Source organism: Heterocephalus glaber, unplaced genomic scaffold (assembly GCF_053883595.1).
Source record: "Heterocephalus glaber isolate CG9 unplaced genomic scaffold, H.glaber_assembly_v1.0 deba00001733, whole genome shotgun sequence".
In the NCBI taxonomy this organism is placed as follows: Eukaryota; Metazoa; Chordata; class Mammalia; order Rodentia; family Bathyergidae; genus Heterocephalus; species Heterocephalus glaber.
The window spans coordinates 21,159,654-21,301,409 of record NW_028258444.1 but is presented as its reverse complement, the minus strand read 5'-3'; the positions used below and the strand labels follow the sequence as shown (position 1 = coordinate 21,301,409).

At 46.8% G+C, this 141,756-nt stretch overlaps 6 protein-coding genes and 1 pseudogene across 8 annotated transcripts; 4 read left to right on the top strand and 3 right to left on the bottom strand.

Annotated features, from left to right (window-relative positions):
* The first annotated feature begins 42,161 nt into the window (after positions 1-42,161).
* Positions 42,162-43,151, top strand: LOC101705486 (pleckstrin homology domain-containing family A member 3 pseudogene; annotated as a pseudogene).
* Positions 43,152-49,844: 6,693 nt separating this feature from the next.
* LOC101701221 (keratin, type II microfibrillar, component 7C) lies at positions 49,845-55,439 on the top strand. Its single transcript, XM_004863173.4, has 9 exons — positions 49,845-50,292; positions 51,056-51,264; positions 51,922-51,982; positions 52,110-52,205; positions 52,836-53,000; positions 53,250-53,375; positions 53,630-53,850; positions 54,470-54,501; positions 54,981-55,439. The coding sequence occupies exons 1-9, from the start codon at positions 49,909-49,911 to the stop codon at positions 55,145-55,147; spliced, it is 1,461 nt and encodes a 486-aa protein (XP_004863230.2). The 5' UTR covers positions 49,845-49,908; the 3' UTR covers positions 55,148-55,439.
* Positions 55,440-70,898: 15,459 nt separating this feature from the next.
* LOC101701592 (keratin, type II cuticular Hb6) lies at positions 70,899-77,670 on the bottom strand. Its single transcript, XM_087199939.1, has 9 exons — positions 77,225-77,670; positions 76,257-76,465; positions 75,539-75,599; positions 75,316-75,411; positions 74,521-74,685; positions 74,146-74,271; positions 73,671-73,891; positions 71,771-71,802; positions 70,899-71,635 (listed from the first exon to the last, which is right to left on the bottom strand). Exons 1-9 carry the CDS (start codon positions 77,594-77,596, stop codon positions 71,454-71,456), a joined length of 1,464 nt encoding a protein of 487 aa, XP_087056065.1. The 5' UTR covers positions 77,597-77,670; the 3' UTR covers positions 70,899-71,453.
* Positions 77,671-86,076: 8,406 nt separating this feature from the next.
* On the top strand, positions 86,077-91,522 carry LOC110345507 (keratin, type II cuticular Hb1). The gene is made up of 9 exons (XM_087200176.1): positions 86,077-86,832; positions 87,592-87,800; positions 88,458-88,518; positions 88,646-88,741; positions 89,372-89,536; positions 89,786-89,911; positions 90,166-90,386; positions 90,662-90,693; positions 90,991-91,522. Exons 1-9 carry the CDS (start codon positions 86,461-86,463, stop codon positions 91,209-91,211), a joined length of 1,503 nt encoding a protein of 500 aa, XP_087056302.1. The 5' UTR covers positions 86,077-86,460; the 3' UTR covers positions 91,212-91,522.
* Positions 89,530-116,254, bottom strand: LOC106010929 (keratin, type II microfibrillar, component 7C-like). Of its 3 annotated transcripts, none has more exons than XM_087200177.1 (7): positions 114,488-116,254; positions 110,558-111,379; positions 110,100-110,195; positions 109,772-109,873; positions 99,889-100,014; positions 98,134-98,348; positions 89,530-89,779 (listed from the first exon to the last, which is right to left on the bottom strand). In XM_087200177.1, the coding sequence occupies exons 4-7, from the start codon at positions 109,820-109,822 to the stop codon at positions 89,773-89,775; spliced, it is 399 nt and encodes a 132-aa protein (XP_087056303.1). In that variant the 5' UTR covers positions 109,823-109,873; positions 110,100-110,195; positions 110,558-111,379; positions 114,488-116,254; the 3' UTR covers positions 89,530-89,772. The 3 variants fall into 3 exon arrangements, with proteins under 3 accessions (XP_087056303.1, XP_087056304.1, XP_087056305.1); XM_087200178.1 differs by lacking the exon at positions 114,488-116,254 and having other exon boundaries at positions 110,558-110,618; positions 111,335-114,415; XM_087200179.1 differs by lacking the exons at positions 109,772-109,873; positions 110,100-110,195; positions 110,558-111,379; positions 114,488-116,254 and adding an exon at positions 101,125-101,246.
* Positions 112,403-123,647, top strand: LOC101705856 (keratin, type II microfibrillar, component 7C). The gene is made up of 10 exons (XM_021243081.2): positions 112,403-112,501; positions 115,827-116,381; positions 117,045-117,188; positions 118,112-118,320; positions 119,391-119,406; positions 119,760-119,855; positions 120,352-120,516; positions 121,740-121,865; positions 122,419-122,626; positions 123,505-123,647. The coding sequence occupies exons 1-10, from the start codon at positions 112,403-112,405 to the stop codon at positions 123,645-123,647; spliced, it is 1,761 nt and encodes a 586-aa protein (XP_021098740.2).
* A 1,695-nt stretch (positions 123,648-125,342) lies between these two features.
* Krt7 (keratin 7) lies at positions 125,343-141,342 on the bottom strand. The gene is made up of 9 exons (XM_004862909.4): positions 140,442-141,342; positions 138,773-138,984; positions 136,733-136,793; positions 135,738-135,833; positions 133,690-133,854; positions 132,334-132,459; positions 129,633-129,853; positions 126,001-126,035; positions 125,343-125,645 (listed from the first exon to the last, which is right to left on the bottom strand). Exons 1-9 carry the CDS (start codon positions 140,769-140,771, stop codon positions 125,491-125,493), a joined length of 1,401 nt encoding a protein of 466 aa, XP_004862966.1. The 5' UTR covers positions 140,772-141,342; the 3' UTR covers positions 125,343-125,490.
* Positions 141,343-141,756: the final 414 nt, after the last annotated feature.

Below are 141,756 nucleotides of genomic sequence, written 5' to 3'. Positions count from 1 at the left end.
CATACAATACTGGCAGAGCTGGGGCCCCTGGCCACCTCAGGGCCTGATCGCAGCGCAGGGCTTTGCTGCCCTCCAGTGGCTGATGGACATAAAGACCGTCACATTAAGTGAAATCAGCCAGACTCAGAAAATAAGTACATGCATTTTTAAAAAATGGACATGAAAGCAGGAGGGACACTACTTGACCAGAGAAAGGGAATAAAGCAGAGGAAGAAGTAGGTGTGAGGCAGGGTAATAGGGGGCTAGGTATGATCAAAATATGTTATATGCCTGTAGGAAAATCCCACAATGAAAACCAGCCTGTTTCAAAACTACTATACCCTAAAATTAATACCTATAAAAAAGAGCAGTTCAGTAACATAATCAAAAAGAAATGGAAACTCTAACAAAGAATCAAAAGGAAATGGGAGATACACAAAAACATTGTGGCAGAAATGAAGAATGCCTTGAAGGATGATCAGGCTAGAAATGACTGGGGAAAAGAACAGTGAGCTGGATGATAAGTCAATAGAAACTCCCTAGGCTGAAAGGCAAGGAGAAAACAAAAGAATAAAAAAAACCCCAGAGCATTCAAGAATTGTGGGACAATTACAAAAGGCATAACATGCCCATAATGGGAACTCGAGAAGAAGAGAGGAACGTAAAAAATAACTGAAGTCATAGTAGCTCAGAAGTTTCTAAACTGAAGGACACACACCAAAACTCGGGTTCAAGAACCTGTACAACAATAAGCAAGGTAAATACAGAAAACATGATAAGTACACCTATCAAATTCAATGTGTAAATATCAAAAACAAAGAAACTCTTGTAAAACGCAGGGAGATAAGACCTTACCTACTGAACGACAAAGTTAAGAATTACACCGGCATTCTCAGAGATCATGTAAGCAAGAAGAGAATGCGCTAAAATAGTTAAGGTGTTGAAACCAATAACCCAGCCGTACAACGCTAAAATCCTTTGTACGCCAAAACTTTCCTTCTGACCTAAAGAAGAAATTGTTTTTCAGGTAACAACTGAAGAAATGTAATGCCGACAGATATGCTAGACAAGAAACGTTCCAATAAGTTCTTTAGAGATAGAAATCAAATATGACAAGAGAGAGACCAAGGAAGCAGAAAGGAAAGAAGGAATTGAGGAAGGTAGGAAGGAAGACAGGAGAGAGGGAGGAGAAATGGTGAGGAGAGGAGGAGAGGAGGAGGGGAAGAGAGAAAGAAAGGGCATTGGAGAGGAATACAGAATACCAAAATAAAGAAAGAAATACAACGAGTGCAAACAAAAGGAAAACAAAAAACAATAAAAATTATTGCATACATCAATACAACTGAAAAATTAAAAAAATTTTAAATATTGCTAAAACCAGAATATGGTTCCGTGAAGATCAATGAAATCGATAAAGCCTAACCAGGCTAATCAAGACAAAGAGAGAAAGAGGTCAATTACTAATATCACAAACAAGAGAGGACGTCAGTACTGAGCTCATTGAAATGAAGAAGATAAGTAAGAGGATTCTGAACAACTCTATGCTGTCAGAGACCAGAGAAGTGAGGCCTAACTGGCCTCTCTGAGCACAAAGGAGAAAGGCTGCACTCAGGGTGACTCCATATTGCGGGTTCCAGGGCAAAGCCAGAACACCTAAGATTAAGTTGTTTATGGGAGTATGCACTAGTGGCTACTGGAAAGCAGCTGAGCCTTGTGCCACTTTGATTGCTTGTACCAGTGTTTAGGTGAATGAATCCAAGGTGAGCCAGATGCTGGGGCTCCTAAGAGGCAAGAACCCCCTGGCTGCCCAAAGTTAAACTGATTCATGTCTCTTTGTCCTTCATCCTTGCTTGCCCCCAGGCAACCCGTCTATTTAACAAAAATAGTTATCTCTTTTAGATATGTTGTAAACCTACCTGCAGTGGGTAGATTTTACTTCTTCAGTCTTCCTTAACACCCTGAGGACACAGGAAGGGAACACTACATGTTCCCTTTTATTCATGGATTTTAGTTTTGTTGTTTTTGTTTTCTCCTCTCATGGAATGACAGGTAAGCTTTGTTAGTTTTCTGTGGTCATTATTGGCAACCAATATCTCTTCCTGTTCCCAGACTGAACATAGTCTTGGCTAATTACTACCATAATCTTTAATTAGTTGTTTTTTGGCACAATGAATGATCACTATTTCCTAAGCCTGAACTGTTTCCAACTCATTCCATAGTAGAGTTATAACTGTCTCAAGTGTCTGCTTGGATCTTGATCATTTTTTAGGCCAAACGATCAACATTTGTTCTTATAGAAGTACTATTTTGTCCCTAACCTACTTCTTTAAAAATGAAATTTTTATGGATATTTTCCTTCTTGCACATTTCTTCACACTGGAAACTCTCAAAACTCTTGAAAATATGGATGCTTCTCCCAGTTTTATGCTCTAGAACACAGGTTAGCCAACTTTTCTTGTAAAGGGCCTGATCATAAGTACTTCTGATTTTGCCAACTTCTATCACAAATGACTCACTGTGTCTTTCTATTGTGAAAGCCATCCACAGGAGTTTACACAAAGGAGTCAAATTGAGCCTCAATAGCCCTAAACAGTAAGCTGCTCTAAATGTGCTGCCTCTTAACTTCTTTCTCTCCATGTCTCACTTTATGTACCAGTGTTTTGTGTGTCACTTCCTACATAAACTGCCCTGGGATCTGGTATCTCAGGGTCAGTAACCCGAACTTAAGGTAACTGCAATAGAAAACTGAAACATGCATTAACATGGTGAATAGATTTGAAACTAAGATTGATGGTGAAAGAAATTGTGAACACAAAATGAGAAGACAGATGTAAGAGTACTGAGAAAAGATAAAGCACTCCACAAATATAAGGTGAGAACATTTATATTATGGTTGTCATTAGAGCCTGAACCAGAAAATTGCTGTATAAAACACTGCCAATTCAAAGCTACTCTTAATTAGGAAGGCAAGCAGTCATATGAACAATATAAAACAGATGATTGAAAAATAACAGCATCAAAGAACTGTAGAAAACTTAAGCTGCATTTTTCATATCTTTTTATAGATTTTTCTGTCAAATAAAGTTTGTGGAATAACAATGTCTCTATATAAGTTAGCCGGATAAAAAAAGGTAACATTTGCAATAGTGTTTTTGACCTATTTTGAAAGTGAGAAAAACATTATAGAAAGAGTTGACTTTTCTTTTCAACATAACCTATCCTAATTTCCTTTCTGTTTTCCCAAACACAATGAAACTCATTAAATTGGTGTCTATTCATGTTCATGGTTTTATGATTTTCACCCCACATCCATGGCCCTATAAGCAATATACACTGTAAGTTTTGTGATTTTAAAATTTACATAAATATGGTCATGCTGTTCAAATCATTCTGTAACTTGCCGTGATCACACAACCTTACCACTGAGACCCACCCATGCTGAAATATGTTAATTGAGTGTACACACATCTTTGGAGAGATCCTCCCTCTTCTATAGGATAAGTTATTTTGTGTGTCCTTTCATAAAATACATCAGGGATTCTCAAGTGGAGCAATTTTGAACAGGGCAGTGTCTGGAGCCATTTGGGGGATGTGACACTGCCATCTAATGGGTAGAGGCCAGCGAAGCTGCTAAGCTTCCCACAGTGCACAGGACTGCTCCCACATCCAAGAAGCATCTGGGCCAAAATGATAACAGTGCCGAGAGAAATCCGTGGTATAAATAGAAACCATCTATTCTCCATTCCTGAAGAACTCCTGAAAATGGGGAAGTAACCCAAATAGACCATTCAAGCTGAGATAGTACACATTCTGCCTGATGGATCATCAGAACTGTATCTTCCATGCACTAGAGAATGTTTGCTTCTTACACATGGATTTTCAACTGTTTTATGGATAACCATTATTGCTTACATTGGGGGGTTGTGTTTATGGGCATGTGTACTGTGTGTGTGTGTATTATGCTAGGAGAGAATACCCACAAGTTGGATCCTTTGTATTCTTCATATTGATAGGAAAATATAATGACAATTCAACTAGATTTAAGGTAGCAAAGAGTAACCATATTTTAGGATCTCATACACGGTGTAAAAAGATAATTTTTAAATGATAAAATCATGATTCTCCTACACAAAAATAAACATTTTTTAAAGATTTTACTCTGCTCATTAATTTGAAAAATATTAAGGTATTAACCAGTTTAAAAGAGAATCCAAAGAATAGACACAAGGGCCAGGGATTTACCTCAGTGGTTTTGCTGCCTGCTGCGCAAGTGCAAGGACTCAAGTTCGATCCCTGGTACCAAAAAAACAACAACAAAAAAAAATAGACACAAATACCATGGACTCTTGACTTACAAACTCAATTGGTTTCCAAGGACTGGTTGTAACTCAAGTTGGTTGTAAGTCAATACAGCCGAGATCTGAATTTTTACCTGGGTACACTATAGATAACAAAAGGCAGACTTAAGCCCATTAACCTAATTAACCCAAGTTGTTCGTATGTCAGGCCAGTCGTATCTTGAGGGTCCAATGTATAGGGGAAGAACAGTGAAATGAATGTGCAAATTGAGACAAGATTGGCTTTTCCATCATAGGAGAGAGAGACTGAGCTTCTCTCCTCTGTCAGACAGGAAATAACTTGGTGTTTATAAACAATAAATGCTTTGCATTTCTATTATCAATAATTTACAAAGTTGTAAAACAGCTCCCAAAGAACAAGATAACCCAATAGAGAGTATGACTTCTTTTCCTGTAAAGGCATAAATTTAAGAATGTATAGCCCAAACTTCAGAATATGTACAACCTACTATTGTGATTATCTTGTGTAAGCTGTGAAGCAAATACAGGATTTCCACTACCCCCAAGAGAATGGATGTTTCTTTTGTCAGTCATCATGGGAAGAATGCATTCCAGGGCAGTAAAACAATGCCAGGCCCAGGTTGAGACAGTTTGGAGAACTTCCTTCTCTAAGGTGGGAAAAATTGGACCTCAGTCCCAGAGTAGGGAGGTACCCAGAGTCGCCTGTCTCTTGCCTCCCTGATCTGCCTCCCTACCAGAGGATGGATTTTAGTTTCAGTTTGGATGTGTCAGTTCTAAACCTATCTAATTCTCCTGGCTGTTGTAAATTATTCTGTTTTAAGTTTCTTTTCCTTAATTTTCAAGATAAAGTGGATGATTTTAGCACATTTTAGATATGAGGAATTTGGAGAAGGAATGACCTTGCTTGGAGACCATAATAGGATGAATCATCAGGGAAGACAGTGATATCCAGCAGCATTACTGTCCAGAAGAAAGACAAAAAGGCAGGGGTCAAAAGTGACTGGGCCTGAATATTCATTAGGCACTAACTTGGGGACATCAGAAACAGGGAAATAATTGGAGGAAGGACAGTTTTCTGCAGTTTTGCTGATTTGAGCTTGCACCATGGAAGCTGGGCTCGAATCTGAAGTATGACTTTTGCTGTCAAAGATTATTAAAGTCTGAGACTCATGTTACTGGTTGTGGCAACATTTTGTAAACAAGAAAGATTGAAAATGCAATGATAAAGGTGATAGGATAAAAGGGTGCTTTTCTTCAGTTGTAAAATTCAGTTCCTAATTTGGTCTAGAAATGGTGAACAAACTCATATTGAATAGGTAACAAGACAATCAACAGCAAGAAAAAAATCAAGATCATGATGATCCAGTCTTCCAGAGGATTTAATCACCTGCCATTGGAATTACTATGCTTAAGACACCTTCTGCAGAATTCTTTGCATAAGCCTATTAGAGACAGTTCATGAAATGTGCTTCTCATTTTGTGCAACCTATTCAGATATAGGTTTGGCTTTATACTCATAAGTCCAAGACCACGGAAATTCACTCTCTTATTTTATTTAGTAAGAATTAGTACACTAAGCCTAAATTTTACACTTCTCAGCCTAAATGTCAAGGACAACTGTAGGTACATGATTAGCCCCCAGATGGAATTTGCATCAGAAAGGCAGCATGCCTGATAGAAAGGTCTGGAACCTTGGTCTTAAATTGCACCCTGGCACCTACTAATTGAAAAATCTTGAATAATTTGAATCTCAATGGGTTTTTATTTAATCTTATTAAAATGAAGGGTTTAAACAGATGATTCTTCTTTTTTTTTTTTTTTTGTACTGGAGATCAAACTTGGGACCTTGTGCTTGCAAGGCAGGCAGTGGAACCACTGAGCTAAATCCCTGGTCCCTAACCAGATGATTCTTAATGGTTCATCTAGCTAAAGTTTCTTGGATTTTATAAAGCAGTTGTCCAGAATTCTTCCAGTTTTGCATGTGGCAGAGGAACAGATGTAACATATGGAAAGATAAGAGCCAAGAACTCTGACTTTTTCTCCACAAAGTTACCGACTAAACATCAAAGTGTTTGTATCTGATTTTTTAAATGACTTCAAGTTTTGTCTTTTGTTCTCTTTACATCCATAGCTTTTTCACATAGAGTAAACTAGTTAAATTAAGTCAAATAATAAGGAAATAATTGACATCTATTAAAACTATTAAAAATCAGGAAAATACATATGCTGGAAAAGCTATAGGAAAACTGCAGCACACACCCATGCTGATGTTACTGGCAAAACATTTTGAGGTGACATTTTGAATATACTTATTAAGTATCATAAACTTGTTTGACTTAGTAAATCCCCTATTCCAAATTTATATTTAGGATTGCTCTATTTCTCCAATTCTAAGTTTCAACTTTAAAATTTAATATCAATTCAATAATGTTTAAAAAGGAAAAACCAAATATACTAAAATATTACTTGATACACAATAAAAGAATATGTATACCTTGGAATAAAAGAAGTATGAAAATATTAAAGGAGAAAAGTCCATATCCAAAAATATACTCAAAGCAGACTTAGCTTTTGTTTCTTTGCTTTTTTTTTTTTTTTTTTTGGTACTAGTGATCAAACATGGGTCCTTGTGCTTGCGTAGCAGGTGGCAAAACCACTGAGCTAAATCCCTGGCCCAAATTAACCTGGGAAGTTGGATTGGTTGTTTTGTTTTGTTTTGGTACCAGGGGTAGAACTTGGGTCCTTGTGCTTGCACAGCAGGTGGCAAAACCACTGAGCTAAATCCCCTGGCCCTCTTTGCTTTGTTTTTTGAGATAGGATCTTGTGATGTAATCTAAAACAGCCTCATACTCACTATGTCACTCAGACTGGTGCTGCACTCTCCAAAATCCTCCTGTCTCAGCCTCTTGATTCTAGGATTATAGGCACCCCTCTGTGTGGCATAGAGCAGAGTTATTTATAATTTCAAACAATAGCACTGGCATCTAGTAATAAGAAAATGAATAAATAAAACATGTAATATACAAATACAGTGGATGTAACACAGCTCTTAAAAATTCTACAAAAAAGTGAAAAAGGAGGCATAGTTCCAAATTATTGTTACAAAATCTGTAAAATGTATAAGTGCATAAAATATAGTTTTATCAACTTAGCAATATGTTCATATGGATAAAAATATTAAAAGATTTCAAACAAATGAGAAATTATGTCACTGAGATACTGGAATTGCATATACGTGTGTATTTTTAAATGTCTTTCATATAGTTAAAATGTTTCAATCACAAGTAAAAGTTCTTAGAAACACTCATGTTTGTATTATACATATTAAAAGTGTACAACATGATGTTTTCACCTATAGTCCACCAAAAAAAAGTATACATACTTCAGAAATAAACATATAAATATTTTAATACTCAATTTATTGAGATATCATGAGATTCGTGTAAGTTACCTTTGGCCTCTACCATTACAAGAGGTGCTCAAAGTGGTGTCTGTGTGCTTCCAGACATTTATTAGTATGGCAAACTGCTGGTTTTTAATGTTTGTAGTGCTTTTAAAACATTTAAAATAGTCGTTTTGGACTTACATCCTAATTTCAATGTTATCCTCACCATCAGGACTTCTACCATGCACCGCTACTTCAAAAATTTTTATTAATCTTTCAGATATTTGTAGTGCATCTATGAGTTAATTTTATCAGACGGAGGGAGTTTCTTATCTCTTATATTGAGGCTTTCATACATGACTTGATAATTATTGGTTTCCCCTTAAAAATATTACACACTATTACACATACATGCACAGTGAGAGCCTTGTGAGTTCTCTACCCTGTGACACTCAACCAAAGCCTTATATAATTTTTCCTTTTTAATTTTTTTATTCTTTCCGATAACCTTTGACATTTTTTACCATTGATTTTTTTTCTTTGGTACCAAGAATTGAACTCAGGACCTTGCGTTTGCCAGGCAGGTGCAGCACTGTTGCGCTAACCCCTGGCCCCTACCTTCGAAATTTAAAACACTGGTTGCTTATACCCTGGTCCTGGATAGATTTGTCAATTTTACTTTGGCTAGGGCTAGGTCTTTTCAAACCGACCATTGAATGTTTTCCCTCAACTTTAAAAAAACTTCCGTTTGTTCTGGAATCTTTTAAACATGCCAATAACCCATACACTGGATGTCTACTCTGTGGCTCTACCTGCTTTTTCTAAGCCTGCTAGTACATAGTCTTGGGGAAAACCTCCCCCGCTCTGAGTCTGAACCTGCAGAAAGCTGTACCACCCAGAGAGCACTTGCCCATGGTACAGCGGGCCAGGCCACTTCCCTCCCTTCCAACCTACAGCCAAACCAAAGTAACAAACGGAAACATGAGGAGGCAAAGCCCGCAAAGCTTGTTCAGCACAGAGGGGTCTGGAGGACTGGGCCTCAATCACATTTTTTACATACATCAGTTTGAGAAACCTCTCCCAGGACTGAGACTCCACCGCTGCAGTCCAGCGCCTCAGCCTCAGCCGCACGGGGAGGTACTGCTAACGGTCGCCAAGTGCGCGCCAGTTGGGAAGTGCCCGGATGTTCTTACGATGCACGCCCAGTGTGGCGCAGGTACCAAAGAGTGCGCATGTGCAGGAAGTAGTACTGAAGGAGGTACAAATAAATGCCTTGACATCAATGCATAGAGTCCTACAAGTTCAACTAGGCTGTAAGAGAACTTCAATAGTGGGGTTTTTTATGGCAGTTTACCTGCCTGATCCAAGACCCCACCCAGGACCACACACTGCAATTTGCTATCATGTCATTTTTCGTTTTTATTAAGTTTTATTAGTACATTATTGCAGTACATAATGATTGAATTCCTCGTGGGGAGTTGGTACATGTACATAACACATCTTCATTCTTTTTCCATTCCTTTCCCTTCATCCTTTTTCTCCTCCATTCATCTCTTGGTCCCTTTCTCTTTTGCAAAAGATCTATCTCTCTGATTTTTATTTTATTTTCCTCTATATTTATATTTTGGGTTTCTTATATAAGAGAAACCATGTCATATTTAAGCTTGTATGTCTGATTCATTTCACTTAACATTATGGTCTCAAGGTGCATCTATTTTCCTACAAATTTCCTACCAAGTTTCCTTCAAGATAATCCTTCTATATGACATAGTAATAATACACCATTTGTGTAAAGACCATATTTTCTATATCCATTCATGCCTTGATGGACATAAAGGCTGCTTAGAAGATTTCTCTCTTATGAGTTGTGCTGCCATAATCAGTTTTTCAGTTTGTCTTTAATGACATACACATTTTGAGGTTGTTCTGTAGCATTTGGGATCCAACCCATAGCTTCATCCATGCTAGGCCAGTGCTCTATCACTGAGCTAAATCCCCAGGTCTGGCATTGACATTTTTTAAGAAGACAGGGTGGTTGTTTTGTATAATGTGTCCATCTATTCTGTGTTATCTCCTGTTATCTCAGAATCAGGTTATGAATTGGTGCTAGAAGTTCATACGTGATGAGGTTTGCATCCCTGTGGCTGTGTTGTCTCAGAAGGCATGTCATAGGACTTGGTGTTGACTAATCTTTTGGTTGAGGTGGTGTCTTCCAGCCTTCTCCACTATAAATATACCTTTTCCCCCATTACAGTTAAGGGCCTTTTTTTTTTTTTTTTTTTTTGTTCCTGTTCCCCATGGAATCTCCTTAGGGTCTTTTATTACAGCATGTCAAATATCAATCTCTTTAACTTTACCCCTGCCTTGCTCTTATTAAATTCCCTCTCCCAGTTGGCAGTCATACTACCCACCCAGAATCTCTGGCTAGAAACCTCAGGGGTCTTTAATTTCTCCTTGTCCATATGTAGCCAAGAGGTCCTAGAGATTCTGAGAAACATCTCCCAAATCAGACACCTTTTCTACTCTAATAATTTAAAAGTCTAAGGGACAGTATTGGGTGATGATTCAGGCAACATATTGTCTTAGGAACAGGATGGGATGTGTACATTTATGCCCAGGGACAGTTGGAACCCTGTAACAGACACTTTGTGTCATGCATAGTTGTAGGAACATCCCAGCTTATTTTGGGAGAACACCTCCACCTTCAACCCAAGACTTCCAATCTGTACTTTCAGGAGTGGATTTTTTTGGATTAAACTAAATAAAGACAGTCATTTCCATGGTTATACAGGTTGGTTATGAATAAATCACTTACAAAAGGCCAATCAGAACAAATGTGAAGAATGTTATTTGAAATGATGGAAATGAGAGTCTTCTCATCTTGGGAAATCATCTGAGAGCTGCTACGGCCCGACAGAAGCCTGGAATAGATAAGAGAAGGTATGCCTCAGAACCCAGAAGTGGAGCCAGGTCTGAGGAAAGAGAACAACACAGTGAATGCTGGAAGGTTTTTAATCCTTCCTGAAGTCAGATGTCAGAAATGAACAAACAAACCAGCATATGCATCCTTTTCAAGTGGAATAAATTTTAAAGTGATTTTTTAGTAATGTCACCCATAATTCATTCTTCTTTTATGGCCGAATTTGGGACCCATATCATTTAACAATATTTCAGGCTAAAAGTAAGGAATAAATTTGAAAGCCTTAAGTAATGAAAAGTTGGTTTGTTTGTTCATTTCTGACATCTGACTTCAGGAAGGTTTAAAAAACTTCCAGCATTCACTGTGTTGTTCTCCTTCCTCAGACCTGGCTCCACTTCTGGGTTCTTAGGCATACCTTCTCTTATCTATTCCAGGCTTCCCTCAGGCCATAGAAGCTCTCAGATGATTTCCCAAGATGAGAAGACTCTCATTTCCATCATTTCAAATAACATTCTCGACGTTTGTTCTGATTGGGTTTGTGTAAATGATTTATTCATAACCACCCTGTATAACCATGGAAATGACTATCCTTATTGGGTTTAATCCAAACAAAATCCACTCCCAAAAGTACATATTGGAAGTCTTGGGTTGAAGGTGGAGGTGTTCTCCCAAAATAAGCTGGGTCGTTCCTACAACTATGCATGACACAAAGTGTCTGTTACAGGGTTCCAACTGTCCCTGGGCATAAATGTACACATCCCATCCTCTTCCTAAGACATTATGTTGCCTTAATCTTCACCCAATACAGTCCCAGCTTCCATTCTTTGTTGCATTTCTAATTCACACATTTAGGTGTGAAAAACTTGTCACTTACACACATCCTTGACATCCACACCTGATTCAGTCTGAGATCACATAAGCTGAAATAGCCCTGATAGCCACACTATTCTTGATTATCACTATTCAATGCTTATGTGAAATTCATATCTACTGTTGATGCAGGTACAAGTGACCAAAAGAGAAATGAGGAAAGAAACACAGTTCAGAAACCCATCTGTGCACTCATTCCACAGTTATAAATACTTCAAGGACCAAACTGATACTGCAAACAGAACAGGGTATTGGAGCAAAACATTAAAATAAAGACTCATCATCAGTACTAACTCCCATTCTGTCCATCATAATGTGCATTACTGAAAAGAAAATTGTCTTCAATAAATTGTAAGATTTTATGCTCTAAATATTTCATAGATTTCTTATAACACTTCTAGATCACTTATCAGAAATTGCATCCTTTTATGGAAACTACAGGTTATGGATTCTATCTGGATGTCACCGTCAAGCCCCTTGCACCCAGAGGTGAGGGCTTCCAGAGGGTGACTGGGTGATGGGGGTGCTATGCAAGGCTTGGTGTCAGGATGTGGGCCTGGTTGGAAGAGGTGGTTCAGCGTGGGTGTGACCTGGGAGGGTGTATCTTGCTCCCTGGCCCACACTTTACCATGTGCCTCCTGGCCTCCACCAGGCAAGCAGCATTTCTATCAATGTGCACCTCTGACATGCCATCCTGCCATCCTGGAACTAGCTAACTAGGAACTGAAATGTGAGCTGAAACAAACCTCTCTTCCCTTAATGTGTACTGCTGAGTATTGTGTTCAGGGACAAGAAAGTGGGTGATACAGATGTTGGTACAAGAAGTCTGGTCACTGCAGTGACTGTACCTCACCAGGTAGGTGTGGAAGTGGTCCACAGCAGTTTGGAAAGGTTTGGAGATGCCAGCTGGAGAAGCAGCCCTAGAATGCTCTAATCGGAGCTTGATGAAAGATTCTGGTCCGAGCACAGAAGACCAGAGTGCAGAGAGATTGCAGATGAGAAAGGCCAGACTTAGGAGGTTTCAGCTGAGAAGAAGGATGCCAGTGGCCATTGGATCCAGGCCATGTGTGTTGTGCTCCAGCAGAAAATATGACTGTATTGTGTTCATGTCCTGAGATTTGTGTGAGACTGATACTAAGGGTAGAAGAATCATTCATGTGATGGAGAAAATATCAAGGTAGCCTAAATATCCGGCTGTAGCATGGATGCTGCTTGCTACTTTGAGCCAGGTTTGTGCTGAAAATGAGGAGCAAAAGCCCATATAAAAACTTTTCCGTCCCCCCCCCCCAAAGAAGGGCCTGTAAAGATGGAGCAAAGGACAGCCTGGTGGATCAAAGATTAGCATTAAAAAGAAATCAAGTACTTTACATTAGGACAATGGAAAAGATGCCCTGAAGACATATAAGGAACCCACAAGGCCCAACCTTTCCAAGGCTCACAGTTGCAAAAGGGAAAGACTTTGTTTTGAGAGGAGAGCCCCAGGGCACCCTGCTTGAGAAGGGCCACCTCATCGGGTTCCCTGGGATTCATTCAGTTCACAGTGCTCAGCCATCCAGGCCCATGGATGCTTCTGCAGCCATGATGCACAAAGGCCTAAGGACTGCTTGGAGCCAGTGGTAGAACTTTGTGTCATCTACAGGGTGCTGTTTTCACAGGTATGCAGAATGCAAGAGTTGAGTCAGGAAGGCTTCCACCCAAATTTCCAAAGAAGGCCTGGCAGGCCAGGCTGGGTGTCCCTGAGAGGGCAGTGCATGCAGTTGTGAGAGTTAAGCCAAAGGTGCACTGGAGAACCCAGGATGAGGGTGCAGTCAGAAACATGGAACACCTGCAGAAAGCCACGCACCCAAACATGTAACCCTCATCTAATCAGGAAGGAAACATCAGGAAAACTTAAATTTAGGGACATTCTATAAGATATCAGCTCAGTCATCCTCAAAACTGTCAGCTCATACAAAACGCAAAAAGGAAAAATTGTGAAAACATCAGTCAAGAGGTGTCTGAGGGATGCAACAATGAAATGCAAGGTGGCAGCCCAGACGGGACGGCAGATTGTTGTGGAGAGCAAGTGGTGAAGGTGGATCTTAGTTAGTAATTATACATCAATATTTGCTCACTCCTTGTACAGGGTGTACTAGACTAATGGATGACATTAATAACAGGAAATGGAAGAACTGGGTGGCCATCTTAATTGTATATAAATCTAAAACTCATAATATATATAAGCTGTACTATGAGTTGTTGTTGTTTTGGCATTTTTGGTTTTTCTTTCTTTTGGTATGGGGGATTGAACTCAGGACCTTGTGCTGGTGAGGCAGGCATGGTGCCACTGAGCTAAATCCCCGGCCCTTCAAGCTCTGTTATGTACATGTAGCCACTCCTCAAATGATTGTGAACTGCACAATAAAAATAAACAAGAATGTAAACTGCAGGCCTACTTTCTAACACTGAATCTCCCACCCTCAGCCATAATAGAACCCTAAATGTATTCCTAAACCTCAACCAAATTGCAACAAAAACTGCAGCCCAAACTGCACCTTGCCCCTTGGTCCCAAGCCACTTCCTCACCCTAACTGTAGTGAAACTTTGAGGATGCAACCTCACTTCCTTGGTATTACAACCCAATGAAACTGGGTGCCCTTCTGAAGCTGTCTCCCGTCCTGACCCCTTGGAGGGAGACAGAGAAGAGGGGAGGATGAGCTGTTGCCATTTTCCCACTTTCTGAAGGTCTAGCCACAGAAAGGACTGCAATCCGAGCCTTTTCCGGCCTTGGCTCAGCTCTGGCCACAGATGTTTCCAGCTAATGTTCAGGGGGAACCCACATGTGAGAGAGGCAGCCCAGTGCCCATCCTGGATGTCAGCACCAGCCGTGACCTCTCATGGGCAGTGCTTCCCCTTGCGCTCAGGGTATGTAAGGGGCCTGCTTGGACAGGGGCAGGCCATGAGGTGTCAGAGCTCTGTCCCGCTGCCCCACCCCCCCGCAGCCCCCACTTCATGGCTGGAGGTACAGCAAACATTGTGGACTGCTAGGGTATGGATTGTTTTGGACTACTTTGCTTGGAGCCCAGCCCCGAGCGCTCAGGTGCACGGAGTTTTGTGCCTGCCTCACTCAGAAAGGATCATCAGTGTGAAGTGGAAACCCATGTTAGCATTAGCCTAGTGGGACAAAGTCAGCCAAGGCTAGGAGAGTCACAGAGGGCTTGGGGAGGGGTCAGCTTTCCTCTACACCGAGGGACAGGGGACCACCCAAGACACGACGTTGTCTCAGAGAGGCAGGGTGGAAGAAAAGCCCAGGCCTCTGACTCTGCTGCTCACTCATCTCTCCCCAGCGCCACCTCTCCCATTTTGGAAACCTGGTCCGAATGGCACCATCCACTGGACATTCCCCAAATCAAGATCAAAAGGGCCGGCTTGCAAGTGAACTCACCTGGAGCAGACATGGAGCCTCCCTTGTGCCTTCCCCTTGCTCAGGTGGAATATCTAGAGCCCCACGAGGCGGAAACAGGTGGTGAGGGCCACAGCAGTCCGGAAGGCTTTCATGGCTTTTGGTTGGGCATTGGAATCCCCCAAATGGCCAGGATGTCTTTTCTATGCTCCACAGGGAACTGGCAAGTGACCAACACTGCTGAGCTTTCCTCCTCCTAGCTCCGGCTCCATGTCCAGAACACCATGGGCCTGCTCTGCAGCCAGAGCCAGCACCAGAGAAAGAGCCTCCTCTGGAGACAGGAGAGAAGCAGAAGCCAGCTCCACAGCACTCCTGCCTCTCTGCTGCCGCTGACAAAGACAGGTCCTTGCAGAAGGTGCTCTTAGCCTTCTCTCCCAAGCTGCTGGCAGAGCAGCTGACCTTGATGGGTGTGGTGAGCAGCTGAGCTCTGTGGGGTGGGATGGGGCGGGGGACACCCATCCTTCTCGCACTGATCTCCTCAGTCCTGGCACTCCCAGTTTCCCAGATCAAAGTTCCTTCTTCTACCAACTGCATCACCTATACTTGTCTCTCAGCCCCAAGCCACTCCTGTCCTTGGGTGGAGGTCGACAGTAGAGACAGGGCACTCACATGCCCACTTCACAGAGTGACTGTGATGTCAACTGAGATTGAACAATTGGGAAACAGGGCGGGGAGTCAGACCAAATGGCCGAGGAGGGTGTGCACTGAGGTGCAGGCAGGACCATATTTCACCTTGCCATCATTCCAAGAGACCTGGCCAGCCTTATCACTTTGTAGGCATTTGAGATTCATGGGTTCTACAGCACACACCCACACAGAGCCCCCAGTCCTAGCTGTCCCAGGAAATGTGCCACTGACCTGGGCAAAGGAGCAGAGGACAGGTGAGGTTGGAAAGAAGACAATACCTCAGAATGAGCGGGACTGAGATGCCTGCTTGTGCTGGAGGTTTGGGAGGATAGGCACGGGGAAAATGCCACTGATTTTCACATCAGTGCTAGGTCCTAGGTCATAAGTTGGACATCACTAGTGGGCAGTGGAGGAAAACCGGCTATTTGCAGAAGTCTCTGTCCATATCTGCAGCTTCCTGATGTCCAGCTCAGGCCATGGCCACCTGCCTGTGGATGGCTGAAGCCATCGACTATCTGGGGTGGGTTCTGCCCATGGGATGCTGTCTTCCTGCACAGGAACTGTTCAAGAATGTGGTGCCCTGGGACTGCCTGGGCTCCATCTGGACCCGGAGAAACAAAAAGGGCAAAGAACCTCTGGCGCCCACCGTTTGGGCCACTATCACACATTTTAATCACGTGGCCAACTGCACGATCACCTTCTGCTTTGGGGGTCCCAGCACGAGGGCTGGAGACAGGGCCAGGTGGTGGATCACTGGATCCGGGTGGCCAAGCTAAGTGGTAAGAGGGTGCTGGCAATTTCCTCTGGACATCTACAATCTGCCTCTTTTCCTCCTTCAGCTCTTGGGACTATAGGCTCTTTTCTAAGATGTTCCATGAACCCTAGTGCCTCCTTGTCATGGGGGCCCTGACCTGGACTCCTAGGTCATGTGGTGTGGTGGGTGCTGTCATGTGATCTAAGCTTCTTGGAGTTTCACTAAAATCCTCCTCCCTGAAAGATAGCCTACTTAATAAATGGTGCTGGAACAACTGGATTTCAACCTGCCAAAGATTCAAACTAGACCCATACCTATCACCATGCACTAAACTAGCCCAGCTCCGGGCTCGCCGGTGTCCACACTCGCATGGCCATGAGGAGGAAAGGGGCTCCTCCGCAGGTGGGACCCGGTGTTTCCTGGGGCCCGGCCAGGCTGGGCTGGAACCGCCCTCACAGCCTGGGACCCAGCACCTCAGGGACCAGGGTCACCGTGCGGGCTCGGGCGCCCCCTGCTGGCCGTGTGGGCTCGCTGCGTGCTCTGCCCTTCGGCACCCAGGAAAGTGAGGAGCTTCCGGGGCGCAGAAGCCCAGCAGAGGTGGCCTCCCTACAGGCTTCCTCCCGGACCAGGACAGCGGGGACACTGCCACGCAGAGGACCGTGTGGAAGCCAGGAGAGCAGCTCTGAGAGTGGGCGAGCAGGAAGGGAGGAAGCCGGGACCAGCGCGGCCCAGAATTCACTCTCCCTGTCAGCTCAGCGCAGCCACCAGGGTCCCTGAGAGACCTTCCGGACAAGAAAGGAAGCGCCTGTCGCAGGACGTGGAAGGCCCCGGGCCACAGGAAGGCAGAGTGCCAGGGCGGCAAACAGCTCACTTGAGACCCGCCTGTGCCACTCTGGAGCTCAGCTCAGGCGCCCAGCGGAGCCCTCGGGGCAAGGATCCCAGCGGGGCGTCACTGTGGCCCCAGGAACAAACCATCAGATAACCGGGAAAGGGGAGGGTCCTCCTAGGCAGAGGAGTCCCCAGTGCTTGATGGAGATGCTCTGCCCTCTGGGGAGCCTAGGTCCCCACCCTCGCTCTGAGCTGTGCCAGGCCAGCATTCTCTCAGTTTTCCTGGAAGCTAAAACCTTTCCAAACAAAAGTTAATCAAGAAATTTAAAGACTTGAATTGAACAAGCAAAAGTTCAGGGTGTGATATCTAAGGTCACTAGGGAAAAACCGGGAACCAGATACATCACTCCTAACTGCAAGAGAAAAGGAAAAGTCAGGCGTGGTGCCGCTTCCCAGCAATCTCAGATCTCGGACACTGAGCAAGACCTACACTCTCTCTTTCTGGCTCTCTCTCTCTCTCTCTCTCTGAAAAAGGAAGCATTGTTGTGCCCAGATTATGAAGTCCCAAAGACCACCAGGAGGCCGTTTCCGATGTAAGCACACGAGGGTCATTTATTCAAGCTTAAGCAGGGACTCTCAATTGTCACCGACACAGCGGATCAAGATTGAGAGCCCCGAGTTCCAAATTAGCAGGATTTTTATTGAGGTTACAGCAAGCTTCAGTCATTAGCAGCCATATGATTGGTTAACATTTAGCAAGTATGAAGTGTAGAATTTTGATTGGCTAGGCTCATTGGGGGTTGAAGGGGATTACTTATAGGTTTTTACAAGAAAAATGGGGACAAAGGTTAGTGGTTTACTGTCACGTACTGATGGTCAGCAGACATCTTGACTCATGGTCATGACCACCTTGTGTGGATAGTCAGCACGTTAACAGATTGTCCTATAGATAGTGGGCCCGGGACACTTGTTTCTAGGGCAAACAGATGGCTGAGTAATGAGCTTAGGAATCTTGAGTTACAGATCATGTCTTTTGTCCCAGATCAAGCACAAATTTGAGAGAACACAGGAGACTGCTCCATTTTGGACAAAATGGAGTCATTCTGGTCCCACAGCATGAGGTGAATTACTTATGAAGAAATAACAAAAAGCTTCAAGCCTACTTACAGAAAGCAAGAGAGAGAGGAAGACAGATAAGGTGGTAGAAATAAGCACGAATATACGAACATATTCTCTTTATGCTATGCATCCTCATACAATACTGGCAGAGCTGGGGCCCCTGGAAACCTCAGGGCCTGATCTCAGCGCAGGGCTTTGCTGCCCTCTGGTGGCCGATAGACATAAAGACCATGCCTTTAAGTGAAATAAGCCAGACTCAGAAAAAAAGTACATGCATTTTTAAAAAAATGGACATGAAAGCAGGAGGGACACTACTTGACCAGAGAATGGGAATAAAGAAGAGGAAAAAGTAGGTGTGAGGCAGGGTAATAGGAGGCTAGATATGATCAAAATAACTTATATGCCTGTATGAAAATCCCACAATGAAAACCAGCCTTTTTAAAAACTACTGTAGCCTGAAATTAATACCTATAAAAAAGAACAGTTCAGTAACATAATCAAAAAGAAATGGAAACTCTAACAAAGAATCAAAAGGAAATGGGAGATACAAAATACATTGTGGCAGAAATGAAGAATTCCTTGAAGGATGATCAGGTTAGAAATGACTGGGGAAAAGAACAGTGAGCTGGATGATAAGTCAATAGAAACTCCCTAGGCTGAAAGGCAAGGAGAAAACAAAAGAATAAAAAAAGAAACCCCAGAACATTCAAGAATTGTGAGACAATTACAAAAGGCATAACATGCCCATAATGGGAACTCGAGAAGAAGAGAGGAACGTAAAAAATAACTGAAGTAATAGTAGCTCAGGATTTTCTAAAATGAAGGACACACAACAAATCTCAGGTTCAAGAACCTTTACAATAATTAGCAAGGTAAATACAGAAAAAGTTATAAGTACACCTATCAAATTCAATGTGTAAATATCAAAAACAAAGAAACTCTTGTAAAACGCAGGGAGATAAGACCTTACCTACTGAACGACAAAGTTAAGAATTACGCCGGCATTCTCAGAGATCACGTAAGCAAGAAGAGAATGCGCTAAAATAGTTAAGGTGTTGAAACCAATAACCCAGCCGTACAACGCTAAAATTCTCTGTACGCCAAAACTTTCCTTCTGACCTAAAGAAGAAATTGTTTTTCAGGTAACAACTGAAGAAATGTAATGCCGACAGATATGCTAGACAAGAAACGTTCCAATAAGTTCTTTAGAGATAGAAATCAAATATGACAAGAGAGAGACCAAGGAAGCAGAAAGGAAAGAAGGAATTGAGGAAGGTAGGAAGGAAGACAGGAGAGAGGGAGGAGAAATGGTGAGGAGAGGAGGACAGGAGGAGGGGAAGAGAGAAAGAAAGGGCATTGGAGAGGAATACAGAAAGGTAAAATAGAACATTGTATTCTTAATCTATTCGATAACTGCTCAAAGAACTAGTAGCAACAATATATTGGGTGCATATAATTTATGAATGAGTGGAATCGGTGACAGCAACAGTGGCAGGGATGGTGAAACTTTCATAGCTTTCAATGATACAACCAGCCTGCTGCGGCACAAGTGCCATAGGTTTGCCACCACTGGCGTAGGGAGTAGTAGCATGGGGGAATTGAGAATGCCCCGCTCTAAGGTACCTATGTGAGCAGAGAAGCAGTATACTGTTATTTGAAACTAACAACTTAGACTTGGCGGTCTTAGATAAGCTGTAAATATATATTGCAAACTCTATGACAAGCACTGACTTTTTTTAAAGTTTTTATTTATTTAATTTTTCTTTTTGGTACTGGGGATTGAACTCTGGTCCTTGCACTTGCTCAGCAGGCGGCAAAACCTCTCAGCTAAATCCTTGTCCCAGACTAACATTTTTATAAGGTATAATTGATATGCTAAGAGAAGAGAGAAAATGTATGCATTAAAGAAACAAGGCGAGAAAAATGACAGAAGGACTACTCTCTAGAATATATAAAGAACTGAAAAAAATCTGACCCCGCAGATTCAAAGACCCAATTCAAACATGGGCACCTGAAGGGAACAGACATTTCTCAAAGAAGTAAAAGCAGCAAACAAATATATGAAAAAATGTTCAACATCACTCATCATTCAAGAGGTGCAGATGAAAACAACACTGAGATTCCACCTCACACCACAAAGAATGGCTGCTATCAAGAAATCATCCAATCAGAAATGCTGGCCGGGTTGTGGGGAGAAAGGAACCCTTCTCCATTGCTGGTGGGAGTGTAGACTGGTGCAACCACTGTGGAAATCAGTATGGAGATACCTCAAAGAACTAGGGCTAGAGGTCCCATTTGACCCAGCTATTCCCCTGCTGGGTATCTTCCCCAAAGAATTAAAAGAATCATACCACAGTGAAACATGGGTCCCCATGTTCATAGCGGCACAGTTTGTAATAGCTAAAGCTTGGAAGCAGCCCGAGTGCCCATCAACTGGAACCTGGATAAAGAAAATGTGGGGGATTTTAATCAAATGGAGCACTACTCAGGCATAAAGAGTGAAAAACTAGAGTCATTTATGGCCAAATGGATGTATATCAAGGCCATGCTCTTCAGTGAAATAAATAGGACAGGACACACAGGTGTAAATACCAAATCGTTTCACTAGTGTGAGAAACTGAGAGTGTAAACAGGGGTTAAAGTGATTAAAATGAATAATTGATCATTTGAGATAGGAAAAAAAGGTCCAACGATGAAGGGGTGAAGAGAGGGGAATGGGAAAGATAAAGAGGGGAAGGAAAAACTATGAGAAAAGAAAAAATAAATGGAAATGATGTCTATGGAAATAGGGAAGGGTGGAGGGGTTGAAGGGCATGCAGGTAATGGGGAGAAAAAAAAATAAGAACCAAGATACATCATGTACAGGTACAAACACCCAATGATAATTGGCAATGAATTGTGTACCTAAAATGTACCAATAAAAGAACTTAAAATTTAAAAATTAACAAAGAAACAGAAGAAAAACGAGGGAAGATTTTTAGAGAAATGAAAAACTGTCATGACTAGAAAACACAAGCATGGTAGAGATTAACTGAACGATATCAATGATTATTTTTAATATGAATTACCCAAATATATCAATTTAAACGTAAAGGCTGTCAGAGTACACTTTTGAACAAACTTCAAGGATAGCTTTTCTAGTCTACATAATTCCATTTGACATAAGTAAAAGTGGAAGGATAGAGAAAGATGATATACCATGGCAACACAACCCAATGAAATCTGAACTAGCAATATCAATTTCAGACAAAGCAGACTTCAAGAAAGATTCAGGGATAAAGCATTGTACTAGATAAGGATAAATGGGGTCAGCTCTCCAAGAAGGCATAGGAAATCTTAACATATATGCACCTGAACAACTGATGATCAAAATATGTGGGGAAAAAAGACCGTTAGAGCTACCAGAAGAAATAGACACATACATTATTATAGTTGGAGACTTCGACACTCTTCAATCAGTAATTGATAGATGCAGCTGAAAGAAAAACTGGAAGGGCATAGTGGAATGAAAGGCCACCATCAATTCATCGGATGTAACTGACATTTAATAAATACTTCATCCAGCAAAGCAGAACAAATTCTCTCGAAGCTCACAGGGAACATTTCCTAAGACAGACCACATTCTAGGCCACAGGACGGATGTTAACAAATCATAGTTTGTTCTTGTACTACAATGAAATTAAGCTCGATATCAAGAATAGAAACATGGCTAGAAAATTCCCAAAATATTTAGACTGTAACACACTTCCAAGTAACATTTATCAGGAGAGTCTCAAGAAACTTTAAACTACTTTAAAGTTAATGATGAGAACACAAATTATCAAAATATGTCGAAGGCAGCAAAACCAGTGCATAGAGGAAAATTGATAACCCTGAAAGCATAGTGTTAGAAAAAAAGAAACGGTAATCTAAGCTTCCCCTCTAGGAAGCTACACAAATGAGAGCAATATAAAATGAATACAAGGGCGGGGTATTTAGCTCAGTGGTTCCGCCACCTGCCTCACAAGTGCAAGGTCCCAAGTTCGATCCCCGGTACCAAAATAAAGAAAGAAATACAATGAGTGCAAACAAAAGGAAAACAAAAAACAATAAAAATTACTGCATAAATCAATACAACTGAAAAATTAAAAAATTTTAAATATTGCTAAAACCAGAATATGGTTCCGTGAAGATCAATGAAATCGATAAAGCCTAACCAGGCTAATCAAGACAAAGAGAGAAAGAGGTCAATTACTAATATCACAAACAAGAGAGGACGTCAATACTGAGCTCATTGAAATGAAGAAGATAAGTAAGAAGATTCTGAACAACTCTATGCTGTCAGAGACCAGAGAAGCGAGGCCTAACTGGCCTCTCTGAGCACAAAGAAGAAAGGCTGCACTCAGGGTGACTCCATATTGCGGGTTCCAGGGCAAAGCCAGAACACCTAAGATTAAGTTGTTTATGGGAGTATGTACTAGTGGCTATTGGAAAGCAGCTGAGCCTTGTGCCACTTTGATTGCTTGTACCGGTGTTTAGGTGAATGAATCCAAGATGAGGCAGATGCTGGGGCTCCTAAGAGGCAAGAAGCCCCTGGCTGCCCAAAGTTAAACTGATTCACGTCTCTTTGTCATTCCTCCTTGCTTGCCCCCAGGTCAAGAAGAACAAAGTACCAGGTCTAGGTCCCAGTAGAAGGCTTGACTTGGCCAGTGGGGTGGGTCGGCTACACTATGTCACACATTTGATCATTTAAATGAAATGGACAAATTCCCTGCAAAATACAATCTACAAAACATATAGGAGAAATAAAACACCAGAAACTAGAAACAATGAAATGATATCAATAAGTGAGCGGATGAGCAAACTTTAGTACATTCATACAATGGAACATCATGAAGCAATGAATAAAGCAATAACAACATCAAAAGAGGGGCTGGTACGTAGTGTAGTGGTAGCCTGCTTGCCTAGCATGTCCAAGGCCTTGGTTTCAATCCCCAGTACTGAATATCAGCAACAAAACAAAAGGAAATATACATGTAAAGAAGCCAGGTGTGGGGGCACATGCTGTTAACTTCAGGTACTTAGAAGGATGCAGCAAGAAGATCACATATTAGAGGCCTGCTTGGGTAACCTGGTGAGATCAGAAATCAAAATAAAATTGAAAAGGGTTAAAATTGAAGTTCAGTGCTTCCTGTATTCAACTTCCAGTAAGGGGGGAGGGAGATGCATGGAGAAGCCTTCCGTACATATTCCTAATTGAAAGTGTTTGGCCTAAAAATCCTCCCTACTGTATTACTCCAACTGTATGACATCTGGAAAAGGCAAAATTACAGGCACTTGGGCTAGGGAGTGAGTTTAGAGCTCAATGGTAGAGCACTACCTACCATGCTGGAGGATCTGTGTTCAATTCCTTGCAGTGCGAGCACACATATATAAATGTAGATGTAGATGTAGATATAAATATAGGTATACACTAGAAAGCATCAGGTGTCACTAGGTTATTAGGTTTGGGGGTGAATGGGAGGGGAGGTGTAAATATATGAAGAACAGGGTAATTTCAGGGTAAAGAAATTATTACATACAATACTATTAGGATGGATATATAACATTATGCATTTGTCAAAATTCATAGAATTACACAACTCAGAGTGAACCTTAATGTAAACTATAGTCTTTACTTAATAAAACATATAAAAGTGTTGGTTCCTTAACTGTATCAAATTTATCACACTAATGCAAGATGTTAATATTAAGGGAAACTGTGGAGAAGAAAATCTATGGGAACCCTGTACTATTGACTCAATTTTTCTATAAAACTCAATTCTAAAAACCAGTCTATGAATTTAACAAAAATAGCTATCACTTTTAGATACCTTCTAAATCTACCTGCAGTAGGTAGATTTTCCTTCTCCGGTCTTCCTTATCACCCTGAGGACACAGGAAGGGAACACTACATGTTCCCTTTCATTCATGGATTTTAGTTTTGTTGTTTTTATTTTCTCCTCTCATGGAATGACAGGTAAGCTTTGTTAGTTTTCTGCAGTCATTATTGGCAACCACTATCTCTTCCTGTTCCCAGACTGAACATAGTCTTGGCTAATTACTACCATAATCTTTAATTAGTTGTTGTTTGGCACAATGAATGATCACTATTTCCTAAGCCTGAACTGTTTCCAACTCATTCCATAGTAGAGTTATAACTGTCTCAAGTGTCTGCTTGGATCTTGATCATTTTTTAGGCCAAATGATCAATATTTGTTCTTATAGAAGTACTATTTTGTCCCTAACCTACTTCTTTAAAAATGAAATTTTTATGGATATTTTCCTTCTTGCACATTTCTTCACACTGGAAACTCTCAAAACTCTTGAAAATATGGATGCTTCTCCCAGTTTTATGCTCTAGAACACAGGTTAGCCAACTTTTCTTGTAAAGGGCCTGATCATAAGTACTTCTGGTTTTGCCAACTTCTATCACAAATGACTCACTGTGTCTTTCTATTGTGAAAGCCATCCACAGGAGTTTACACAAAGGAGTTAAATTGAGCCTCAATAGCCCTAAACAGTAAGCTGCTCTAAATGTGCTGCTTCTTAACTTCTTTCTCTCCATGTCTCACTTTATGTACCAGTGTTTTGTGTGTCACTTCCTACATAAACTGCCCTGGGATCTGGTATCTCAGGGTCAGTAACCCAAACTTAAGGTAACTGCAATAGAAAGCTGAAACATGTATTAACATGGTGAATAGATTTGAAACTAAGTTTGATGGTGAAAAAAATTGTGAACACAAAATGAGAAGACAGATGTAAGAGTACTGAGAAAAGATAAAGCACTCCACAAATATAAGGTGAGAACATTTATATTATGGTTGTCATTAGAGTCTGAACCAGAAAATTGCTGTATAAAACACTGCCAATTCAAATCTACTCTTAATTATTAAGGCAAGCAGTCATATGAACAATATAAAACAGATGATTGAAAAATAACAGCATCAAAGTACTATATAAAATTTAAGCTGCTTGTTTCATATCATTTTATAGATTTTTCTGTCAAATAAAGTTTGTAGAATAACAATATCTCTATGTAAATTGGCCAGATAAAAAAAGGTAACATTTGCAATAGTGTTTTTGACCTATTTTGAAAGTGAGAAAAACATTATAGAAAGAGTTGACTTTTCTTTTCAACATAACCTATCCTAATTTCCTTCCTGTTTTCCCAAACACGATGAAACTCATTAAACTGGTGTCTATTCATGTTCATGGTGTTATGATTTTCACCCCACATCCATGGCCCTATAAGCAATATACACTGTAAGTTTTGTGATTTTAAAATTTACATAAATATGGTCATGCTGTTCAAATCATTCTGTAACTTGCTGTGATCACACAACCTTACCACTGAGACCCATCCATGCTGATATATGTTAATGGAGTATACACACATCTTTGGAGAGATCCTCCCTCTTCTATAGGATAAGTTATTTTGTGTGTCCTTTCATAAAATACATCAGGGATTCTCAAGTGGAGCAATTTTGAACAGGGCAGTGTCTGGAGCCATTTGGGGGATGTGACACTGCCATCTAATGGGTAGAGGCCAGTGAAGCTGCTAAGCTTCCCACAGTGCACAGGACTGCTCCCACATCCAAGAAGCATCTGGGCCAAAATGATAACAGTGCCGAGAGAAATCCGTGGTATAAATAGAAACCATCTATTCTCCATTCCTGAAGAACTCCTGAAAATGGGGAAGTAACCCAAATAGACCACTCAAGCTGAGATAGTACACATTCTGCCTGATGGATCATCAGAACTGTATCTTCCATGCACTAGAGAATGTTTGCTTCTTACACATGGATTTTCAACTGTTTTATGGATAACCATTATTGCTTATTTTGGGGGTTGTGTTTATGGGCATGTGTACTGTGTGTGTGTGTATTATGCTAGGAGAGAATACCCACAAGTTGGATCCTTTGTATTCTTCATATTGATAGGAAAATATAATGAGAATTTACCTAGATTTAAGGTAGCAAAGAGTAACCATATTTTAGGATCTCATACATGGTGTTAAAAGATAATTTTTAAATGATAAAATCATGATTCTCCTACACAAAAATAAACATTTTTTAAAGATTTTACTCTGCTCATTAATTTGAAAAATGTTAAGGTATTAACCAGTTTAAAAGAGAATCCAAAGAATAGACACAAGGGCCAGGGATTTTGCTCAGTGGTTTTGCTGCCTGCTGCGCAAGCACAAGGACTCAATTTCGATTCCTGGAACCAAAAAAAAAAAAAAGAATAGACACAAATACAGTGGACTCTTGACTTACAAACTCAATCGGTTTCCAAGGAATTGTTGTAACTCAAGTTGGCTGTAAGTCGATACAGCTGAGATCTGAATTTTTACCTGGGTACACACTATAGATAACAAAAGGCAGACTTAGGTCCATTCACCTAATTAATCCAAGTTGTTCACATGTCAGGCCAGTCGTACCTTGAGGGTCCAATGTATAGGGGAAGAAGTTCTGACCCTAACCTGCACTATACATGACCCTTACGAAAAGAAGAACCCTAACCCTAACCATCATACCCACACTCCATATGTCAGATACATGAATTGGCACCCTAAACCGAAACCTACTACCAAGCCTAACCCTATCCCTAAGCTGCAGGACCAAATCACAATAACCAGGTACTTAACATTGGACATTATCCCTCACCCTCCCCACGAACTAACGCTAAAACTAACTTTCCAAGCTAGACTGGAAGGCACAGGCGTTTCAATTTTGATGCTATCTATTACCCTGACCATAACCCTAATAATAGCCCTAAGCCTACCGGAACCCTAATTCATTCTCAGTTACCGCAATTTCCGCACTCTCCATGACACTTACGAAAAGATGTATCCTCACCCCATCAATCATACCCACACTCCAAACGTCAGCTACACGAATTGGAACACTAAACCTAAACCTACTCTGAACCCTAACCATAACCCTGAGCTGCAGGACAAAATCCCAATACCCAGGTACTTCACATTCGACATTATCCCTCACTTTCACCACAAACTTACGCTAATACTAACTTTCAAAGCCACACTGGAAGACACACCATTTCAAATTCAATGCTATGTATCACCCTGTCCCTGACCCTAACCCTAGCCCTAACCCTAGCCGAACCCTGAGTCATTTTCAGGTACTGCTATTTCTGCACTATCCATGATCCTTACAAACAGAAGAAACCTAACCCTAACCCTAACAATCATACCCACACTCAAAACGTCAGGTATATGAATTGGAACCCTGAACATAAACCTATAACTAACCCTAACCCTAACCTTAAGCTGCAGGACCAAATCCCAATACCCACTTACTTGACATTTTATATTATCCCTCAGCCTCTCTACGAACTGACACTAATACTAAATTTCCAACCCACACTGGAAGACACAGGCATTTCAATTTCAATGCCATCTATCACCCTGACCCTAACCCTAACCCTAGCCCTAACCTACCTGAACTCTAAGTCATTCTCAGGTACCACTATTTCCATACTATACATGACCATAATGAAAAGAAGAACCCAACCCCTAACCATCATACCCACACTCCAAACATGAAGTACACGAATTGGAAACCTAAACCTTACCCTTCTCCTAACCCTAACCCTAACCATAAGCCGCAGGACCAAATCCCAATACCCATGTGCTTGACATTTCACATTATCCCTCCCCCTCCTCACGAACTTATGCTAATACTAACTTTCCAACCCTCTTTGGAAGAACTGGGCATTTCAATTTAAATGCTATCTATCACCCTGACCGTAACCCTAAACCTAGCCCTAACCCTTCCTGAACCCCAAGTCATTCTCAGGTACCGCTATGTCTGCACTATACATGACCCTTATGAAAAGAGGAAACTTAATCCTAACAATCATACCCACACTCCAAACGTCAGGTACATGAATTGGAACCCTAAACCTAAACCTACTCCTAACCCTAACCCTAACCCTAAGCTGCAGGACCAAATCACAATACCCAGGAGCTTGACAATTGACATTATCCCTCCACCTCCCCACAAACTTACGCGAACATTAACATTCCAACCCACTTTGGAAGACCCAGGAATTTCAATTTCAATGCTATCTATCACCCTGACCCTACCCGCAACCCAAGCCCTAACTCTAAATGAACCCTATGTCATTCTCAGGTACCGCTATTTCCGCACTATCCATGACCCTTATGAAAAGAAGAACCCTAACCCTCACAATCATACCCACACTCCAAACGTCAGGTACATGAATTGGAACCCTAAACCTAAACCTACTCCTAACACTAACCCTAACCCTAACCCTAAGAAGCAGGACCAAATCCCAATACCCAGTTGCTTAACATTTGACATTATCCCTCCCCCTCCCCATGAACTTACGCTAATACTAACTTTCCAACCCAATTTGGAAGACACAGGCATTTCAATTTCAATGCTATCTGTCACCCTGACCCTACCCCTAACCCTAGCCCTAACCCTACATGAACCCTAAGTCATTCTCAGGTACTGCTCTTTCCACTATATCCATGACCCTTTCCAAAAGAAGGACCCTAACCCTAACAATCATACCCACACTTCAAACGTCAGGCACATGAATTGAAACCCTAATCCAAAACCTACACCTAAGCCTAACCGTAACCCTAAGCCACAGGACCAAATCCCACTACCCAGGTACTTGACATTTTATATTATCCCTCAGCCTCTCCACGAACTGACGCTAATACTAACTTTCCAACACACACAAGAAGAAACAGGCATTTCAATTTCAATGCTACCTATCACCCTGACCCTAACCCTAACCCTAGCCCTAACCCTAGCCGAACCCTAAGTCATTTTCTGGTACCGCTATTTCCACACTATTCATGACCCTAAGGAAAGAAGATCCCTAACCCTAACAATCATACCCACACTCCAAACGTCAGGTACATGAATTGGAACCCTAAACCTAAACCTACTCCCAACCCTAACCCTAACCCTAAGCCATAGGACCAAATTCCAATAACCTCTTGCTTGACATTTGGCATTATCCCTCCCACTCCCCACAAACTTACACTAATACTAACTTTCCAACCCACTTTGGAAGACCCAGGCATTTCAATTTCAATGCTATCTATCACCCTGACCCTAACCCTAACCCTAGCCCTAACCCTTCCCAAACCCTAAGTCATTCTCAGGTACCGCTCTTTCCGCACTGTCCATGACCCTTACGAAAAGAGGAACCCTAACCCTAACAATCATACCCACACTCCAAACGTCATGTACATGAATTGGAACCCTAAACCTAAACCTACTCCTAACCCTAACCCTAACCGTAAGCCTCAGGGCCTAATCCCAATACCCAGGTACTTGACATTTTATATTATATATATAAATATATATATAAAAAATATATTAATATATAATATAATATATATAATATATAATATATATAATATATAAATATATAATATAATATAAATATAAAAAATATATATAAATATATATAAATATATATATAAAAATATATATATAATAAAAATATAATATAATAAATATATAATAAATAAATAAATAAAAATAAATATAAATAAATATATAATAAAATATAATAAATATAATAAATATAATAATATATAAAAATATATTATAATATATTATAATATATTATAATATATAATATATAATAAATATATAATACATATATAATAAATATATAATAAATAATTATATAATAAATATATATAATAAATATATAATAAATATATATAATAAATAATTATAATATATTAAATAATATAAATATATTAAATATATTAAATATAAATATAAATATATTAAAATATAAATATAAATATATTATATATAATAATATATAAAAATAATAAATATAATAAATATAATAAAATAAATATATAATTAAAATGTAATAAAAATATATATAAATATATAATATAATATATATAATATATAATATATATAATATATAATATATAAATATATAATATAATATAAATATATAAAAATATAAATAGGGTTAGGGCTAGGGTTAGGATTAGGGTCAGGGTGATAGATAGCATTGAAATTGAAATGTCTGGGTCTTCCAATGTGGGTTGGAAAGTTAGTATTAGTGTAAGTTTGTGGGGAGGTAGAGGGATAATGTCAAATATCACGTACCTGGGTATTGGGATTTGGTCCTGTGGCTTAGGGTTAGGGTTAGGGTTAGGTGTAGGTTTATGTTTAGGGTTCCAATTCATATACCTGACGTTTTGAGTGTGGGTATGATTGTTAGGGTTAGGGTTCTTCTTTTCATTATGGTCATGTATCATTTGGAAATAGCTGTACCTGAAAATGACTTCAGGTTCGGCTAGGGTTAGGGCTAGGGTTAGGGTTAGGGTTAGGGTCAGGGTGATAGACAGCATTGAATTTGAAATGCCTGTGTCTTCCAGTGTGGGTTGGAAAGTTAGTATTAGCGTCAGTTCGTGCAGAGGCTGAGGAATAATATAAAATGTCATGTACCTGGGTATTGGGATTTGGTCCTGTGGCTTAGGGTTAGGGTTAGGGTTAGGCGTAGGTTTATGTTTAGGGTTCCAATTCATATCCCTGACGTTTCGAGTGTGGGTATGATTATTAGGGTGAGGATTCTTCTTTTCATTATGGTCATGTATAGTGTGGAAATAGCAGTACCTGAAAATGACTTAGAGTTCGGCTAGGGTTAGGGCTAGGGTTAGGGTTAGTGTCAGGGTGATAGATAGCATTGAAATTGAAATGCTTGTGCCTTCCAGTGTGGGTTGGAAAGTTAATATTATCGTAAGTTCGTGGAATTGCTGAGGGATAATATAAAATGTCAATTACCTGCATATTGGGATTTGGTCCTGATGAACAAGTTGTCATCCCTGGGCTCAGGGGAGACAAATTTGTTCATTTGTCCCTTTCCACCAGCCTGTGTCCAGTTTTGTACCCCCTCACTTTCGGTTTTCCTCTTCCTCTTCTGGGGTATATGTTGATCTTTCTGGCAGGTAGCCAAAGGGTCGGATGGGCAGAGTGTCTATTGGCCCCACTGGTTCTCTGGCCACTCGTTGGGCCACATCATCAGCCTCTCAGTTACTGTGGGCCTCAAAGCTGTCTCCTTTTTGGTGGCTTTTGTAATGAATAATGGCCAATGCCCTGGGTTCCCAAATTGTCTCCAATAAGGCCAAAATTTCTTTTTTATTTTTGGATGTTTTTCCTTCTGATGTCAATAGCCCTGTCTGTCTGTAGATCCCGCCATGCACATGGGCAGTGACGAATGCATATCGGCTGTCAGTGTAGATGTTTACAGCCTTGTCTTGACCTAACAGGGCTTGAGTTAAGGCTATTAGTTCAGCCCTCTGCATTGAAGCCCCCCGGCTTAATGCCTGTGTCCAGTGCACCTGTCCTCCTGGACTGACTGCAGCCGCCCCCTCATACCTGACTCTGTCTTCCATGAAGCTGTTTCCATGGTAAAGAAGGTCTCATCTGGGCTTTGCAGGGGAATGTCAGTCAGGTCTGGGCAGTTGGTGGTGGAAGTTGTCAGAGTGTCCAGACAGTCATGGAGGGGCATGCACGGGTCGGAGTCTAGGAGTAAGGTGACTGGATTAAGGGCCGTTTCTCAGGTGAATTTGATGTGTGACATATCCAGCAACAGGGCCTGGTACTGAGTCGGGCAGGTGTTGGATAGCCATCGTTCTGGGGCTCCTCTCAGCAACGTCTCCACAGCATGGGGTGTGGTGATGACCAGGTCCTGTCTCAGGCTGAGCTTATCTGCCTCCTTGACCAGGAGGGTGGTGGCTGCAACTGCCCTGAAACAAGTAGGCCATCCACTTGCCACAGGATCAAGTCTTTTAGACAGTAGGCCACAGGTCTGTTCTAAGGCCCTAATGCCTGAGCTAGCACTCCTTTGGCTGTGCCCCCTCGTTCAGCCACAAACAACCAAAAGGGCTTGGTGACATCAGGTAGGGCCAGGGCTGGTGCTGACACTAAGGCTTTCTTTAAAGCCAAAAAGGCGGCTTTTTCCTTTTCTGTCCGGAGGGACTGTCTCTTGTGCCTGGAGTGCAGCAACAGTGACTTTCCCCAGTTTTTTGCCTAGGACTTCCTCAGGGGTGTCAGGGTTATCATAAACATTTTGGGCTATGTTCAGGAGTTTAGTCCTATTCTTTCCCTCAAATCCCTCCAATTTCTGTAATTTCTTTCTAATATCTGGGGCTGACTGGGAAACAAAGACCAAATTTAAAGCTGTTGCATTTTTGGGAGCCTCTGGGTCAATAGGAGTGAAAACTCTATAGGCTTCCAAGAGTCTCTCTAAAAACGCAGCCGGAGACTTTTTCCCTGGCGAACCTCACTTACCTTACTCAAATTAATGGGCTTTCTGGCAGGTGCCCAGAGTCCCCCTAATAAGTGCTGACAGTAGGTCCCCAGCCTCCTCCTACCATCATCATCATCATTGGGGTCCCATTCAGGGCACCAGGATGGAACTGGAGCCTCAGCCCTGGCTGAATACCCCAGGGTTCCAGGAGTGACACTGGGGTTTGGCCCCAGGGCCTCTTTGACTGCCTGTTGATAAATGCAGTCCCGCTCCTCAGTGGTGAACAGGATCTGTAAAAGCTGCTGCCAATCATCCCAGGTTGGCTGATGGGTATGAAAAACAGACTCAAGAAGAGATTAATGCCTGAGGTTTTTCAGAGAAGGGGGGATTTTGATGTTTCCAATTGTAAAGATCATGAGTTGTAAAAGGGACATAAATCAATCCTCCCCTGGGCTCTGTCTGTTTTAAAGGAAAAAGAGAGGAGGAAGATGGGGCTGATGGACCATAGTCCTGTCCCGATCAAGTGCCAAAGGTTTATCGGGACCTGTGGGGCCCCAACTCCAGTGACCACATTCCAAACCTTGGGAGCAATGTGCATAGAATAAGTTTCCACCGGGGGCCAACCGACTCTGAAACTGGGCCATTTTAATTGACACAGGGTTCATAATTTGCCTTTAGAAAATTTCATGCCATATTCATCTTCCCTGTCTGTGGAATAAATTTTTTTTGAAGTTATTCAAAACACAATCAACTGGAGTTCCTTCTGTGGACTGTGAGGAACCCATAATTTTAGCCTGTGAAAACCCAAAAGGCACACAGAGCAAGCAGACAGACAACAATAAACAGACAAAGACAAACTTTGGCCAAGTAAAACCTCTGGGGCCGAATGGATTCAGACCCCCACCCAGGGAGTCACTCCTCTGAGGACTCCGACCCAGTGAGTCTGCTTGCTTTCGCAAAGAGACTCTAGGTAGGGGAACCTGTGCCATGACCAGCTTCCTCCTATCTACCCACAGTGCACTAAGAATCATTCGATTCTTACCTCTAGAGGCTCTCCCAATAAACTCCTGTGGGTCAGTTGATAGGCAATAGGTTCCAACTGGGACTGGCCTACCCGGAGCCCCGGAATACCGTCAGGGTGGCCTAGCCCTGGAATACTGTCAGGGTGGCCTCTCCTTCCACAGACCGGTGTCCAGAGGAGCCAACACCGCCGATGTCTGATCCTGGTCTCTCCTAAAAAGAAACAATGGCTCAAAGATGATAAGCTCCAGAGCAGCTGGCTATCTCACTGGGGCCTCCAAGAATGTTACACCCAGTGAGAGAGAACTAACCAGAGGCTGATATTAAATCCACACAGGAGTTTATTACTGGCTGGGACCTGAGCCAAGCATCAGACTCAAGCCCCGACTCGGTGGAGACAAACATGTTTTATACACCTTTGAGGCCAACAGTTTCTAGGCCCCCCTATGGGATAGAGCTAGCAAAGCAAGCAAAAGGTACAGAAGCAGAATGTCCTGCTGTTAGAACATTTGTAAAACAATAGTTAATTAATTGTTGTTTCTAAAGATGCTTTCTAAGGGGAGGAGGTTTCTAAGCTTCCTTCTTCTGAGTTCCTCTAAAGGGCAGGCAGATGGGTCCAGCAACAATATGGAGTCTGTTTTGCTAACTAGGGTCCTTCAGTTTCTATGTCTTTATTGAGCTTCTCATTGTGTTCATATATTATTTTCCTAACTTTGTTTAGTTGTCTGTCTTGTATCTCATTGAGCTTCTTATAAACAATTATTTTGAATTCTTTGTCAAGTAGTACATAGATTTCCATTTCTTTAGGATGAGTCACTGGAGCTTTATTTTGTTTCCCTGGTGACACCACATTTGTCTGATTTTCCATTTTCCGTATAACTTTGCACTGGTATCTGTGCATTTGAAGAAGCAATTATCTCTTCCAGTCTCTACAGATTGACTTAAGCACATAAAGCCCTTCAGCAATCAGCTCAGTCAAAGATCTGGGTTGGCCTGGTGCCAGGGCCTGCAGCCTGCTCCTCAAGTGGGCCTGTGCCAATGTCTGTATAAGCAAGTGGGCCTGGCACTGGAGATCTGTGGACAGGTCTAGTACAAGGGTCCTCAAGGGTCTAGTGGAAGTAGTGCTGGGGTCCACAGATGGGTAAGTTTGGTGTCAAGGTCCACATGTAGGCAGTGCTGATGCCAGAGTGTATTTGCTGAGTTGGCCTGGTGCGAGGGTCTTGGATTAGCGGGTAGGCATACAACAATATAAAGCTTCATGGTTTTCTCTGCCCTCTGGGAGATAAAATTGTTGGGAATGGACCTCAAGAATTGCAAGTGTCCTACTCTTAGCATCTGTGTTCAGGTATGTGTCGACTGTTCTGATGCATGTGATACTTCATTCAATAATATTAAAGTTTTGTAGTCTGCATTTTTAAAGCATCACATCCACCCTCTCATGAGATGGTTGGTCCATGTAGTTTTTGCTTCTTTTTTCTTTTCTTTTGTCCTTACTTATATACTTCTTTCCTTGATGCTATAGGATTCTCAAATGCCTTATTCATAGTATGATTCCACTTCCCCTCATGTTAAAGCTGTCTTCTATAAAGAAAAGAACTGTCCTTAAATTATGAGTTCCATCCCAACAATTTGAGAGTTTATAATTTTCTCCGTTTGTTAACATCCATGCTCACTTGTTAATTCCTTATATTCATCATGCTTTTTCAGGTTTCAAAGAAGACCAGTGCATTAGCAGTTTAGGTGAGGAAGGATTACTATGAGGATAACTAGGTACACTAGGAAGACTTGACATTCATTTCAACAGTACCATCCAGTTGTTCAAAAGCATGCCAAGACTCATGGGGAAAAACTTATTGTTGAGGATCAACAGCATCTCTGCTGACCCAGGGAGGTGTCATCTTTTCCTCCTGTATTCTCTTGGGGGACATCTAAGACAGAGAACTAGATTAGACTAGTTCATCAGCATCCCATATAGAACATCCCTTTTGGGCAGTCTATTAGCAAGGCTGGTTTACTCCCTGATATCCATATTGTGCAAGTTCAAGTTCAAGTTTCTGACCTGATCTCACTAATCTTGCATCCATAGTCACCGAGAAAAAAGTATGCTAACTTTGTGCAGAGACAATCACTGAGACCACTTTCCCCAGAAGGGCCTAAATGCAGGCAGGTAGAACTTCCTGGATTACTAAATGCATTCTTATATTCCTGCATTATAAAGAAAGATAGCTTCTGGGTTTTGTTTTGTTTTGTTACCCGGGATTGAACTCAGGACCTTGCTCTTTCGAGCCAGGCGCTGGAGCCACTGAGCTAAATCCCTGGCCCAGCTGCTGTTTTTTTTAAAAAGTAGACAATAGCTCCACTGATGTGTCATGAGGGGAGGGGTGTGAAAGAAGTTCACTCTCATGGAGAAGAGTATCTTATCATTGCATTCTTTAGACTTTCTAGTGAAGGATGATAATGAAAACATACTGATTATTGGTTCATTTTATTATTGTTTTAAAATCCTCTACATAAAGCTAACCCCTATAGCCTTATTCACAGGATAAACCAGTCTCATTGCCCACCACCCTCACCCTACCCTACCCCATAAATGACTGAAAGGCTGAAATACAATCAAAGTTTATTTCTGGCTCACTTAATACTGCTGAGGGAATGTGCTTGTCAGGAAGGAAGCTGTCCTCCACACAGTCATTCAGGAACACAGGTTCTGATAAAAGTTGCTATTCTCTACCTCACTTTTCAAGACAGAGACCACCTTTGGGCTATAGTATGCTAGACAAAGGAATGCTAGGTGAAAGGGAAACCTGGAACCTTCTAAGGACTGGAAGAGTAGGGGAGTCTACATTACCTAGTCTTTCTGTCTGGACTCCAGCTTACAAGTAACTGAATTTCTTACTGATATCAGCATCATTATGAAGGTATCCAAAAAATAGATCAAGAAAGGAAGATCTCATCTGGATCTTCTGATGTGCTCAGCTATTAAAAGAAAGTTGGCAACTCCTGGTCATATTCTCCAGATAGGAACCCACCAGGGCTGGAATGTGGAGGTCCCTGTAGGCAAAGCACAAAACTATAGAGTAAGCCCTGTCCATCATCCACCAAAGCTGCCCTGCCTAGCATTCATCTTTGGCAGACAACCTTTACTTAGCACCTGAATCCATCCATAGAGGATTGCTACAGCATGGGGCAGCATAGTGGCCACTGAATGTCCAGAAGCCCTTGTCCTGACCTCATTGATCTGTCCACTCATTTAGCAAGTACTTATAGAGCCTATTCACAACTGCACTGCACTATGCCCTGGTGACACTAAGATGGGCAAGAGTCCTCAAGTGGCTCACAGTCTACTAGACAAGATAGAAAATCAAACATGTACAGTATCTTGTGATAAGTACTCTAACATTTTAACAGAGATCAGCGAAGATGCCTGAGTGTTAAAAGGAAATGGTCACTGGACCAAGTCTTAAGCTCCTACACCCAGGGGACAGTGTGTATAAAAGTCTGGAGGCGTGAGTACAAATGACATATCAGGGAATGCAGCTAGCTGAGCATTGCTGGAGCACAGTTGTTCCCTGCAGAGAGATGAGAAGTGAAGCAGGCCAAGACACAAAGACCTGTGCACCACCAACTTTCTCCTGTTGACAGTGAAGAATTTGCATGTCATCTGAGAGTGCCGTGCAGGGATGGTGGATGGGTGGGATGGACAGTGACAGATGAATTGTTGGATGGGTGGGAGGAAGGAGACTGGTGCACGATCCGATCAACTAAGAAGCAAGGTAAAGAACATAATATGAAAAATTTTTTTAAAGCAGAGCTCCAGGTCCAGGGATTTAGCTCATTGGCTCTACCGCCTGCCTTGCAAGCACAAGGTCCAGAGTTCAATCCCTGGTACCAAAAAAAAAACAAAAACAGAGATCCAGTTAGGAGCCGTCACATGGAATGAGTTAAGACAGTGTTAGAGGAAAAGGAGATGGGAGACTGAAAGAACCTTGAGGCATCTAGAAGCATCTGTCAACTGATAGGATGTGCAGGAGAGAAAGGAGTGGTGAGCATGCTGACTCTCAGGTTGGCAACTGGTGCAGGAGACTGGCAGGTGGCACAGTTTCACCACACACATGGAGCAGAAGGAAGTGCAGGTCCAGCATAGGGGGTGAGTGCCTGAGCTCAGTTTCGGATATTCTGAGATTGAGATGTCCATGGGACATAGAGATGAAGGAAAATAGAGAACACTGCCCTTGTGAAGGGTTTGAGCTGGGCAGGATATGTTCAGCGCTCACTAGGATTAGCTATTTTCATCTGCCCCACGACCCTAATGGGAGCGTGTTGGCCAGGATGGGCTGGGCTCTGTGATAGCAATGAACAGCCCACAGGGCTCAGTGGTTTAGAACAACAGCATTTCACTTCTGACTCATACTACTACGTATCCACCACGGTTGCCTGAGGGTTCGGCTCTTTGTTAAACCTCCTCCAGGACACTAGGATGGCCAGTGGCACAACCACTCCCTGGAATATTTAGGGTTGTTATGGCAGAGGGACAGAGAAGTCTTGGGAGGACATCGCTCTGACAACACAACATCAAGACTGGAAGTGACCATATCACTCTGCCTCACACCTCACTGGCTGGACCCAGTCACCCCAAAGGGGAGTCCTGCTGTATGCCCAAAATGGAGGAATCTAGAGCTATCTAGGAGCCAAACTAATGACAGCAAATGTATCATTGTCACTTAAGAGGTCACTGATACTCAGTTAAAAGGGCTGGTCCGACAGCAGGTCAGTAGAAGAGCTGGGTCCATCTAGTACCCAAGGCCAATCTCTTAAGCCCCATACTACTCTGGCTGTCTAGAGGAAACAGTAAAAGCAAGGAACCCAGGCAAGGATGGGAAGCCCTCAGTTGCTATTGACTCCCTTTTAATGACAAGCTCAACATATCACCTGCATGCCACAAAGGCAAGCCTCTGCTTCCCTGGTGAATTTAAAGCCATCTTGCCATCCAAGGCACAGTTCTGCATCATAAATAAGCAAAAAAGATGACAGTGTGGCAAACCACAAGCCACAGCCCTTCCCTGATGGTATGACCAATGTCAGGCCCTCCTTGTATACATTAAACTCAATTAAAAGCATAAAGACACAGTGATCACAGCCCCACCTAACCCAGTTGATAATCATGTGTGCATTTACCATGAGTTACACCTTCTATATGCTCAAAAAATGTTAACTTTCAAAGTTATATCTACCTTGAGGTCCCAAAGGCATCTCAAGCCAATATGTATATGAAAATGGCACAGAATATGGGCTGCTTTAGAGTGGGTACAAAGTCTCTATGCATCTCACTATTTCTGGGGCCCTGTACAACATGGGGTCACTGTGCAGGTCAGCCACCAAGCATCCTGCTCAGTGAGGCACTGCAGCAGGATTGCTGTCTCGCTGGTTACCATAAAGGTGAAGCAAAGACACTTCAAGAGAGAGGTCCACACTCACAGCCAGGAACAGCCTTCTCAGACTTGAGCCAGCTGTGTTCATGAGGACAGCCACAAGCCCTCACTCTCAGTTGTTTCCCCATCTGTGGACGGGGGGGCTTTCCCTAGGTGGTCTTGGAGATCCCATTGGGCACGATGGTCCTTGCGATCCTGAGCCACAGAATAAACTGCGTGCACATGTGATGCAGGTAATGCTGCAGGACAACCAGAGATAACCTTTAGAAGCATTTCCATCCACACAGAAGAATTTGGGGTCAAACTTATACATTTATTATTTTATTATATGTACCACCTCTTTCCCTCATGATTCCATATTAGCTGAAGGTTCCTGCCCATGAAGTCAATCCCTATGCCTACGATGCTTCCAAACTAAGTGAGACTGACAGAGATGGGGGAAAGATCGAGAGCCCAGGGTAGGACCAGGATGAGGAGAGGCGGGGCTGCAGGAACTCCTGGGCAGGCCACATGCAGGAGCAGAGCCTCTGGATTGAAGTTATCAGAAGAGAGTCTGCATCACTGGGTGGCAGCTTTGAATCTTCCACATCTGATGGGGCAGGGGGTACATGGGCTCTTGTGATTGCTAGGGTAAAATAGCCCTAAAAAGTTATTGGGACATTGTACAATAAACTAGGATTCCACCTTGGGAGTGGGGGAGGATTTGGAAAATAAGCATATTTTTCCTGTGGTCCCAGCTTTGCAGCCAAGACCCAAAGCTGAGAACATGTAGTTAAATGTCCCCCCATCTTCTAAGAGCACTGTACATTGGATGCCATCACTCACCTTCATAGTCACAGATTCAAAAGATGGATGGGAAGGCAGCTGAGGCAGAAAGGTCAATCTTGCTAGCACCCAGCAGCGTGGAGGGTGTGTTGTGGCCAAACACTGCAAGCAGCACCAGTGTACGGGGGTCTCATGGGAATCAACCTCCAAAAGAAGGGCTTGTGAGGCCGTCATCCAAATTTGGAACCACTGAAGTAGCTGCCCCTACAGGTGCTACCTTAGCAGAACTGCTTGACAGGCCCTTCCCTGACTCAGTCCATGCTGCAAGTCTCAACAGAGAACCAGAGTGGAAGTAATCAGGAGAGCCATCAACAGGCCAGCCTGGACCCAAAGAGAAGTTGCTAGTGCTGGGGAGAAAGAAGTGGTTTTGCTTAAAACTGAAATTTTACAGGGCTGGGGATTTAGTTCAGTGGTCCCTTCTTCTGCCTCACAAGAGCAAGGTCCCGAGTTCGATCCCTGGTACCAAAAAAAAAAAAAAAAAAACTGAAATTTTACAATGAGTTTAGAACTCTTTAAAATTCTGGAATAAAGCAGTGATAATAATCTGAGTGGCTGCAAGTTTTAGAATCCAGCTAAGAGTCTTTCCCATCACTACACCAGTTACCAAGCCCTGAAACCTAGTGGCTTTAAAACCTGACTTTAATCTTTCTGGTGACCCTGCAGCTGGGCAGGGCTCAGCAGGGACAGCTCACAGTTTCTGCACTAAAGGGCTCCTGGACTCAGACACACCTTATCCATGCTGGCCCTCTGCTATTTAGACACAAAAGAGGACGCATGACCAGCACAAACCCTGCTCCCACATGATGTCATGTGCACCCGGCCTATGTGACCGAGCCCTACAACCCCACCCCATGAGAGCTCCTGAGGAGACTGGGCTGGGGAGGGGATAGGGTACAGAGTGAAGGCTACTGGGATGAGGGGGATACTGTGGGTTAGGGGTTACTGTGATGTTCCATCCCAAAAGGTGCAATAGGACCAATGGGTCAGAATGACAGGGCTTTGGGCTCCTCCTCAGCCCATTTCCAGGCTGCCCACCCTGACGAGAGCCTTCCAGACCCAAGAGTAACCCTGTAGGAGCCATGCAGCCTATAAAATGGGGTGGGACACAGTGCCCTCCAGAGTCCCCCACTCCAGTGCAGGAGTTGTTTCAGCAAAAAAAAAAAACCTGGGCCCACAAACACTATTAATTACCCTTTCCCTGCCTTCTTCCAGGACCTCCCTCCACTGCATCACACCTACATGATGGAAGTCCATTCCACAGGCCAAAACCCAGGGCTCTGTAGTACAGAGAAGCTGTGTGAATCAGGGCTCTGCTCCAAGATCCTTCCAAAGGAAGCCCCAGGACTGCTAGGACTGCCACAACATTCCCAGTAGAGGGCACCCTCACCTGGCACAGAAGGCGCCCAGTGCCACCATGTGGAAAAGCCCTTTTCCACCAGTAGCTCTCCCAGGTTGGCTAGCATGCAGTGCGGCCCCCCACCCTCAGCTGTTCCCTGTTTGGATGGCTCATGTTTCCAGTGGTTTGCCCACAAGCACTCAGCACCCTGTTGCATGCCCTTCCCGGGGCAGCCTGCAGCCTCCACCCTGCGTATCAACTTGCTAAACAGACCTTGTGCCTCAGGAGTTCCTCCTGTAGCCCCTATTACACTTAGACACTCTCAACTCCCAAAAATTGCACTTCCAAGATGCATAGGCTCAGGCACCAAAGGCTCAGAGGAAGAATGTGAAGGCTCAGAGCCTCATCCTCAGGCTGGTCCAAGGGATGCTCTCTTACTCATCTCTTCGATTCCTCCCACCTGACTTTCAGATCTCCTCTTGGACAACGAAGACAGAGAGCTGATCCACCCCACTGTCCATCCTGTGCTTGGAGTCACGTGTTCCCCTCAGTTCTTTTTCCTTGTCTCATTCTCCTCCTCCACAAAGGAACACACCGCAATACCTATGATGTAACCACCAGATATGTATTCATTACTGTAAAGGAAATCACAATGATCTAAAGTCTGTGTGCTATCTACATAAATGGTACGGTGCTGGGCTGCGGTCTCCATCTCGCCGCCGCCGACGCTGCCATGCTGGCCGCCGCTCAGGCCACCCCGGGGATGCGTGAGCGCGCGCCTCGCCGCCCCAGAGCTGCGCCCGGCGCCCGCCGTCCTAGCCTCAGAGCCACCACGTGGCGGCGGCGGCGGCGGCGCGCAGGCTGAGGGTTAGGGTTAGGGTTACGCGGAGGGGACCGGGCGCTCGGGGAGAGACGGCCCAGGCCCGAGCCCAACCGTGACCCCTTCCCCGCGCCGGCGCCGAGTCAGGAGGTTGCTCGGCGCCGGGCTCTGAAGCATGGAAGGGGTTCTGTACAAGTGCACCAACTATCTTGACAGGTTGGCAGCCTCGCTGGTTTGTTTTAGATAATGGAATCCTATCCTACTATGATTCACAAGCTGATGTTTGCAAAGGGAACAAAGGAAGTATAAAGATGGCAGTCTGTGAAATTAAAGTTCATTCAGCAGACAACACAAGAATAGAATTAATCATTCCAGGAGAGCAGTATTTCTACGTGAAGGCAGTAAATGCAGCTGAAAGACAGAGGTGGCTGGTTGCTCTGGGGAGCTCCAAAGCATATTTATTTGACTGATGCTAGGACTAAGAAAGAAAAAGAAATAATTGAAACCAGTGAATCTCTGAAAACCAAAATGTCTGAACTTCGCCTCTACTGTGACCTCCTAATGCAGCAGGTTCATACAATCCAGGAATTTGTTCACCATGATGAGAGTCATTCATCTCCCAGTATAGAGAACATGAATGAACCCTCTTCCCTGCTCAGTGCCACATGTTATACATTCATCACCACGCTTGAGGAATGTGTGAAGATAGCAAATGCCAAGTTTAAGCCTGAGATGTTTCAGCTGCCCCATCCAGATCCTTTGGTTTCTCCTGTGTCACCTTCTCCTGTACAAATGAAGAAACGTTCTGTCAGTTACCATGGTTCTAGCAGTTCAGAAAGGAGCAGCTACTCTGTAAAAGAACCACTTCACTGACTCTCCCAGCTACGCTGAAGAACCTACTCAGATGCAGACTCTTGTAATGATATTCTCCTTGAAGACCCAGAGAGACCTGTTCACTGTTCAAGAAATACACTTAGTGGAGATTTGACATCAGCAACCATTCCTGAAGAAAGCAGACATATGGCCAAAAAGAAATCTGAATTGGAAGATCCTCTTCCATCCTTTTCCTGAAGAAATTAAAGTGTCCAACTTCCTCTAAGTATTGCTATGCAAAAGCTGGGGCAATTAAATTTGTTATAGGGGGTAGTTTTTCCCTTTACTTAAGATTTCTTGCACTTTACAGAATATTGTAGAACAAACAAAAAACAACCCACATACTTTTGAAGTGTATTTTATCTTTATATAGTTTATTTTCAAGAGTATTTTCCTAATAACTTCACAGTACGAATGTGCATCTTCTTTTGGTAAACAAATGATGGTGTAACATTGTGACATCCATAAAGACAAATATAGATATTTTTCTAAAAAACTGTGAGGGACTGATGTCTTGGTCAGTGTGTATTGTAGTTTATAAACATGAACTCTTACAAGGTTTCAGTTTGACAGAAGTGTGATATATGTAACTTGTGCCATGAACCAAAAGGTCACTACCCCAGCTTAAAGTGAGTTATGATAGCAGCTTGATGGTGATTGTATTGTGTTCCTTTAAGCAAAATTGAAAAACGTCATATTCTAAATATCTTTAGCCCAAATTGAGCCTTTTTTCAAAAGAACAGACTCTGCTGTCCTTCATATGTGAAGTTGACACTACTGATTTGTTGATACCAAATGTTGGGTTAAAGTTTGAGTGTTTTATTTTTTATTTATTTATTATCTTGTTGCATCAAAAAATGATTGCTTTCTAACTTTTGTTACCTACCAAATTTAAGATGTGTATGCACTGTTATTTACATTGTTCTATGAAAGAGATTAATGTTGTAGTGACCTTGCTCACATAAACCAGAGAAATAAATGGCTTTCAATGGAAGGCGATTTTAGTGCTTTTATTTTCCTTAAAATAGACATTAAGCTGCTGTTGTAAGGTATCGTTTGCAGCTCTTTAGAATGTCTAGAGACAATTTTTTATTTATGAATATTTACACAAAGAAGGAATTCTGTCAAGGTGACTGTTACATATCACTTGAAAATGACATTATTTAGTTAAAGAGCAAATAGCATTTTTTTGGTAGTGCCTGTCCATCTCTATTGTCAGTGTTTACCTTGTAATCTGTTTTTTAAAAATTTACTTTGGAGTGATGGTTTTGTCTAAGGTTTTGGATGAGCAGCACTTTAAAACAAATTGGCTTAGTGTTTTTAAGTTAATCAGGTTAAATAAATACGTGTTTTTTGCATTTGAACTCCAGATAACACATTGTATTTCTTACATTTAAAAAAAAAAAGATGGTATGGTGCTCCTGCTCCTGCTCAGCTTTTTACCTATTTTTTTTTTAACTCAATAGCATGTAGCTTGTAAGTACATCAACTTTGTCACTTCTACCTTTGGTATTCTGTTCCATGGTATGAATTTATTATCCTTTACTTATCTCCATCCAATCTATGGTCATCTAGGCTGACTCCAACTTCCTTCTGCTACAAATAATGCCATGATGAATAGCATTGACCTTGCAAGAGAACTAAAGTGTTGAGTTTCTCTCAGAAGTGTGAATGCTTCTACATTGTTACTAGGAATGTAAACTAGTACAACTGCCATGGAAATCAGTATGAAGATTCCTCAAAAAACTAAAATTAGAAATTCCATTTAACCCAGCTATTCCTCTTCCAGGTTATCTTCCTGAAAGAGTTAAAGTCATCATGTTACAGGGATATATGTCTGCCCATATTTAGAGCAGCACCATTCATAATAGCTAAATCTTGGAAATATGTTGATGGGTATGCTACCCATCAATAGATGAATGGATAAAGAAAATATGGCATTTATACACAATAGAGTACTACTCTGCCGCAAAGAAGGATAAACAAGTCATTCATAGGTAAATGGATACAACTTGAGACAATATTATGTGAAATAAGTCAGATATGAGCTTAAATATTGCATGGCCAGAGAGAGAGAGAGAGAGAGAAAATAGAAGATAAATAAAAAAGAAGTAATGAGTTCTTTTTCAAACAGATGGAAGAACAAGACATGGAAAGAGAAGGGAGGGAGGGGAGGGAAAGGGCATGCGCAAAAATGAATTGAATGGAAAAGTGATGAAAATAGAGCTTTTGCAAATGGGAAGGGGTCCAAGAGTAGGGGATTAAAAAAAAACAGAATTACGATGTATTATGCACATGTACCAACTGCCCATAATACATGTAATCATGTGCTGAAAACACATACTAATAAAAAATGTATCATTAATAATGTGAGATTGCCAGGTTATTGGTCCATTTTACCTTATTATGATGGCAGAAAGAAGCTGTTTGCCATATGCTGGCTAAGAAGTAGAGAGAGAAGGGAGGGAACCAGGGAAAAGAAAAAAAACCATCCCAACCAGGTCCCCGGTGACTCACTCCTTCTGACCAGGCCCTATTCCCAAACATTAGACTTTTGGTGAACATTTTAGATCCAAACCATAACACTGACTTTACTATAAATGGACTTTATTCTTTCATATAAATTTTAGATTGCTTTTACTAAGTTTCTTAAAATAAATTCAGCTGTAATTTTTATTGGATTTGCACTGAATTTACAAACTTGGAGAGCATTTATATCTTTAGATATTATGCCAAAGTATCCCTTCATATAGTATAATTCTATTTAATCAGATTTTCTTGTATGTTCTTCATAATTACATTCTTTTCCATAAATTATATTATTCTTCATTACATTACATTGTTTTCTTGTGAACAGTTGTAAAATTATATTGCAAATACTTTGTTGTCTTTATCACCCTTAGGAATAGTATCTTCTTTTCTATTGCTTTGTTCTATAATTTGTCGGGTTTTTCTAGGTTTTTTGAGATGGAGTCTCACTATGGAGTCTAGGCTGGCCTTGAACTTGTGATCCTCTTGCCTTAGCTTCCCAAGTGTTAGCATTACTGGCATGTGCCACCATGCCTGTCTTATTGTGTCATTTAGTTATGTTGGGTTTTCTATGTAGCTGATCCCATTGTCTGAAAATAACGGCTCTTCCATCTCCTCTCTTCCAATTCTAATACATATATCTTTCCTTGACAAGAAGTGCCAGTGTGTTCTTGCATGGCCTTGGGAACAGGTGCCCCTGTCTTGTTCCCAGCGTCACAGGCATGGACCTGGATTCATCTCTAGGTGTGATATCCTCTAAGCTTCACACAACCCACCTATGATCTGGGAAAATTTCTGCACTTTTCTGTTGTTTACTGCTTCCCTGTATCCACCCTCCCACCTTTCCAAACTCTTCCCAACCTTCAGAGCCAAGCTCAGGCCTGACTACTGGCTCTCTGACTACTGCACTTGTCCTCTGAGCTCCTGAAACAAGATTCACCTACCACTCAAAGGACAGTGAGTCATGAGCTGCCTTGAAGAACTGCTTTATCTGATATCCATCCCACTGGTGCACATTTACTAATCGACCCAACTAAACATTTGGCTCCTGAGAATTAAGAGCAGGTATTAAGTTCCCTTGCATCCTCTGCAGTGCCCATTACCTGTGCAATAAGTCATTGTCAATGTGTGGTGCTGTCAGCCTTTCTCAGCTCAAGCTAACAGGCTTTGTGCTGTTATGAATTCAAGGCCAGAAAGCAAAACCAGAGGCATCTGGGCTGGGAGAGGAATGGCAAGTGAAGGCTCAGGGACTCCTCCTATCCATGCTGGGCCCCCTGGTGCATATTCAGCACTCTCTGATCAGGTGCCTCCTACGTGCTTTCATAGACACCAGCCCAGTTCATCTTCACAGAGTCCCAGGACTATAATTCTAACTTGACAGATGGATAAACAGGGCTTCCAGAGATTAATGGCCTTGTCATACCACGTCAGAAATGGTATCTGTACCTACATTTCCTAACTCCAGATCTTACCAACTCACTGCAGCAGCCTCCCATGGCAACATCACCTCTAGCTAGGCACCAAAAGGCACACCCAGCACCAGGACAGTCTCTTGAGCCCCAACAAGCCCACCTCTAGGAACTTATTTTAAGGAAATTAGTGGAGATATGCACAAAGATGTATTCACTAATGTTCATCATAGGGTTGTTTATCAAAATTCTATTAGCAAAAAGCAGAAATCTGAAGGTTGATGGATATTAAGGCAAGAGAAAATGACGAACTCAGAGCATCTATGGGTCAGAAGCCAGGCAGACAGGCAAAATAATGCACAGTTAAGAGTAAGGACAAGTGGTGGCTGCAAGCCCAGAGAGGTGGGCAAGAATCAGAGAACTAGAGCCACAGGACAAGCAGCCACTCTGGACAGCAGGACAAGTGAGTCCCCAGGCTGACCCAACCAGCCACCAGATGGGCAGGCACAGAGCACGGGCCTTGGTGACTGAAATAGCCTGGGTCCACCAGAGCTTTTATAAGCCCTTGGTTAGGGAAGCGTTCAGTCACAGCCTGCAGTTTGGGTGGAGGGAACCAGCCCACTGGGCTGCCGCTGGCCTGTGTCAGCATCCTGCTTACATTTGTTTTCTAGGGGTTCCTGGTCTGCAATTCTCTTTGTTCTGGACTACTTACAAATAGAGACTCTAATTTTGGCTTTTTGAGGTGGCCACAACTGCCTTGTAACGCCATCAGCTGTTTTCTGCTGAGCCAGGCACAGTACCTGGCATCTCATTGGCCTGTGACACTGTCCCTTCACAAAGACTTGCTGGCTTCACGCAACCCAGAGCCAGTCAGCACGTCAGCATGGAGTGGGGGTGGGGCAGCCCTTCCCACCACCTGGCATTTGTTTAATCTTCCCAGTGCCAGCAAAGTATGGACTGTCGATCATAGTTTATGAGTAAGCAAACTGGGAAGACAGCATGTGCCACATCAGAGTAAGTGGCCAAGCTGAGATCCAAACCATGTTTCTTTTTGTTTTATTTTTAATCTCCAGGATCTGTGCAATGTCAGCTCCAATCTAGACAGGAGTAGATACTGTCGTGGCTCCCTAGCCCAAGGAGGTACATGAGTCTACACAGAGCTCCTCTGTAAAGGTGTCCACCCCGATACCAAGCCCACTGGACTGAGATAGATGAGCTGAGAACAGTGAAGCAGTTACCAGGGTGGTGATGGAGAAATGCTCATGTAGGACTCACTACCTCGTGTCCTGGCATTTCACCAAAGAACAAATCTTACGGAATTGTTGATTGTGCTCTAAGAACCCTCCTAGTGCTCACCAGCACCAGCATGGGTTACAACAGGAGGAGGCCTGGCTCTTGGATCCCTAGGAGAGGTGGCCCAGCAAAGGCTCAGCATAAAAACACCAGCCAGCCCACCCTCCCTGACAGGTGCGCCAAGAACCCCAGCAGCCATTTAGCTGGACCCAGCCATCTGAACCCCTAAGGCTGAGCTCCTTTGACATATTTCTCACACCAGAAGCTAGTAGCCCACAGTCCACACCCTGAGTTCCCACTCCAGATGTCAGCCTAGGGAATCCTGTGCTTGGACCCAGAAAGTCTTTTCCTCAGGATCCAGGGCAGTTTGTCCAGTTCCCTGACCAATTCCCATAGCACCGTCCCCTGTCCCCCCCTCAGGTAACACAAAAGATGGGCCCCTCCTCTGTCATTCCCAAATCTCCCCTCTGGGTAAAACTAGCCTGAGCATCTGAAGGCCAGTAAAGGGAAGCAAAAGGTGAGGATCCCAGAGGACAGTGAGGGGTTACTTTTAGCCCAGACTAGGCCAGTGTTTGGCTACAACTGGTCAGGAAATAGCTCCATCAAAGGAGTCGTCCTCATGGGTCCAGGGATTTAGCTCAGTGGTTTCGCCGCCTGCTGCACAAGCACAAGGACCTGAGTTCTATCCCTGGTACCAAAAAAAAAGGAGTCATCCTCAAAGGCTGTCCAGACATGCATGTGGAGAGATTATGGGCAAGATCCTTGGGTTAAAGGCTCAGTCCCACTGTCCATCCATCAAAGCCATCACCTCACTTAGTCCTAAGGCAAAAGGGACCAAATTAAGCGGAGTTAGCTTTAAGGATAGCCACATGCCAAGCCCTCTGGTACTTCACCCTGAAGGTACTCTGAGAGAAAAAAGGGGTCCAACTGCAGGACCTTGGTGACCCTGCACACAGCACCTTGCCTCCTTCTTAGGGGGTACATATACATCAGGACTCCACTGCTGAGCCTCCCTGCTCCCTGATCAAGCCTTGGAGCTCTGGGACATTCCACACTCCCAGCCCTGCTCCAAATCCCACCAGCAATTATGCCCAGAACTCAGAGGAACAGCCCTGACTCTGTCCTGAACACTTGCCTCAGTTTCTCCCATATCCCAGAGGATCTCCCTGCACTAAGAATACCCAAATGCAGAGACCATCGCCCACTCTCCAAATCTCTGTCCCTGCTTCCAGCCCTGACCAGGCTAGCCACCAATGGGTTAGGCGAGGCTGAACCTGACAGTGACGAAAGAGCCCTGACTTAGATAGCAAAGGGAAGGCAAGCAAGCCTAGAATAAGAGGTTATTTGGGGGCCAGGGATTTAGCTCAGTGATTTCGCCACCTGCTGCACAAGCCCAAGGACCCGAGTTTGATCCCCCGTACCAAAAAAAAAAAAAAAAAACAGGTTATTTGGGACTCGGACAGCCCCCTTGATGGGAGAGCAGGCAGCCACTTGGGGTTTGACCAGGTAGCCCCTCCCCCTTTTCCACCTAGAGGCAATGGGAGGGGCAGAAGTGGAGAAGCTTGTAAAGAGCTTTGAAGATGAAACGGCCTGTGGCCAAGGCTTGTTGACACAGCCACACTGAAGAGGCAAGTGGGTTGGAGCTCAAGTGGCCGGGTGATGCCAAGCCAATAAAACATAGCTATTGTGTCTTTGCTGTCCCTTTTAATGCCAGCTGCTCCTGGCAAATAAAAGGGCCTGCCACAAGCCAGGAGCACAGTCCTTTGGCTCCATCCTCCACCAGCTTCTCCACTGCCCAGAAAGCCCCTTACCTCCGTCATGACCTGTGGCTTCCGTTCTGTGGGTTCTGGATTCCGCCCTGGAAGCTTCAGCTGCGCCTCTGCCTGCGGGCCCAGGCCAGGCCGCTGCTGCATCACCGCCGCCCCCTACCGCGGCATCTCCTGCTACCGCGGCCTCTCAGGAGGCTTTGGCAGCCGCAGCGTCTGCGGGGCCTACCGCACCGGCTCCTGCGGCCGCAGCTTTGGCTACCGCTCAGGGGGCATCTGCGGCCCCAGCCCGCCCTGCATCACCAGCGTGTCGGTCAACGAGAGCCTCCTCACGCCCCTCAACCTGGACATCGACCCCAATGCGCAGTGCGTGAAGCACGAGGAGAAGGAGCAGATCAAGTGCCTCAACAGCAGGTTCGCTGCCTTCATCGACAAGGTGGGTGACCTGCACCGCACCCTTCCTGAACCCTTGCTCCTGGGCACCACCAGGGCTAGACACAGAGAAGGGAATCAGATTCAGAAAGACCTCTGCCTCACTGAGACCACACTCTGAGGGGAGAGGCGTGCGTGCACGCGCACACACACACACACACACACACGCGCGCACACACACACACGCACACGGGCACTACAGACCCAGAAATGCACCACAGACAGTAGACAGAAGCAGAGCTTGTGGGGAAAGTGCAGCCAGGCTGGGCTGGACACAGACTAGACTGCAGGAAGTCCCAGAGCAATGTGCTTGCTGCTGCTGCTGCTGCTGGTGGTACCAGGGAGGCCAGGCAGCCCTGGGTCAAGGGCTGTGTTCCCTGTGAAGGGTAGGGGTGCCTGACCACGAGGGACAGTGGGAGAGGGCCCAGGGTGCTGAGCTGTCCCCAGACGGCCTGTGACCTCCCCACACCCCATTCTGTGATCTGAGTCTGTGTGCACAGCCTGAGGGGCTCCTGCCTCACTGGCTGCAGGGAGGGGGCTGAGCTCTGGGTGACACCTGACGATTGCCACTTGACGTGTGCCACTTGGCCCCAGCTGTGTGGGTAACTCAGCTCACCTGAGAGCAGCACCAGCAGAAGTTGCCTGGAGCCCACAACCCACCCCTGCTCCATCCTGCTGAGCTGGAGTCCACCTCCCACAATCACTCCCAGAGCTGGTCTCGGGGCAGTAGGCACCCTTTGACCTGTCCTTCCCGCCTCTGTGTGCAGGTGCGCTTCCTGGAGCAGCAGAACAAGCTGCTGGAGACCAAGTTGCAGTTCTTCCAGAACCGCGAGTGCTGCCAGAGTAACCTGGAGCCACTGTTTGAGGGCTACATCCAGACGCTGAGGCGGGAGGCTGAGTGTGTGGAGGCCGATGGTGGGAGGCTGGCCTCGGAGCTCAACCACGTGCAGGAGGTGCTGGAGGGCTACAAGAAGAAGTGAGTGTGCCGCCCAGGGGCAACTCAGGGGAAGGCTCAGTGGAACCTCCCTGAGCCCAAAGAGTGTCAGATCCGTGGCTGGGATCCCTGTATTCCCCCACTTCCTCGCAGCCAGGAGGCCCTTAATGGTCAGAAGCCAGGAGACGGAGGCTGAACTGCTCTCCCTGCATCAGTTCAGATCACTATTGCTCTGTCCTATTCTCCATCTCCAAACTCTGCAGAGCAATTTGTATTTTCTAGTCCCTCGGACTCCACTGTCAAAGTTCAGGACCCTGGGCTGGGGGTTAGCAGACCAGGGCCCAGTGTAGACCTGGTCCCTGTCTTTGGGGGATTATAGTCCACCGCTAGGCAGACATAGCACAGGCATGCATGTAGATGTTCAGTTACAAAGTAATTTACTTCTCTTGGTTCAAGTGCAGCAGAGGAATGGGGGAAGAGGGGACCTTACTACCAACAGTGAGATTGGGGTGCTGAGAGAGTGCTCAGAGGGAAAAGAGGAAAACGGAGACCTTCGGGACCAGGACCTGCACCCCACCTCTCCATGGCCTGCCCATTCCTTTGGAGGCCAGAGGAGCAGGGGCAGGTCCGGGAATGAGGCCCAGCTTCATAGCCAAGCCAGGGCGGTGCAGACAGGGCCTGCCCTCCCTTCCACCTCAGGTATGAAGAAGAAGTTGCACTTCGGGCCACAGCAGAGAACGAGTTTGTAGCTCTGAAGAAGGTGAGTGTCTGAAGCCAGCCCAGCCCTAGTGCCCTTCTACCCTGCCCCTCTGGCCTGCCACACTGCAGCCAGGTCCCCAGAGCACCCTGGGGAAGCTGGACTCACAGCCCCTTGCCAACCTGCACAGGACGTGGACTGCGCCTACCTACACAAGTCAGACCTGGAGGCCAATGCGGAGGCACTGACACAGGAGATGGACTTCCTGAGGCGGCTGTACGAGGAGGTCAGTGGCTCACGGCCATGGTGGGCACACATGTGGCTCTGACAGGGTCCCCATCCCTGCCCAAACCCCACAGGCAGGAGCCAGGACTCCTGGTAGCCCAGACTGCAGGCTAGAGGGGAGCAAGGAGAAGGAAGGAACAGGAAGAAGAATGGAAGCCCACAACTAGGTCAGTGCAGAGAGGGCAAAAGGGTGAGGCCTCAGGATCAGCTGTGCCTGAGAAGCCATCCTGTGTCCTCCCTCGAGCCAGTGGGGTACAGCAGAGGCCTCCAAAGCCCAAGACAGCTTTGGCCACGCCTGGTCCAGGGTTTTCCCTGGCAGCCAATAGTCTTGCTTGATGTGGTTGAGAACATGCACAGGTCCCCACAGCCAGTCTGCCCCCTGGGGAGCACTTGGGTCATGCTGCTTCTGGGAAGTAGCCTAGGTTCACATGTGCCCAAAGAGTTTGAGAAACAAGCATCTGAGAAGTGGGCATTGTTGGGGACTTCTTTATGCAGAAAGCTATATTTCATCCTGGGGTTTCAGCTTCAAACCTGGGAGGTGGGCTGCACAGCAGCCAAGGGATTATAGGCACCGCTGGATGGGAAGAGCCCACATAACTTGGTTGTCCTTCCTCTGGGCCCCTTCCTGCAGGAGATCCGCATTCTCCAGTCCCACATCTCAGACACCTCTGTCATCGTCAAGATGGACAACAGCCGGGAGCTGAACATGGACTGTGTTGTGGCTGAGATCAAGGCTCAGTATGATGACATTGCTACCCGCAGCCGGGCGGAGGCTGAGTCCTGGTACCGCACCAAAGTGAGTGGCTCAGGACACCTACTTCTTAGACGTGTCTGTAAAGGGATGTGATGTATCTATTAGGAAATTCTAGGATTCTGATCTCTAAGGATGGTAGGAAAAGGGCAGACAACTTGCAGATTGGAGTAGTGGGGCTGCCATGTGGTTACACAAGCTGAGCACTATAGAACTTCCATAGTTTTCAATGATGTCCTGAAGGTGTGGATGGTTGTTCCTTTCTGAGCTTCATGAGCTTCTCATTTCCTGCAGTGCGAAGAGATCAAAGCCACAGTGATCCGGCATGGGGAGACCCTGCGCCGCACCAGGGAGGAGATCAATGAGCTGAACCGCATCATCCAGAGGCTGACAGCTGAGATTGAGAATGCCAAGTGCCAGGTATGGCTCAGCTGTGCCCAAATCATAGAGGCTGGGGGCCCACCCAGTGCCGCACAGTCAACGTGTGCCCTGTCTAAACCCCACCATGCATTTTCCATTCTTTTTGTCTGACTACAGTCCCTGGTCATGGTCAACCAGGGCAAAGCCTTCTTTTGGGGATATTTCTAATTGGGTGGCTGAGCCTGGACACATCCAGGTAATGAGCCTGGAAATCCATGAAGCATAACCCACTTTGTTCTTTCCTGGGCCCCCAGAACACCAAGCTGGAGACTGCAGTGACCCAGTCTGAGCAGCAGGGTGAGGCTGCCCTCAACGATGCCCGCTGCAAGCTGGCAGGGCTGGAGGAGGCCCTGCAGAAGGCCAAGCAGGACATGGCCTGCCTGCTCAAGGAGTACCAGGAGGTCATGAACTCCAAGCTGGGCCTGGACATCGAGATCGCCACCTACAGGCGCCTGCTGGAGGGCGAGGAGCAGAGGTGAACCAGCCCAGATACCATGCACTCCTCTGCATAAACCAGCCCACTTTCAACTCCCTCTGGTCTCAGTCTCACCCCACAAATGGCCCCAGGCTAGTCTCTTGCTGATTGGCTCCCAGGTCTCATTTCACAGACCTGGAACTGGTAAATGTCCCCTTCTCATGCAAGACTGATGGCACTGTGATGTCCAGAGCCGCAGTGAACCCAGGATCCTGCTGGGGCTAGAATCTAAGCACTTGCCACTCAGTTCAGAACATCCTTAAATTCTTCCAAGAACCATACGCTGGGATCTAGGTACTCACTTGCCTATGGTAGAGTTACTGTTCAAACTCTGTCCTTGGCCTTACATGTCGAAGAGGACTTTCCTTTCCCAAAGCTGCCTATCCAGGACTTCCAGATATGGTTGTTAAAGATGTACATTGCACAGAGGCAGCCAGATAAGAGAAAATGAGAGTCCACCCTATGTTTTCTGTCTGAAAGACACATTTTTCTAAGCTGCACTGAGGCATGAATATAGATCAAAAGCAGCCCTGGGATGAGACATTCTGGTGCCCACAGGAAACTTGAGGTTCTCATTCTGACTTCTTTCCTCTTCCCCTCTCCATCTTTTCCCACCCAGGCTGTGTGAAGGCGTTGGAGCTGTAAATGTCTGTAAGTATCGTAAATCGTGAAAAGGAAAATTATGGATTTAGCAACAACAGGCTTTGCTGCCTATGGCTGTACTGACTTTGGGGTGGGGTGTTCCCAATAATTCCCCAGTAAGGGGACACAGCTGATCATGCAGCAGGAAGGATTGAAATTAGCTTGCAGGAAGAATCTCACAGCATGAATGAAATGGAGAGAGGAAGATGCCACTTCAGGAAGGAACCGCAGATGTTGCTCAGTAGAATCCCCACCTTGGAGAAGTGAGGAAGCTGACCCCCGAGGGAGGGATATCCCCCAGCTACACAGCAGAGCCAGGACCAGGCTAGGGCTTCTGCTCAGGCTGTCTCCCTCCCCAGCCTCAGCCTTCACAACCGAAGGCTCACTATGGCCATCCTGGAGGACTGCACCCATCAGATGAGGCAGAAGAAGGAGGCTGGCTGGTTGGGATGGCCACCAGTCTCCTGACCTTGGCCTTGTTCTTGCAGGTGTCAGCAGCTCCCGTGGTGGGGTTGTGTGTGGGGACCTCTGCGTGTCTGGCTCCAGGCCTGTGACGGGCAGCGTCTGCAGTGCCCCCTGCACTGGGAATGTGGCAGTGAGCACTGGCCTGTGCGCACCATGTGGAGGAGGTTCTGTCTGCCAGGGGAGGTTCTAAGTGGCCAGAAAAGAGAGAGCCAGGGAAGCTCCTCCCTTCTGCCCAATGTGCCTCTGCCCCCGTCCCAGCTGAGATCAGCAGTGCTTTCTTGGGTAGCTTTCCCCTTGTGTTCCAAGAATACACCACTCAGCCCTCTCCACCAGTCACTGCTCTGCTGAAAAGGAGCAGCTGCCAGGATGGACCCATCCCTCCACAGCTGCAGGGCATTCTCTTCCCAAACATGGGGGGGTTCCTTCTTTCCATGCCTCTCTTGCCTCTGGCTGTCCATTTCCCAATAAACTGGGGAACCTGCTATCTGTGCTGTGCTGTCTTGTTTTCCTGGAGCAAGCCCATGTCTATCAAGCGGTAAACAACCAGCCCATCACTCTGGCCTGAGGACTGGATCATTCTAGTTTGTCCTCCTCTTGGATGCCTGCAGGCTGTCCCCAAATATAGCCATTCTTCCCTTGCCAGGCAGTGCTGCCCATGTACTCAGCAAGACCCTTCTAAGTCATACCCACCAGCCTGAGCTGCTTTGTGGCTTTGTTCCTCCAACTGGTTCTGAAGGAAGCCAAAGGAGGCCATAGGATCTGCTGGGAGGCTGTGTGTGTGTGTGTGTGTGTGTGTGTGTGTGTGTGTGTGTCTATGTGCATGCACATATGGGTTTGATTCTAGCCCCTTCCCCCCCCCACACACACTCATCTTTTCCTGGCACAGCTTCACTGTGTGCCTCCACACACCAACACCACACACACACCACAGCAGCACCCATCAGAAATGCCAAAATTACCTTCAGGTGGCCACCTTGTGCCAATGTGAGCCCCAGTCCCTACTACACTGTCCTCCCCATGCTGCTCATCAAACAAAGGGAGGTTCGACCCTGGACACTGCGCCCTTCTCCCCCTTCCTCCCATATGTGCATCCCTCTTCAGGTCCTCAGCAGCCTTCTCAGGCCCTGGAGCTGGTGAGGGGAGACTGTGCCCTGGCTTTCTCAGCTGTCCTATCACACATACCTCGGCGTCTCAACCCCAACCCTAAGACACCTCTATTGTCCCCTCCCTGGCCTAACCTTACCTATTCTCTGGAGAGCTGTGAAGAGGAAGACTTTGAGAATCTTCTAACCCCATTCTCAAGAAACCAGACCTGGAACAGACCTCAGGAGGTTGCAGTCCACCCCCCTAGGGCTCACCTCCATTTCCTCCCTTGCTGGGCCTCTTTCTCCCTCCTCTTCCCCTGCCTTCCCTAGCCCCTGACCTTTCCTACCAATTTCCCTGTTTTATCTTTAGAGAACACATTCTTTTCCCTCTCTCCTAGAATCTCTAGTCTGCTAATGATACCAGATGGGATCTTTTGACTCAGAGATGGTAGAAATAAGAACAAGCCAAATATTACAAGCATGTACACAGGCAAGACTTTTCTGGGGTAGGAGGAGTGCAGCTGTACTGGGACTTCAACAAAAGGAAAACAACATTGATCAAGAAAGGGATTACACTGCTCACAGAACAAAAACAATAGCAAGTTTTTATTGAATTGATGAGGTGGACTAAAGTCCCGTAAATTTTCATTGGCCAGTGACATAGTTTCAAACGATGCTTCTTCTTATGACCTCCAAGTTGTCGTGGCCCGCTTGTCCTAGAGGCTGTTGAATTATTTTATCACTGACATCATTATTTTGTGCAAAACATCCCAGCCTTATGGATCTGGGCCTTATGGCATGGCTGCTGAAAAAACCCAAGAGTGAGGGTATTGTAAACACACACCAGCTCAAAGGAGCCATAGGCCACATTAGCCCTGCATCAGAGTCTTGAACAAAACATTTTAAAAATAATCAACATGTCCACGAGCAGAGCTGATTAGAATCTGAAACAAAAGTTAGAGCATTAAAGGAAACAGACACAATAAAAAGACAGAGGAGCCAAACCTTTTTATCCTGTTCTAGTCACCCATTGGATAAGCGAAGAGTCAGGGTTTTTTGCAAAAGCAGACTTCAAGTCCCTGAGAAGTAAGTAACCTAGGCAACTGTTAACATAACCCAGGCATCAGAGGTGATACCTACAGCAGAGGTAGTGGGAAACTAATAAAATATTACCCAGCTATATGACCTCCAAAATTAGTGATCCTTAAGTCAACGAAGGGCAAGTGAAGCTAGAGGGTTTAATAATCCCCTCATTTTGTGTAAATATTGTGCTTCTGTGGTTTCATCAGTCTCACAATGGGTCTGTCACAAAGAACGGAAGGGTAGAGTAGCAATTTGCCATGTTACCAAGGATAATAGCTCACTGGGCCCAGGGATTTATTCTGTTGTCCCAGCCTTGTGTTCTACCATGGTATACCATGACTGTCTTATTGCCCCCTGAGAGATTTTAGCTTCCTTATTCTTAAGGGACAGGACCAAAGGTATCTTCTTCTACAGCTTCTTAAAGCTTATGTATGGACACCATCCCTAACCATCCTGGGCGTTTTCAAAATATCTCACTGTCTGGTCTGAAGGAGTCAGTAATAGTAACATAGGCTCTTGGTTTGTCATGAATTGGAATTCCTGGGTGATTCATCGGCCTTTCTTGAAATTGTTGGAATCTAGAACACACATTTAGCAAACGTAGTAATTTTTAAAAAAAAAAAATATATATATAAAATTGAGATATTTTTTGGACCAGGGATTTAGCTCAGTGGTTCTGCCGCCTGCCTCAAAAGCATAAGGTCTGGAGTTTGATCTCTGGTATCAAAAAAAAAAAAAAGATATTTTTTAAAAGTAGGTTAAACAGATATGGACCAATGCAACTGAAAGCAAAGGCTTAGTGAAGATCCCAACATTGATTATTTTATTTATGCTAGTAATTGTGTCCCTTGTCTTTCATGATCCTTGCTGAACAAAACAGCTTTTGCCTATGAACACCTTAAGATCTGGATTTTTAATAGCAGGGCTGTTAGATCAGGCTCAAATTAACTCAAGACAAACATGATTCTGGCAAAGCCTTTGTAATGGTTATTATTAGGCTTCATACACTAGAAATCTTTCCTTTATAACACAATTGACTTAATCTTGGTTTTGACAATTTTTTAAATTATCTCTATGGGAGTCTCTCTGAGGACATTGGTGATAAATAATCCTGTAGTTAGATTTTTGTTGTCCCTTCTGCCAGGAAGCTCTCCCAGTTGTTGGTCTTATCTGGCCCCTCACTGGAGAGGAAGTTTTGGTAACTGGAAGTCTGTGTCATAGCTACTTTAGCCACATTTGAGCAACAAAGAGGTTCAGGCATGGTCCTCAGGCTAAGCTTACATACAGGCTATTGGTTGGTTGGTTGTTGAGACAGGGTCTTACCACATAGTTCAGGCTGGTCTTGAATTCACTATATAGCCCAGACTGTCTTGAAATTTAGACAATCTTCATGCCTCTGCCTCTTGGGTCCAGGGATTATAGGCATGTGCCACCATGCCCAGCAGAGTTTGATCTTACCTATTTTGTAGGGGATGGCGAGCATCTTAAAACCTTGTTCCAGATCATTTTGCCAGAAGTCGCACTTCTACAGAATTTTGAGAGGCAACAGTTACGAACTTTTGAAAGTAAAATACATGACCAAGTGCAAAATAAATGTAATAAATTTTAGTTATACCAATTTTACCAAAGATAATCAAAGGAAACCCAATTTGTCTGCTGTACTTGTCAGAGCCTTTTCCGTGAATCCAACTGCAAATGCCTCAGAGAAGAACCAAAACTGTGAATGACAAAGACTTAACATGGTCATGACTGGAATATTGAGAGTTTAGCAATTGACAATCTACTTGTTTTGTTGCCTATGGCATTTTAAGATGACAATCATGATTAACCATCAGGTTTTTAAAGATTTTATAAAACATGTAGAATATTGATATCAATACCATACATTACACATCATCGTATTTAAATAATGGTTGGTCATTTAATCTATTATAAACCACATTTAACCAGTTATAAAGTGACCATTCAACAGACTTTAAAATTGATGTTTAAATAAACCTTAATTTTTTAAGATTCTGTTTTTCTAAGTAATTACAACACATAATTATCTTGATTAAAAAAACAACATCTTTGTTTCCTCAGTCAATTTTTGTAAACTTTAGTAAGAATAAAAATTAGGGGCCATAAGATGTTATTTGAGCTCAATGATGTTAAGGGGTACAGGAAAAATTCCTGACAAGAATATGGAGTGGCTGCAGGTGTCCCCATCAAAACTGCTTTTAGGAATTCCAGGGACAGTTTACCTTCATGAGTTTGAATTAAATTTTGCCTGATGCTGTCTCCTGAACCCATTTTTATGTCTTTTTTATTTTAAAGACTACCAAGGGCAGGCAGTAGTATAAAAGAAGATCATTTGGTTTTAGTCATGAGCTTACAGTTACAAGCTGACCAGTCAGCCAAGATGCACCCCATTGGGCTGTCAGAAGGTGTTAGGCTTGAGTTACCCCCTTTCGATTTTAAGAAAAGGAAATCAAACCCAAACTGAGTACCCTTTTACAACAAATTTCCCCAAAGAAAAAGTTGAGAGGACAGTCTATTTGCTCTTGTCTCACATTGCTCCATACGTAAATGATCCACACTGGCTCTAAATGGTTTAAAGCCCCCAAAGCAGAGATTAAGGTCTTTGATGTGCACATCAGCAAGACTTATCTGGTTGGGGTCCATGAGGTTGAAGGACTGATAGGAACACAATTCAGAACACAGCACATGCTTGTATATGGTCCTGGCAGGGTCATCATAGGTATAAGACTAGACAGGATCTTTTGATTGAGACAACAGAAATGAGAGTGCATCAAAAACGGCAAGCAGGGCGAGTCGGGCGGAACACGCTCAATCAGCTCGCACCCAGGGAGCAATCCACTGGACACCGCCCCCCCCCCCGCCCCCCGGCTCCTCTGTACAGCCACCTGGTTCCACACTACAAAGATGCAGAGGACACCGGACCACCAGACCACTGTACTGGGTAAGGTGGAGTCATCTTCACCTCCCATCAGGACCGGGACTATCTTCAGGGGAAGGGCAGCTGGAACCTGCCATAGAACCCCGCAGAGTTCAACCCTGCAGGAGGACAGGGAGCTCAACTTGGGACGTGCAGCCAGAAATCTGCCTGAATCTCACGGGTCTGCGACTAGCTTGCTGAGACTCATTGACTTAGATCTGCACACTGCTACCCACGCTGTCTATTGTGACAGCAGAGACACACTCTGAAAGAGGCCCTTCATCTTCATTGTTATTCTTTATTCCCAAAATTAGTATTATTAGTTTGGTTTTTTTCTCTTTTCTTTTCTTTTGCTCCTCTTATCTTTAATTTTTTTCCCACTCTTTGCGAATATTTTTCTCTACTTTCTTTTCTTTTCTTTTTTCTTCTCTCTTTTCTCTTTCCTTTCTCTCTCTCTTACACTCACTCTCTTGCTCTCCCACATTGCTCATCTTCCCTTTTTGTCCCTGTTTTGGTCCTCATTTGGAGTTCTTCTTTATTTTCCTAGTATTCTTTTTCCTTCTCACCTGTGTCCTCTGGCCACACTGCTAACCTTCCCCTATCCTTCTTCCCATCTGTCTCTCCCTCCCCAACCCCTTCTAACTCCCCATCCCAAAGGGTAAAGCTGTTATATTGAAGAGTTTATTCACTATACATTGGGTTGGTCCTCGATCTTGATTTAAATCACGCAGCTAAAGGTGATAGATTAATAACTACCACAAAATGTCATTTTCGAAGATGTACTTGATCCTATGGTGTTGCTGATTGTATCACTTGGGCTAAGGTGTTGTTATTGATCTAGTCAATGAACCTTCCTAGTATAAGGAAAATGAGATAGCCTTAGAGTCATTAGAGACTCAAAACTTAAAGACCAGCTATATCTGGAAGACACCTCTGAGAAGCAATAATTCCATAAGGGTTCTAATTACAAGCAACAAAGATACCTACAATAAGCAATTTCAAACTATCAACCCAGGAGTTAAACCAAGGACAGTACCAAAAACAAAAATGAGAAGACATTTAAGCAAGGCACAAGCTCAGACTTCCACCCCACCAACGATAAATCCTGGGGGAAATGAGATGGAAAACTCCCATAACCAACCACTTGGATACCCTGAACTGATAGCACAAGAAGTAACAAAACAGATGAATGAGGCTCTAGAAAAATTCAAAGCAGAAATAATCTCCCAGATATCTACGGAGATGGTGAGCAGAGTGAAAGACATGATTAGAGGATCTAGAACAGAAACAGATAAAAATAAATAGATGAGCTCAGAAACATGCTGGAAGCCATGAATACCCAGCATAAGAAAGAAATGGAATCCATGAAACAGATTCAAACAGATATTCAGGAGATCAAAAACTTCACTGAAAGTATGCACAGCAGATTAAGGGAATCTGAAGATAGAATATCAGATATAGAAGACAGGATCACGGTTAGAGACCATGAAAACAGAGGTTTCTTAAAAATAGTAAGGGACCACAAGATATCAATCCAACAACTGGTAGACGATGCAAAGAAGAATAACATAAGACTGATAGGAGCCCATGAAAAAACAGGAGAAACCACAATTGACATAAAAAAACTGTTCACAGAAGTAATAGTGGAAAACTTCCCAGACAGAGGTAGAGAATTGAACATACAGGTAAGTGAGGCATATAGAACTCCAACTAACCATGATCAAAAAAAATCTACATCTAGACATATAATAGTCAAGATCCCAGAAACCCAACAGAAAAACAAAATCCTACAAGCAGTTAGATAAAAGAAACAAATCACCTACAAAGGAAAGCCCATCAGAATCACAGCAGACTTCTCAACACAAACCCTCAAATCAAGGAGAGCCTAAAGTGAAGTATTTCAAGCCCTAAAAGAAAATAACTTCCAACCTAGACTGTTGTATCCTGCAAAATTATCTTTCAAAATCGATGGGGAAATTAGATCTTTTCATGACAAAGAACACCTGAGAAATTTCATGAACACCAAACAAGTACTACAAGCAATTCTAAACAATATCATAGAAAAAAGCAATGAAGGCCACAACTCCATGAGGCCCAACAGGGGGAAGCCACCAGGCAAGGTAAGACACAGAAGGGAAAGGGGGAAAAAATAAGAAATAAAAGAGCCAACAAAAGTAAAACATCATGACAAGGATAAATCAATATCTATCAATTATAACCCTCAATGTTAACAGCCTCAATTCACCAATCACAAGAAATAGACTGGCAAAATGGAATAAAAAGGAAAATGCAACAATATGCTGTATACAAGAAACACACCTAACTCAAAAATAAACTCATAGACTGAAAGTAAAAGGATGGAAAACAGTTCTCCATGCCACAGGAACCCAGAAGAAAACAGGGGTAGCAATCTTATTTGCAGACAAAGTAGATTTCAAACCAAAACTAATTAAGAGAGACAAAGATGGTCACTACATCCTGGTGAAGGGAACAATCCAAGAGGAAGAGATGACAATCATAAATATATATGCACCCAATACAAATGCCCCCAACTATACAAAACAAATATTAATAGCCACAAAAAACTAAATAAATACGAACACAATTGTAATGGGGGACCTCAATACCCCACTATCACAAATAGACAGATCATCTAGACAAAAAGTTAACAAGGAAATTCTAGAAGTGAACCAAGTTATTGAACAAATGGACTTAATAGATGTTTACAGAGTGTTCCACTCCACAAAATTGGAATACACATTCTGTTCGGCTGCACACGGGTCATTCTCCAGAATAGACCACCTGCTAGCTCATAGGACATGTCTAAGTAAATGTAAAAGAATTGAAGTTACCCCCTGTGTATTATCAGACCATAGTGCAATAAAATTGGAGAGCAATAACATAAGAAACCGCAAAACCCCAACAAACACATGGAAACTGAATAACACCCTCTTGAGCAACCAATGGATCACAGAAGTAATTAAAGAAGAAACTAGACAGTTTCTACAAGTAAATGAAAATGCCAGCACAACATACAGGAATCTATGGGACACAATGAAAGCAGTTCTACACGGGAAATTCATAGGAGTGAATGCCCATATTAGGAATACAAAGAGAACTCAGATAAATAACCTAATGCAGAACCTCAAGCTCCTAGAAAAAGAAAAGCATAATGAATCCAAAGCTCGTACAAGAGAGGAAATTATAAAGATCAGGGCAGAAATCAATGCAATGGAGACTAAGAGAACAATACAAAAAAATCAATGAATCAAAGAGTTGGTTTTTTGAAAGGATAAATAAAATGCATAAACCTTTAGCCAACCTTATCAAAAAAAGGAAAGAAAAGGCTCAAATCCATGCAATTAAAAATGAAGAAGGTGAAGCCACACAAATCCAGCAGAAATCCAGAGGATCATCAATACCTACTTTGAGAACCTCTACTCCAATAAAATGGAAAACACAGAAGAAATAGGCAGATTCCTAGATACATACGAATTGCCAAAATTAAATAAGAATATATAGAAATTCTAAACACCCCAATTACAATGAGTGAAATTGAAAATGTAATAAAATATTTACCAACAAAGAAAAGCCCAGGTCTGGATGGCTTCACTGCTGAATTTTGCAAGATGTTTAAAGAAGAACTAATGCCATTACTCTTTAAACTCATCAAGGAAATTGAAAGGGAAGCAATACTTCCAAATTCATTCCTGGAAGCAAGTGTTACTTTGATTCCAAAACCAGGGAAAGATCCAACCCAAAAAGAGAACTACAGGCCAATCTCCCTAATGAACATAGATGCAAAAATCCTCAACAAGATAATGGAAAACAGAATACAGAGGGTCATCAAGAAGATCACACACCCTGACCAAGTCAGATTTATCCCAGGGATGCAAGGATGGTTCAACTTTCATAAATCAATAAATGTAATACACTATATTAACAGAGTCAAGGACAAAAACCATATGATCATCTCAATAGATGCAGAAAAAGCATTCGACAAAATCCAACACCCATTCATGATAAAAACCCTACAGAAAATTGGAATAGAAGGTCTTTATCTCAACCTGATTAAGGCTATTTATGAAAAACCAACAGCCAACATCATACTAAATGGTCAAAAACTGAAAACTTTCACACTAAAATCAGGAACAAGACAAGGATGCCCACTCTCACCACTCCTGTTCAATATAGTTCTGGAAACATTAGCCACAGCAATTAGAAAAGAGAAAGAAATAAAAGGAATAATGATAGGAAAAGAAGACGTTAAACTGTCATTATTTGCTGACGATATTATACTTTACATAGAAGTCCCAAAAAACTCCACCAGAAGACTTCTAGACTTAATTGACAGATTCAGTGGAGTAGCTGGATAGAAGGTCAACACTCAAAAAACAATAGCCTTCTTGTAAACAAATAATAGCCTCACTAAGAGAGAAATTAGGGAAACAATTCCTTTTACAATAGCATCCCAAAAAATGAAATATCTAGGAATCAGTCTAACAAAGGAATCAAAACACCTCTACACTGAAAACTACAGCACTCTGAAAAAAGAGATAGAAGAGGATAGAAGAAAATGGAAAGACATCCCTTGCTCCTGGGTAGGAAGAACCAATATAGTGAAAATGGCCATACTTCCAAAACTACTATATAGATTCAATGCAATGGCAATTGAAATTCTAACAATATACTTCACAGAACTAGAGAAAACAATCCAAAAATTCATTTGGAACCATAAGAGACCTAGAATAGCTAAAGCAATTCTAAGCAACAGAGACATGGCTGGGGGAATCACAACTCCCAACTTGAAACTATACTACAAAGCTACTGTGATAAAATCAGCATGGTACTGGCCAAGGAACAGACCTGAGGATCAGTGGAATAGATTAGAAGATGCAGAAACAACTCCAGACATGCTCAGCCACCTCATCTTTGACAAAGGAGCCAATCACCATCATTGGAGGAAAGATAGTCTGTTCAATAAATGGTGTTGGAAAAACTGGATTTCAACATGCCAAAGATTAAAACTAGACCCACACCTATCACCATGCACTAAACTAAGATCAAAGTGGATTAAAGATATAAATATTAAGACAGAAACACTAAACTTGCTGGAAGATAAGTTAGGTAGAACTCTTGAAGACATTGGCATAGGAAAAGACTTTATGAACAAAACCTCAGCAGCATGGGAACTAGCACAAAGAATCAACAACTGGGATATCATCTTACTAAAAAGCTTCTGCACTGCAAAAGAAACCACCAACGGAGCTAACAGACAACCTACAATGTGGGAAAAAAATTTTAGCAGCTGTAACTCAGACAAAGGACTACTATCTAGAATATATAAAGAATTGAAAAAAATCAGACTCCCAAAATTCAAAGACCCAATTCAAAAATGGGCATCTGAAATGAACAGACATTTCTCAGACAAAGAACTAAAAGCAGCAAACAAATATAGGAAAAAATGTTCAACATCACTGGTCATTCGAGAGATGCAGATGAAAACAACACTGAGATTCCACCTCACTCCACAAAGAATGGCTGCTATCGAGAAATCAACCAATAACAAATGCTGGCAGGGTTGTGGGGAGAAAGGAACCCTTCTCCATTGTTGGTGGGAGTGCAGACTGGTGCAACCACTGTGGAAGTCAGTATGGAGATACCTCAGAGAACTAGGACTAGAGGTCCCATTTGACCCAGCTATTCCCCTGCTGGGTATCTTCCCAAAAGAATTAAAAGAGTCATACCACAGCGATATAAGTGCACCCATGTTCATAGCGGCACAGTTTGTAATAGCTAAAGATTGGAAACAGCCCAAGTGCCCATCGACTAGAAACTGGATAAACAAAATGTGGTTTTTTTATAAAATGGAGTACCACTCAGCCATAAAGAATGAAAAACTAGAGTCATTTATAGCTAAATGGATGCATATTGAGGCCATACTCTTAAGTGAAATAAATAGGACACACATGTGTAAATACCAAATAGTTTCACTAGTGTGAGAAACTGATACTGTAAACAAGGGTTAAAACGATTAAAATGAATAATTGATGATTTGAAATAGGAAAAAAGGTCCAAAGATGAAGGAGTGAAGGGAGGGGAAGGGAAAAGGAAAAGAAGGAAGGAAAAACTATGAGAAAAGAAAAAAAAATGGAAATGAAATCCATGTAAATAGGGAAGGGCAGAGGGGGTAAAGGGCACACAGGTAATGGGACAAAAAATAAGAACCAAGATACATCATGTACAGGTACAAACACCCAATGATAATTGTAAATGAATTGTATACCTAAAATGTACCAATAAAAGAACTAAAAAGACAAATTGCGAGCAGGGCCAGGGATTTAGCTCAGTGGTTCCGCCGCCTGCCTCCGAAGCACAAGAGTTCGATCCCCAGTATAAAAAATATATATATGTATATTGCAAGCACATACGCAGAAAAGATTTGGGGGGATCAGGAAAACTGATGCTTTAGCTGAAGGGAGTCAACATTAATTGAAAGACCAATTGTTCACAGAACAAAAAGAGCAGCAAGTTTTTATTGGTTTGCTATAAATTTCCACTGACCAGGGACACAGTTTCAAAAGATGTTTCTTCTTGTGACCAGCAAGTGGTCGACTTATCCTAAATGTTGTTGAATTTTTGTGAAGTGGGCAACATCATGGTGTGCAAAATATCCAGCCTTCTGGGTCTGCGCCCTATAGGACTGAAAGACTTTAGGTACTTGGGCCACTGTGGCTGCTGAAGGAACACATAGGCAAGGAACAGAAAAAGAAGGAAGAGAGAGAGAGAAAGAAAACACAGGGCCAGGGATTTAGCTCAGTGGTTCTGCTGCCTGCCTTGCAAGAGCAAGGTCCCAAGTTCAATCCCTGGTACAGGAAAGAAAGAAAGAAAGAAAGAAAGAAAGAAAGAAAGAAAGAAAGAAAGAAAGAAAGAAAGAAAGAAAGAAAGAAAGAAAGAAAGAAAGAAAGAAAGAAAGGAAGGAAGGAAGGAAGGAAGGAAGGAAGGAAGGAAGGAAGGAAGGAAAGAAAAGAAAAGACATACCAACTCCAATGGGAAATCATCATGTCTACATGCCGAACTGATTGAAATCAGACATTAAGGTTAAGGCAGCAAAGCAGATAGACATAACATGATGACAGAGATTTCTATACCTTTTTAACAAATCCAAGCACCCATCAAATGGCAGGCCCTAGTGAAGAGTCAGGGTTTTCAGCAAAAACAGCCTTCAGACCCCTGAGGTGTATCCAAGGCAACAGTTCTCATAACTCATACCTCAGAGTTGTTATCTATTCCAAAGCTAGTGGGAAACAAATAATGCATGTCTTGGTTACTTTCTCATCACTGGGACACAATACCTGATACCAACAAATTAAAGGAAAAGAGATTTATTATAGTCCATGGTCAGCTGGCTCCAAGGCAGGCCGGCATGGCAAAGGGAATAGCAAAGGAGAAGCTGCTCACATCATGGCACCTAGGAAGCAGAGAGAGAAGACAGGATACAGGGAGATATGCCCTTCCAGGTCACACCTGCAGTGACCTGCATCTTCTGACCCACTTCCTAACAGCGAGTCACCGACCACGTCCAATCACCTTCCAAAAGCCCCACCTCTGCGCATACAAGGCTTTGGGAGGGACCTCCCACTATGTGACCTCCAAAATCAGTAATCTTAAAGTCAACTAAGGTCAAGTGAAGCTAAAGGTTTATGCTTTTCCTCAGTAACAATAACATTCTGTTTCTGTGGTTTTATCAGAGTCTCATGACAGATCTGTGGAAAAGAGCACAAATGTGGAGAGACAGCCTGTCAGGCTGCAAAGGGTAAAAGGTCACTGTGCCCAGTGTTTTATTTTGTTGCCCCAGCCTTTGTCCCACCGTGGTGGTTTCCAACTGTCTCACTAAAGCCCTCTAGGCTCCACAACAAACTCCCTTGGCTCCCTGTCACCTTCTCTCCTCTTACTCCCTGACCTCTGAGTCCTGTCCTTTCCCCTCCTGTTTCACAACCCAAGGAACCTGTCCAGAGTGACTTTGCAAACTCCCCATCTGTTAGACCTTCTGGTCCTGAGTCCCTAAGTCCCTCCTCCTCACCTCTACTGTCCCCTCCTGCCTACAACCCCACCCATAAAAGCTCTCTTCAACTAAGGGTATATCTCATCCTACTTCAGTCTTGCCAATCATCTTACAGCAGTAGATGATATGGGCCAAGTAGCAAGGCTCCCAGGCTCCACAGAGCCAAGTGCCTCTTCTCTGGAGGTTTCCTGCTGGCCACTGAGAAAGATGAGCCATCTGGCCAACAGATCCCTCTGTACTAACAAGCTGGACATAAGGCCAGCCATAGTAGTGACAATTCTGAGTAATGGCCCCTTGGCACCTGCCCTGCTCTGCACATTCACTGAGCTGCTGGTGTCACCCTCTCCCCATGCGTCACATGGATAAATTAGCTAAGGTTCCAAAAGTGAAGGGCTTTGACTACACACTCTTGGTGACAAAGCCAGAACAAGAACTTAAGCCTCCAGACTTGCCTTTTCCTACCAACCTGCTCTAACTCCTCTATTCAGAGGCTAGGAATGCTGCAATGCTATCGAGTTGCACTGTGCTCCAGACTTCAATTTGAATTGTTTCATTTAATGCTTTTATAGTAGCTCTCTTTAGAAATGGCGCCCCAACAATTCCTCCCCTCTGAGCACCTGCTGCTCTTCATAGCAAAGAAAGAGCCATTTCCCCTCCTCCTGGATCTGAGTTGGTCCTGGGGGTGTTCTGACAAGCTGAATAGAATGTGGGTGAAGGAACATTCTAGGGTTTCTGTACCCAGGCCTTGAAAGGACTGTCAGCATATGGGGGAGAACAGGGGCTGCTAGCCATCACCGTAGCTGAGCTCTCATCTAGTGGCCAGCATCAAATGCCAGCTGTATGAGTGAAGCCAATGGCAGGGCCGGTGGCGAGGGAGGGGGATGCTGGGGATCAAACTCGGGTCCTTGCGCTTTTGAGGCAGGTAGCAGAACCACTGAGCTAAATCCCCAGCCCAAATGAAGCCATTTTTGACCTTCTAGCCCTCCTAGAGCCCCAGCCAATAAGAAACAGTTAAAAAATAAAGAAATCGAGCCGGGGATTTAGCTCAGTGGTACCACCACCTGCCTCGCAAGCATGAGGTCCTGAGTTCGATCCCCAGTACCAAAAAAAAAAATCACTCATAAATCCACACAATCTTGAAATTTTTATTATCTTAAGCCATTATATTTGGGGATATTTTGTTATATCACAATAGCTAAGTAGAAGAAATGTTGGAACCTGGTAGTGGTGTGCTGCTGTAACAAAACCTAAAGCTGTGACATTGCTTTGGGACCAGGCATCAAGCTGAGCCTGCATGTCCTCGGGAAGGCAATTAGTGAAGGCTGTACAATGAGGAAAGCACCATTAGACCCTGGAGAAAAGGTGTAGGTACTGCTCCTCATGTCTACAGCCCCTATATAGTACTTATTTATTTATTGTTGTTTGTTTGTAGCATTGAGAATTGAACCCAGGGCCTTTCATATGCTACACAAGTGCTCTACCACTGAGTGATATCCCTAGCCACAGCCCCTTTATTCTTTAGAGTTTTGCTCTTTATATTAGCTTTCTCTGTTCATCTTCTCTTGAGATACTGACAAGCATGTCCTGGACAACAGCCCAACCTAAGCCCCCAGCTAGTGGCCAGCACCCAATCTCACCCCATGAGTAAGGCCACTTTCAGCCATCTTCCAGCCATCTTCACACCCCAAACATCATGCAAAGGAGAGGAACTGCCTAGACAGCCCACAGAATCATCAGAAGTGATCAATACTGTTCCAAGCCTCTCCTTCTGGAGCGATTTGTTGTGTAGGATGGAGGGTCTCAGGGGAGTTACTTCCAGGTTCTTCACATTCCAAACAGAATTCGAGGAGGATACTCAAAAGGGATAACAAGAATAAGATTTTTTAAAAACAAAAGAAACAAAGGTACACATGCCAGTGAAATGAGGTTGGAGCTCCAGTAGAGGCAGATATTGGGTCTTTTAAAGTCCTAGGGTTATGAGAGAATCTATAGCTAAGAACTGGCAGGAATCATGGCCCTACCTTCTAACCTATGAAGAAGATAAAGCCCAGCGAGGATGAGTAACTGCACACAATGACAGAACTGCCAAGTGGCTGCACCAATGTTCAAACTAAGTCAGTATGAACTAACACAAACACTCAGGGAGCCAGATGGAGTATCATCTAACCTGTCTCCCACTCCAGCCAAGAAAACAGGAGCTCGGAGGGTCAATCACCCATGTAAGAGGGGCAGTCAGGATGCTGAATTAGCAGCCCAGTTCTCCTGCTTCTCAGCTGGCACTGTCCCTTCCCCACAGAGCTGCTGTCTCCACCTTTTCTTCTATTTCTGCTCCCACACAATGCCTCAAGTGGCCCCTCTACTGCAGGAATGCCCTTGGGGGTGGAGGGGCAATATCCCCAGGGGACATCTAGCCACATCTAGAGACATCACAGTCAGGGGCAATGAGTGCTGCCAGCATCTAATGGCTAGACGACAGCAATACCAGAAAATGCACGGGGCAGCTCCAGAAGAGTTACCCAGCCCGCAATGCCCATAGTGCTGCCACTCAGACTTCCTGGTCAGAGAAACATAGGATCCACAAGAGTCCCTGCCCAAGAATTGGCCATCATTTTCCACAAGGGCTAGGTGGCTCCAGGCCATCTGGGCAGCACTTGGCAGGCATTCTCACCTACTAAAAATGCCTAGGGGGTGGCCAGGTCCCATGGAGCCCTCTGGCAGGTGCACCTATTGCAGCAGGGCCAGGGCATTTTCCAGACTCTGAGGAGGCAGGTTTGATTTGCTGCAATGAGTTTATTGGAAACATGGAGAGAGACAAAGACAAATAGGCAGGCAGCTGAATCATTGGCTTTTTAGAAGCTTCTGTAGGCACCCCTGGAAGGAAGGTGCTCTCCTTTCCTGGGGCAGATCCCTCCCACAGTTATAGGAAACCAGCAACAGTGCGGGCTCCCCTTCTCTGTTCCCAGGCAGAAGTACATGGGCAGACTCCCTGAAGTGCTGACAGGCAGATGTTGGGACCTGCCCTGTGCCTTCAAGTTCGGGGAGAAAGGGTCAGACAGGACTAATGAATCCAGCAAAAAACAGGCAGCAGAAGAAAAGGATGACTCCTCAAAAGAACAAACTATTAGGAAAGGTCAAGGAAAGAGACCCAGATAGGCCCCTGCCCATGCTTGACAACTAGAGGCAAGCGGGCAGGAATAGCTTGCAGTATGCACATCGTGGGGCTGACTTGGGAAGACAGACAATAGTGGTGTGTTTGGGTGGCTCAAGGTCCTGGCTGCATGGAGGGTGGGAGTGGGGAACCATTGCTTGCAGCAGCTGCAGCCTCCTAGCACTTCTTACAGCTGCTGGTGCAGGCGCTGACCCCGGCGCAGGGGGCACAGGCATTGGGCATGCCTACCACCACATTGCCGCTGCAGGGTGCACTGCAGACTCTGGTGTTGACAGCAGGAGAAGTACCAGAGGCACAAAGATCGCCACAGATGACGCCACCTCGGGAGCTGCTGACGCCTGAATGCGGAAAAAACAGGCAGTGGCCATCAGGCAAGGCCATGGCCAGGCAGTTTTGTAGCAAGCACAAGTGCCCCCTTCCCAAAGGCCCTCAGGCCACCCCCACTGAAGAAGGGGACAGCTGGGACTACTTACACACATTGACAGAGCCAACGCCCTCACACAGCCTGTGGGAGAGGAAAGGGAACAGGTCAGTGCCATGGAAAATTCACAGGGACCAGCAGCCAGGTGCAAGGTAAGATCTGTGTCCTTCCTTTGGGACACTTTCCAAGAGGGAGACACAAGAAACAGCTAAGCCAGGAACAAGGCACTGTAGGGAAGACAATCTGGAGACACTGTCTGAGAATACCCTGCTCTCCCCTGCACCTGGAATCTTAACTGCCCTGGGCCTGGGTTTCCTTACTAGGAAAATCTGCTCCAATATTCAAAGCACTGGGTGACCAGCACACTGAGTACACTTAACACTGTCAGCTGCTATAGCTTCTGCATTGGTCCCAATTGAATTATAAGTGTGTTTGAGGGGAGCAGAGGGAACCTCCTAAATCTACTCTGATTGCTATTCCTGGAGTGTAGGCCTAGAGGAGGACAGAAGTTTTTGTCTGTTGTCCCCACTCCCTAAAGACAACACCTGACTCAATAAATAACTGATGTATGAATGAAGGGGATTTTAGAACCCATTTAATACAGGCTCAGAGGCTACTACAACAATTCTCTCATTTCACAGGTGGAGAAACTGAGGCCCAGAAAGGAAATGACCAATGACAGCAGCAGGACTAGACTTCAGGCCCCCTGACTCCATGCAGCCTGCATTTCCTCCACCACAACATTGTCTCCTCAAGGGAAACAAGCAGAGTTGCCCAAACACACAGTGAGTGGCAGAGTTGGCCAAACAGGCCTCAGACAAAGGAAGACTCCACATCCACCACCAAATAAACCATCTCTTATCCAGGTTTCCTAGGTGACTACACCAAAGCTTCTGCCTTAATCCAAAAGGTTTATGTGGTGGGTAAGTGGGCCACACAATTTCCAGTGCTGTCTCCATGAGTCTCTCCAACTTCCAAACCCAGACTTGATTATAACTACACTAGGGAACTTTTCCCTTATGGAGCCTCCCAAGCCCCATCACCCACTCACTGCCTCTGAGTTTTCCAACACAATTCCTTGAGTTTGTTGGAGGTCTTACCATGTCATCACTTAGAAATCCAGGTACCAAGCCTGTGTTCCCCATTTCCCCAATATACAGGATGCTCCTTCAGCATCCTACCTCTGCCACCTCTCCCAAGGCCTAGGGCCTGGATGACAAGAGAAGGACAGCTCTAGGCATGACCAACTGACCAACTAAATGAAACAAATCCAGCACAAACAATGAGCTCTCATTCTGGAGAGTTGTCTTCAATGGCTGGAGTTACATAGCTGCCCTCCAACCGTCAAAAGGCTAAATGACCAGTGTCTTCTTCCCGCATCTCTGAAGCAAACAAAAAAGTAAAAGCCCTGAGTGCGAGGCAGACCTGCTTCAAGGGGCAGGTCTCTGACTCTGTCTACCTCAGTCCCACTGCTGCAATGGACCCACTCTGAGATACCCATTGTAATTACAACAGATGAGTGGGACCAGGTGGAATCTCCTATCTGAGGAACAGATTATGAGATACAACTGAATTCCAGAGCAGGAGATAGGGCTGGACCAGGGTCAGTTGAAGAGAGCTGGAATCCTGAGGAACACAGGGAGCCAGGGCTAGGAGAGAAAATGCACCATGCAAGGAAGGTGACCTCAGGAATTTAAGTAGGTTTTACGAGAACAGAAATCACAAGGCAAGTCACAGCTAGGGCAGGTGACAACTCCACAACAGGGGCTGAGTAAGAATGAGAAATTCAGATGGGGCTAGATCATACTCAAAGGACTTACACAAATTTCCTGTACAGTTGCAGGGTGGTGAGGAATGGAAACAGATGTTGGTGATGTCAGAAGTAGGAGAGAAGACAGGCACTCTGAAAACCCAGGCAGAGCTGGGAGAGTCTAAAAAAACAAAAAGCCCACCTCTGCTCCTCGCCCTCCAGCAGGCGCCTGTAGGTGGCGATCTCGATGTCCAGGCCCAGCTTGGAGTTCATGACCTCCTGGTACTCCTTGAGCAGGCAGGCCATGTCCTGCTTGGCCTTCTGCAGGGCCTCCTCCAGCCCTGCCAGCTTGCAGCGGGCATCGTTGAGGGCAGCCTCACCCTGCTGCTCAGACTGGGTCACTGCAGTCTCCAGCTTGGTGTTCTGGGGGCCCAGGAAAGAACAAAGTGGGTTATGCTTCATGGATTTCCAGGCTCATTACCTGGATGTGTCCAGGCTCAGCCACCCAATTAGAAATATCCCCAAAAGAAGGCTTTGCCCTGGTTGACCATGACCAGGGACTGTAGTCAGACAAAAAGAATGGAAAATGCATGGTGGGGTTTAGACAGGGCACACGTTGACTGTGCGGCACTGGGTGGGCCCCCAGCCTCTATGATTTGGGCACAGCTGAGCCATACCTGGCACTTGGCATTCTCAATCTCAGCTGTCAGCCTCTGGATGATGCGGTTCAGCTCATTGATCTCCTCCCTGGTGCGGCGCAGGGTCTCCCCATGCCGGATCACTGTGGCTTTGATCTCTTCGCACTGCAGGAAATGAGAAGCTCATGAAGCTCAGAAAGGAACAACCATCCACACCTTCAGGACATCATTGAAAACTATGGAAGTTCTATAGTGCTCAGCTTGTGTAACCACATGGCAGCCCCACTACTCCAATCTGCAAGTTGTCTGCCCTTTTCCTACCATCCTTAGAGATCAGAATCCTAGAATTTCCTAATAGATACATCACATCCCTTTACGGACACGTCTAAGAAGTAGGTGTCCTGAGCCACTCACTTTGGTGCGGTACCAGGACTCAGCCTCCGCCCGGCTGCGGGTAGCAATGTCATCATACTGAGCCTTGATCTCAGCCACAACACAGTCCATGTTCAGCTCCCGGCTGTTGTCCATCTTGACGATGACAGAGGTGTCTGAGATGTGGGACTGGAGAATGCGGATCTCCTGCAGGAAGGGGCCCAGAGGAAGGACAACCAAGTTATGTGGGCTCTTCCCATCCAGCGGTGCCTATAATCCCTTGGCTGCTGTGCAGCCCACCTCCCAGGTTTGAAGCTGAAACCCCAGGATGAAATATAGCTTTCTGCATAAAGAAGTCCCCAACAATGCCCACTTCTCAGATGCTTGTTTCTCAAACTCTTTGGGCACATGTGAACCTAGGCTACTTCCCAGAAGCAGCATGACCCAAGTGCTCCCCAGGGGGCAGACTGGCTGTGGGGACCTGTGCATGTTCTCAACCACATCAAGCAAGACTATTGGCTGCCAGGGAAAACCCTGGACCAGGCGTGGCCAAAGCTGTCTTGGGCTTTGGAGGCCTCTGCTGTACCCCACTGGCTCGAGGGAGGACACAGGATGGCTTCTCAGGCACAGCTGATCCTGAGGCCTCACCCTTTTGCCCTCTCTGCACTGACCTAGTTGTGGGCTTCCATTCTTCTTCCTGTTCCTTCCTTCTCCTTGCTCCCCTCTAGCCTGCAGTCTGGGCTACCAGGAGTCCTGGCTCCTGCCTGTGGGGTTTGGGCAGGGATGGGGACCCTGTCAGAGCCACATGTGTGCCCACCATGGCCGTGAGCCACTGACCTCCTCGTACAGCCGCCTCAGGAAGTCCATCTCCTGTGTCAGTGCCTCCGCATTGGCCTCCAGGTCTGACTTGTGCAGGTAGGCGCAGTCCACGTCCTGTGCAGGTTGGCAAGGGGCTGTGAGTCCAGCTTCCCCAGGGTGCTCTGGGGACCTGGCTGCAGTGTGGCAGGCCAGAGGGGCAGGGTAGAAGGGCACTAGGGCTGGGCTGGCTTCAGACACTCACCTTCTTCAGAGCTACAAACTCGTTCTCTGCTGTGGCCCGAAGTGCAACTTCTTCTTCATACCTGAGGTGGAAGGGAGGGCAGGCCCTGTCTGCACCGCCCTGGCTTGGCTATGAAGCTGGGCCTCATTCCCGGACCTGCCCCTGCTCCTCTGGCCTCCAAAGGAATGGGCAGGCCATGGAGAGGTGGGGTGCAGGTCCTGGTCCCGAAGGTCTCCGTTTTCCTCTTTTCCCTCTGAGCACTCTCTCAGCACCCCAATCTCACTGTTGGTAGTAAGGTCCCCTCTTCCCCCATTCCTCTGCTGCACTTGAACCAAGAGAAGTAAATTACTTTGTAACTGAACATCTACATGCATGCCTGTGCTATGTCTGCCTAGCGGTGGACTATAATCCCCCAAAGACAGGGACCAGGTCTACACTGGGCCCTGGTCTGCTAACCCCCAGCCCAGGGTCCTGAACTTTGACAGTGGAGTCCGAGGGACTAGAAAATACAAATTGCTCTGCAGAGTTTGGAGATGGAGAATAGGACAGAGCAATAGTGATCTGAACTGATGCAGGGAGAGCAGTTCAGCCTCCGTCTCCTGGCTTCTGACCATTAAGGGCCTCCTGGCTGTGAGGAAGTGGGGGAATACAGGGATCCCAGCCACGGATCTGACACTCTTTGGGCTCAGGGAGGTTCCACTGAGCCTTCCCCTGAGTTGCCCCTGGGCGGCACACTCACTTCTTCTTGTAGCCCTCCAGCACCTCCTGCACGTGGTTGAGCTCCGAGGCCAGCCTCCCACCATCGGCCTCCACACACTCAGCCTCCCGCCTCAGCGTCTGGATGTAGCCCTCAAACAGTGGCTCCAGGTTGCTCTGGCAGCACTCGCGGTTCTGGAAGAACTGCAACTTGGTCTCCAGCAGCTTGTTCTGCTGCTCCAGGAAGCGCACCTGCACACAGAGGGGGGAAGGACAGGTCAAAGGGTGCCTACTGCCCCGAGACCAGCTCTGGGAGTGATTGTGGGAGGTGGACTCCAGCTCAGCAGGATGGAGCAGGGGTGGGTTGTGGGCTCCAGGCAACTTCTGCTGGTGCTGCTCTCAGGTGAGCTGAGTTACCCACACAGCTGGGGCCAAGTGGCACACGTCAAGTGGCAATCGTCAGGTGTCACCCAGAGCTCAGCCCCCTCCCTGCAGCCAGTGAGGCAGGAGCCCCTCAGGCTGTGCACACAGACTCAGATCACAGAATGGGGTGTGGGGAGGTCACAGGCCATCTGGGGACAGCTCAGCACCCTGGGCCCTCTCCCACTGTCCCTCGTGGTCAGGCACCCCTACCCTTCACAGGGAACACAGCCCTTGACCCAGGGCTGCCTGGCCTCCCTGGTACCACCAGCAGCAGCAGCAGCAGCAAGCACATTGCTCTGGGACTTCCTGCAGTCTAGTCTGTGTCCAGCCCAGCCTGGCTGCACTTTCCCCACAAGCTCTGCTTCTGTCTACTGTCTGTGGTGCATTTCTGGGTCTGTAGTGCCCGTGTGCGTGTGTGTGTGTGCGCGTGTGTGTGTGTGTGTGTGTGCGCGTGCACGCACGCCTCTCCCCTCAGAGTGTGGTCTCAGTGAGGCAGAGGTCTTTCTGAATCTGATTCCCTTCTCTGTGTCTAGCCCTGGTGGTGCCCAGGAGCAAGGGTTCAGGAAGGGTGCGGTGCAGGTCACCCACCTTGTCGATGAAGGCAGCGAACCTGCTGTTGAGGCACTTGATCTGCTCCTTCTCCTCGTGCTTCACGCACTGCGCATTGGGGTCGATGTCCAGGTTGAGGGGCGTGAGGAGGCTCTCGTTGACCGACACGCTGGTGATGCAGGGCGGGCTGGGGCCGCAGATGCCCCCTGAGCGGTAGCCAAAGCTGCGGCCGCAGGAGCCGGTGCGGTAGGCCCCGCAGACGCTGCGGCTGCCAAAGCCTCCTGAGAGGCCGCGGTAGCAGGAGATGCCGCGGTAGGGGGCGGCGGTTATGCAGCAGCGGCCTGGCCTGGGCCCGCAGGAGGCTGAGGCGCAGCTGAAGGCCCGGCCACCACAGTAAGATCCACAAGTCATGGTGCTTTTAGTGGGGACAGGAGACTCTGACTTGGAGACGTCCAAAAGGCTGGTGCAGTGGACGTGGGTTCGCTGTTTCCTTCATGGACATCTGTAGCCCTTTTATATACATGAGAGCCACGTGACCAGGAGCAATTAGAAGCCTTTATGGGCTTGGCCTTTTTAGCTGCTGTCGTTCCTTTCTAAATGTGTTTAATTGGTGTCTACCTGAGGCCAGATGTTTATGGTCCTTTGCCCTAAACTGCACAATTTTCTTCAAATGGCCAGCTCACCTCCCCCACACCCAGCTCACCTCCTAATACACAGAACCTTAGGGGCTGGGAGACACTATAGGCTGTGATTCAGGTTCATAGGAGGAGGGGGGACTGTGCTCTGGCCCGCCCATTTGGGGAGGTTGGTGTTGGTGTCCCTGATGCTGAATGGGCCAGCACCGGAAGGTTGGGCCGGTGTGAGATCAGAGGATGCACAGCTTGGGCTGTGCTTATTGGTTTCTTGAACCTAGATGATGGTCTCTTTCTACAACTCGGTCACCCCCACCAACTCTCTCTCCCTCTATCTCTCCCTCTCTCTCTCTCTCTCTCTCTCCCCCCCTCCCCCTCTCTCCCCCTCCCTCCCTCCCTCACTGCTTCCCCCATTCCTCCCTCCTCCCCACCTCGCTCTCTCCTCCAGGCGGCTCTTCCCACAATCACACATATGCTTGCTCACAGATACTCATCTGCACCTCAACCACCCTCTCTGGCACCCAGATCAGGCCACCTTGGCCAGCCTGTTCCGAGAGGAGGCAGTCTTCCCCTTCAGGATCTTCCACCAGGCTGTGGGAGCTGGTGCGCACTGGCTCGCTGGGCCCAGGAAAGCCCAACAATTACATCAAACAAGGCCCCAGCAAGGTTCAAATGTCTGCCTTTCACCTCAGGCTGCTGTGTTTCCTCCAAGGCCTGGAGTGGGCACCACAGTTATGAATCCGTATAGTGTTTGCCTCAGAGTATGAAATCTAACAGAGTGGCTGTTACCCTGAGTCCTTGATGCTTTCTATGCTAGATACCCTGAAGCCCCTTCCGTGCACAGAAGTTGGTCAATCACCTTGTCAGAACAGATCCATATTGATGTGTGCTATCTATCCAGTGTGGGCCTTGAACTCACAAGGGCTGGGTAGGGAATAAGACACTGCCCTGCCCAGCTCTGGTGACCTGGTGGTAAGATGCTTCCCTCTTCTGGGAAATGGGTTTAGGGTTTGCCTCCCACTCCCACCTGGGAGATTCACAGAGGTGTGTGCATGATGAATAAACTCCAGAGCACAGTGGAGGTGGCTTTATCATAATCTTCAAGGGACAGTTAGCCCTGGGAGCCCTCTTCAGAGTTCATGTTGTGGCCCACTGATATGAGTGGCCAGAATTTAATTTTACTAAAATACATTAGAACAAAATCAAATAGAGTAAAATAGAAAATATCAGAGTATATTTTATTGTTTCACATCCATAACTATTGTTACATGGCCTTTTGTATATGACATGTATGTATAGATGTATACATTCAATCACTGTAAAATTCTTTTTTTGACAGGGTCTTGTTATGTCATTCAGGCTGACCTTAAACTCACTATGTAGCCCAGCCAGGCCTCGAACCAAACTCACGGTGATCCTCCTGCCTCAGCCTCCCCAGTGCTGGGGTTACAGGCATGTGCCACCATGCCCAGCCTAAAATTCTTTCTTAATGCAGTGATAAATTTAAAAATGGAAATACATAGCATATCATTGGAGAATACAGACCCAGATCTCAAACTTCCTATTTTCAAATTCCAGTTCGGCCACTCTCTAGCTGTGTCACTTGAGGTAATTACTTAACCTTTCTGTACACCATTCATGATTTGTAAAGTGGAGACAATAATTTACACAACCTCATAAAATTGTTATAAGGATTAAAAGAATTAGTCCATCTAAAGCACTTGGAACTGAGCCTGTCATACTCTAAGTGTTTAATCATAATTTGTTTTTGTTGTTGTGCTGTAGCTATATTGGCAGGATTGATGGGATATATCCACCCATGTTTCTAAACCACTTATGTTCAATTACTATTAATGGTACCTATCCTAAAGGACTAGTAGGAGAATTAAATTAAAAAATGCATAGGCAATACTTAACACAGCATCTGGCACGTATAAAGTATTCAATAAATGTTTTCTACTATTATTCTACCCTGTGGGCCTGCCAAGGGGAAGGAAGGACTGAAGCTTTTCACCAGATTATTCTCTTTGTCCTGGAAAAGAACCCAAATGTCCCTTCTTTAACCCTCAGTCCACCTGGACTGCCCCAGGGATGGTCCATTGAGAAACTCTCATCTTAGGCAAAGAAAAACTGTCACTAGTCCTTGAGCAATCACACTAGTAGAAAAGAAAAACTTTGGATAATCTGAAAAGCTAGTAATGTGTGACTAATTCATAAATTTTTATTAACAGACCATCAGAAAACCTTAGTCATGAATCAAATAGTATCATGTTCACTCATCTTGCTTTTTGCCTGACCCTAAAACCTCCTGATTGGTTGGTAGCCAGGAGATAAGATAACATGAAGCTGAAGGTGGAGGATGTCGCCTTATAATCGACCTGACTATGATGGAACTCCCAAGAGAACAAGAGAAGGCAAGCTTTCACTGCAACTGGAGAACTAGGAGTTGGAGTTGAGGAAGAACTTCCTGGAGGGAGGGCAGGTAGCCCTATTCCTAAAAGAGTTCTGATTTGGCTTTTCCGTTTAGGGAAGCTTCATATCAAAGAAAACAACCCCTCTGGGCTGGCCACCTTGTTTGTGGAGACAGGCTAAATGGGAAAACCTTCTGTTCTGAACATTGGTTTCTCCTTTCAGTCCAAGTAGACCTTGTTTCAAGGGATGCCTGGAAAGAATGAGAAAACTGGATAGTTCAAGATTAGGAAGTTTTTGTTCAAAGTTGCCTTGGGTCCGTCCTACTTCTGTAGAAAGTGCTGTGAGGCACATTCCCCAAGATGCATGCATGATCCCCAGGAATAGATGCCATCATATTCCAGTAGGGGCATTAAGGATTCTGTGGCCCACAGCCCCCAGCAGTCTGCTGAATGCTGTCTTAATTTGGGAGTGGGAGAGTTGCTAAGAGAAGGAAAGAGACATGGATCAGAGCTCCCAGTGTGACAGGGAAGACAGATCCATATCCTTGAGAAAAGCCAGAAGTCTGGAGAGGGCTGCTCTTTGGATGTACCACCAGACACTGAGGAACACAGTACCTACTGAAGTGTACTTTCTCAGACAATGTGAGATGCAGCTGGGCTGGGAAAAAGGCAAGGAAGGCTCCCAGTGAAGGGTGAGGATGCAAGAACAGTGTCAGTGAAAAGGTGTGCATGGAGATATTTTAGACAGCAGGACAGAGTGAGACAAGGCCAGGGGATGGACAGCAGAGGCGCCCAAGGGCCCTTGCAGGAGTGCAAGAGATCATGAGACTGTGACACTAGAGAAAGAGGAATTAAGCCACTTGAGGCAGAGACCTGGGAAGCAGGGCCAGTCTCATCCCCAAGACTTGAGACTATTTGAGACCGCAGGCTGTGAGGCAGACTACGGGGTCCACATCTGGAGAATGAAAAACATCTTGTGCCAGGCTTGTGGATGTCCAAGGGGCTGTGGCCTTTCTAACCTTATAGCTCCTGCTTTCTGTAGCAGGTGCAGGCCAGGTTCCAGGGAGGGAAGTTGAGGGGTGGCCGAGTGTGGCTGGTGAGTATTGCTGACCTCAGATCCAGTCACTAGGTGGGGTGGTCGGATTGGTGAGCTGGGGAGAGGGCCACATCAGAGCCTTGCCTCCTCAGCCAACACAGGCTGGGACACTGGCCAGTTATCCATCAGAGCTCACCAGAAGAGAGTTCCATTGGGCAAAGGGGCCAAAGGCCCTCGTGGGAAGCATAAGTGGGACTGGAAGGAGACTCAGGAGCTCTGACAGATGAGATCCATCCCGCCAACCAGGCTGAGCCCTTCTGCCTCCTCCAGGTTTTGTCCCTACCCTGAGAGAGTCCATTGATAGAAATCTAGAGCTGGGGTTGCTCACCTCCTTAGGTGAGCCTGGACCTTGCTCTTGGTGTTGTGCCTCTTCCCCCATTGACCTCCTCCTCGGCTTTTCCATTCCTGGAGTGCCCCCACACACAGTCCCCCTTGTCTTTTTCCACTTTTCCTCCACTGTCCTCCACTTCTATCCTCTTCCAACTGTCTCCCCAGACCTTCTCCCTTTCGTTCTCCCCAGCGACTCCCTCCAACCAGCCTCCTCCCCTTTTACCAAGCAGCGCCTCAGAGTAACAGTCTAAATAAAACCAAGCATCTCCTTCTGCCCCTTTCCCTAGAAAGTCCCTCTCATCCACACCTCCTTCCTTCTCCAATCCAACGCTACACCCATCTCCACTCTGCCCCAAGGCCTTCAGGACCCTTGCCTTCACTTGCTGGCTCACTGTGGTCAAGGGCACATTCATTCCTCCTTAAACCCTCAGTAAGAAACATCGCCCTTCCCCATCCCCACCTCCAGCACAGGCTGCTTCATTTGGTCCCCACCCCATCCTACCACAAAGCTTTGCACAATTAGCCACCAAGCTTTGTTGGCTCCATTATTCAGCGTTTAATATGTAGCTGGTACTCACTTTATTCATTCAACAAATATTTACTGAGCACCTACTATGTGGATTAAATCTACAAATAAAATATATATACACATTGATATGTTGCAGGGTTAGCATTTTGCTTCATGATTTGGATACATGCCCAGCTTTTCTCTACCAAGAACAAGGGTGAGTTCTCCAACTTCTGGCCCTGAACTCTGAGACCACTCTGCAGGGCCTTGAAGAGGGCACGGGGAGAGATGAGTGTGTGTTTTTCTGTTAATACAAATCAAGCACACCAGGCTCTGAGTACCAACTATCCCTCACTCACACCTGAGCAAGTCTCTTAACGTCCCCAGGCCTCAGTGTGTTGGAACACCAACCTTAAGGGTAATTGTACAAATTACATGAGTTAAAGCATGAGAGAATCTTAGGATGGTATTAAGTACAGAGTATGATGAACATCAAGACATATAAAGTTAGAGGGCCGGGGATTTAGCTCAGTGGTTTTGCTACCTGCTGCGCAAGCACAAGAACCAGAGTTCAATCCCCAGTACCAAAAAAAAAAAAAAGGATATCCAAGAGATATGAAGTTAGAATATTCATAAAATAGTTTTCTACACTAAAAATATACTTCTTGTAAAATACACCCTAGAAAAACTCTTTCACAGATGCAAGAAAAGATATGGAAAAGAAACTTCAGAAATATTTCTCAGCCTATCAGGATAGAAAGGTGAAAATGACACAGAGCAGTTATGGGAAGCAACCTTGGACAAAAGAAACCAGATGCAAAAGAATACTACAATATGCTTCCATTTACTTATATGAAGCTCAAAAACTGGAAAACTGCCAGGGGCAGTGGCACACACCTGTAACCCCAGCTACTTGGGAGTCTAAGGCAGGAGAATCTCAAGTTCAAGGCCAGCCTGGGCAACTTAGTGATGTCCTATCTCAAAAGAAAAGGGCTGGGGACTGGGGATGTAGCTCAGTGGTACAATGCCCCTGGGTTTGATCCCCAGTACTGAAAAAAAATTTAAAAATAAAAAACAGAAAACCAAACAATATACCACTGAAGAATATAGACACTATTTCTAAAACTGTAAAGAAAAACAAAGGATAATTAAACATAAAATCCAGAAAGTGGGGGTGGGGGGGTGCCATCCCAGGTCAGGAAGGAAGAAGCAATCTGAATGAAGCACAATGCCTAAGAAGCTCCTAAGAGATGTGTATGCTCTATTTCCTTCTCTAGGAAATAGATGCACCACCTATACATTCTTCTGTGTGTTGACATAATTTTGTGTATTAACTTTACACTTCAGAACCAAGACCATAGAGCGGTGGTTCCTTCAACACAAGATTTTTCACTTAATGTCCTTTTAGGTCTTGAAATATTAGCAGCAATTAATAATTCCTGAGGTTCACATTTGAATTTCTTTATATCCTGTTTCAAATTGCTTCTTGTGTCTTAAATGTTGCTTATCAAGCGCTAGCCATTAGTAATTAGCTCATGTAAATGCATGGCAATTTTATAAGGACTTCCACTGGCAGAAAAGGTAAAGTGTGTGTGAGATGCACTTTGACTCAGCACTCCTAGGGACACCCAGACCACTGGTTGGCTGAGGACATGGTGCTCAACTGTGGGACGTGCCCAGAACTGCAGATGAAGAGCTTCAGAGGTGCTGCCCAGCTGCCTGGAACGCTTAAAGTGACAGGAGGTGCCCCACTCTCCCCTGGGATAAGCAGGTGGCTGAGGCAGCCTGTGACCCCTGTCTCACTGTCACAGGTCCCACTGCGAATGTCTTCACAGAGATGTTGGACCCTGCTGTCTCGTTTCCTCCTTCTTGCTCTTTTCCCCTCAGCCATGCCTCCCCCTCCCCACGGCTGCTCTGCCTGCCCTGGCGCAGGTGCTGCAAGCCCTGGCATTTTTCTGCTCTTTTCTTCCCTTCAGTTTTTGGCTGGTTGGTTGGTTGCTTGGTTAGTTGCTCGGTTGGTTGGTTTTTGTTTCTGTTTGCATGTGTTCTTTGGTTTGGTTTTATTTGATTTGGTTCAGTTCAGTTCAGTTTGGTTCGGTTCGGTTTGGCTTGGTTTGCAGCACTGGGGATCTAACCCCAAGGCACTCTGCCACTGAGCTACATCCTCAGATTTTTTTATTTTTTTGAGAAAGGGTCTCACTAAATTGCCCAGGCTGGCCTCAAACTTTCTATTCTCCTGCCTCAGCCTCCTGAATTCCTGGGATTACATATGTGCACTGTTGCACCCAGCCTTTCTCCTCAATTTAGTGCAAACTTCGGTACTTTATGAAATACTTTTTCTAGGACCTGTTCCATTAGGGGTAGGGGTGTTTCATGAGCAAATAGGATATAGTATAATGTATCAAAGTAATTACAGTACACCAGAAGCATACCAGCAGCTAAGCTTGACGTCTTCCATCTCCTTCCTTGTCCTGCAGGACTACACCCAAAACAGCTTCCCATTGCCCACACCCTATACACACCCCACGGCCCCTCCTGATCTAACCATCCCAGCCCTCTCAGACTCTGCCTGTCTTCCTTGGACTGACACTTCCACCCTAAATCTACAAATAGCCTTGCCTAAACAACTTATTCTACCCTTTTAAACTTTTCCAGGGATTAGGAGATGCAGGAGTTATCAAAGCTTATAGGTGAGAAAGCAGTGCATTTCCTGGCTCCACTGCTAACCAACTGGGAGACTTTGGGCAAGTTATTTAACCTCTGAGAGCCTCAGTTTCCTCATCTGTAAAATGAGGATAAGAGTACATACTTTATAGGATTAACATAAGAATAAGTATATAACAATGATCACAACCAATAGCAAAGAAATACACTCTTATCAAAATAGGTTATACATTTCCCCACAGAGTTCTAGTTGTAAGGAGAAAAACATACAATGTAATACTACTAACCTGACATTTTGTGCTTCCTAGACTGATACAACAAGAATTACATACCACCTCTTATGAAGTATTCTGTCCAAAAGTTGTAATTTGAAACTAGTCAGGCCAGTGCTAACCAAAAGAACCTTATGAGATGGTGGAAATGCTTTTTATCTGTACCTTCCAATAAAGTAGGCACAAATTATGTGTAGTAATTGAGGATTCACATATGGATAGTGCAACTGAGGAACTAGATATTTTATTTATCATTGATTTAAATGTAAATAACCACATATACCTGTTGCCTACCACATTGTACAGCTTTAGATCTAACTTTCCGTGTTGTAGAAAATACAAGGGGGAGAGCCACAGGTTAAATCCCCTATAATCTATTTTTTTTAATCCTAGGACAATTGGAATGTTGAGTATGGAATGCATACTGAGTGGTTCTTTGGAATTATAGTTAATTTTCTTGCATGTGAAAATGGCACTATCCTTATTCATCAGAAATGTGTGCTGAAGGGGCTGGGGCTGCAGTGTAGCCCAATGGCAGGGCATTTGTCTGCTCAAGGTCCAGGTTTCAAACCTCATTCCACCAAAACAAAATCAGAAATATGTGCTGAAGTGTTTAAGGATTATATGCCACACTTTCTGAAACTGCCAAATAACTGGGCAAATGTGACCTAATTATAACAACTGTTGAATTTGGAAAGAATGTCTATTAGCCTTTGTTATATTTCAACTCCTCTCTGTTTGAAACTCTCCTAATAAAACTTGAAGAAGACGTAAAAGATAAATATCTAACAACCTGCTGACTGCTGTCCTGGTAGGAAAATCCGATGGTTTTCAACAGCCCACTGCAGAATCTGTGGTTGGGGAAATCCACATCTGTATTTAGCAGTGTTTCAGTCACTGTGGCATGGAAATTTCGAGGTGTTTTTTGTTAACATCCCAGCCTTCCCTGGGAGCACCCATACACACACACATCACATCACATTCAAGGCACAGCCCCTTCTGCTGGCTGCCTCCCTCACCTCCCTGCATGCTTTCCCTCCTGTCCACAGAAAGTGCATGCCCTGCCAGGAAGGCACTTTGAAGATGAAACATGCTGAGTCCCCCGAGGGCTCAGGGGCTGGCGTGCTGTAAAAAGAAGAGGGTGCGGACCACTCCACCATTAAAGCACATTCTGAAGCAGCGTTGCACAGCTCTAACCGCCCAAGCCCATAAAGCTCAATTGCCCCAACCCATCCTCCCGGCAAAGCCCCTACACAACCCGAGCATAAATAGGACTGAAGCACTCCGAGGAGCACATTGGAGTTTCCACAAGAACTCGAGATAGCCCATCCGCCCCTTGCAGAACACACCTTCAGAAGCACCATGACCTGCGGATCTGGATTCAGAGGCCGTGCCTTCAGCTGCGCCTCAGCCTCCTGCGGGCCCAGGCCAGGCCGCTGCTGCATAACCGCCGCCCCCTACCGCGGCATCTCCTGCTACCGCGGCCTCTCAGGAGGCTTTGGCAGCCGCAGCGTCTGCGGGGCCTACCGCACCGGCTCCTGCGGCCGCAGCTTTGGCTACCGCTCAGGGGGCATCTGCGGCCCCAGCCCGCCCTGCATCACCAGCGTGTCGGTCAACGAGAGCCTCCTCACGCCCCTCAACCTGGACATCGACCCCAATGCGCAGTGCGTGAAGCACGAGGAGAAGGAGCAGATCAAGTGCCTCAACAGCAGGTTCGCTGCCTTCATCGACAAGGTGGGTGACCTGCACCGCACCCTTCCTGAACCCTTGCTCCTGGGCACCACCAGGGCTAGACACAGAGAAGGGAATCAGATTCAGAAAGACCTCTGCCTCACTGAGACCACACTCTGAGGGGAGAGGCGTGCGTGCACGCGCACACACACACACACACACACGCGCACACACACACACGCACACGGGCACTACAGACCCAGAAATGCACCACAGACAGTAGACAGAAGCAGAGCTTGTGGGGAAAGTGCAGCCAGGCTGGGCTGGACACAGACTAGACTGCAGGAAGTCCCAGAGCAATGTGCTTGCTGCTGCTGCTGCTGCTGGTGGTACCACGGAGGCCAGGCAGCCCTGGGTCAAGGGCTGTGTTCCCTGTGAAGGGTAGGGGTGCCTGACCACGAGGGACAGTGGGAGAGGGCCCAGGGTGCTGAGCTGTCCCCAGATGGCCTGTGACCTCCCCACACCCCATTCTGTGATCTGAGTCTGTGTGCACAGCCTGAGGGGCTCCTGCCTCACTGGCTGCAGGGAGGGGGCTGAGCTCTGGGTGACACCTGACGATTGCCACTTGACGTGTGCCACTTGGCCCCAGCTGTGTGGGTAACTCAGCTCACCTGAGAGCAGCACCAGCAGAAGTTGCCTGGAGCCCACAACCCACCCCTGCTCCATCCTGCTGAGCTGGAGTCCACCTCCCACAATCACTCCCAGAGCTGGTCTCGGGGCAGTAGGCACCCTTTGACCTGTCCTTCCCCCCTCTGTGTGCAGGTGCGCTTCCTGGAGCAGCAGAACAAGCTGCTGGAGACCAAGTTGCAGTTCTTCCAGAACCGCGAGTGCTGCCAGAGCAACCTGGAGCCACTGTTTGAGGGCTACATCCAGACGCTGAGGCGGGAGGCTGAGTGTGTGGAGGCCGATGGTGGGAGGCTGGCCTCGGAGCTCAACCACGTGCAGGAGGTGCTGGAGGGCTACAAGAAGAAGTGAGTGTGCCGCCCAGGGGCAACTCAGGGGAAGGCTCAGTGGAACCTCCCTGAGCCCAAAGAGTGTCAGATCCGTGGCTGGGATCCCTGTATTCCCCCACTTCCTCACAGCCAGGAGGCCCTTAATGGTCAGAAGCCAGGAGACGGAGGCTGAACTGCTCTCCCTGCATCAGTTCAGATCACTATTGCTCTGTCCTATTCTCCATCTCCAAACTCTGCAGAGCAATTTGTATTTTCTAGTCCCTCGGACTCCACTGTCAAAGTTCAGGACCCTGGGCTGGGGGTTAGCAGACCAGGGCCCAGTGTAGACCTGGTCCCTGTCTTTGGGGGATTATAGTCCACCGCTAGGCAGACATAGCACAGGCATGCATGTAGATGTTCAGTTACAAAGTAATTTACTTCTCTTGGTTCAAGTGCAGCAGAGGAATGGGGGAAGAGGGGACCTTACTACCAACAGTGAGATTGGGGTGCTGAGAGAGTGCTCAGAGGGAAAAGAGGAAAACGGAGACCTTCGGGACCAGGACCTGCACCCCACCTCTCCATGGCCTGCCCATTCCTTTGGAGGCCAGAGGAGCAGGGGCAGGTCCGGGAATGAGGCCCAGCTTCATAGCCAAGCCAGGGCGGTGCAGACAGGGCCTGCCCTCCCTTCCACCTCAGGTATGAAGAAGAAGTTGCACTTCGGGCCACAGCAGAGAACGAGTTTGTAGCTCTGAAGAAGGTGAGTGTCTGAAGCCAGCCCAGCCCTAGTGCCCTTCTACCCTGCCCCTCTGGCCTGCCACACTGCAGCCAGGTCCCCAGAGCACCCTGGGGAAGCTGGACTCACAGCCCCTTGCCAACCTGCACAGGACGTGGACTGCGCCTACCTGCACAAGTCAGACCTGGAGGCCAATGCGGAGGCACTGACACAGGAGATGGACTTCCTGAGGCGGCTGTACGAGGAGGTCAGTGGCTCACGGCCATGGTGGGCACACATGTGGCTCTGACAGGGTCCCCATCCCTGCCCAAACCCCACAGGCAGGAGCCAGGACTCCTGGTAGCCCAGACTGCAGGCTAGAGGGGAGCAAGGAGAAGGAAGGAACAGGAAGAAGAATGGAAGCCCACAACTAGGTCAGTGCAGAGAGGGCAAAAGGGTGAGGCCTCAGGATCAGCTGTGCCTGAGAAGCCATCCTGTGTCCTCCCTCGAGCCAGTGGGGTACAGCAGAGGCCTCCAAAGCCCAAGACAGCTTTGGCCACGCCTGGTCCAGGGTTTTCCCTGGCAGCCAATAGTCTTGCTTGATGTGGTTGAGAACATGCACAGGTCCCCACAGCCAGTCTGCCCCCTGGGGAGCACTTGGGTCATGCTGCTTCTGGGAAGTAGCCTAGGTTCACATGTGCCCAAAGAGTTTGAGAAACAAGCATCTGAGAAGTGGGCATTGTTGGGGACTTCTTTATGCAGAAAGCTATATTTCATCCTGGGGTTTCAGCTTCAAACCTGGGAGGTGGGCTGCACAGCAGCCAAGGGATTATAGGCACCGCTGGATGGGAAGAGCCCACATAACTTGGTTGTCCTTCCTCTGGGCCCCTTCCTGCAGGAGATCCGCATTCTCCAGTCCCACATCTCAGACACCTCTGTCATCGTCAAGATGGACAACAGCCGGGAGCTGAACATGGACTGTGTTGTGGCTGAGATCAAGGCTCAGTATGATGACATTGCTACCCGCAGCCGGGCGGAGGCTGAGTCCTGGTACCGCACCAAAGTGAGTGGCTCAGGACACCTACTTCTTAGACGTGTCCGTAAAGGGATGTGATGTATCTATTAGGAAATTCTAGGATTCTGATCTCTAAGGATGGTAGGAAAAGGGCAGACAACTTGCAGATTGGAGTAGTGGGGCTGCCATGTGGTTACACAAGCTGAGCACTATAGAACTTCCATAGTTTTCAATGATGTCCTGAAGGTGTGGATGGTTGTTCCTTTCTGAGCTTCATGAGCTTCTCATTTCCTGCAGTGCGAAGAGATCAAAGCCACAGTGATCCGGCATGGGGAGACCCTGCGCCGCACCAGGGAGGAGATCAATGAGCTGAACCGCATCATCCAGAGGCTGACAGCTGAGATTGAGAATGCCAAGTGCCAGGTATGGCTCAGCTGTGCCCAAATCATAGAGGCTGGGGGCCCACCCAGTGCCGCACAGTCAACGTGTGCCCTGTCTAAACCCCACCATGCATTTTCCATTCTTTTTGTCTGACTACAGTCCCTGGTCATGGTCAACCAGGGCAAAGCCTTCTTTTGGGGATATTTCTAATTGGGTGGCTGAGCCTGGACACATCCAGGTAATGAGCCTGGAAATCCATGAAGCATAACCCACTTTGTTCTTTCCTGGGCCCCCAGAACACCAAGCTGGAGACTGCAGTGACCCAGTCTGAGCAGCAGGGTGAGGCTGCCCTCAACGATGCCCGCTGCAAGCTGGCAGGGCTGGAGGAGGCCCTGCAGAAGGCCAAGCAGGACATGGCCTGCCTGCTCAAGGAGTACCAGGAGGTCATGAACTCCAAGCTGGGCCTGGACATCGAGATCGCCACCTACAGGCGCCTGCTGGAGGGCGAGGAGCAGAGGTGCGGCCCAACCCAGGGTGTCCTGAGCACCCTGCCAAACCCCATCCTTCACACAAACCCCACTCTCACCTTTGGCTGAGCAATGGCCTGGGATTTGGGGACAACTCTACCTTCATCAGTTTGTGTTGGAGGAAGTTCAGTAATGGGCCGCAGGTTCCTTCAGAATTTGGCTCCTAAATCCTTAATTATTGTGCCCCCCCCCCATTGACTTTTAGGAACTCTGTTTACAACTCAGGTCCACTATCTAATTTTTTTTTTCTCTTTTCCACACTCAGGTTGTGTGAAGGCGTTGGTGCTGTTAATGTCTGTAAGTATTTGGGGTTCAGTATGGACAGATTTACTTCTTTTGTGAGGGAGGCAGCATCTAGAAAGCACATTCTCAGTGAAAGTCCAACATAAAAGAATGGGCTGTATTACAGCAGGAGCAATTTGGGGCCAGACAGTAAAAAAAAAGACCACAGCTTTGGGAGTTGAATGAAGAATCCTCAACTGCAGATGCCCTGACTTTAATCCCACTGCTCAGAAACTAGACTGGGGTGTCCCTTAAGGAAGTGGATGGTTTGCTCCCCCACTCCTAATTCTGCCTCACCTTCCTGGTCCACAGGTGTCAGCAGCTCCCGGGGTGGGGTCGTGTGTGGGGACCTCTGTGTGTCTGGCTCCCGGCCAGTGGCAGGCAGTGTCTGCAGCGCCCCTTGCACTGGGAACGTGGCAGTGAGCACTGGCCTGTGCACGCCCTGCAATTCTGGTGCATCCTGCAGAGTGGGCTCCTGTGGCATCAGCTCCTTAGGCGTGGGCTCCTGCACCAGCAGCTGCAGGAAGTATTAGACCACCCTAGCTCCAGCCCAGGCCCAGATCTCTCCACGTGTCTGGCTCAACCAGCCTAGCCCAGGGGTCTGCAGCAAGAGGACAGGATTTCTGTGTGATCCTCGATCCTGGGCTTGTGCCGCAATGAGATGGACTGCTCCAGAAGTTCCCTTGGAGCCTACAGGAAGGGGGCTCAGGAACAACCAGGACCAGGGCCAGGGCTCCTGGGCTACCATGGGCTCAGTAGCTAGAGCCCCCAGCCTTTCCCCTTCCTCCTTTCCCTTCTTCATTTCTGCTTTGCTTTATGATTTCAATAAATCAATGTAGCTAGCCTTGGGCCTTATCTGTGTCTCTGTTAACCTCTTCGGGGGCCAGAGTGTGAGAGGGTTCTCAGAATCACATGGAACAGAAAGAGGACCAAGCTTGGGGCCTCCAGGATGGTTCTCTGTCCCTTGGCACACAGCAGTCAGATTGGGCCAAGGCTCGTGGTAGGCCCCTACATGATGCAATTGTATCCACATGACCTTAATAATTTTATCTGTGCAACTGTAACAACACATCTTGCAGATGAAAGAACTGGAGATGTAGTCACTGGTTCTCTCACTGCAATCTGAACCCTGTGTGCATCTCTAGTGTTCATTTCACCAAACCACAGCTGCCTCCCAGAAAATGTCTTGTGCACATCTGTAAACTGATGGCTAATGAGTATAAACTCATTCAGCACTCAAAGCTTAAGGAAAGATTGCTCATTGACTGCTTTGGTGGGTAAGACTCACACCTGAAGAATTTATTGGAATTCTTTAAGGAGTGAATATATAAATATTATTTAAAGTTTTAAAAAGCCTTTGCCATGGCTTTCCTTTCTTAATGGAGTCCCTTTGAGGCTTAGAGACCTGCCCTTGCTGATGCACTGCTTCAAAGACAGGAAATAGCACTCAGCAAGAAGACACAGAGCTGCAAGCAGTCTGGAGCTGCCTGAATCCAAAGCTGGACTCTATTTCCTCCCAGCTGAGTGAGCTTGAGCAATGTCCTTACCCTTTGTGTGCCTGTTTCCACATCTCTAAAACAAGCATGATAAAGAGCACTTGCCTCAAGGTCAACAGGAAAATTAAGCAATTTCATGTATGTAAAATACTGTTGGCCACAAAATAATCACTATCTGCATTTATCATTAGCGTTATTCTTTGCAATGTGAAGTAGAAGTGTTGTCAGGTCCCAGGGCCAGGGCCAGCCTTTTATTACATCCTTATCCATCAGAGATACAAGTATAGAGGGAATCTCCATTTCTACAGGGCCACTGCGCTTCTTCATACAGGGAAGTGTTCACAGAGCACTGACCAGGTTAGTACAACAGGGAGAATCTCTAATCTCCCAGTCCCAGTCCTAGAAAACATAGCACAAATGGAAGCCCCCCCTCAAAGGGCACCAGAAATAATTAAGAGTGTTGAGAGAGTGGTCTGAAATGGTTCCTATAAGAGGTAGAATCAAGCCAAGTCCCTCAGCTACCTCTGATGGAACTGTGAGTCAGAGAGAGCACTGGCAAGTTCCAGAATGTGCAACTGCTCCAGCCAACCCTCTATGCTGTGACATCACACAGCTGTCAAGCAGGGCCTGTGTCCAGAGTCCGATCCTGAAGCCCAAACACCAGCTCCAGCCTTCCTCCTTCCCCAGTGCAGAAGCCAGCTTCAACTCCAATCCTGAGGGACCTCCTGCCTAGGCCAACTGAGTCCTCTGTGCCTGTCTCGCTGGTCTCATCAACCCCACTGGGCCTTCTTGGCCTGCAGAACTTGCACAGGCCCACCTTCCCTAAGCTCTGCTCCTCTCCTCCTTCCCACTCCAGCTACACAGAGTATGCCTCCCTCACAGTTCCACTGCTGGACAGACTCGACAGAGGAGCAAGGGTGAACCCATCAAACACAGCGCCCACATGCAGATGGGTGAAAAAAAATGGAACTCCTTACTGTGTAACCTTTAGCAGGTCACCTCCCCAGTGTATTCAATAATGGAATAAAATGTTTGCACTGGATGGTTGCTAAGGTCCCTTACCAACTTGAAGCTCTATTCTTTGTAGGAGAGGTGGGACAGGATTAGGAACTGGAGGGGAACGGAGAGTGCAGGGTCCCACCTGTAGCTGTGCTGTGCAGATGCATGGTGTCTTGTGTGTTCACCATTCTGTGTAACTCATGTATGCATGTGTGTGCATAGAACAGGATGACGGCATCCCAGTACATGCACAGCTCCAGGCAGCTGTGTGGAAGCATATGTACATGTGTGACTGGGAGGTTTCTGTATATGGATGTGTGTAATGTGCCACAGAGGGGGATTAGTGTGCGTGTGTGGGTGTGAGTATAGTGTGGGCATGTAGAGGGACCCAGGTGTGCTGGTGTGGCAAGAGTCATCGACGAAAACAAGGGTTGGGTGGGAGGATTGATGGGCAGGTGCTGCTGGGTGTCATTCTGGAAGATGCCTTCTATCTAGGGAGTCCTTGTTGCTCTAACCTTTGGGCTAGCCTACCTACTGTCACTCTAGTACCAGTTTGGACAGAGGGAGGTCAGCAGTCAGCAGTCAGCTGCCCTTAGACTTTGTACAGCCTTCTTTAAAATTGTTCAAAATGTTTCCAGAGGGCCAGGATATAGCTCAATGAAGAACATTTGTTTAGCAACTGCAAGTCCCTGGCTTTGATCCCCAGCCCTGCCCCACCCAAAAAAAAAAAAAAAACAAACTTCCAAAGAACTCCAGTAAGTGGGGAAAAAGAAATACATATGTGTGTGTGTGTGTGTGTGTGTGTGTGTGTGTGTGTGTATATATATATATATAACTGTGTTTTAAGCACTTTCCATACAGCAATACCTTTAGTCCTCAAACAACTTTATGATTGATAATATTCTATTTTACAAATTAACTTTGGCTCAGAGATACGATGTAGGGAAAAATGACTCTTCACTATTTAGATCTGGGGTCTGATATGGGGGGACTAAAGCCTGAAGCAGGTGAAGAGTTTGGTCACAGTTAGCACTTAGACTCCACAAAAGGCTTTCAAGGGGTTATTTAGGGTGAGACATGCAATGGTGGAGAAACAAAGCCAAGGATATTCCAGGACATGCAGATCTATCTGGACCATAAAGTCTCAACCTCTCACACCCACTATATGGTGAACCCTGAAGCTATATGAGTGAGAAAGTCACTGCCCTTGGGGTCTCAAATAGAGATGTAAACACAGCTAAGTTAGCATCTTGCTTGTTTGAGAGCTATGAAGTATGAGGCAGGCATGTGGAGCCAACAGAAGGCTGGGCCTTTGTGGTTCCCTGGTGCTGAGAATAACTAAACGGGTGACAATTCTCTTCTCCTCCAAAGTCACCTCTGCTCACAGAGTAGGTAAATGGGCTGCTTAATGAATCTTCATAAAAGCACCAGACATTTCTCTTCCATCCCAGGCTAGAATGTGGCTCCTGGCCAGGGGAGCCTCTTAAAGCATAGGTCCCTAAACCATAAACATTGCTGCTGACCCACATGGCCCTGGCCCAGGAAGAGACTCTAACATGACCCTAAAGCCCTTGAGATCTCCTGAGCTGACATCAAGCAAGTCCGGGCTCAACATTTGGAAAGGGAAAAGTCAGGCAGCCAGTCCTCTGCCACAGGCTGCAGAAAGCACACTGTAAATGCTACCTGTGAGCCCTCATTTGCTATTTCTGTGTGTACTTCCCACGAAGTCCCTTTGTTGAAATGCTCATTGCAGCAGGAGCTGGAAAAATGGGCCCTGAAAATCATAAAATTTCATTACCTCCTAGCAAAATGCAAGGGACACCCAGCTGGACTCCAGCATCTGCTTTCAGGCAGCTGTTTGGCCCAGGAATGTCATCAAGGATATCAATATCACTGGTGCAGGTCAATGTTGGTCACATGGGGGTGATGTGATCCCAGCAAGGCCATGGGCCCTCTCCCTCAGCTGTGTGGTTACTTGCCAGCCAAGTTTCGGTCCCATTCCTTTTGCATAAGACTGTTCTGTTTACCCAAGAAAGGTGCCTTTTGAATACCTGTTCTCCAGGCAGGAGTGCAGGAAAACACAGCACACTCTCCAGCACTGGAATACCTTAAAAGGTAAAGCCAGGGCCTCCGGTAAATGACACATCTTAGCCCCACCCAGAGACCTGGAAGCCAGGAACTACTCTTCCCAACATTCACTGATGATGTAATCCTCTGTGCAGCAGAAAAGAATGTGTGAGCTCCCTGAGCAGAAGCTGCACTGGAGTCTGTATGGTAAGAAAAGCATAAGGAAAACGTCTAGAAACTAAGTCTTGCTCTAGTCACCCCACCCTCAGACTATACTAATATCCGTCCAGTGGCCTTGTAGAAATTCAGATCAAATTCTCCTTAGATCTGGAAGTAGAGACACCCATGCCTCTCTTGCTATGCCATGCTGCTTCCCTGCCCACCATCAGGTCACTTGCTAACTGACAGCACATATGGGAACCCAATTGTTTTGTTTTGGGTACCAGGGATCGAACTCAGGTCCTTGCACTTGCGGGGCAGGCGGCAGAACCACTGAGCTAAATCCCTGGCCCCATGGGCACCCAATTGTGTTCATTGCCCTGATCTCCAACTGGCAAAGGCCATTTATCCAGAGCCTGTTCTCAAGCTCCCTGTCAGGGCACCAGAAGGCACCAATCTGCTCTCTTCTCTTCTTAGTCTGTTCCTTGTTTACAGCCCATCTTCCTAGCTAGGGAGTCACTGCCAGACAGCCAACTCTAGGAGGCTCCTCACAGCTGTGTCCTTGGGACCAAGCACTACACAGGACCCTGGTGGGCCATTCAAGAAGTATTTGTAGAGTGAGAAGAGAATGAATGAATGAATGAATGAGTGCAGCCCTGGGCTCCTCTGCCAGAAAACCTGACGTAGACCCACCCTAGACCCTCCTGGGTGAATATGCCTTGTCTGACTTTCCCCAGGGCCCTCTGACTTCGTCCTCCCAGTCAGTCCGAAAGATCCTACTTGTACAATTACCAAGTCACCAAAAACTGAAGTCACATGGGACCCACACCACTAGGGGAGGGTTGCTTCTTGGTATTGCTTTTTCCCTGGCCTGCCAATGGGGTCAACTCGAGGGGTCCCTGCTGTGGGAATGGCCTCTGGAATTCAGATTCAAATACAATGGCAGATGGGTCACAGCAGAGCTTTTTATTGCAAAGGAGGAGTCCCTGGAAAGGAGGAGTGGGGCAATTCAGAGAGGCAGGGCGCTGGGTCCCGGTAAGCCGCAGACCCTGCCTATTCAATGGCACAAGTGTCCAGGCTGTCTGCAATGGGGACCAGTCTCACCATTCTGGAAGGTATGGTTCAAGACTTTACACTCCGGGGTGGTGGGCAAGAGAGAGAGGTGAAGTGAGGGACAGCTCCATGGGAGAGGGTATCTGAGACAAGAGGTCAAGTCTTTGCGGCAGAAACTGGGGTTCTGAGAAGCCATCAGCATCCATGGGAGCCGCTGCAGCTCAAGCCCTCGACACAGCCCGGGGTGCTGCAGAACGCGCAGCCGCCGCCGGGGGCGCTCGTGTCCAGGGTGCCCGAGCCGCCTCCAGGCGCGGACAGGTGGGGCCTGAGCCTGAGCTGGGCCCGCTGGCCCTGGCCGCAGCACTGCCAGGGGCTGGGCAGAGAGCAGTGTGGGAAAGAGGGAGGCCTCCCATTCCCACCCGGCGCCCAAAGAGCTGCCTACAGTCCTCCCCAGGGGACAGATACACAGACCCTCCCTACCTCAAGACAGGTGTGCAAACTACCCCAAAGGAATAAATAGGGACCCTCGCCCAACACAATGAATCACCCCCAAGAGAAGAAATAGCCCCCACAAAAACGAGCTGCACAGAGGGAGCAGTCACAGAAACACCCCCTCCCTTCCAGGGGGCGGGGAGGGTGTATTACGCACATGGTGGGGGTGGCATAAGATCTGACCTCCCTGCACAAGCTACATGTGTGTGCTTACCAACACTCTCAGCCCCAAATCCCAAACCAAGCCTGTGAGGAGGAGAAACAAGCAGGTAAACGTCTCTGTCTACTAGGGTTGATATTCTCCATTCTGCAAGACAGACATCCCTGACCTTCCTGGTCAGGCAGAGAGGCCACCATCCTGCAAGCTCTGTGGGTCCCTGATCCGCAAGTCCATCCAGACATTTCAGTTAAGTCCCTACTGCCTCTGTTCAGACAATTCACTTTGGCTGACGACCTCTAGAAGGAAGGAAAAGGCAAAAGATCTCCCTTTCGTTAACCTAACCTGATTTTTGAAGGTGAGCCAGGCAGTTCAGTTTTAAAGGAAACTCCAGAAGAGACAGCTCGATTATCTAAGGAATGTTGCTCAGTCCCCACTCCAACACCTTCCACCGTGTCCTTGAAGTTGTTATTGCCCTGCTCTGAGACTCAGTGTCCTGGTCTGGAAGGTGAGGATAAACAGTTTCCCCCTCCCAGGTTTTTATGAGATAATCAAGAGATAAACTGCTGCATGGGGGGTGTTCAGCCCCTCTCCTCCGCTCTCCCTGGGATACCCAGCTCAAACTGGTCACCCTGGATGTCCTACTGCTGTCCGTGGCAAAATCCAGGTTTTACCTGTCTATTTAACACTGCATCCCCATGCCTGGGGGTGAGGGACAGAGGTGAAAAGTGACATGGTTCCCACCATCTAGGTCTTGGTCCTTATACCTGTCTCAATCAACAAGAGTGCCCTGTTGTCTGATTCTGCAGGTGAATGGCTTCATGGATCAACCCCACCAGGTGCAAGGGTGTTCATTAGCTAAGCCTTTTTATTCAAAGAGCTGTAGGATGGTGTGGAACACTACCTTCAGGAGATCGAATCCTGGATACCCAGGTGAACTCTCCCCACTCTTCCCAGGCTACAGAGGGTGGTGGCCACTCTTCACCATCTCCTCCTCACCCACAGCCATCAGAAGCACCTCTCACCCCTCACCTGCTCTCCTCCAGCAGCTTGCGGTAGGTGGCGATCTCAAGGTCCAGGACCAGCTTGACAGTCATGAGCTCCTGGTATTTCTGGAGCTGCTTCGCAATGTCCTGTTTGGCCCGCTGCAAGGCGACCTCCAGCCAGGCCAGCTTGTCCTCAGCACTGCATGAGGCCCACTCTGTCTGCAGAGCTGTAATGTTCCTGGCTGTTTCTAGTTCACAGGGCTAGGGTGATGGAAAGACCAAGGACAGAAGGATCTCCTTGGCTCCCACTCCTCCACCCTCAAGGATCCAGGCCTTTCTCAAGGTTGGAGGACGAGTGAGGGTGTGGAGATTATCTATGGTTGCAAGGAGTGAGTAGGCCTGTTTCAAAAGGTGTTGGTGTGTCTAGACCACAGGATTCAGGGATCTGCCCACCTCTCCACACTCCGGGTGGAGATCTGGGGCCAGCTTCTGTGATGGCTGAGAAAGAGCCCTTTGCAATCTGGCATGATGACACTCTTCATATGAGCTAGGATCAGAAAGGCATCAAATGCTCCTTAGCACGTAATCCTGGGATTAACATTTCATAAGGAAATCTAACAGGAAAAATACCTTTCCTCACAGGGGTCTCTGGGAACAATAATTATAAGAGCAAACACTTGCTTTGCAGAGATGGTCCTGCAGCTTGGACCATCAGTAGCTCCGCTGGCAGGACACAGAACTGTGACCAGCCCATCTGCCCACTCTGCCACTGCTGGAACTTGAACATCCATCCCCCTCAAAGTCATCACTGCTTGGACAAGGGAGACCCCACACAAACCATGAATATCCTTCAAGGCTAAGACACATGCATCTAAAGACAGTAAGACAAGACTGAGAGTAGAAGTCTTTCCCTCTGGGAGAGAGAATTAGGGATGAGCCAGAAGAGCTTGACATGCTGGGAGGAGAGTTTGGGAGAAAGAGAGCTTAGGAAAAAGAAAACATCCCAAAGAATCTTTTCTTTCCTATGTCCTAAGGCCTGAGTTACAAATGCAAATGCCTACAGGATTCAGCCTGGCTAGAAGCATCGAAAGCTGAAGGCCAAATGTGAGACCTATCAGTAGTATCTAGTTCCACAGAGAAATATGCTCTCTCTCATTTCCCTGAACACAAGGATCACTTTTCATGTTCCTACTGGTTTATTTCTCTACAGACAGAGGCTCCATGCCTTTTCTCTTCTATAGGGATAATAAAGTACGATCAAGGTGATGATAAAGGCCAAAGGACCTTCTGCCTAGGAGCCAAAGAGTGCACCTGGGAGTAGTGAGGACTGTGGCACTTCAGGGAGCTGGCACCCTATGAGATGGAGGCCTTTCTTCTTCTCCAGCCAGATATTACCATGTGAGAGTCATCCTTTAACATCACTCATTTTCATATTTAAGAGGACTCAGAAAAGTGGGATTCTAGGTAAGCTCTTACAATTTTTGAAGATGGGCTCATAATGCTAAGATGCAAAGAAGACATAAAAATGTACATACACATATAAACAGCAACACACAAGCAAGCATCTATGTTCATACACATTTTCTACATGTTCATTGTCCACATAAAATACATATAGAGTCCTAGGCCAAAAAAGGCCTGATGTACATATGCAGCATGCTGCTGCTGTGCTCAGGCAGTCCCAAAGAGGAGCACCAGAGAGCTTCTATCCAAAGGACTGGCAGGAAGGTCTAGAACAGTTGTCATAAATAATGGGGACCCTCCCACATGGCCAATCTAGCACCCCACTCCCTCACCTCACCTGGTCCTTGGTGCCATCCACCTCCATCGTCAGCCGCTGGATGACCTGGTTAAGCCTGTTCAGATCCTCCTTGCTGTCCCCGGGGCTCTGCATGTGTCTCTGCACAGTAGCCTGTGTCTCCTCACACTGCAGGGACAGCAGAGCAGAGCAGTGGTCAGGGAGGGAGGAGAGCAAGTGAGAAGGAAACAGTTCCTGTGTCCCCCCAGCCACCTGCTGCTGCGGGGGGTCATCTTGTGACATGGGGAGGTTGCTATCCCAAGGCTTGCAAGGAGAATGCCATGCGTTCTGCTGTCAAACCTAGAGGTGCCAAAGGTGGCCTACACTCGGGCACACAGAGTAGCAAGGCAGGACAACAATCTGCTGAGGTGAGCTTTAGGACTGAGATCACAGGGGCCTTCTCCTCAGAGTGGCAGAGTTAAACCCTGAGAAATTAGTTGTTTCAGTTTACCACATATGAGCAAAATTAATACAAAAAGCATTTGATAAAACTCAACAATAATGACTAATTTTTTAAATACTTTTAAAATCTAGAGATATAAAGAAAATTTCTTAACTTGATGAATGTTATGGGGCCAGGGATTTAGCTCAGTGGTTCCGCCACCTGCCTCGCAAACCAAGGTCCCAAGTTCAATCCCCAGTACCAAAAAAAGCCAAAAAAGGAATCTTGATGAATTTTGTGAATCAGAACCCAGTGACAGGCATCCAGATATGAGATCCTTTCCCCAACCCAAGGCCACCATGATGAGTGCTGTCTGCCAAGGGTGGAATCAGAGGGCCTTTCCCCTCCACTTGCAATACATAAACAGCCCAGGCACGGTGACACCCGCACAAGGCCTGACACTTTTCCAAATCTCTCACTGGGGCCACACCACCGCCTGTGATGCAGACCAGGCAGATGTGACCATCTCTACGCTCTCCACAGGCCGGGTGCCTGTTCCACCCACCACAGACAAGCAAGAAGGGACCCGAGGGGAGTGAGGCACCCTGCCCATCAGCAGGCTGCATTTTGAGCCCATGTTCTCTGCCCCACACCCTGAGGGACACATCGTCACAACCTATCCCTCAGCCCAGGGAGTGGGAACCATGCACACCAGCCCAGAGCAAGTCTCTCTCTAGGGCAGGTGCAGTCTGCAGCATGCCTTGCCTGGCCTCCCTGCTCCATTCTCAAATGCTGCACACAGCAGACCTGACCCCGCCTGGCCAGCTCCAGCCCCACTCCTGTGCCACAGGCCTCACCATGATGGCAGCAGCTGCAGTCTCCCCCAAGCCTCCCTTGAGCACTAAAGCCCAACTCCAGCCCAAGGAGCTCCCAGAAACTTTGCTCAGAGGCCTCCCCTTCCTGGGGTATTTGTGACCTCACCTTGTTAGGTCACAGAGTTCTGAACCAGAAGTCCCAGAGGCAGGGGATGGAAGGAAGCCAAATGTGAGCCCAAATGGGAAAACTAGACTGACGATGCTCCCAGAGTCAGTAGGAAATCTGGGGTGAGGCTGACTCTAAACTGGTGGCGGGGGAGCAGGGACTAGAGATTACAGGCTGCTGTTGGCATTTTCCTTCTGTTTTATAAAGTTTTCTTACATGCAAAAGAGCATCGATGACATATACTTAGTGACTTAAAAAGCAACAGTAATAAAGCAAATCCCTTGTGTACCCCTAGGGATTCCTTGCTGGTCTCTATACTATTCATCCCTGGCCCTGCCAAATCCACAAAGTAACCACTAACTTAAGATGTTATGTTGATCATTCTCTTGCCTTACTTTATTATCATGTGTATATCCCCAATCTATTGTATATTATCTACTTTTAAGCTTTACATAAATAGAATTACATTGTTTGTATGCTTCTATGACTTGCTTCCCCCACCCAGAATTTTAATTTGAGATTCATCTTTTTTTATGTATGTGGCTTTATTTTTCAGTGGTGTACAGTAGTCCATTGTAGGGCAATTTGTCCGTTTTTCTAAGGGTAATAATACGTAGGTGATTTTTGTTTCTGTTGCCAACAAATAATGTTGCTATTGATGTTTTGGCATACTTCAGCAAGAGGTTTTTTTGTTATATTGGCTGTCAGACTCATTTTTTTACACTTGATCTTAACCAAAAGGCCGAGAAGCGATTAGACTCATTTTTTTTTAACACAACTCAAAATAAGATACATATTTTGTATCATGAATCACCACCTACCTACATACACACATATAAGCTGAAATTAATTTCATGAAAAATTACCCTTTTTGTCTACAATGCACTCTGATCTTCTAACCGATTACCTTAACACAGTTTTTCACGTTCAATTTGTGTCCATGTGCTTTAGTTTCATTTCTTATAAATAACATCTTACTTTTATTACCTTTGTTATTTAATGATAACAATTAAATGTCAAGCCAAAACATTGCTAATTATTACTGGTAAGCTACCTACATACTCCTTCCCAACTTGTCCCTACTGGGCATCCTAGAGGTAACCATTTTTCTGAAGTTGTTCTATAACTACTTTACTTATTTTAGTTTTATCACATACTTCCATATACCTAAAAAATTTTTTAGTTTTTCCTGTTGTTATTTTTTTAAATTGTCACACAAATTGTAATTTGCTTTGTTTATTCAACATTATGTAACTGGGATTCCTCCACCAAGATTCTAAGTATTCTATTGCCTTACTATATCACATTTTATGTAATTCTATTTTTGTTTTGTTTTGCTTTTTCATCTTACAAAGGTGGTGCTATGAATAGTTTTCTGCCTGTCACCTGATACACATATTCAAAAATTTCTCTTTGCTATACAACTAAGAGTGGAATTTCTGGGTCATGAGATGGATTGATGTTCAAGACCATACAAAATTATTATCCAAAGTTATAATAATTTATGCCTTGATCAGCAATGTATAAAAAAGTCCCAATGATGAATGTCATTCTGTTGTATACCTAAAATGTACCAATAAAATTAATTTTTTTAAAAGTCCATTGTCTCCAATGTGCTTTAACTTTTAACCATTAAATGACATACTAAATCTCATTTTTGGTCCTGATTTGCATTTTTGTGAGTACTATTGAAGTTTAATATATCTTTCAAAGTTTGTTGTCTATATGTATTTCCTTTTATTTTGTCTCTTTTCCCCACTGAGTTGTTTGCCTTATTCTTATAGGATTAAAAGTGTTTTTTATATTGTCAGGTACTGCTACTTTGCCACATATATGAATCACAAGTATCATTTTCAAGTTTACATCATGTCTTTCACTTTCTTATGGCCTGTATTGATAAACAAAAATCTTTAGTTTTAGTGTCTAATTTATCAATCTTATTTAGAGCATTTTCTGTGTCTTAAAAATCCTGCCCTATACCAAGTTCAGAAAAACATTGTCTGATTTTTTTCTTCTAAAGGTTTTTAAGTTTTGCTTTTGATGTTTATGATTTTAATATTTGATTAAAATATTAATATTTGAATTAATGATTAATATTTGATTTTAAATATTAATATTTGGCTTAAATATTAACATTTGATTAATATTTGTTTATAATTTTAATATTTGAGTTAATTTTGTATAATATTTTATTTTCTCCATGTGGCTAACCAACGCATAAGACCTTCTTTCCCTACTGATCTTCCTACACCTTGGCTGTACATCAAGGTTGTGTGTGTATGTGTGTGTATGTGTGTGTGTTACATCAAAGTTATGTTGTCTATTAAACTTTATATATACAAATGTATTACTTAGGGTTCTCTAGAGGAATAGAATCAATAGAAAATATATGCTTAATTATGCAAAGAGATTTCTTAGGTGGGCTTAAAGGGATAAGAGGAGGAAGAATCCACAATGGCCATCTGCATGCTAGAGGACCAGAAGATCCAGTAGCTACTCTACCCAAGAAGATGGAAGATGCAGAACAAGAGGGATCAAGGATGCAGGCCCAGTCCAAGGTGGAAGGCCTGGAAGCTCACAGTAGAGTCCCTGGTGTGAGTCTGCATTGGAAAGCTGAAGAAATGGGAGAGAGATGCCAAAGGATAAGGTGAAGACTGGAGCTCTTCCTAAATAGGTACACTTACTGCTTTCCCTTTTTATTCTCTCCATGCTACAAGCCTACTGGTCAGTAAGACCCACCTCCAGAGTGGGTCTTCTTCCTTTATATACTGGCTTACACGTCACTCATCTACAGACACACCCAGAATTGTGTTTTACTAATCTGCTAGACATTTCTTGATCCAGTCAAGTTAACAGATAATAGATAGATAGATAGATAGATAGACAGACAGACAGATAGATAGAGGGCCTATTTTGTTCCATTGGTTTATTGGTTAATTCTTGTGTGAGTACTACACTGTCCTAATGACTATAGCTTTATAAGTTATGATCTCTGAAGAGGAGAGTATTCCATTCAGTCTTTTTTGTTTTGTTTTGTTTTGTTTTTTGGTACCAGGGATTGAACTTGGGATCTTGAGCTTGCAAGGCAGGCAGCAGAACCACTGAGCTAAATCCCTGGCCCACTATTCAGTCTTTTTATCAGTCTTTTTATCTTTTTATATTGGCTATTCTTTTTTTGTTTTTTGGGGGGTTTTTTTGGTACCAGGGATTGAACTTGGGACCTTGCGCTTACAAGGCAGGTGCAGTGCCACTGAGCTAAATCTCCAGCCCTTTTGGCTATTCTTGACCTTTGTCTATCTCATAAATTTCAGAATCAAGATGTATATAAAACCCTTTTTTGGAATTTGACTATAATTGCAACCACTCTGTAGGTCAATTTAAAGATAATCCGTATCTTTTTTTTCTTTTTTGGTACCGGTGATCGAACTTGGGACCTTGTGCTTGTGAGACAGATGCTGGAACCACTGAGCTAAATCCCTGGCCCAAGAATCAATATCTTTGTAATGGTAAAGCTTCCTATCTGTGAACATGGTCTATTTCTTCATTTAATAAGGCCTTCTTTATTATCTTTCATTGCCTGTAATACTTTCCATAATGTTTATATTTCTCCAGGTATAAGTCTTTCACATATTTTTACATTTATTTCTAAGTATCTTATGGGTTTTTAATCATCATTTATATTAAGATATAATTTGCATACAATAATAGGCACACATTTTATGAGTACAATTCAATAAATTTTGGCAAATGTATGCCCCATTGAATGAAAACATAGAATATTTCTACCATCTTAGAAAGTTCTCTCATGTCCCTCTGCCATCAGTCTCCTCTTGTTCCAGGCAACTGTACATTAATATTGCTAGTGCTGGACATCATATATCTAGAAGTATACAATATATATTCTTTTGCATATGACTTTTTTCATTTAGCATAATATTTTTAAGATTCACCCATGTTGTTTCATGAATCAACAATTTATTTTTACTGCCAAGTGATAATTCTATTGTATGACTATATCTCAGTTTCTAGGGCTGGGGATTTAGCTCAGTGGTTTCGCTGCCTGCTGCACAAGCACAAGGACCTGAGTTCAATCCCCAGTACCAAAAAAAAAAACAACTCAGTTTCTATTCATCTGTTGATAAACATGTGGGTAACTATAGCATTTTATGCTCCATTAACTCTATTCTGAATCTGTGAGATGACAGAACACAATTATATGCAACAAGTTACATGAAGTGGATTTATTATATACAGACTAGCATCAAGGAACAATGGAAGCTTAAAATTCCATGTGAGCCAGTCCTCGGTGACTCAGGAATCTCCCTGGAGCAGATGGAGTCTCAGCTGTGTATGCCTTCTTGCACTATAGATGAGAGGCCATAAAAGACAGACTGCCCTGGGTTGTAAACCTCAGGGGTAACATGAAATGCTGGGCTAAAGCACTGAAGGAGATCATGTTTTTAGGAAAGAGCCTGTGGGAAATTGTAGAATTTAGTTATCTAATTGCAAGAATATGATTACAAGAAGTTTGTTAACTGAGAGAATTAAGAAGTCGTTTCTGGGAATTTCCACAAGTCTGTTTGTTAAAAGAATTCCAGGAAAATTTAAGAGATGTTGTAAAAGTTTTATGGGAGAAAAACATGTTTTTCTAGCTTTCCTAGTAACCATTGTCCAGGGTCAGAGGACTGCAACCCAACGACTCTACGGATGGTGAGAGATACCGTTCACTAGGTACATCTGTGATGTTTGCAGTGGGCCAGTGGGCTTGACTTCTGCTGAGGTCACCCTGCGTTCTTGGTACCATCTGATAAGAAGAGGGCTGCAGTGTACTCTTAGATGTATGGATCGGTGAATGGAAACAAGGGACGTGTAAATTCGCCTGTAGCTTTTATGAGTCACTTAGGGTCACTTGTTATCACCAGATGTTATAACCAAAAAGACAATAACCAGAATGACTAAGCTGTTTTCCTATATGTATAAAAGCCTTACTTCTTTCCTTTGTGATTGTCGAACAGTGTCAGGAGAATAAGCTGCTGTTGGTCCCCCAGGCTGTCTCCTTTTCTTTCTTTAAAGGTCAGTGCTCTCTGGGGTCCCCGGTCTCCCTCTAGAGAGACCACTGACAGAGCCCAGACTATTCCAGCCAGTGGCTCCCCTATCTCAGCGTGTTTCATCCCCAGCATATTCGGGGAGGGGGGGAGGGGGCGTTGTTTGGTTTGAGAACTATAAAAAGGAAAATGAGAGAATTGAGCCAGTCCAAGCCACCTAAAGAACCATCCATCTGTGAGTGTCAAGTACCTTCTCATTGTGATTCTAATTTGAATTTCCCTGATGACTAATAATGATGGGCAACTCCTCATGTTCTTGTTGACTCTTAATATATCTTCTTTTGTAAATGTCAATTCAAGTCTATTTCTCTGTCTTCAGGACCACAGACCTTACTGTAATGGGAACAAAACAGCAAAGGTTGCTGCCTAGGCAGTAGAAGTATAACACCACACCTAAGAGGCTAAGCCTGGGGGGAGAGATAAGAACTTAGTGGCATCTCTCCCGCCTACTAGTAGACTCCCCACTTTTCCATTGCTTCCTTTAACTGAACCATTCAGGTATTTGTCCATGAACTTAAAAGGACCCACATCTTATTCCCTTATATATAATGTATACTAGTAGTTTCTCTCTCTCTCTCTCTCTCTCTCTCTCTCTCTCTCTCTCTCTCCTCTCTTTCCTCTCCTCTCCTCCCTCTAATTCCCTTCTCCTCCATTTCATGTTTCTTTGCCTAATTCTTCATTCCCACCCTGTGTGAACTACAAACAAAAGACTGTCCTCCCAATTCATGCTACACTCCTTACCCAGGATCTGTAAGTAATAAATCTCTGAGCTTATTTCCTAGTCTGGCAGTGCACTGAATCTGCATCTTCCATCAGAAGAACCAGGGCTACTCCAGGCTAGGCTTTCCCTGGGACACCAGGGAGAAAATAAGGCCAGGCTGCCAGCATCACAGCATGGTCAAGCACCATAAACTTTTTTTTTTTGGTACCAGGGATCGAACTCAGGACCTTGCACTTGTGAGGCAGGCACAGTGCCACTGAGCTAAATCCCCAGCCCAGGCAGCATAAACTTAACACAGGTCATACAAGACCCACAAGGGCAACTGCCTGTGCAAACAAGTTTCCTGTGGGAGGTACCCCCGGTCACAGATTGGACAACTAGGCATTAGGACATCTTCCAGGTAAAAGAAGTATCTGGTAAAAGGCACCTGTTCACATCCATGACCAACTCCTCTTCATTTTTCCATTAGGGGAAGACTGCTCTGGTATAGGAACCCCAATATATCTGGGGACTCACAAAACACCTACCTCTGACACCTTCAATCTATTAAGGCCATTATTGAATCATTCATGTTAGTTCATGTAGTTTTCAGTTCTAGGATTTACACTTTAGCCTCTATTATTTTAATTTCTGTTTACACATGAAGATCATATGTCCCTTTAATAATTACAATTATTTGTTAAATCCAACATTTGGGTCATCTTGAAGTCAGTTTCTACTGATTTCTCTCTCAGAATTTCTATTTATTTGTTTCTCTTGGCAACCTGCTCCCTCTGCAACTGTGACTGTCAAAGAATGGAACCACTTCTTCCTGGGTCTCTCCACCCTCAGAACAGCGTCTAACCTCAGTGTCCCTGCTCAGGGCCAGAATTACTCAAAGATATTCACAGCACTGATGCCTTTGCAGAGCCTGATGTAGGAGAGAAAAGTCAATGTTAGTCCTGGGCATTAATTCCTGACAGTGCTCCCCAAAGTCACATGGTCACCAGTTCTGAACCAGCCATCAGAGGAGCCCTCCAAGTCCCTCCCAGAGGGCCAGGGGATAGATATTCTGGGCTTTGCTACTCCCACAAGCCCAGAATCTCCCAGAAGAGCAAAACCCACAGGTTCTCCCAGTCCCCTATGGGAAGTAGGCCTGCCAGACTGTATCAGGACACACAGGATCTCTCAGATGCCCAAGACCTCAGCTCCAGATTCACTCTGCCAGACTACATAATTTTGAAAAATCCAGTCTTCCTGTGGCTCAGGCTTGCCAACTTTTTAATAGGAAAGGATCTTTCTACTTGCCCTTTTGGTCTGAAACTTCTTTTCATTCTGGACCCTAATCCACGATGTCCTGAAACCAGCTTCCAAGAGCCTACAATGCATAATTTCTAAGCAAATGGACATAAAGTCATAGCGGAAGCCTGAAATCTGCCAAGATGGAACTATTTACACCTCTGAAATCAGCAAATGTTGTAAATCTAGGGATTGCTTTGTATGTTTTCTCAGAGAGCCCATTCTCATTTCCTTATTGTTAAAAATCTGCAAGCAAACCATTGTCCCTACCTAAATCATTCAAGAAGCCTATTGGAAATAGGGCAGAGGACTTCAAATAACACTAGTTTCTTGGCCCTCTCAGGGGAGGGACGAGACTTAAGAGAGTTCCTAGACTAGAAGAGAAGAAGTGGCAGCTGGGTAAATGGTGGACCCAAAAGGAGGTGGGTCTATGCAAATGAGATTCCAGACCCAACTGTGCAGTGCACCCACCTACGCTCATCACCCCCGATACTCCTTGACCAGGCAGCCATCTCCTGTTTGGTTTTTTGCAGGGCACCTTCCAGCCCTACCAGGTTGCATTTGGCAACATTGAGGGCCCTGCTGCTCAGACTGGGTCACTGTGGCCTCCAGCTTGAAATACTAGGGCCCCAGGAGAAAATGAGGTGGATTATGTCACCTGGTCTTTCTGTCTTTACCTATACGTGTCCAGTCTATCTGCAGAGAGGAACACCCCATACACAGGGAGGGCCTCTCACTTTCATCAGCTAGTGCTCCTTGAGTAACCACAACCAGGGGTTCCACCTGTACAACTGGCTGAAAAATGAATGGTGGGCTTTAGATAGAGCATATGTTGGCTGAGTAACACTGCATAGGTCCTCTGTCCCTCTGGTCTTTGGCACAGATGATCCATACCTGGCACTTGGCATTCTCCATCTTAGCTGTCAGCCTCTAGATGATGAGGTTCAGCTCGCTGATCTCCCCATACCAATCATCATGGCCTTGATGTCACACTACAGGAAGCAGAGATGCTCAGGCGGCTCAGGATGGGACATCCCACCACCTCTGTGTCTTTATGCCAAGCACCACTACAGGCAACCCTGTAAGCGGAACCTCCTGCACAGTCAAGAGGGCAGCACTGACCCAGACAACAACAGCAGCATCCTTCCTAGTGTGTCCGCAGCCCACACACTCCTGTGTGCCTACTCTGTCAGTGCCCTCAGAGAACTGATTTCTCTTTGACATTCCCAGGAAGGAACCTGGGCATCTTCAGAGGAGGGGCAGTTTCTCTAGATTAAAAAAAAAAACAACTTTGCTAATAAACATCTAACATCCCTCCACCATCGTGTCTAGGAGGCTGGTATCCTGAGCCACTCACCCTGGTGCAGTACCAGGACTCAGCTTCCACCCAGCTGCGGGTAGCAATGTCACCATACTGACCTTGATCTCAGCCACAACACTGTACATGTTCAGTTCCCAGCTGTTGTCCATCTTGATGATAATGGAAGTGTCTGAGATGTGAACTGGCAGAATGTGGATCTCCTGCAAGGCCAACAGTCATTTGCATCACACATGCCATCCACAGCTAAGTGAAACAGAACTCACATATCCCTTCTGTTCTACACACACATGCACATGCCTGAAACCTTCCATGCCTTGTACCACCAAAGACCCTAAGCCATCAACTGCTCTGTTTCCTCTGTGCCCGTGCTGGCCTGGGAAAGAGAAAGAAGTGGGATGACTAATGCCTTTTCTGTCCAGTGCTTACCTACTCATGCAAACCCTTCTGGAAGCTAACCTCCTCCACCAGGCTATGCACATCAGCCTCCAGGTCTTCCTTGCAGATGTAGGCATAGTTGACCACCTAGAAATACAAACACAGTGAGTTCCCGCTGTTCCAGAGGTTTTCTTGGGGCTCCCCTTCCTCAATATCATTCTGAGACCTGAAAAGTAAGTCAGAGGTACAAGTCCAGAAGTTGGTGATCAGAAAATTAAGCTTCAAACCCAGCAAGACATAGTATGTGACCTTTAACAATTTTTTCACCTTTCGGGGCCTCTCTGTAAAGGAATATCCAGAGAATGCCTGCCCCATGGATCTTCTAGGATGTGAGAAAGAAAATGCACTTTCATGGCTGGAGATAAAATGTTAGCTAAAAGAGTGAGACCTGGATGCCCCTGGGGCCCGCCGGGTTCCAAAGCTGCTGGCTCCCCAGCACACCCACTCACCTGCTCGATTCTGACCAGATCGTTCTCAGCTGTGGACCTCAGAGCAACCTCCTCTTCACATCTGCAAAACAGAAAGAGATTTGGCACAAGGGAAATTTTTTAGGACCTTGACTGGTCCCTACCCCTGCCTGGAATGTCTAAAATGTTCCTTATTTATCTCTCTCCCTGCCCCCGTGTCTGAAGCATCTCTCACCCACAGCCCCAGCAGTACTGTAACATCCTCTAACTTGGATAGACACTACTTACTTCAAAACTCTTCAAGCCAGGGGTGGTGGCACATGCCTGTAATCCCAGCACTCAAGAGGCTGAGGTAGGAGAATTACTGTGAGTTCAAGGCCAGCCTGGACTACAGAGTGAGACCCTGTCTCAAAAAAAACAAAAAAACCCCAAAGATCATTATGGTTTGGTTTGGTTTGGTTTTGGGTACTGGGGATCAAACTTGGGTCCTTGCGCTTGCACAGCAGGCAGTGAAACCACTGAGCTAAATCCCCGGCCCCTTTATGTTTTTATTTTAATATAATAAACTAAGTTGTCTGAGTTTAGATTTAGGAAAGTGGACAGAACTAGCAATAAGAATCGAGGTGTGTGAACCATAGGGCTGGGGTGGTGCAATTTGTTTTGGTATCCCAAGCACCAACACAGTAATGGAACAGAGTAAGTGCTCAGAATAAGTGTAAGGATGAATGGTAGGTAGAAGAATGGATGGATGGATGGATAGAGAGATAGGGATATGCCCTGTGTCCTGAAAAGTTCATGAAATAAGAAAAGGCACTCAGCTGATATTTCAACGTCTCTGCTCTCTTTGTGTCATCTTGTCACTGCCTATGTGTTGAGAAAAGATAAAAGGGGGTTAATGAGGGAAGGATTTTCTAAGGCCAATTTGCTTGACTGCTCCCGGTTGTCATAGCCTGTATCTCCTTCTTAGGGAAATGGCCTTCACTTGCAGCCCTTCAGCACCTCCTGCACGTGGTTGAGCTCCGAGGCCAGCCTCCCACCATCGGCCTCCACACACTCAGCCTCCCGCCTCAGCGTCTGGATGTAGCCCTCAAACAGCGGCTCCAGGTTGCTCTCGAAGCACTTGTGGTTCTGGTAGACCTTGTGGTTCTGGTCTCCAGCAGCTTGTTCTGTTGCTCCAACCTAGTGTTATTTGAGGTCCACTGCTCCAGCACCTGCCACCCCGAGGCACAGCCACCTGGTCACCCAGAATGCCAGCATCCTGGAGAGACCTCCCAGCTTCTGATGCACTCCATAGGTGCTCTCTATCATTTGAGATGTCTACAAGCGTAAGTCCAAGAGTCCCTCAATCAAGTGGCAAAGTCCTTTCTGCCAGGGGTAAGATCTCTCCCAACCTTGCCTGGCTAAGCTTCTTGCCCGCCTGCATCTTCCTGGAATAAATCTTGCCAGGAATCCTCAAATAGAGCCAGTCCAGGAGGGGGTCCTGTTCCTATTACTTATTTGCATTTCTTATGTGTCTGCTGTGCATGCACTGCCTCCTCCAGATCTTGGCCCTGTCTCTCCATGGAGACCTTGACTGTTTGGTCAGTGCTGTCAAACCAGGAGCCCATGCCCCATTCTCATTTCTCTGTGTTTGTCTGTGCCTTAGATGTCCAGCTCCTCCAACAGACTGGGAGTTTCCTTGGACCAAATCCCTTCAGTGCCCAGCCCAGGAAGTAAGAGTTCAGGAAGGGTGTGATCCAGGACACCCACCTTGTTGATAAAAGCAGCGAACCTACTATTGAGGCACTTGATCTCCTCCTCCTCATGCTTCATACACTGTGTGTTGGGGTCAATCTCCAGGTTGAGGAGTATGAGAGGACTCTCACTCACCTGACCAACACCCTGGTGATGCAGGGGGCACTAGGGCTGCTCAAGCAGTATTGGAAGCTGCAGCTGCAGGAGCTGGTGAAGAAGGCCCCACAGATGCTGCAGCTGCCAAAGCCTCCAGTGAGGACATGCCATTATAGAGGGCGGCAGTGATGCAGCAGCAGCTGAGGTGCAGCCGAAGAGGCAGCCAAAGCCAAGTCTCTGAGTGCTCACCCAGGAGAAGGGCTTGCAGTCTCCACTAGGGAAGCTCAGGCAGGAGGATCCACAGTCATGGCAACTCTAAATTGGAGGAGATGGAGCTTTGAGGAATAAGAGAAAAAAACAGAGTCTGTCTGCCTCGCCATGTGGAGTGGCCATTTTATGGATTGAGGAATTTCACAGGTATGTCTCTTCTCTTCTGGGATAAAATCATCAAGACTTGGCTTTGGAAAATCCTACACCCATATTTGGGTGCTTTGAGCCAAGGTATGGCTCATTCCAGAGATGCTTTGACCATTGTACCGTGGAGAAGGAGAAATGCATTCCTGAAATGTGCACACTGATGCTTAGGATGCTTGAAAATGATGTTAATAGAAGTGGACACACACATACAATTTTCACTCTCTATGTATTATCCCCACATCACATCCTTCTCTCTGAGCATGACTCTGTCCAGGTGAGGCACCACTAGTGCTCAGCTTGATGTTCCAAGCCACCCAGCCCATCCACCATATCCACTGTCTGGCCTCAGTCAGCTCCTTCCCCTACTGGGGATTGAACTCAGGGCCACCCCGTTTTCCAGTCACAGAGGACTGCCTGCCATTCCCTGAACAGGCTCTGAGCACCCTTGCTTGATGTCTTAGCTTCCCCATTCCATTGGCCTGACTCCTCCTCCTTTCTCTCACCTTGGTACTTCCAATTCCTCAGATCCAATAAAGTTTCATCTCCTCCAAGAACCCTGTCCTGACCTCCTCCCCAGGCCCTGGTACTGGAGGCTTGCTCTGCCAGCAGCTCCTGTGGCATGACGTCCCTCCATTATACCTGCAACCTTGTATGGTGGTCCTCTGCCCACGCCTGCCCTGCCTGGAGACTGCAGACCTGCCATCACTCTCTGACCCTGGTTGCTGACGCATGCTCAGTAGATGTTTGCCTTCTCCCCTGCATTGGCTCCTGGGACCCACTGGGGGGTAAGGAAAAGATGTGAAGACCAAAACAGGACATTAGCTTTCCATCCACAGACTGATATTAGTGAAAAAGTGGGCAGGAGAATGATTCCTCAAAGATCTGGCTGAGAATGGAGAAGCCCTCTTCTTCTTCAGCACCCCTCTCTATGGGAAGTCTGTTCCTGACTATGTCTGAACCCTTTCATGCTTTGGCCCATCTCTCTCCCCTGAGTTCCAAGAATAATAAAGAGGTCATGGAGCACATTTCCCTGAGGCTGGGTCTGTGATTAGTGCTAACATTTGAGGGGACCACTGTGCTTTAGATGTCCAACCTCTCATTTCCATTTCCTTCAGGTTGTGTTCTTAGCAGGCTGAGTTCAGCCTGCAGCTCTCCCATCTCTCTGGATTTCAAGTGCACTTAGTTTGTGGATAAAGGCTGTGTATTAACATCCTTAGTGACTGATGGCACAGAAGGTCCACTTCATCCATCCACCAAAACTCAGAAGGAGTCCAGGCAACAGGTATGTAACTGCTTCCATAAGCCTAATTTAAATCCTCCATGCTTCAGGGTAATTTCATTTCATTTTGTGAGGATACTAAGGAAAATCTCCTCCAATTCTATTCCCCTCAAAAAACTGGAATAGTTGACTGGAAATAGAGCTTAGTGGTAGAACAAGTTTTTAGTACATGCAAAGCCGAGTTCAATCCCCAGCACCAGTAATAACAATTATAAAAATTTAAGAGTAGAAGTGCATTTTTTTCAGTACTGGGGATTGAACTCAGGGCACCAAGCTATGTCCTAGCTTTTTTTTTTTTTTTTTTTTTTTGAGACAGGGTCTCACTAAGTCACTAAGTTGCCAGGCTGGGCTCAGATTTGCCTCAGCTTCCCAAAGTGCTGGAGTTACAGCTGTGTACCACCATCACCATCACCACCACAGCCACCACCCCCCAGCTTGGAAGTCACCTTACAGCCAAGCGTTAGTCACACTGTCGCACAAGACACTGGAGTCTAGCTCCATCTTCTCCAGACAACTGTGGCCAGGCTTAACCTGTTACAAAATAGACCAGAGCTGGACTGAAAGAATTCAAGCCCAAGAGAGTGTGGGAAAGACAGCAAAGAGGACGATGGGACACTCCTTGGACTGTAGGTCCCAGGCAGCCTACAGTCAGGACTGGCAGGGCTGACCTCTGCAGTTCCAAGATTTAATTACTACATGCACAATAATAATCATCTTGAAAGCAAAGGAAGCTCAGGTGACTTGCATGCTTCTCTTTAATGCTATCTCACATTCTGGTTTCCTCTGCCAATAACTGGACTAGTAATTAACCTCCTTTATGATGGGTCATGACCTTCTAGAATTGATGGCCATTAGTTGGGGGGAAGGCTTTAAATCAGACCAATTTCTCTGAGAGTTCAGAGCCCAAAAGTCCATGCTCCTGCCTCCAAGAAGAACTCAGCCACACTCAGCCCCCAGAGACTCAGACCCTGGGAGACTCCAGTGTGCAGGAGGGCTGGGGGGTCACCATTAAGGTTCTGACCTGCTATGGAGCCTTCCATGTAAGACCTTAAACAAGTCCCTGACCACTCTGAGCTCACCTTCATCAGATAAATAGGCACAATAATACCAACCTCAGAGGGATTCCCTGGAGTTCCATGGATAATGTATTTAAAAGCCTTTCACACAGTACCAGACACATTACTGGCACTCCTTTCCTCTCCCCAAGCAGAAGAGAGAGTGTTCAAGGAGCAACTGCCCACAGGGAGGGGGACACTAGGAGTAGAGATAGGCCCTGAGTTCTGAGAAGAGAAAGTTTGTGCCCAAAGGGACACAGGCGGAATGGCAAGTTAATAACAGAAGGAGAAATAACCACATGTGGAACTCTCATTAAGTGCTAGGTAAGGTCCTAAATGCTTTGTGGTCCATTATCTCATTAAATCCTCCCAATAACTCTCAGATGGGTAAATTACTATCCTGATTTTGCATTGAGAAAACTAGGGCTCAGGAATGCTATTCACCTGCCCGAGGACGGTCAGGCCAGGAAGCTGTCCTGACTCGTGAGGCCCAGTCCCCTCCACACACACATGCAGGGCCCCACACTGTGCAGCGTGCTCCGGTAACTACGGCTCGGCTCGCAGCCTGCAGGGAGGGTCTGGCACCCCAGTGTGGGGCTTGTGTGCCAACAGAGGAGCATAAGGTTCTGCCCACAGACCTACCGTGCAAGACCCAGGGCTTCAGGGCCCCAGGCGAACGCAGTTTAATGGGGGCAGCAGGAAGGCGCGGCCGGCTTTGGGTCTGGGTCAGGCTCTAGGGCAGAGCCCTTCAAGCCCTGCAAACCCCTGGATCTCGAGCTTCCTCTGGGGACCCACGGGTTGCCTTATAAGTGGCAGCGCCGACTTGGAGATCCAGCCTGCGCCTGCAGGCGCCACCGCACGCCTCACAGTGTCCTACCTCTCCTCCAGCCTCCTCGGAGCCCCCTACAGGGTTTGCGCCTTCAGCTGTGCCTCCTGCGGGCCCAGGCCAGGCCGCCGCGGCATCACCGCCACCCCCTACCGCGGCATCTCCTGCTCCCGCGGCCTCTCAAGAGGCTTTGGCAGCCGCAGCGTCTGCGGGGCCTACCGCACCGGCTTCTGCGGCCACAGCTTTGGCTACCGCTCAGGCGGCATCTGCGGCCCCAGCCCGCCCTGCATCACCAGCGTGTCGGTCAACGAGAGCCTCCTCACGCCCCTCAACCTGGACATCGACCCCAATGCGCAGTGCGTGAAGCACGAGGAGAAGGAGCAGATCAAGTGCCTCAACAGCAGGTTCGCTGCCTTCATCGACAAGGTGGGTGACCTGCACCGCACCCTTCCTGAGCTAGCACATTCTAGAAGGAGATGGGAACCCTCAGGCCAAGATATTTAGAAATAAAGAATGGGGACTGCTATTTTATATCATTGTGGGTGGTACAGACCCTTGGCATTAAATGACATTGAAAATCTGATGAGAAGAATCATGACCTTTTACGTCTACTTCAACCCTTGAAGTAGGTGAAGAAACTAATTGGACGACAACGACTTGCTTCCTCCTTTTAATAGAGCAAGCCTAAGGTTCAGAGTTGCCTAGGACACCAGTTTCAGCTAGAATTTAAAGTTTTGTGAATTCCTTACGCACACCTACTGATACTGGACTTACATCGATAGTAGTGAGGTGAAGTTACCCTCTTAACTCTTCAAGTGTAAATGTTCAGTGAATCTGTCTATGGTAGAGAAAACATGAGATGCAGGGGAAGACAAATTCTGAAGTCTGTCTGAGAAGTGTTGATATCGGAGAATTTGCTACTAGTCTACACAGAAAAGTGCCAGGGATAGGGCAAGGGGTCTCCCTAGGGGCCCACAGAGAGGGAGCCAGAGCAGGACCAGGCCCAGGCTCTCTCCAGCCACCCAGAGGCCTGGAGCCTGAGTACCCAAAGCTGGGAGCCCCTGCTGCCCAGTGCACTCCAGCAGGGGCTGATCCACACAGTGGGCACCATAACCTGTGAAGGTGACCAACAAGTGGAATGAGGAAAGGGCCCAGGTCCAGGAGAGTGTGGCCTGCGCTCCACCCTCAGTGCCTCCACTGATTGGCTATGTGCTCCTGACAGTAGCACCCGCCCTCCAGAACTTTGAAAGGGAAGATTGGGCCAAGGTAGCCATGAGGTCCTGTCAGCCAAGACCACCTAAAATTATCCCATGTAGTATTGGCAGCCCCTATTCCCCATTTCTGGATGTTCCAACCTCATATTCCCGGCTGCTGTCCTGGAAGGGGAGGAAAGGTACCTGAAGGCTAGAAGGCAGGGAGAAAGACATCTCTCTCTACTTGAGCTTCAGCGTATGAGAAGTGGCAACCCGGAGGTCAAGGGGCCCAGTCTTGTTTGCTGACACCCCTTCCTGGCCAGCAGTGGGTACCCCTCCCATTGCATCTCTCCAGTCTGAATCAGAAGGGTGGCATGCCCCACCTTCTCTGTTTTCCAAATCCATCCCATCCACTCCACCTGCCTGGCTCTAGAGACACTATATAACTTTAGGCCACCTAGCACCACACCACCACTGCTCCAGGCCTCTTCAGACCCCAGGCATCCTGCTCAGCAAGGCCTAACACCCCTGCCCTCCCCAGTTAGGAAGCCCTTCCCACTTTGACCATTCAGCCACTTCTCACCAAGCCGGGGCTGGGCATGAGGCCTGCCCTGGGGGAGGTCATGGTGGAAGGCTTCCTTCCTCCTCTCCTGAAGCTCCCCTACATGCCTTTCCTCCAGAAAGCCTTCCCAGATTGTCATTCCTCCACTCCTACCCTTCCCCCTCAAGCCCAACAGTAACTCTGCACACCCATATGCCTCTCTGTTCACAATCATCCATCCTGGCACCTGGACAGACAGATGCTTACTCAAGCCTGGCAAGCAGTCACAAAACAAGAATTCCCCGGGTGCATCCTCTTCCAGAAAAGCTCAACAGAGCCATGACATGATCCAGTTCTGCACATTTCCCTGCCAACTCCACCATGACACTGCTTATTCTTCAAGCAGGATGGAAGATGCCAGCCCATCCCACACTCTTCTCCCATTTCCACCTCAGGTGCGCTTCCTGGAGCAGCAGAACAAAGTGCTAGAGACCAAGTTTCAGTTCCTCCAGAACCGAGAGTGTTGCCAGAGCAACCTGGAGCCACTGTTTGAGGGCTACATCCAGACGCTGAGGCGGGAGGCTGAGTGTGTGGAGGCCGATGGTGGGAGGCTGGCCTTGGAGCTCACCCATGTGCAGGAGGTGCTGGGGGGCTACAAGAAGAAGTGAGTCTGCCGCCCAAGGGGAGGAGTGGAGAAACAAAACGGGATTAAGTTAAAGAAAGGTGTATTTGGGTTAGACCACGAGGTACTTCGCAACAGGGAGAAGACAGTACCAATAAGCCTCTGGGTAGAGGGAATTTCTGTAAGAGGCTGAGAATCTAAAGATTGTAGAGATTCTGTACTGCTCCAATTGCCTCATAATTACATATTTATTTCATTAATTCACCAAACATTTATTGAGCATCTGCTCCATACTGCAGGTGCTATGTTACCCCTGAGAGGGGAAAGGATAAGAAGGAAGGAGGATGAGGAACGTAGATAGAATTAGGCCAAGATTCCTGTCCCCCAAGGAGTTACAGTCCACAAACAGAGGAGGCCTTTGAAATGTGCAACACACCCACCCAGACTCCCATCAGTCATGAGAATCCCTAAAACCAGAAGTGCTTTGGGGAACACAAGTTGATTTGAGTGCCCAGAGATAAGGATAGATAGGTCCCTTCTATTCTGACACTTTTTAAATTCTATGATCACCTCCAAAAGATCCAGTTTCTGGCATGAGTTTGTCTAGAGCTTTATTCTGTTTTTTCTCCCCACATCTGAGCCTTGTGTCCTTTGTACCTAGGTATGAAGAGGAGGTAGCCCTCAGATCCACTGCAGAGAAAGAATGTGTGTCCCTGAAGAAGGCCAGTGGCCCCAAAATACTCATGCACCGAATCAGAACTAAGGACAGAGGCATCAGGGCCTCTCTGTGACGGCGAGAGGCTGAACTGTTCCCCAGAACGACACAGCCCAACTTTGCCTCTACTCCTTTCTGCTTCAAAGCTCCATGGGTGGCCCCTGACACCAGAGTGCAATGCCACCTTCACAAAGGGCAGTAGTCTAGCCCCTCTGGTCACTGGCTTCCCAACACCTCTGGCCCTGTGGCCATCATAGAGTGGGAACCCAGCAAATATGTGTGAGGAAGGCAGGGGCTCCTGAGAGGATGCGAGGCACAGAGAACAAGGCCCTTGCTCTGAGCCTCCCTGGCTGAAGAGGGGCATGACTGATCCCTGACCCTCTTCTCCTGACCCCAGATTCATATTCCCATCCGTGAGATCCAAAGCTGCAAGGGGTGGAGCATCATTAATATGACCTATTTCACACTAGTGCCTAAGTATGGACAGTAGCACAAGATGTGAGTTCTACAGGAGTCACCCTAGTGTTGCCAGAGGAAGTACCTGGAAACCTCAGTAGAGTCCCCTGCCCACCTCTATTTCTGACCCACCAACTGCATAAAGGGCTACACCATGGCACCGGGCACAGGAGTGAACATCTATGGAGGGTTCCCAGGGAGTTTTCTTAGCCTGATGGGTGCCTCTCACTGGCAGGGAGAAAAATACAAGCTACAGATTGTCTCCCAGTGGGTTGATTTCTGAGACTCCTGGTCCATCTTCTCTCTTCAGAATGTGGACAACAACTACCTGCATAAGTCTGATCTGGAGGGAAATATGGAGGTGCTGATAGAGGAAATCAACTTCCTGAGGCATCTGTATGAGGAGGTGAGAAGCCGCAGAGCAATGAGGCAGCAAGGAGGATGTTAGACACTGGGAAGGATCAGTCACCATTTCAGCTTCTGAGCCTCAGGGTAAGAGGTGGAGAGTACAGAGCATTTGAAAGCCCCAGGCTGGTTTGCTGTCAGAGGTAAAGAAGCACAACTTGACCTCCTGGCTCCATGACATACAAGCTGGTATTCCTGGCCCTTGAGGTGACAGTTATCGAAAGCTGGTAAACTCTGGTCCTAGACTCAAGGATGGAGTTGGAGATGCTGACTGGAACCAGACAGCTAGCCTCAGATGTGGGCTTTCTCGGCCTTCTCTCAGTCCTGGGACTCTGGGCTGGAGGAGCATTGAGGGCCCCAAGACTGAACAAGAAGACTCTGACTTGAGCTTCAGACAATGAGGCTATTAGAGGAAGAAAGGGAAGAGGACTGAGAAGGACTCTGAGAGGCTGGGCTGCAGAGAGCAGAGACTGACTAAGAAGCATTTCTCCTTGTAGGAAACTCACATTCTCCAGTCCCACATCTCAGATACCTTGATCATCATCAGGATGGACAACAGCCGGCACCTGAACATGGACCACATTGTGGCTGAGATCAGGACTCAGAATGATGACATTGCTACCCGCAGCTGGGCCAAGGCCAAGTGCTGGTACCACAGCGGGGTGAATGGCTCAGGACACCAGCCTGCTAGACGTTGCTGGGACCACTGCACTGTAAATCACTATGACTGGGCCTGACTCAAGATAGGGCCCCAAGTAAAACAAAAAACACACATCTTGTTCTCTTTCTCCCATGGAAGAGACAAGGCCCCATGAGAAAAAAAACAGGCGACAAAAGGGCATGATAAAACAAGGCCTGGCCAAAAAGAGGATGTGTCTTCCTCCCTGCCCATTCGCCATAAGACTATCAAACATGATGCCATACAGACCCTAGCCGCTCTCACTGTTCCAGTCACAGGCACCCCCTTTTACCTCGCCCTGCACTTCCCTTATCTCTACAATAAAGAAACATGCTGCAGTTGCCAGCCAGATGTTTTCTCCCATCAGAGGAAGGCTCCACCTGGCCTCAGCCTTTTATATCTCTTTGTTCTGTCTTTTCTTCATCCGCCATTGTTCTCTCCGTAAATCCCTCAGCTGTGCAGGCCAAGGCAAACATGGCAATGGGAAAGACGTTAAGTGTTTAATAAGAAAGGCTTCTTTTATCTGAGGAGTCTGACCTCTAAGGGTGTGTTATGGCTTATATCCAGATGCCCCCCAAAGCCTCATGCATTCACAGATGGGGCTTATTGGAGGTGGCTGGATCTAGGGTGTGTGAATGTGGATTAAGGATGCAATGCTGGGATTAAGAATATGTGGGATAGGGGATTTAGCTCAGTGGTTTCGCCGCCTGCTGCGCAAGCGCAAGGACCCGAGTTCAATCCCCGGTACCAAAAAAGAGAATATGTGTGATTAGTCCACTGATTGGAATTAGCATAGTTCTGGGTTGCACCAGCCAAAAGGTGGGTAGCCTGAATGGAATACAAAGGGAGAGGTAGACTTCCTGCTGCTGCTGCTGCTCCTGCTGTTGCTGCTGCTTTGCCCCTGAGTGCCATGGACTAGTTCTCCTCTGCCATGCCCCTGTGCCATCCCACCCTGCTTTGAAGCCAGCCAACTATGGACTGAAACTGCTACAAACTGTGAGCTGAAATAAACCTTTCCTCTAACTTCTGAGTCCCAGAAATGCAAAAAGTAACTAAGAGAAGGACCAGAGAAGCTCTCAGGTTAGATTGATGTGGTGGAGCTCCCATGCAAGGTCGCACAGGCTGAGCACTATACAAGCTGCATAGTCACTAGTGATTTCCTCAATGTCCCATCCTAAGCCTCATGAGCATCTCTGCTGTCCTCAGTGCGAGGAAATGAAGACTACAGTGATCCAGCATAGGGAGACAACGCATCACACCAGGGAGGAGATCAATGAGCTGAACCACATCATCCAGAGGCTGGCAACAAAAATGGAGAACACCAAGTCCAAGGTACAAGAGCCATTCTTGCTGAATGAAGACAGGAGAGCAGTATGGAGGGAAATAAGGTGACAAGAGCTTTCTCTGTCCCATAGGCAGAATGGGACAAAGGAAATAGCACTGGTCTGACATCAGGCAACTTGGGTTCTCACATCTACCCTGTCATCTGCACGTTCCAGGATTCAGGAGAGCCAGTTGACCTCTTCGGTCCATTGTCCAGGACAGGGATCACATACTCATGCATCTACAGAGGCCAGGAGATGAGTGCAGCAGGCTGTGTCCAAGGCACTGGGGGTGGTAGGGCAGGGGCTACGGCAAACCCAACACACAAAAGGCAGAGCCAACCAGAGCCCACTGAGGAAGGCTGCACAGAAATGCAGACCTAGTGTCCTATCAAAAGAAGCCAGGGGCTTAGACTGTAACATTAATTTCCACCATGCCAACCTTGCCTGGGAATACCTACTTGCAATGAGTGAGGCCTCTTCTGACAGTCAACAGTTAGTCAATGCCTGGCCTCTAACTTTGAGCCCACAACAGGGAGCTATAACTCTCCTTCATCACCCAGGACACCATGCTGGAGACCGAAGTGACCCAGTCTGAGGAACAGGGCAAGGCAGCCCTCAAAAATGCCAAGTTCAAGCTGGCCAGGCTACAGGAGGCTCTTCAGAAGGCCAAGGAGGACATGGCCTGCCTGCTCAAGGAGTACCAGGAGGTCACAAACTCCAAGCTGGGCCTGGACATCGAGATCGCCACCTACAGGCGCCTGCTGGAGAGTGAGGAGCAGAGGTGCAGCCCACAACTGAGGGAAGGGTGTCTGTTCTCTCTCCCAAGTAATCCTGCTGTGCTTCAGAGCCAGGAATATGTTTGCATATTATTTACATCTAATTTGTATTGAGATTACTTAGAGAAGGGAATTTGCAAGTTAAAAGATTGCATCGACTTTGCTTTCTCCAATTCATTTTTGTCTCTTTGCTGTCCCCATAAGGTTGTGTAAGGGCATCAGTCCCATATCTGTAAGTAATTGACACTGTGAATTTGGAAATCAGGACTAGGAGTTCAGGTGGGCAAATGTATTCTTGTTGTTTTGTTTTTGGTACCAGGGATCGAACTCGGGACCTTCCACTTGTGAGGCAGGCAGCAGAACTACTGAGCTAAATCCTCAGCTGGGGCAAATGTATTCTTTTCCTGATGCTGGCTATTGACCCCAGGGCCTTGCACAAGCTAGGCAAGCACTCTACCACTGGGCTTCATCCCCAGCCCCCAACTTTTTCTTTAAGGGTCAGGCAATAAATATTTTAGGCGTGTGGGCAATACAGTCTTTGTCCCAACTACTCAACTTTTACTGTAAAAGCAGCCACAGCCATGTGCAACACTTAATAGGTATAACTGAGTTTTTTAAAAAATTTATTTACAAAGCAGGAAGCCAACCCACTACAGAGGGGTGGGGGGTGGTCACTGAACATTGAAGTCGCTCTTTCTACCTATAGGGAGGGCCTGGGCTAAAGGTGTACCATGGGTACAGTGACGTAGGTCGGAGGGGGAGAGGCTGGAAGCAGAGGGAGGCGCCCTAAGCAGAGAGGCCCTGGCCATCTGGCCAGCAGGCAGGCCACAGGTAACCCAGCTGGGGCTAAACTCTGTCCTCCTCCCACAGGTGTCAGCAGCTCCCGGAGCAGGGTCATGTATGGGGACCTGCATGTGCCAGCCTCCCAATGGGTGACAGACAGCATCTGCAGCACCCCGTGCAGAGGGAAGAAGGTAGCAGTGAGCACCAGCTGTTCTGTGTATTTTGAGTAGCGCCCCAGCTTTGGAAAGACATGATCTGAGAGCCATAGCCCCTACATCCAACATGAGGTCCAAAAGCCCAGGATTTGGGAAGGGCTTTGGGCGCAGTGTCCTGACTTCCCCACGCTGCTGCATGCTACCATCTCAAATCTCCCTGTGCACTTGTTTCTTGGTCTCTTCCAGGGAGCGCTGGCTCAGAGCCTGAGTCTGATGGTGCTCACTCACCCACAAACTACAGGTTTCCTTGCCACTTTGGGAAAAGACCCAATTCCAGCTCAGGCTACTCCTGGGGCTTGGACACTATGGCTTCTGAGGGACTGATTGGCCTCAGAGTCCTGTGTGCTCTGCCTTCCTGCCCCTTTCTAAGTCCAACTTTGGTGACAGGCAGCATTTAACCTTCTAATAGACTGGCCTGTTGGGTGCCAGGTTTCCAGTAAAGCTCACAGCCGTGTGTAACTCATGCTGATAATCTGTTGGTCCTGCCCGCTTCACCTGTCTGCACAGATTCCCTCCAAAGGGCAGTAGATGAGAGGCTGTTCTCAGCCTCAGAGGGAAGGAGGGCAATTTCCAGGCCACCTGCCCCTACCCTGCACACACTAGATCCTAAAGGCTGCAGCCCCCAAACCCAGACACACAAACCACAGGGAGTGCAAGGGAAGGAGCTGCCCCTCTGAAACCTTAGATAAGGATGTCACCACTTGCAGCTGCTCTGCACCAGTGGTCTACTTCCTCCACTCCCAGGACCTGCCCCCAAGTCAACTCAGGAAACCTTCCTGCCCATGAGGTCAAATACAGAGACTTCTCCTCAGCAACCAGCACATCCCAGATGCTACCACACACACACACACACACACACACACACACACACACACACACACCACCATCACTACCTGAGTGTCCCAGATGCCCCAGTACCCACCAGATGTGCTACCGGCCACCAGGGACAATGTTCTCATGCCTTGCCCCTGATGTAAAACCCGCAATACACAAACACAGACACCTCATGTCAGAAACCCTGACATGTGGAGGCTCCCATCAAAACCAGAGGTGACAGACAGAGGTACCCTACCTTTTCCTTCCCACCATGGGATTCAGACACACAGCCTATCCCTCTGCCGAAGGACCCAAGCACAGACTCCCTCCCAGTGACCTAGACTCTGAGGCCTCTCCCATGCACACACGCCCTCCATCCGTGACTATCAGTCCACAGAATCCCAGACACAGAGACCCCTCCCAGAACCCACACACATACCTGTCCAGGGCCCCAGGGCCTGTCAGACCCAGCACCAGGAAAGGGCAGCTGGCCCAAGAGTTGGCCTGGGGCAGCTGAGTGTGTATGGCCTTCTCGCTGCCAAAGAAATACACTCTGGCAGCAGAGAGGACATTGGGGTTGGAGGGGTGCAAACACCCTTGCCACTCCCTGGGCAGGGGAGGACTCCAGCAGCCACCCGCTGGCAGAGCCTGGAGTTCCTGTGGCCTTCCTGAGCTTCCTCTAGAGAGGTGCTGGAAGCAGACCACCTCTGGAAAGAGGCAAAGGTGTCACCCTGGATGAGTCCACCCTTAGAGCAGCACCCCCATGTCGCTGTGTGCTTCCTCAGTCCCCTCCACAGGAGGCTTCCCAGTTATCAGGGCAGACCCTAACCTCTGTGGTCCCCTGTCCTTCCCACCCACTTCCCTGCCCTGCCTCAGGAGGCCAGGCACCAGCTATCAGGTACACCCGGGCCTCAAAAGGCTCTTTATTGAAGTGACCCTGACATCCTTTTCAGAGTGCTGTGCAATCTTGGGACTCGGGAGGAAAGGGAAGAGAATCTTGGGACTTTGGGCAGAGGAACAAGGGTCTCCCTGTGCCCAGGGCTTAATAGTGGGTGCTCTCTCTGGTGGTAGATGTGGTCCTGATGGAATAGGCCTTGACAGCCCCAGGGCCCCCGCTGCTGAAGCGCAGGGCATTGCTGCCCATGGTTCCCCCGAAGACCAGTCCCCTGCCACCACCACCACTGGAATTCACCACAGCTGCAAGAGAAGAGAGGAGGACTCCATTGGGACAAGGCCCCCCAGGGACCCCTTCCCCGCACTCCGCCCCATCCTCCTACCAGAGCTGTGCCTCCCCCTCACCCTGACCTTCTTCCATGCCCCCTCCATCAGCCAGTACAAAAAGAGCCTCTAAATGTGGGGTGATGGTGGTGGAGGCTTCCCCACAAGACTACTGCCCTGGGCCACTGAACTGGATGTGAGTTCCTGGGAACCTTCCAGAAGCTGTGGGAAGGAAGGAGGCGCCCGGCCCCGTGAGCAAGGCCCTCAGGCCAGTTGGCCATTCTGAAAACCCCACCTAGCTACAGAGCACAGAGGGAAGCAGTCAAGGACTTACAGATGTTCGCAGCTGCCACTCCATCTCCAGACAACCTGGGGGAAGAGGACAAACTATGAGAATAACTCTTGCCTCAAATCTGGGGCCGGCACTGCCAGACACCCCTGTTCCAGGACCCAAGAAGGTTCCTTACCTCCAACCTTCATTCAGCCTTGCTGCAAAGGGGGGTGGGGGGCTCAGCCCTTCCCCCTACTGACCACATGACCCGGGGCAATGTCCCAAAACTTCCGTGGATCCGAACTAGTGGAGGTTTGTCAGAGGCTTGTTTGTGGAGTTTAGCTAGTATACTTCACCCAAAGCCCTGCGCCCTAGGATTTGGTAAATTGTAGCCACACTTCCTATTTAAGTACATGTCTGCCTTCACTCACCAGGGAAAGGTGAGAAAAGTCCTAAAAGTTCCTTATTTATGCCTGTGTCTCCAGCCCCTAACACGAGGACTGGAACATAGTAATTATCTGTACATGTTGAAATAATTAGTAAATTGTTGATTGATTTGACTGCCACTTCAGCCAGACAGGACTGAGGAGGGTGGGGGTGGCTTTAAGCAGCCTGTGGGGCTGAAATAGGTCTTGCAGTGGAAATTAAAACTCTGACAGCTGGGTTTGCTTGTTTCGTGACTCACACCGCCATTGTCACCAAGCCCTTGGCCTTGGGGATCGGTTTGCCGGGCAGGAGGAGCACCTCACTTTGATGGAGAGAATATGGAGCCCAGCTGGGCTCCACAGCCTCAAGCCTAGGAAGGGTGCAAGAGATGGAGTTTTTGGAAACTTCCAGGACACTTGTTTGAACGGCCCCTGCTAGAAGTGCTGGACATTGTGGGGGACAAGGGCAGGCTGCCACCAAGCAGCAACTCTGCACAAGGCCTAAGGGCCCCAGGAGAAGAGATCTGAATGTCCAAGTCTTAGGTGGCTTTTCTTTTTCAATTCCAAATAAGTATTTATTCTTGTGCCTAATTTTTATTTGTAATTTTGTATTCTCAAAAGTGCCCTCTATACACACACATTTTAGGGTTCTGGGGCCATGATCCTGGGTCTGCCCTAGAAAGGACTGAGGGATTAAGGGATAAAAGTAAGGTGTCCCCCAGGGTGGGGGTGTGGTGTCCTCAGAGGAACAGCCTGATTACAGCAATCCAGCATCCAGAAGGGGGTGTCTCATCTTGCTGTGGGACTTGGTAATACCATGTACCACTCTGAGCTCTAATTCCCTCATCAGGCAAGGGAGGAAGCTGTAAGGGTCCCCCACTCTAAGAGTACCCCCAACTCTGACTTCTATGAGGAAAAGAGGTCAAGGGTATAGGTTCCCTAGAAATTATGGCCCCCTGAGCCACGGCCAGGAGGGTGCAGAGAGAGGCAACATGGCTAGAGCTGTCCTGTGCCCACGGTCAGTGTTTCTGTTCCCAGGGCCCTCTCATGTTCATTTCCTCTGCCCACAAAGAACCCTGGGTGTCCATCCAGAGAAGGGCCAGTCAAGTGCAGGGCAGGGACCTCACCTCCCAACCCATGTCCTGCTGTCATGTCCCTCCTCCTTCTCCTCCTCCCAGCATCCAGGCACTCAGCCCAACACACCCTGATCCCCACCCCTTCTTCTCCATTCCACTCATCCTCCAGCCTCTCTCCCCAGCTCCTCAGGAACAATGTTCAGAAAAGAAAAAGATCTTTTATAAATTCAGCATCTGAAAAATGCAAGATGCTGTCTCTGAGTGCTTCTCTTTGTCTCCTCAGCACTGTGTCACCTCCCTGAGGGCAGAAGCACGTCACACGTTATCCATCTCCATGCTGGGTTCTAACAAGCCAGCAAGAGTCCTGCTTCTCAGCCTCTGCCAGGCTGTAACTTCTCGCCTCTCCAAATCCTAACCTTCCCCTAGGGTTAGGGTTGAAGCCCAGTCTGTTGACAGGAAGAATCAACCAACCCAACAACACAGGCGGAGGTGCCACAGTTTTCATGAAAAATCTCCTACAGGGGGAAAAATTTTTAGCAGCTGTACATCAGACAAGGGACTACTATCTAGAATATATAAAGAATTGAAAAAAATCAGACCCCCCCCAATTCAAAGACCCAATTCAAAAATGGGCATCTGAAATGAACAGATATTTCTCAGACAAAGAAGTAAAAGCAGCAATCAAATATAGGAAAAAATGTTCAACATCACTGGTCATTCGAGAGATGCAGATGAAAACAACACTGAGATTCCACCTCACTCCACAAAGAATGGCTGCTATCAAGAAATCAACCACTAACAAATGCTGGCAGGGATGTGAGGAGAAAGGAACCCTTCTCCATTGTTGGTGGGAGTGCAGACTGGTGCGACCACTGTGGAAATCAGTATGAAGATACCTCAAAGAACTAGGAATAGAGGTCCCATTCCACCCAGCTCTTCCCCTACTGAGTATCTTCCCAAGAGAATTAAAAGAATCATACCACAGTGATATATGTGCACCCATGTTCATAGCAGCACAGTTTGTAATAGCTAAAGCTTGGAAGCAGCCCAAGTGCCCATCAACTGGAAATTGAATAAAGAAGATGTGTTTTTTTTATAAAATGGAGTACTACTCAGCCATAAAGAATGAAAAACTAGAGTCATTTATAACTAAATGGATGCATATTGAGGCCATACTCTTAAGTGAAGTATACAGGACACACATGTGTAAATACCAAATAGTTTCACTAATGTGAGAAACTGATAGTGTAAACAAGGGTTAAAATGATTAAAATGAATATTGGATAATTGGAAATAGGAAAAAAGGTCCAAAGATGAAGGGGTGAAGGGAGGAGAAGGGGAAAGGAAAGGTGGGAAAGGAAAAACTATGAGAAAAGAAAAAAAAATGGAAATGATGTCTGTGTAAATAGGGAAGGGTGGAGCGGGTGAAGGGCGCACAGGTAATGGGGAAAAAAATAAAAACCAAGATGCATCGTGTACAGGTACAAACACCCAATGATAATTGTAAATGAATCGTATACCTAAAATGTACCAATAAAAGAACTTAGGGAAAAAAAAAAAAGAAAACTATCCTACAAGGGCCGGGGATTTAGCTCAGTGGCACTGCACCTGCCTCGAAAGTGCAAGGTCCTGAGTTCAATCCCAAGTTCCAAAAAAAAAAAAAAAAATCCTACAAAACTAACCCAATGAAGCCTCTTCTCTGGCTGCAGGTGATTATGCAAGTGTCTCTGGGGACAGAGGAAATGATCCTTCCCCAGCACACTCAGTCTGTACCACACGATATCGCTGAGTGCATGGTACGTGGCAGCCTGGAGGCGTGGACACTGCTTGGACCAGGAATCAGCACAGCCTTAACCATACACTGGCCCTGTTCCCTCAATTCATAAAACAGGACCACCGCTTTCCCCTTAATAGACCAAGGAGTCAGTACTGTCTGACCTGCTTTCCTGAGCACATGGTGAGGATATAGTAAGATATTCCTGCTAATGGCCACACACACAAAAAGGGGCTTGCCTTTCCTTCAGAAGGGCATCTCATTGAGGGCAAAGCAGCAAGCATCAGCTCTGTGCCCTCTGCACCTCCCACCCCTGTGCCCTGCAGAGAAGGCACACACAGGAAATGCTTGTGATGGATGGAGATCAAGTCCAGGCCCCACTGAACCTCAGGACCTCCTGCCCAGCTTCCCATCCCTCACCTGCTCTCCTCGCCCTCCAGCAGCTTTCGGTAGGTGGCGATCTCCATGTCCAGCGCCAGCTTAATGTTCATGAGCTCCTGGTACTCACGCAGCTGCCGTGCTATGTCCTGCTTGGCCTGCTGCAGGGCAGCCTCCAGCTCCTTCTGCTTGGCATGAGCATCCTTGAGGGCAAGCTCACCATGCTCCTCAGCCTCGGGAATGGAAGCTTCCAACTTGGCATGCTGCAGGCAATAATGGAGCTGTGAGCTGGGTGCCAAGGTGCACTAGCCACTTCCTTCTCATCCTGGATCTAGCACCTGGGAAACTTGCTTCAGGTAGCCTTGTTGGCACCACGGAGTCCCAAGAGTTAATCACATGAATTGGGATTTCCAATGCCAGGTTCCAAGTCTGGCTCTGCCACTTACTAGCTATGTGTCCTTGGGTGAATCAATCCTTCTAAGACAAAAATCTCCTCTCTGAAAACAGCAATAATCAGCCACACATGGTGGTGTACACCTGTAATCCCAATGATTTATGAAGCCAAGGAAAGTAGATTGCAAGTTTGTGGCCAGCCTAGCAGTTTAGCAAAACCTTCTCTCAAAACAAAAAGGGATGGGAATATAGTTCAGTAGTAGAGGGCTTGGCATCATGCATGAAGCCTGCATTTGATCCCTAGTACATAAAAAATAAATTTTAAAAAGAGCAATAATCATAGTGTCTCCCTCACAGGGATATTGTGAGGATGAAATAACACACAAGAAGTCTTGGCACAATGTTTAACACACAGCAGGTCCTCAGTAAGTGCTACAGTAATTACTACCATTCATAAATGCTACAATGATTCACAAATCCCTGTCCTCCAGTCCCTGGTTCCAGAAACTCTAAGACCACTGATCCTGGCTGTGACCCCAAATGCCAGGCTGCTGACAAGGACTAGAAACCATCTTTAAAATAAGAAACAGTTGGAAACAACCCAGAACAGGGTGTCATAGTGCAAAGAGATCCCCAGTGTCATGGGATGCATGATCCACAGGCCAGGATCTTGGCAGGGATGGGGTTTTGATGGACTTGTGTCAGCCTTGAGCAACTACCATTTGCTACACAGCCTTAGAGCTCTCCCTCTGTGGGACCTTCCCCTACCAGCAGCTAGGTCAGGCCTAGGTTCCTCCTGTTGGGTTCATTCGGAGAGCTGCTGTCCCCATGCCCCACCCTTGGCTTCTCCTCCTCCCTGCTCATCTAGCATCTTCTGCCCTTGGGTCTTCCTCCCTCTGTGGAGGCCCATCCTTATTGTCCCTCAGCCACCATTCAGTACTCTGCCCTGTTGCCAGTGTCCCTGGGCCAGGGCCACCCTGCTGCCTCTGGAGGCCACTCCCAGCTCTCTTGAGGGCCCTCCTGGTAACAGACACACTGATTCTGCTGCCTGGCTCTGCCCCATTGTGTGAGAGAACTGTGTGGTAGAAGCCGAGGTTTGAGAAACCACCATTCATTATCCCACGCCACCTGTTGTGGCTCAGAAGCTGACCAGCTTCACAGGATGATTCATGCCCCTGCATCTGTGCCAGGAGGCAGCCTCTCCCCTTTGTAAACAGGCGGGGGTGGGGGTGGGGGGTCTGATCCCCCAGCCCTCTGGAAATAAGCTTTCTGAAGCTGAAGCACTTGCTACCTGCCCTTCCCCCACTGTAGACACCTGCATCTCTGCCAGGGTTTGGGGACCCCTCTCTTATCAGTCAGCATCCCCTAACTCTAGCTGCCAGCAAAGAACATCCTCAGAGTGTCTCATCTGAGACCTGCACGCCTATTATGGGCCAGGTGCCAGAAGAGAGGACTCATGAACCAGACAGATGGGGTCCCTGCTCTTAAGGCATTTTATATTACAGGGGGGGCATCTATAACTTAATATTAAGACAGAACATTTCAGAGTGATAGGTGCTCCAAAGAACTTCAGACAGACTGCCGATACGGTGGGGTGTTTGAGGAAGCCATCTTTAAGAAGGGGGGCGTCTTTCCGGGCCGGGGATTTAGCTCAGTGGTTCTGCTGCCTGCCTTGCAAGCGGAAGGACCAGAGTTCGATCCCTGGTACCAAAAAAAAAAAAAAGAAGAAGAAGGACTCCTTCATCCTAAACCCCAGAGATGAGAAAGAGACAGTGATGAATGGAAATGGGAGAACCACATTCCAGGTGGAAGAAAAGCCAGTGCAAAGGCCCTGGAGTGTGAACTTTCTTAGCAAATCCAAGATACAGGAAGCAGGCTAGGGTGACCTGAGCAGAGGGAGAGAGAGAGGGGAGCTGTGGGAAGTGAGGACAGGAAAAGGAAGGGACTTGTAAGCATGGTAAAGTTTTCTACTAGCCTCAGTCTCCCCTGTGAACTGTGAGCTCCCAGATAGTGCAAGCTACCCAAGAACTAGGTACAAGCAGAGGCCTCAGAGCCAGTGTGGTTCCTAAGGATGGTTTTCCACTAGCCAGCCAACTGGAGATTCTTTCCAAAGGCTCTATGTTTAGCTAGGAATATTCTCCCTCCAACCTCAAGCCAAGTCCTGGCCAAGAGCATTCTGTCCTGGAGGTCTCACCAGTTTGCCTAAAATGTGAGTTGCACCAGCCCAAGGCAAGGGAGAATGGGATGCCACCCCCTCCAGCCTCCTGCCCTTCACCCTGAGCTTGGACTTCTCAGCTGGCTGCTTCTCAAGTGCCCCAAGGAGCAGGGAGAAAGGAGGGCTCGTCCCCACCTGGTTCTTGATGTTGTCAATCTCAGCCTGCAGCCTCTGGATGGCACGGTTCAACTCCACAATCTCATTTCGGGTATTCCGGAGGTTCTCCCCATGTTTCCCAGACTGGGCCTGAAGGATCTCAAACTGAAAGGGCCATGCAGAGAAGTATAGCAGTGAGTGGGCAGACAAGGATTACAGGCAATCAGTCCCTCTCCACCCAGGGAAAGCTCCTCCCCACTTGGATTTCCAGGGGAGAACAGTCAGACTCCAGCCAACCTCACCCAATGTCAGGAGGCCAGAGTGCTAGGCAGTGGGGCAGAAAGAAATTCAGCCCCTCCTAGCCAGGACAAGGACAAGGACAAGGAAGGCTTCTGGGGCCTCTGCCTATTGACTCTGAGGTTCTCCCACTCCCACCCTGCCTTGGCGCTGAAGAATCACAGAAAACCTGAGATGCTATCCTGTTCAACAGCCCCCTCCCAGCCCCACCCAGCTCACAGATGTGGAGATTGAGTCCTGGGAAAACATGGTCCAGGGATCACACAGCAAATCAAGAACAGCTCGGGCTTGAAGCCAAACCTCCTCATTGGTGTACCTATGCTCTCTCCCATGCACCAACCTCTGCAGAGACCTCCCTCCTTGCTGCTTCTCAATCTGCCTGGGGCCCTCCTCCAGGAGCACTGCTCCACCCCACCATTCCCACCCACCTGCTTAGCACTGGCACTGTTGACTGTCCTGGCCCCACGAGGATGTGCACTGATTACACCTCCCAGGTCTGCAGCCCTGGGATTTGGGATCTACATAGTCCCCATTCTTCCATCTACTAGCTGTGAGGAAATAGGCAAATTACTTACTCTCTCTGTGCCTAAGTTTCCTCATCATTAAAATGGCAATAGTAATGGTGCCCACCTGAGAGAGCTATGAGGATTAAATGGGTCAAGAAAGGTAAAACAGGGCCAGGGATTTAGCTCAGTGGTTTTGCCACCAGCTGCACAAGCACAAGAACCCTAGTTTGATCCCCCGTACCAAAAAAAAAAAAGGAAAACACTGGAAACATCACCTATGTAAGTATGCCGTGCCTGTGCAAGTTCCTAAACTGTACCTAGAACTATGTACTTGCCACATTTGAGTTACTATTGATGCATGTCTGTCTCCTCTGCCCAGCCTTTCCAGCAGGCTGGGATCTCCCCCAGAGCAGGGACCTGGCCTGTGAATCCACTTCCTCCCTAGGCTCCAGAGTGCACCACAGGCTTAACCATGTGCCTGCCAGGTCAGTGAGGCTCCAGGCCCTGAAGCCTTGAGACAAGGGGAAGAGGAAGGGAAGCCTCAACAAGGGCCCTGGCAGGAGGAGGAAAAATGCCCCAAGTAGCTCCATACCTTCTTCTGGTACAAGGCCTCGGCCTCCGTCCGGCTGCGGTTGGCCATCTCCTCATACTGAGCCTTGACCTCAGCGATGATGCTGTCCATGTCCAGGCTGCGGTTGTTGTCCATGGACAGCACCACAGATGTGTCTGAGATCTGGGACTGCAGCTCAGCCAGCTCCTGCAGGGACCAGATGAGAGGTTGAGACTGAGGCGTGACCCACCCCTATCCCCACACTGATCCCGGGACTCTCCATATAGGGGACAGGAGAAGACAGGAGAGGCTGGAGTGGCTGAGCAGCCGAGCAGCAAGAAGCCCAGACCCAGCGCAGGCTTAAACCACTCTGCCCACCCCTGGCTCTGGATTTTCAAAACAGCAGAGTCTGGTAGGACTAAAGGAGATCAATGAAAATGTGGGGCACTGACAGTGAGGTCCCCTTGGGCACAAGTTCTACTGTGATGGGGTCAGTGGAGGATGGCAAAACAAATAATATTCCTCCTTATGGATGGAATACTCTACAGCCTTTAAAACTGGTGATACAGTCAGGTGGGGCAGTAACATTCCTGTAATCCCAGCACTCTGAGCAGGCTGAGGCAGAAGGATCAAAAGTTTGAACCCACCTGGGCAATTTAGCAACTTAGCAAGAGCCTGCCTCAAAATAAAAAATTTTAAAAGGCAAGGGAAGCCTGGTGTGGTGGCACACACCTGTCATCCCAGCACTTAGGAGGCTGAGACAGGAGGATAGTCATGAGTTCAAGGCCAGACTGGGCTATGTAGCGTGTTCAAGATCAGTCTGAACTATATAGTAAGACCCTGTCTCCAAAAAAAAAAAAAAGGGGGGGGGGGACGCAGCTCAGTGAGAAGGCTCTAGGTTCAACCCCCAGTATTCTTAAAAAAAAAAATCCTGGTGATATAGCTGCATGTATGAACCAGGAAGTATGTCCACAGTGTGCTATTAGGTTAAAAACGGGCATGACTCTACTTTTTATAAAAATATATATCTTGGGCTGGGGATTTAGCTCAGTGGTGCTGCCACCTGCCTCACAAGTGCAAGGTCCCGAGTTCAATCCCCGGTACCAAAAACTAAACTAAAATAAAATCTAAAAATATATATCTTTATATCTCTGTGCAAATACATGCACAGATACTCTGGCATCACTAGGTATAAGTGATTGTTTTCCGTTTTACGCCTTACTTAATTTTCTGGGGGCGTTTTTTTGCAATGAGTATTACTTTCACAATGAGAAGAAACAACTATTTATTCTATGTAAGCGTGTGTAGAAGTGTGTGTGCGTATAGGTACAGATAATGCACTTATATAATCTGTGGCCAACACAGGCCGACCTGAACTGAGCTTAGATTGTCAGCAGTAGCCTCAAAAACCCAGCCCCCGAAACTATCAAACATGTAAAGACTTGTTGTAGGAGCTAATGGAGGCTAACGGTTTGGGTGAAGACTGGACAGAGAATGGAAAGCTGGTCTGCATTTAGCCCCGGCTGAGTCCCTTCCAGGTGACTGGCCTGCTCTATCATCTGCCTCAGGCCAGAGACTCTCACAGATGGAAGTGGAGGGGTTTTTTAATCCCCATGAAGAAAAACAGCTGGAAGCCCAGGAGAAGGTGACAAGGAGAGAATGAGAAAGAAAGTGTGGACCAAACCAGTGGGTTGGCGGGTGTCCATCCACCAGTCCCTCTGGGTGCAAACTCTTGGGTACCCTCCGCACTGGGGCTCCCCTGCCTGCGCCACCCAAACCTCCTTGGAACAACTCAATTGCAGCCAGGGATCACCGGACCTCTGCCTCTTTTCAGCCCCGCTCAGCCCCCTAACTGACAAATTCTGGGGTCATCCCACATCTCCTGAAGGTCAGTCCTGATCGACTGTGCTCTCTCTGCTACCACCAGCTCTTCCCTACTCCCTAGCCCATCAACATGCCTGAGTCCAGAGAGGACAAAAAATAGGAGAATATCCCCACCCCCAACAGAAAGCCAGACTGGCCCAGAGGCAGGGAGTTGGACCAGACAGGTCACGTAGGAGATGACCTGCCACCCATCCAGAGGTCCTCACCATCTCATTGAGGGTCTTAAGGAAGTTGATCTCATCACTGAGGCTATCCACCTTGGCCTGCAAATCCACTTTGTTCATGTAGATGGTGTCCACGTCCTGGGGGTGAGGGAAAAGAGGGCAGAGGAGCACTGTGTCCTCAGCATAGGGGATATTCAATAGTTACTAAAGCAACCCAGTCCAACCCACAGGCCCAAATGCCACTGGCCTAACACGAAACACAGTTCTCCTGACATGACTGTGGCAGGAGCTTGCTCCACAGGCCCTCCAGGCTACATGCTGAGCTTTGTCACCATGTGTCCCCAGGGCTGGTACTGACCTCACTTCAGGGCAACATAAAGCCCCAGACCTAGCATGTAACCAGTGCCTAAAAGGCCTATGGTGCGGACACACCCCAACTCTGCCATCATCTAGCTGTGTGACCTGAAACAAATCACTTCTGCTCTGTGAGGCTCAGCTTCTCTCAGTCTCTGGAGAACACATAATCATTCAGATGGTCAGATGCCATCCTAGAGATGAGACAGATCCTTGGGCCTGTTTAACTGACAGCATGGGTGACTCTGAGGCAGGTGGGCCACAGCAGCTCAGGTTAGAGGACAACTGGGCCTCTTCTAGTACACTTCACAGGGTTCAACTTCTGGGGGTGGGGCCCACTTTCCTTCTCTCTGGATCCCTAAGGACCCAACACTCTGCAGCAGGTTGCATGTCATTGGGTGTGCGCTCGGTCAGAATTGTAAAAAGCTGTGTAGCTCAAAGCCCTCTAAGACCCTCCTAACTCCAAGATCCACCTTTACACACCACGGATGGAGAATTCATCCTGCCTCCACACAGACCATTGTATTCACTCAGCAAACATTTCAGACCAGCCAGGTGCCACCCTTGTCTGGGATAAAATGTCCCCATTGCAATACAGCACTGCTCAGGTAAGAGGGACCCGTGATCTCCTGTCCCACATGTTTTCAGACCCCACCACCACCCCCGGCCTGTCTGCCCCTCACCTTCTTCAGCACCACAAACTCATTCTCTGCAGCCATGCGATGGTTCGTTTCCTCTTCATACCTGCATTAGGGGAGACACAGTGTTGGTGCAGCTCCTCCCCCAAGCCCCTCACACATAAGTGTGAAATCTCCCCTGCCTCCTTTTACTGCCTCCTTAATGACAAACCTGAAAAACAGGTGTTTGAGCTACAAAACCTACTTTCCCTGACTTTGCCATAACTATTTCTTGAGTTTTGAGTCTTGGCATGGAGAGAAAAGGGTGCAGGATAAAGGTTGCATCTACCAGGGGAAAGAAGGCAAGTGCTAGCCATGCTGTGGTCTGCCTTCTGGGGCCTGCATTAGTATGTATGTCCTGGACATCAACCCTCAATCCCATAGTGATGGCACTGTGATTATCAGAGAGGCAGAGTAACTGCCCAAGTCACTAAGCTGCTAAGGAGCAAAGCTCAGACTTGAGCCTTGGCAGATGACTCCACAGCCCATGACTTCACCACTGGCTCATCCCATGCCTGAGAAGTGAAGAAGGGACCTAAAGGGGAGGACATATGCAGAATCAGGACAGAGGATATAGAAAGTCCTAGAAGAGCTAGATGATCCACACTCATAGCTACTCCCATAACATCCCCTCCAGTCTCTCTTCCTCCCAAAGAGCCAGTCCTGGCCCTTAGGAAGACCCCAGAAAACAGAGCAAAGAGGGACAAACATTGGCCTAACCCAGTGTTTATTCAGAGACTCAAAAACAGGTGCAGGAAATAAGAGCTCAATAGCGCCCAAGAGCTGCTGGGAGCAGCAGAAGCAGCCTAGGGTGGCTCTGGTGGAAGACCGGATGGCCACACAGACCACCCCTCTCCGGGAGCCCAGGCTCAGGGTATTCACACTGCTAAAGTTGTACTTGAGTCCTATAGAAGCTAAGAAAATATCTATGAGTCCCTTTGTCCCCCCTGCCTCCACATTGTGTGAGGAGCATGGATTGTGTGGATTGGAGGACCCTGGGCAGCAGTACACATGGTCCCTTCCCAATGCCCACTGACAGCTCTGGCTTAAGCCCCAGGTCCACAAGAAGGAGCTCTGAGGGCCATGTGCAGGGGAGATCAGTATGTGCTGTATGTACATGCATGCACCTCTGTGTGAGTTCCTGACAGCAGGAGCTAGCTCTTACCCCAGGCCTTCCCTGCCCTGCACCTGCCTGGTTCCACCTGCTGTGGGATTAATCTGTTGACTTTTGTCCTAGGGAAGCAGCCTGTGGGCCCCAGAGGCCTTGTTTATTCTCTTAGAGTCAGAGCTAGAGTATGGCTCCAGCTTAGTCATGCAACCACAGGCAGAACACAGAATGCATTTGCTGCCCCCAATGCCCACTGGCAGGTGTGCCAGGGCAGGGTCCAGCCCAAGCCTCAAGCTCTGGTTTCCGTTTGATGAGAAAAGAGAGCTCAGCAAGCATTCAAAGGCCTGTCCCAAAGCCCCAGTCTTCCTGGCCCTCCTGACAGCCTCCTTTCTAGCTCTACCCTGACCAAACCCTCCCCTCAAGCCCCTGAAACCCTGCCCATCACTCGGGATGACCATTCTTCCTCCTTGTTCTTTCCTCCTCACATCAGCTCCTTGTTCCCTGCTGGGAGTTAGGGACTCAAAATTCAGGTCCCAGACCTCAGGAACCTACTATCTGAACCTCTCTGGTCTCTTAATTCCTCACCTGCACAAAAGAGAGCCGTTGTAGAATGATCTGTGAGGGTCACACAAGTTGTGGGGCACTCCTGTCGTGGGATACCTTTTGCCTGCCCTATCTTGGGGCTTACTCAGGGAAAAAACCATGCAAGTCAGGGTGGGCTGGACATTTCCCTCAGACTGAGTAAGGAGGAAAGATCAGAATGACCTGAAACAGCCCAGGAACGAGGGGAGAGGAAAAGCAGGCAATGTGTCAGTAAAGAACACCTCTCCAGGAGTAACTGCTGAGCAGCTGTGCACCCTGAGCCCTAGCCAGGGGGACTTGCGGAGGGAAAGCAGAGCGGGGTGCACTGTCTCTGGCAGAGGCCGTGGGGAACATACTTATTTTTGAAGTCTTCCACCACATCCTGCATGCTCCGAAGCTCTGCCTCTAGACAGCCCCTGTCCAACTGCAGCTTCTCCAGCTGGCCCCTCAGGCTAGCAATCTGTGCCTCAAAGACTCTCGGGAGGCTGCTGCTCTTAGCTGACTTCTGCTCCTGCAGCAATGCCCACTTGGTCTCCAGCATCTTGTTCTGCTGCTCCAGGAACTGTACCTGCATGGGGCAAGGAGGAGGAGACTCACGAGGGGCCCACTGTGCCACTACAGAAGGGTTGAGGAGAGTCTTGGGTCACCCAGCACAACCCGTGTTCTCACTGGCTGTCCTTCCAACCAGGGCCCCCAGTGCTTGTCCCTCTGCTCTGGAACTCTATCTCAAGTGTCTTCAAGTGGGAACAGTGACCAGGCAACTTGATATGCAGATCCATCGAGGTGTCCACCTTCCTTTGCTTCGTGTTGAATTCTCTTACTCCACCATCACCACCACCCAAGGGCCTCCTTCCTGTCTCTGGAAGCTGGGGCCACCCCTTTCCTTCAGGCTGAGAGCTCTTCTCTTCCTTCTACAGTATCCTTTCTCCTCCCCTTTCCTCCAGCAAGACCTCAGATGAGGGCTCTACAACCAAATCCATGCAAAAGGAGTGTCCCATATACCCAGCTCTGAGACCCAAAAAGGCCCTTAACCACAGCCTGTGTGCCAAGAATTGGGAGGCCAGAGGACCTCCTCAAAACCAGCAACTCAGGGAACGAGCACCTAAATGCACCCAGTAAGATGGCACAACAACAGCAGGGACCCGGCCTGGGGTGAGCTGTGGGCTTCGGCAGTACCTGAAGGATGTACAAGGCTGAATGGTAAAGGCAGTGATGACTCAGCTGGAGTAGGGGACACAAAGGCAGGAGAGGGAACGCTTCATCTCAGCCCAAGGGAGAGGGCCGTGCCCAGAGGCTCTAGCAGGGCCATGGCCCTTTCCAGTTCCACTTGCACCCACTTCCCCCAAACCCTCGAGTCAAGTCTGCCTCCCTCACCCAGGAGTCCATGAGAAGCAAGAACAGACAGCCAGGCAAAACACCTCCAAATGGCTCCTTCCTGGAGCCTCTCATTGTCATCCTGGTCCTGACTGGGCTATCTCTAAGGGCAAATGTCACCTCCCCTTCTACAGCAAAGGCAGGCAGGAGGAGCAGACAGGTGGGTGGATGGGGCCAGGAGCCTCCCTCCCTCCAGGCCTTTCTTTCCAGTATCTGCCTCGGCTGACACAGCCTCTGACCCAGGAGCCATTGTCTCCTCAGCTGGGAAGGCACGGCGCCCTGCCCAGGCTGGACTTCACACAGCCCCTGTCAGCGAAAGGGGTCCAGAGAGCCGAGACCTCCTGACTTGGCCTCTGGAGGTCCCAGCCTAACACTTTGGGCAAAACTTGCCCAGAGGACACAAGGACACAGCTGGCCAGAGCAGCCAGACGAGCTGGACACACTTTCCTGCCAGACAGGGAGGGGCCTTAGGGCCAGCTTGAGGGGTGGAGAAAGAGCTTGGGAGCTGAGAGGGACAAAATAGCAACATAGCTTATGTGGAGCGGAGAGAAAAAGGTCAGGCTTCCCAGAACCTGGCCCGCACGGTCGGGGCTACTTAAGGCGGCTGTGTGGCCTGGTGCGGGGCTCCTGGCAGGATCCTGGCTGGCTCACCTTGTCGATGAAGGAGGCAAACTTGTTGTTTAGGATCTTGATCTGCTCGCGCTCCTCTAGGCGCACCTGGCGGATGGAAGGGTCTATCTTCGACCGCAGTGGGGCCAGCAGGTTCTGATTGATGGTGACCTCGCGGATGCCGGCGCCCACTGACCCCGCAAAGACGGAGCGCACGGGCCCGCGCGGCCGCGCGGTGCCCAAGCCGTAGAGGCTCCCGTTGCTGGCGAAGCCTCCGCCCGGGAGCCCCGCGTTCAAGCGCACCTGGGCGCCACGCCTCGGGAGGGCGGCGGAGCGCGAGCTGAAGCCCTGCGTGCTGTAGTGGACGGACATCGCGGCTACACCGGGCTGGCCCCAGAGGCTAGAGAGGGGCTGAGCGAACTGGCTGACCTGAGGCCGACTGCGCCCCTTTTATCGCTCTGCGGAGCGCGGGCTGCGGGACCAGCACAGGTAGGGGCGGGGCGGGGCTGAGCGCCGCCACCTTTCTCGCGGCCAGGCCCCTCCTGGGTCGCACTTCCGCCCCTCAGAGCCTCCCGCTCACCCGACCTAGTCCGGCTTCCCGTCCCCGCAGGAACTGTCCGCAGTAGGCAGGTGCTCCCCATAGACGCCCCACCTCAGACAGGTGACCGCGGAGGACGGCAGGGACCAGCACCCCGAGCCATCTCTGGCCTCACAGTGAACCGCTCCCAGCTGGTGAGGGACGGCTCCTCAGCAGGCTGGGCAAAGGGGCGAAGAGCATCCAGATTTCCGCCGCCAACCGAGGCCAAGCATTAAGGGACCCGGGAGGAGGAGGTCAAAAGCCAGATCAAGCCTCAGGTCCAAACCCCCCACCATAGGCCACTGAAGCCAGGAAGGTGGTCGGACCCCAAGTGCTCCTGGAGAGGTGTGCTCAGCTCTTGGGTAATCTGACCTTGTGGTAAACCCGACCTGGCTGGTTTCCCCGACCACTCCCCTCCCCTTCCCTGTAGAAACCAGAAACCAGTTTCTTCCTTCCCCATCCAGTGGGCATTAGAATCCCAGAGGCCTGTCCCCCACACCCCACTCACATTCCTGCCTGCTTGTTCTATTCTTGTTTCTGCAGAGGAGAGGAGAGGGACGCGTAAGCGCATTTGTGACACTTTCTGGTTGTGTGTGCCCTTGTGTGCCCACGCTCCTGGACACTGATGTGTCTGTGAGCTACTTACCCAAGGGGGAGTTTGTGTGTGCATGGGAGGGTGTGTCTGAATACCTAACTGCACACATTTAGATGTATAACCGTGATTTGCACTCCAACACCCCCACCCCCATTTTCCTGTTTGATGGCTCCAGGTTCTCCCCA

Bases quoted from the DNA above. Each gene is read 5' to 3' on its own strand.
- LOC101701221 (XM_004863173.4), top strand. From the start codon at position 49,909: ATGACCTGTGGCTTCCGTTCTGTGGGTTCTGGATTCCGCCCTGGAAGC. The intron at 51,265-51,921 runs GTGAGTGTGCCG...CTTCCACCTCAG, and splicing joins CTGGAGGGCTACAAGAAGAA to GTATGAAGAAGAAGTTGCAC. The intron at 53,851-54,469 runs GTGAACCAGCCC...TTTCCCACCCAG, and splicing joins CTGGAGGGCGAGGAGCAGAG to GCTGTGTGAAGGCGTTGGAG.
- LOC101701592 (XM_087199939.1), bottom strand. From the start codon at position 77,596: ATGACTTGTGGATCTTACTGTGGTGGCCGGGCCTTCAGCTGCGCCTCA. The intron at 74,686-75,315 runs GTCAGTGGCTCA...CCCTTCCTGCAG, and splicing joins TGAGGCGGCTGTACGAGGAG to GAGATCCGCATTCTCCAGTC. The intron at 71,636-71,770 runs GTAAGTAGTCCC...TTCCGCATTCAG, and splicing joins CGTTGGCTCTGTCAATGTGT to GCGTCAGCAGCTCCCGAGGT.
- LOC110345507 (XM_087200176.1), top strand. From the start codon at position 86,461: ATGACCTGCGGATCTGGATTCAGAGGCCGTGCCTTCAGCTGCGCCTCA. The intron at 86,833-87,591 runs GTGGGTGACCTG...CTCTGTGTGCAG, and splicing joins TCGCTGCCTTCATCGACAAG to GTGCGCTTCCTGGAGCAGCA. The intron at 89,912-90,165 runs GTATGGCTCAGC...CTGGGCCCCCAG, and splicing joins TTGAGAATGCCAAGTGCCAG to AACACCAAGCTGGAGACTGC.
- LOC106010929 (XM_087200177.1), bottom strand. From the start codon at position 109,822: ATGGACAACAGCTGGGAACTGAACATGTACAGTGTTGTGGCTGAGATC. The intron at 100,015-109,771 runs GTCAGTATGGTG...CTGTCCCTGCAG, and splicing joins GTGTTGTGGCTGAGATCAAG to TGTGAGGAGACACAGGCTAC. The intron at 98,349-99,888 runs GTGAGGTGAGGG...CCATCACCCTAG, and splicing joins TGGATGGCACCAAGGACCAG to CCCTGTGAACTAGAAACAGC.
- LOC101705856 (XM_021243081.2), top strand. From the start codon at position 112,403: ATGCAGGGGGCACTAGGGCTGCTCAAGCAGTATTGGAAGCTGCAGCTG. The intron at 116,382-117,044 runs GCACATTCTAGA...TAACCTGTGAAG, and splicing joins ACCGCACCCTTCCTGAGCTA to GTGACCAACAAGTGGAATGA. The intron at 122,627-123,504 runs GTGAGGAGCAGA...CTCCTCCCACAG, and splicing joins CTACAGGCGCCTGCTGGAGA to GTGTCAGCAGCTCCCGGAGC.
- Krt7 (XM_004862909.4), bottom strand. From the start codon at position 140,771: ATGTCCGTCCACTACAGCACGCAGGGCTTCAGCTCGCGCTCCGCCGCC. The intron at 133,855-135,737 runs GTGAGGACCTCT...TGGTCCCTGCAG, and splicing joins TTAAGACCCTCAATGAGATG to GAGCTGGCTGAGCTGCAGTC. The intron at 125,646-126,000 runs GTAAGTCCTTGA...CTTCTCTTGCAG, and splicing joins AGTGGCAGCTGCGAACATCT to CTGTGGTGAATTCCAGTGGT.